At 42.9% G+C, this 144,179-nt stretch overlaps 1 protein-coding gene across 2 annotated transcripts; it reads right to left on the minus strand.

The window, feature by feature from the left end:
- Positions 1-14,395: 14,395 nt before the first annotated feature.
- MXRA5 (matrix remodeling associated 5) lies at positions 14,396-99,697 on the minus strand. Of its 2 annotated transcripts, none has more exons than XM_044284047.1 (7): positions 99,540-99,697; positions 39,566-39,776; positions 36,663-36,792; positions 31,085-31,475; positions 24,442-29,313; positions 19,232-20,132; positions 14,396-17,131 (listed from the first exon to the last, which is right to left on the minus strand). In XM_044284047.1, exons 1-7 carry the CDS (start codon positions 99,541-99,543, stop codon positions 15,226-15,228), a joined length of 8,415 nt encoding a protein of 2,804 aa, XP_044139982.1. In that variant the 5' UTR covers positions 99,544-99,697; the 3' UTR covers positions 14,396-15,225. The 2 variants fall into 2 exon arrangements, with proteins under 2 accessions (XP_044139982.1, XP_044139983.1); XM_044284048.1 differs by having other exon boundaries at positions 99,346-99,697.
- Positions 99,698-144,179: the final 44,482 nt, after the last annotated feature.

Genomic DNA, 144,179 nt, shown 5'->3' on the forward strand with positions numbered 1-144,179 from the left:
CACGCACCAGTGATGGACCCGAGCTGCGTTGGGTGCCACCCCGCTGTGACCATGCTTCATCCTCATCCTCCTCCACCTCCTCCTCATCCTCGTCCTCCTCGTCCTCCAGTAGTGGGCCCTGGCTGGCCACATTTGTACCTGGCCTCTGCTGTTGCCAAAAACCTCCCTCTGAGTCACTTCGAAGAGACTGGCCTGAAAGTGCTAAAAATGACCCCTCTTCCTCCTCCTCCTCCTCCTCCTCCTCCTGGGCCACCTCCTCTTCCATCATCGCCCTAAGTGTTTTCTCAAGGAGACATAGAAGTGGTATTGTAACGCTGATAACGGTGTCATCGCCACTGGCCATGTTGGTGGAGTACTCGAAACAGCGCAACAGGGCACACAGGTCTCGCATGGAGGCCCAGTCATTGGTGGTGAAGTGGTGCTGTTCTGTAGTGCGACTGACCCGTGCGTGCTGCAGCTGAAACTCCACTATGGCCTGCTGCTGCTCGCACAGTCTGTCCAGCATGTGCAAGGTGGAGTTCCACCTGGTGGGCACGTCGCATATGAGGCGGTGAGCGGGAAGGCCGAAGTTACGCTGTAGCGCAGACAGGCGAGCAGCAGCAGGATGTGAACGCCGGAAGCGCGAACAGACGGCCCGCACTTTATGCAGCAGCTCTGACATGTCGGGGTAGTTGTGAATGAACTTCTGCACCACCAAATTCAGCACATGCGCCAAGCAAGGGATGTGCGTCAAATTGGCTAGTCCCAGAGCTGCAACGAGATTTCGCCCATTATCACACACCACCAGGCCGGGCTTGAGGCTCACCGGCAGCAACCACTCGTCGGTCTGTTGTTCTATACCCCGCCACAACTCCTGTGCGGTGTGGGGCCTGTCCCCCAAACATATGAGTTTCAGAATGGCCTGCTGACGTTTACCCCGGGCTGTGCTGAAGTTGGTGGTGAAGGTGTGTGGCTGACTGGATGAGCAGGTGGAAGAAGAGGAGGAGGAAGCCGAGAAGGAGGAGGTGGCAACAGGAGGCAAAGAATGTTGCCCTGCGATCCTTGGCGGCGGAAGGACGTGCGCCAAACAGCTCTCCGCCTGGGGCCCAGCTGCCACTACATTTACCCAGTGTGCAGTTAGGGAGATATAGCGTCCCTGGCCGTGCTTACTGGTCCACGTATCTGTGGTTAGGTGGACCTTGCCACAGATGGCGTTGCGCAGTGCACACTTGATTTTATCGGATACTTGGTTGTGCAGGGAAGGCACGGCTCTCTTGGAGAAGTAGTGCCGGCTGGGAACAACATACTGTGGGACAGCAAGCGACATGAGCTGTTTGAAGCTGTCTGTGTCCACCAGCCTAAATGACAGCATTTCATAGGCCAGTAGTTTAGAAATGCTGGCATTCAGGGCCAGGGATCGAGGGTGGCTAGGTGGGAATTTACGCTTTCTATCAAATGTTTGTGAGATGGAGAGCTGAACGCTGGCGTGTGACATGGTTGAGACGCTTGGTGACGGAGGTGGTGGTGGTGGTGTTGGTGGTACATCCCCTGTTTGCTGGGCGGCAGGTGCCAACGTTCCTCCAGAGGCGGAGGAAGAGGCCGAGGCGGCAGCAGCAGAATAGGCCGAGGCGGCAGCAGCAGAAGAGGTAGCAGGGGGAGCCTGAGTGACTTCCTTGGTTTTAAGGTGTTTACTCCACTGCAGTTCATGCTTTGCATGCAGGTGCCTGGTCATGCAGGTTGTGCTCAGGTTCAGAACGTTAATGCCTCGCTTCAGGCTCTGATGGCACAGCGTGCAAACCACTCGGGTCTTGTCGTCAGCACATTGTTTGAAGAAGTGCCATGCCAGGGAACTCCTTGAAGCTGCCTTTGGGGTGCTCGGTCCCAGATGGCGGCGGTCAGTAGCAGGCGGAGTCTCTTGGCGGCGGGTGTTCTGCTTTTGCCCACTGCTCCCTCTTTTGCTACGCTGTTGGCTCGGTCTCACCACTGCCTCTTCCTCCGAACTGTGAAAGTCAGTGGCACGACCTTCATTCCATGTGGGGTCTAGGACCTCATCGTCCCCTGCATCGTCTTCCACCCAGTCTTGATCCCTGACCTCCTGTTCAGTCTGCACACTGCAGAAAGACGCAGCAGTTGGCACCTGTGTTTCGTCATCATCAGAGACATGCTGAGGTGGTATTCCCATGTCCTCATCATCAGGAAACATAAGTGGTTGTGCGTCAGTGCATTCTATGTCTTTCACCGCTGGGGAAGGGCTAGGTGGATGCCCTTGGGAAACCCTGCCAGCGGAGTCTTCAAACAGCATAAGAGACTGCTGCATAACTTGAGGCTGAGACAGTTTCCCTGGTATGCATGGGGGTGATGTGACAGACTGATGGGGTTGGTTTTCAGGCGCCATCTGTGCGCTTTCTGCAGAAGACTGGGTGGGAGATAATGTGAACGTGCTGGATCCACTGTCGGCCACCCAATTGACTAATGCCTGTACCTGCTCAGGCCTTACCATCCTTAGAACGGCATTGGGCCCCACCATATATCGCTGTAAATTCTGGCGGCTACTGGGACCTGAGGTAGTTGGTACACTAGGACGTGTGGATGTGGCAGAACGGCCACGTCCTCTCCCAGCACCAGAGGGTCCACTAACACCACCACGACCATGTCCACGTCCGCGTCCCTTACTAGATGTTTTTCTCATTGTTATGGTTCACCACAACAACAAATATATTATTTGGCCCAATGTATTGTATTCAAATTCAGCGGATATAAATTTGAGGCCTAGTATTTAGGCGCTGGGTGACCGGTATGGATTTAGTGACAGAATTAGACTTGGAAATGCACAGAAGCGTGTGTGTGAAGTTATTCTGAATGACCCTATGTGCACCTTCAATATGATCTACCCTTTTAGGGATAGATTTCAAATAGCTCTGATATAGCAGAAACGACTAAATTATGAAATTGCTAAATTGGGAATTGTATTTCAACCCAGAACAAAAAATGTGCTTTGACGGACACTAAATAACTTTCCCAGCCACAACAGGACAGCGGTAACGAGAGATTTAGCGGGATATAAATTTGAGGCCTAGTATTTAGGCGCTGGGTGACAGGTATGGGTTTAGTGACAGAATTAGATTTGGAAATGCACAGTAGCGGGTGTGTGAAGTTATTCTGAATGACCCTATGTGCACCTTGAATATTATATACCCTTTTAGGGATAGATTTCAAATAGCTCTGATATAGCAGAAACCACTAAATTATGAAATTGCTAAATTGGGAATTGTATTTCAACCCAGAACAAGAAATGTGCTTGAACGGACACTAAATAACTCGCCCAGCTACAGCACTAAGGACAGATTTAGCGGGATATAAATTTGAGGCCTAGTATTTAGGCGCTGGGTGACAGGTATGGGTTTAGTGCCAGAATTAGACTTGGAAATACACAGTAGCGGGTGTGTGTGAAGTTATTCTGAATGACCCAATGTGCACCTTGAATATTATATACCCTTTTAGGGATAGATTTCAAATAGCTCTGATATAGCAGAAACCACTAAATTATGAAATTGCTAAATTGGGAATTGTATTTCAACCCAGAACAAGAAATGTGCTTGAACGGACACTAAATAACTCGCCCAGCTACAGCACTAGGGACAGATTTAGCTGGATATAAATTTGAGGCCTAGTATTTAGGCGCTGGGTGACAGGTATGGGTTTAGTGCCAGAATTAGACTTGGAAATACACAGTAGCGGGTGTGTGTGAAGTTATTCTGAATGACCCAATGTGCACCTTGAATATTATATACCCTTTTAGGGATAGATTTCAAATAGCTCTGATATAGCAGAAACCACTAAATTATGAAATTGCTAAATTGGGAATTGTATTTCAACCCAGAACAAGAAATGTGCTTGAACGGACACTAAATAACTCGCCCAGCTACAGCACTAAGGACAGATTTAGCGGGATATAAATTTGAGGCCTAGTATTTAGGCGCTGGGTGACAGGTATGGGTTTAGTGCCAGAATTAGACTTGGAAATACACAGTAGCGGGTGTGTGTGAAGTTATTCTGAATGACCCAATGTGCACCTTGAATATTATATACCCTTTTAGGGATAGATTTCAAATAGCTCTGATATAGCAGAAACCACTAAATTATGAAATTGCTAAATTGGGAATTGTATTTCAACCCAGAACAAGAAATGTGCTTGAACGGACACTAAATAACTCGCCCAGCTACAGCACTAGGGACAGATTTAGCTGGATATAAATTTGAGGCCTAGTATTTAGGCGCTGGGTGACAGGTATGGGTTTAGTGCCAGAATTAGACTTGGAAATACACAGTAGCGGGTGTGTGTGAAGTTATTCTGAATGACCCAATGTGCACCTTGAATATTATATACCCTTTTAGGGATAGATTTCAAATAGCTCTGATATAGCAGAAACCACTAAATTATGAAATTGCTAAATTGGGAATTGTATTTCAACCCAGAACAAGAAATGTGCTTGAACGGACACTAAATAACTCGCCCAGCTACAGCACTAAGGACAGATTTAGCGGGATATAAATTTGAGGCCTAGTATTTAGGCGCTGGGTGACCGGTATGGATTTAGTGACAGAATTAGACTGGGATATGGCCAAAAAATAAACAGACTATTGCTGGTTAAATGCACTTGGTGTGACAGCTTCACCCTGATGTAGGCTTTAGCCAAAAAACAACCACACCATTGAGGGTTAAATGCACTTGGTCGCAGCTTGTGCTGGCGCACCACAAGACACAAAATGGCCGCCGATCACCCCAGGAAAATGTGACTGACAAACGGTCTGGGCAGCCTAAAAACAGTGAGCAATTGAGGATCAGCAGCTCAATGATCCACAGCTGCAGATCGATCAGTTAATCAAGTCCTTTGGAGGAGTTAATCTGCCTAATCTCGCCCTACTGTCGCAGCCGCAACCTCTCCCTACGCTAATCAGAGCAGAGTGACGGGCGGCGCTATGTGACTCCAGCTTAAATAGAGGCTGGGTCACATGGTGCTCTGGCCAATCACAGCCATGCCAATAGTAGGCATGGCTGTGATGGCCTCTTGGGGCAAGTAGTATGACGCTTGTTGATTGGCTGCTTTGCAGCCTTTCAAAAAGCGCCAAGAAAGCGTCACAAAAGCGCGAAGAAAGCGACGAACACCGAACCCGAACCCGGACTTTTACGAAAATGTCCGGGTTCGGGTCCGTGTCACGGACACCCCAAAATTCGGTACGAACCCGAACTATACAGTTCGAGTTCGCTCATCCCTAGTCACGTTCATCGGTCACATGGCCCAATTGAAGTGAATAGGGCTTAGCTGCAATACCAAGCAAAATCCACCATATAATGTATGGCGCTGTGCTTGGTGAGCAGGGAGAAGGCTGAGGCGCGCATAGGAGTGTTTGTGTCTTCTCAAACAGCTGATCGGTGGGGGTCCCAGATGTCAGTCCCCCACGATCAGATACAGGGGATAGCTCATCAGTATATAAGTCTCCCAAAAGCCTTTCAAAGACTACAGTGGGGGCACAGTATTTTGTTCTGCTGAGATAGTACCTTCTGTCAATCTGAACCTACCTACAACTTTGGGACACTATTAGGCTTTTTCCAGGGCTTCTTTGGTGCTCTGAATACTTAGTTTGTGTGTGGATTAAAACATGAATTCCTCTAGATTGCAGGATCCCTATTGGCACCCTTACCATACCAGCCATTGTGGTTACTTTAATGGTGATTTTGCAGCTGACTACCATCGAAAGTAGCAACAGTTCTGTGTAACCATAGCAACAATACTCCCACAAGGAAGTTTACTCATAGAGGAAGACTATGCAGCTGCTTATGGGCCCTTGGGGAGATGGGCCCAGCCCTGGTTGGTCGTATGCCCTTAGTTGATGGATAGCAAAAACAATGCAGGACTTTCCTCTCCAGCAGAACTTCATTTTTAGTAACCTCAGGGATGGGGCCATTGCCCCAAGAGTTATGGAAAGGACATGGAGGCAAAAACTAACACCAGGCCCTATAGTTTTGTTTGACAAACTCTCACAAACTCTAGGGCCCTGTTGATCTTCACTATAGAGCTCCTTCTTTTCTATGTATTCCACTGCTGACACGTAACTAGAAATATAATGGCATTTATCATGTAGACAAAGTTAATACAAGGCACTTACTAATGTATTGTGGTTGTCAATATTGCCTCCTTTGCTGTCTTGATACTTTTTTCCATGACAATATACACTGCTCATATCCAGCAGTGGTAGTCATGCGAGCACACTATAGGAAAAGGCACCGGCCTCTTTGGTAGCTTCGACCATGGGGGCGTGCATAGGCGCATGAGCAGCAGCTCCCATTCATGTTGGCCCCTATCGGATTTGTGCTGCAACGGTGGCCATAACCCCTGGAAATAGAAGTGTGCAATGGAATGGAAAAAATAATCAAGCCAGCAAAGGAGGCAATATGAACAATCACAATACATTAGTAAGTGCCTGGCATTAACTGTGTCTACATTTGCAGAAGTTAGAGAACCTCTTTAAAGCATGTATTTCCTGAAATTGACGTGTTTGAAAAAAGTGTTAAGAAATTAACAGAAGAGGACAACCCAAAGACTGGTGATTTTCGATCAATGAATATATTTCTTTTAGGTAGTCATACTCTTTAACAGTCTGTATGAAAAGTTGATGAACTCTGAGGCACATCAAGATTGTATGCACAATTTTATTACATATTTGCCCTCTAATCTGTGTTTTATAGAAATATACTCTGTATATATCTGCTTCTGTGTGTAATTGAATCCTTTGCTTGTTGTAAATTGCTCCTTGGGAAAATAAAAATTCAGCACACCTCTACCTTTGCAAGCATAACTGGTAAGTTCCTTTAAAAAAAAAATCTAAGTATAGAAAAGCCCTTTGATAAATCATACATCAAACATTATGAGCTTTACAGCAACAGATCATCCATCAAACATTTTTAAGAATAAGTTACAATAAATGAGGTTTTCAAAAAAAGAAGTAACGTAAATGAAGAAAATATGTGGGTTTTAGTTTATCTCCCAGCATGCTGCTAAATCCTCAGTCACGCTCTTTATTAAGCTCAGCCATACTATGGAAAAAGCATGGTATTCATCCTGATTCAGTTATGTTAAACTACAAAAACTGAAGGCTTTGTATGTTCTTATTATATGCTCACAGGACCAGATTATTAAAAGGGAAAAGGGGCAATTGCCCGGGCCTCCAGCAACAATTCCCTCAGCTACTCCCTAGGACTTGGGTGTTTTGAAGTAATGTAATGGGTATGTCCAATAATATAAATGTGTACTTGTGGCAGAAGATTGATTATAAGGCAGATAAAGTCTAAGATCACCAGTATCTGATCGATGAGGAACCGACACCCGGGACCAGGGCCGGAGTTAGGGGGGGCAAACTGGGCAATTTCCCAGGGCCCCCATTGTCTAAGGGGCCCCCTTCTTCAGTGCTGCTGTTCAGCTGAACATCCAAGGAAGCAAACGGGTGGACAACTGAACAGCTGCACTTTACAATGCAGTGTACGGTCTCCTCCCTCACATATAAGAGAAATCATTACCACAGTGCTGACAGGACCTGCGATAATGTCAAATGTCAGATGCAGGGAGCAGAGCTCAGCAGAGACGAGGGGATGAAGGACCTGCGATGACCTCACCATCAGGTGACCAGAACAGGAGACGGAGCTCAGCAGTGCAGTAAAGTAATGAAGAAGAAGACCAGCCATGCATGTGAAGAAGTATGAATTTAATGTAAGTGCCAGGGAAATGCTAGGAGTTGTAGTCCTCCCCTTTTATATCTTCTGTTATGTAATATCAGAGTACATTGCAAGAGGAGGTATGAGGAGAGGACTATAACTCCCAGCATGGCCAGCTTGTTATGTAATATCAGAGTACATTAGGAGAGGAGGTATAAGAGGAGAGGACTACAACTCTCAGCATGTCCAGGCCATTATTATATAATATCAGGGTACATTACAACACCCTGGATATGCTGGGAGTTGTATACCTCCTCTTATAATGTACTCTTATATTACATCATAACTGCTAGGACATGCTGGGAGTTGTAGTCTTCTCTTATACCTCCTTTTGTAATGTACTCTGATATTACATAATAATGGCTTGGACATGCTGGGAGTTGTAGTACCATCCTCTTATACGTCCCCCTGTAATGTGCTCTGATATTAAATAATAATTGCTTAGACATGCTGGGAGTTATAGTCCTCTCCTGTTATACCTCCTGCAGTAATGTGCTCTGAATTAGGGCCGGGACGATGGATAGGGGAGGGTCGTCATCCGCCTAGGGTTCCACTTTGCTACCCATAAAGGGGGGTACACTCATGGCGGTCCAACTTCACAAGCCTCAAGCCTGTGAGGCGTTAGAACAGAGCAAAAAGCCGCAATGACATCACTGCAACCTCCTGCTCTGGGTCTCACATGATGACATCATGATGTGAGACCTGGAGCAGGAGTGGGGATGTCTTTGGGACTGCATGCATCAGGACACAGCAACACAAGCCACAGATAAGTGGGGGGACGGGAGAGGGAGGCAAGTTTGTCTTTTTTTTTATTTTTTATACTAAATGTCCACAATGCTGGGGGCACCAGGGATGGGGGGAAGGAGATCATTATATACTGTATACTTAGCAATACTAGGGAGGAATGGAGAAGCATTATATACATACTGGCACTACGTGGAACATTATATATATACTGGCACTATGGGGGGAAGCATTATATATTGGAACTAGTGGGGGGCACTACAAGGGGACATTAGAGCCACTGAGAGCATTATGGTTATATTATTACTACTAGAGTACTGTAGGGGGGGGTTATTATTATTTGACGCAATATGGAGGACATTGCTACTAATGGGGGCTATCTTGGGGAGTATTATCACTATTAGGGGCACCATTACTAATGAGGGCAGTCTGGGTGTATAGTATAGTACAGGGATCAGCAACCTTCGGCACTCCAGCTGTTGTGAAACTACAATTCCCAGCATGCTCCATTTAATTTCTGTGAGAGTTCTGAGAAGAGTAGAGGACGTATGCATGCTGGGAGTTGTAGTTTCACAACAGCTGGAGTGCCGGAGGTTGCCTACCTCTGGTATAGTATGGTGTTTGTGGACATGGGGGGAGCACAACAGGCACAGTATTGGGGGTAACTTCAAGAGGTTCTCAGTTTTTTTTCATATTGATGACCTATTCTTAGTATGACACCAATCACTCCTGAAATCAGCTGTTTGAGGAGACGGCGTGCTCTGTGCGCACGTGCCATCTCCCTTCTCTCTTCCTGCTCTGCTGCTGTATGTCTATGGGACAGCAGTAGTGAACAGCACGCGCCATCTCCTCAAACAGCTGATCGGCAGGGGTGTCGGACATTGGACTGTGTTTTTAGCAAATTATTACAAGATGTGGGCCCCCTCTTTTGATTTAGCCCAAAACCGGCCCTGCGCGTGACACCAGCCGATCAGCTGTTTGAGAACGTATTGTCGCTCACTGCAGCCTTCTCACAGCTTTCCCTACACCACAGTGATGTGACGTTACCATCAGTCACATGGCCTAGGCACAGCTACTACGGTTTTGTTTTGGCTGTGTGCTTAGGGTCATTGTCATATTGGAAAGTGAACCTTTGGCCCATTCTGAGGTACAGAGCATTGTGGATCAGGTTTTCATTAAGAATATCTCTGTACTTTTCTCCATTCAGCTTTCCCTCAATCCTGACTAATCTCCCCATCCCAGTCACTGAAAAACAACCAAGCAGCATTATACTGCCACCACCATGCTTCACTGTAGTTATAGTGCAAGTGATAAGCAGCGCCTGGTTTTCTCCAGACATCAAGCTTAGAATTGAGGCCAGAAATTTCAATTTTGGTTTCATCAGACCAGATAATCTTGTTTCTCACAGATTAAGAGGTGCTTTTTCCAAACTCCAAGTGGGCTTTAATGTATCTTTTCCTGAGGCAAGGCTTCTTTCTGGCCACTCTGCCATAAAGCCCAGATAAGTCAAATGATACATTGATGGTTGACCTTCTGGAAGTTTCTACAATCTACACACCGGATCATGAGCACAGCTAGAGTGACCATTTGGTGTCTTGGTCACTTCTCTTACTAAGGCCCTTCTCCCCGATTACTTTGTTCTGGTGGGGTGGGGCAGACATCTCTAGGAAGAGTCCTGGTTGTTCCAAACTTCTTCCATTTAATAAATATAGAGGCCAGTGTACTCGTTCAGTGCAGCAAATTATTTTTGTACCCTTCTCTAGATCTGTGCCTCCTCACAATCCTGAACTCTACAGGCAGTTATTTCCTCCTCATATTTTTTGTTCTGCTATGCATTGTCAACCCTAAGTAGAGGTGTGTCTTTTCAAATCATGTCCACTCAACTGAATTTACCAAGGATGGACTCTAAGGTTTAGAAACATCTCAAAAATGATCAAGAAAAATTGGAGAGCTAAATTTCATGTGTCATTGCAAATGGTCTGAAACTCTGAATACCTATGTCAAAGCAATATTTTAGATTTTCCTTTTTAATAAATTAGCAAACATTTCTAAAATACAGTTTTCACTTTTTCATGATTGGATATTGAGTGAAGATTGATTGGAGGTAAACATGATTTTGTTTTAAATTTTAACACAAAGCATGAACATCAAAAAATAAAATAAAACTGAAAGAGTGCTGATAGTCGGGAGTGCTAGGAGTCGAATCCCCAACAATCAGATATTGATGACCTATCCTGAGATAGGCTAGCACTATTTTATGCCAGTAAAACTTCTAGGTCCTGATTTATCATACCTTCACTCCAGATTTCTGGTGTCAAAAAGTTTCAAAATAGGGCTTTTGTAAATTTTTTGCACTTGATTGAATAAAATGTAAATGGAAAAGTGCAAACATTTGAGACTTTTTACATGCACTTGTGTAATATGGGTGGGAAAGTGAGTGTGGTTAACTATATTAATGAGCTTCACTCCATATTTATAATTGTGACTTTTTTTAAAAGTCGCAATCTAACTCCAGTAGGAGGGCGGAGTAGGAAAAGTGGAGTAGCTTTTCTAGACAGACGTGTTAGGCCTCTTTCACACTGGCGTTGCGTGAAAATGTGCGGGTGCGTTGCGGGAACACGCGCGCGAGTGCAAAACATTGTAATGCGTTTTGCACTCACGTGAGAAAAATCGCGCATGTTTGGTACCCAAACCCGAACTTTTTCACAGAAGTTCGGGCTTGGGATCGGTGTTCTGTAGGAACAGGTATCCTGGAGGAACAGGACCTGTGGTGACGTCACTCCGGTCATCACATGATCCATCACATGATCTTTTACCATTGTGATGGATCATGTGATGACTGGAGTGACGTCACCACAGGTCCTGTTCCTCCACACAGCTAAGATGAAGACGGAGATGCCGACTGCGCGATCAAATGGATTAAGTGAGTTAAATTATTATTTGATTTTTTTTAACCCCTCCAGCGCTATTTTACTGCGCATTCTGTATTCAGAATGCTATTATTTATAAGGGAAAATAATAATGATCTGGTCTCCATCCCGATCGTCTCCTAGCAACCGTGCGTGAAAATCGCACCGCATCCGCACTTGCTTGCGGATGCTTGCAATTTTCACGCAACCCAATTCATTTCTATGGGGCCTGCGTTACGTGAAAAATGCACAAAATAGAGCATGCTGCGATTTTCACGCAACGCATAAGTGATGCATGAAAATCACCGCTCATGTGAACAGTCCCATAGAAATGATTGGGTCGGGATTCAGTGCGGGTGCAATGCGTTCAACTCACGCATCGCATCCACGCGGAATACTCACCCGTGTGAAAGGGGCCTTAGGTTTAAGACAAGCCAAATGTATCAAATAACCTGTGACATTTGATAAATGTGACATAAAGTACTCCAGCACAGACTCAAGCAAAACTGACTTTAAATATTCTCCTCATGATAAATTTCCACCTTAAAGTTTCCATTTTAATGTATAAATGTATAATTGCCTATATATGCAATGAGGCAGGGGAAGAGAGTTTTCTAAACCTGCTTTTCTCTTACAGGCTATATATACAGGCAGATAACGAGTGTCGAAAAACAATATACTCGATCTTTAACTTACATTAAAATTTAGTGATTATCAGGAGTATGTCTGAAGAATTATGCAGTTTGCCTTACTGTCTGCAGCAAATCCCTTGTTTACATGAGGGGATATGCTGCCAACAAACAATGATTTTTATGTCCGCAAGAAATCTGCAATCTAAAAGAAATGTGTGTTTGATTGTTGTTGCTGGACATGTTTACATGGGCAATGACTGAGAATGAATGATCGTACAATCTTCTGCCGATTGTCACCCTGTACAGACCTTTAGTCTAAGCTCAGGACAAAAGTAAAATAAAAGTCTCCAAAAAATAAAAAAAAGCAAATACAGATACTGTTACTTTTGTTTAAACCTTTAGATTACAGAGTAGGATCAAGGAATGATACATTTTCAAGGAATGTTCTAGGATATAGATATCAATTAACTCTCCTCAGGATAGGTTTATCAGTATTAGATTGGTGGGAGTACCACATTGAAAGGCTCCATCCACTGTACAGTTTCAGATGCCAGTGTACTGCAGCTCAGCTCCCAATTCTTTAAATGGGAGCTGAGCTGCAGTACCCCAACATGGCCGCTATACAGTTTAGGCGGAATTCACACTTCAGTTATTTGATCAGTTATTTTCATCAGTTATTGTGAGCCAAAACCCATAGTGAAGCCTCCACAGAGATAAGGTATAATGGAAAGATCTGCACCTGTTCTGTGTTTTTGACCCGCACCTGGTTTTGGCTCATAATAACCGATGGAAGTAACTGATCAAATAACTGAAGTGTGAACTCGGCCTAATAGAGTCTTCTGGCTTTGTTCATTGTATCGTTTCCTGCACCTGCCCAAACAGCTCCTTTAATTTTAGTGTTCTTTTAGGCTGACTATATAAAAGGAAGAATTTTACCAACACCTCTAGCTCCAAACCTCCCAGTCTGTTTCCATTGCAAGTAGTTAGGCTACTTTCACACTAGCGTTTTTGCTGGATCCGGCATGGTCCCGCAAAAATGCTTCCATTACTGATAATGAACAATCTGCATCAGTTATGAACTGATCCGGTTGTATTATCTTTAACATTGTCAAGACAGATCAGTCCTTAACTCCATTGAAAGTCAAAAGGAGACGGATCCGTCTTCTATTGTGTCAGAGAAAACGGATCCATCCCCATTGACTTGCATTGGGGGTCATGACGGATCCGTTTTGCTCCGCATCCCAGGATGGAAAGCAAACTACAACATGTTGCTGCTTGCTCTCTGGTATGGGAACGCAACTAAATGGAACGGAATGCATTTTGGAGCATTCCGTTCTGTTCAGTTCAGTTTTGTCCTCATTGACAATGAATGGGGACAAAACTGAAGCATTTTTTTCTGGTACTGACACCCTCTGACGGATCTCAATACCGGAAAACTTAAACACTAGTGTGAAAATAGCCTTAGATTGTCTTTGTTGTTTGGCTACAAGTAGCTTTTTATAACTTGTTGGAAAATATATTGATATGATAACTTGCCAGAGATAATCAACCCAATTTCCCAAATTTTTATTTAACCCCTTCCCAATATCCCCCATACATGTACACAACTTGTTCCACAAGAAAAAAAGCCCTCATAAAGCTATTTAAAAAAATAAAAATAAAAATGAGGGCTCTGGAAAGGCAGTGAGTGAAAACCAAAAACTCAGAACCGAAAATTGCCGCACCAGGAAAGCGTTAAGCAGTGCCATCCCATCATTTATGGGCAGCTATACATTATAGATGGAAGTGTCTATAGCTGGTCGTTAAAATGTTGCAGCCCTAAATATTTTAGAGCAATTTTTGGTGTCCCCTCCCCAACCTATTATAGGTCACTTTATACAAGATGTAGTGTTGAAGACCACTGAATTTTAAAGGGAATAGTCTTAATAAAGATATTACCAAGTGATCAAATTATTACCCTATTGTTAGTTATCAGTGACATGGTTTTTCACCCTTGTAGCAAGTTCTAGTACTCCATGACATTTCTGGTGCCAATTAGGCTCAATAGTATCTGGAGCTGGCAAAAGCCACAGCCAGGGAACCCAAGAGTGATATGTGAGGAACAATGTGCCAGACTCTCATCACAACTGTATGTATGATGAAGAAAAGAGGTAGACAGGTATAGACGCTGTATTATCAACTTCCACATGTTTCTGATACTGTGTTCATTCAGTGGCTTGATGAATTAAGTGGTGAGTATAGGTTATTTTTATTATTTTAGCACATATAGTGGCAGTGATAAACTTTTCATATATCACACAACCCCTTTAAATCTGATCCCAATATGTGATGACCCCAATAAAAAGCTACAACTATGACAATAGTTTGGAAAATAATATATTTATTATAAAATGTACAGTACAATGATCATAATTATATAAACACAGTTTGTCAGCAAAGTCTTTTAAAGACCAAATAATTTATAGAAATGAGACTGGGATTGCAGTAATTTTTGTCTCATGGTTAGGTTACTAATATAAAACATATGCAAAAAAGCAATAACCGCAGTCCTATTTTTCCGTTGCATATCCATAAGTTCGTATTTCTCAAAGCCCTTATGGGAACTGAGATGGTAGACTTTCAGCATGGCGGAACATTATTTATCCAGTAAGTGGATGCAAACATAACAGTCCCCAAAGACAAACTATAACAAAAAGGCAAATTGCTCCTATGGGAACACATACAATGGATTACTGGTAATATAGCTGTGTTTTCATAGAAGCAACTTGTATTTTTCGCTATAATTTTCCTTTTACGATAGTGGCATTGGATTATTAAAGAGGTAAAAGAAAATTAAATATCTTCAAACAGAGAGCAAACACATATAAGTGTAGTATGTGTAGAGTATTAATACTTCTTTGGTAGTAAGGTGCAGATCAAGTCAATGTGATACTGTATCATTCAGAACTATGAACGGTAGATAGCGCGTTTGAGTTTCGAAAGCCATAAAACCTGATATATTCTACATCTATGCCCTTGTACTCTTTAATGGTATTGTTGGTTTCTGGTTTGTATGTACAGTAGACTGGTGTACCGTTTCTGGAAACAATAAGATTAGATAATCAGAGGATGTCTCTAATAGTTGATACAGTATACTTTGCACTTGCATGGCAGTCGTGGGCTTTTTTATGGATAGTTGTTCTCCTTTGTCTTAATATACATGTATATAGGTTGTTTTTGTGTCACTGCCTAATATATTTTTAGCTGTGCATTTATAATAACCTGCATCTCTCTTTGAAGAATGTTGAATAACTAATGTCCCCTGAGGATGAAGAAATTTGTTTCCATATAAGCGAGACTGAGCTCCTGCAGTCAGGTGAGATTTATCCGGAAGCTCCCAGGTTATTTCAGCTTTTGGTATCCCAATTGACATGCAGTTTAACTGAACGGAGCTTCCTGGTCGAGCATAAATAACAGATGCAGGGCTGGTGGTAATACGGGGAGGATACGCGATGACTATCACCGGAACATTAATTGTTGATGAACCATATTGGGTTTTTGCTTTACACTGATAGCTTCCTCTATCATATACAGTGGTGTCCCTTACCACAAGGGAGCCATTTTGCAATAGAGAAATGCGACCTTCATCTTTTGGACCATCGATGACCATTCCATTGGGCAATGTCCAAGAAATATGAGGTCTTAATTCTCCTTGTGCGATGCAGTGAAGTTGCAAAGTCTCTCCATTGATGATACTGACTAAGTTATTATTATTGTTACTGATTTGCGGTTTACGGCCAACTTGCAAAGTGACCATTCTGTCAGCGGACCCAGCTATGTTTACAGCTCTGCAACGATAGGTCCCTCCATCTGATGCTGCTATAGAACCAATGTGTAAAGTACCATCCTGTCTATGGAAGATTCCGTGGAGGTGATTGCCATTATTAATCTGTGTTCCATTTGGAAGAATCCATATTAGGTCAGGTTGTGGCATACCTATAGCCGAACAGTTAAGTTTAGCAGACTGACCCTCAGCCACAACAACATTTTCATTTTCATAGTTAAAGTGAGGTTTCACTGCTGGCTCGGTTACAGTCAGTTGTACAATTAGCTTGGCCTCCCCACCTTCATTCCTTCCGATGCATACTAACTGTACTGAATCTGTTTTCCGTAGAGCTTTAATTTCAAGGGTTCCATTCCGATGAACTGCGATCCTGTTACCATAGTAAGGAGCAGGAAGGATTACTCCTTCAGGAAAAGCCCACATAACGCGAGGTGTTGGAACTCCTTCCGCTTTGCAGTCTATCAATAATCGGGTATCTTTCATGGCAGATTCTTTTATTGTCATTATAGTATTGGAATAACCATTGATTTTAGGTGGAAGAACATTAACCTGAATATGAACCACTTTTTTATCCTCACCACCTTTGTTCTGTGCCAGACATGTGTAGTTTCCACTATCAGATCGTTGAGCCTTTTGGATAAGAAGAGTTCCATCGTGAAAGATTTGATATTTTTCGGATGAAGTAGGTATGGGTCGATTTGCTGAGGAAAGCCATGTTATTTTGGGAACAGGCTCACCTTTGGCTTCACATGAAATTGTAACAACATCTCCATAGGGCACATTGATAATTGAATAGGTTTTATTCTTAATAACAGCTCTCTCTGCCACTATTTTGACACTTACTCGCATCTCATCTTGTCCAATTTGGTTGACAGCATAGCAGGTATAATCACCTTCCTCTTTCATTCCTACATCATTGAAGTACAAGGTACCATTATTGAATACAACATATCTTCTTGAGCGTGTCCCACTGTCATCTGATTGCATGACATTATTGACCATACTCCCATCTGGTAGACTCCATGAGATGTCTGGATTGGGAACACCAGTTGCAATGCAATCAACCTTCAGATCGCCACCATATATAACTTTATGGTCCACATCATTTTTATGCTGAATTTTTGCAGGTTTCATCATGACATTTACTTTGAGAACCAAATAGTCATCTCCAAGCTTGTTTCGTGCCATACACAAATAGTCACCCGCATCTTTTTCAGTAACTGAATAGATGATCAGTGTTCCATTAGAAAAGGTCTTGATTCTTGAGTCAAAGCTATTCAAGATAAAATAGAAATATATTATTATAACATGAAAGCAATATTGCATATCTTACCTCAACCAAGAACTTGACAAATACAGTAACATATAGGAATGCTTATTTTTATCTTCTGTATTAAATTAATTGCAGTTGGGGCTACTGAGGCTGATACATCATATTTGTGGTTTATTGTATAGGAGAAAAACCTCCTCCCTCCCCATAAGCACTCTGTGTTTCGCCAAATGTGTCATTGGTGGGTAGCATGTGCCATGTATAGAGCAGGGTCCAAAGAGTAGTAGATGCTAAAAGCCTTTGTGACCCTTTAATAAGAATAGCCTGGACCTTTAGTGATGAGGTCTCAGTCTAAGGTATGCATGGGAAACATGTTGTTTATGTAGTAAACTTTTATTGATATTGCAGCTGTTACTATGTCTTTAAATGACGACATACATGGAGAGTGTAATAGCCTTGTGTTTAAGCAATTAAGCAGTCATGACCAACGGACTGTTCCAAGCCTCCTCAAAAGACGGAGTGGACTGCTTTCATCTTTAATATTGACAAAAAAATTTGTGCTATTTATGAAGCTGTAATGAAAAGAGAGTGTAATGCAGAGACCAACATTGAGAAGGCTACCTGAGTAAGGCTGCAACTGCAGAGTGTGCCAGGCAGAGTGCAAACTGCCAGATACAAGAAGTGTGACTACCACCAGAGACTGGGATTTATGTGCTGTGCTGCATATTACAATTGCCGGTTGGGTGAACTGTCCCCCATGCCACGAGCAGAGATTCTGACAAGTGTGGTCACGGTGTTCCATATTTGCACTAGTGTCACTTTAACGGGTCCATTACTTTTCATAAAGCTTTTTATATGTCATAGAGACATATCAAAAGTTTTAATCAGTGGGGGCTGAGTGCTGCTGAGACACCACCTATCTGTAGAGAGAAAAGTGCTTGGATACCGTACCACACTCTATTAAGTGCAGGGAATGGAATCGAGACCGGCCCATAGACTTTCTATTAAGTCTTGCTTCCTCTCCTGCAGTTAGGAGAGAGATTGCAATGTGATTGGTGGGGGGTCTCAGCAAGCAGACCAATCAAAACTTTTGATATGTCTCTATGGCATGTAAAAGGTTTATGAAAACTCAGGGACCCTTTAAGTTTATATCCTAAAACCAGCAAAAGTTTGTGCCTCAGAAGAAGTGAAACATGAGTGTCTTAATGAACTTCTGGGGGCCATATAATGTATACCTTTAGAGGCAAGTTTATTAATAAAGTCCCTGTGCTGGAGGTGGATCCGCCGAAATTATGAAGAGGTGCAGGCCTCTCCATAACTTTGGCGCATCCATCGCCAGTTCTAAATGTAAGACAGCTTCCAGGCTGTCATACATTTAGACCATTTTCTACTCCTAAAACGGGTGTAGAAAAATTATGAATGAGATGGGCCTGCCACCCCGTCCTCTTCCCCGCCATACCACAGTTTTAAAACTGGGGTGAGCGGGGTGAAGGCGCAGATGGTGGCGCCACTAACCCTGGCACCACCATCTGTGCCTAAAATATGCCTAATTTAGGAGTGATTCAGTATAGTAAATGACCCCCTTAGTATCTTTTCATATACAGAATACTTGTAGTAAAAATGATTCCAATAGAAAGGTCATATACTGTATAACCAGTATAATAGAAAATTAATAAGAATATCAGATATACCTGAATGCACGTAACTGTTAACTTTTCTGATTTCATTTTAAACCGTGGACATAACTGCGGATACATATTAATTTTCTGATCTCATTTCCAACATTAGAATTGACCAACAAGTTTCAGTTTTCTGCAGCCTTTTTTGAAATTGCTTATATTTGCAAACATGTGAAACCTATTTCAATCAACCGTCCAAAACTGCAATGAAATAACGGGAAATCTGTTGCTGATAAATCCATTCGTGATCTGACTAAATCCAGTCTAGAACAGACCACCTGTTGTAAAAGGTAGTCTTTTGGAAAGGTTTCCCTGTCGATACATTTATTTTCATATAATTGTAGTAGATTTATAAGTAGATAGACCTAACAGTATTTAATAGTGAGGCTTGTAAATCTTTGTTAAAAAAAGAAAGACAAAATACCTGAAGAAGGAGTCCACCAGACGTTTAGAAGGAAGCCTCCACATTATTCTTGGCCATGGATCACCAGCTGCACTACAGTCTAACCGTAGAGTCCCACCATAGGAAACATCTGTTTTCTGAGGAGAACTTGCAGTGATCTTTGCGTTTGACGGATATTTCCTTACATCCAGATGTACTGTTCTTCTGGCAGCACCTACAATGTTTGCGGCTATGCACTCATACTTTCCAATGTCTCTTGGTGAACTGTTACGAATATAAAGTGTCCCGTTGGGAAATACAAAGAGATTTCCATTTGCATACTGTGAAGGACGAACCTGTGTGCCATCAAAAACCACCCAGCGAATGGTAGGTGGTGGAGCACCTTTTGCCGAACAATGAATATAAATGCTGTGGCTCTGTGGCAGTGAAATATTTTCCACTTTTTCCTGTAGAATTAAGGGAGGCAATGGAGATACCTGAAGCTTCATAGTCAAACTGTCTGCACCTGCCACATTGCCAGCAACGCACTTGTAGATTCCCCGGTCAGGAAATGTCACATCTTTAATAGATAAACTTCCATTAGCAAAGAGCATGATATGAGATTCTGTAGTAGAGACAGTGCGTAGAATTCTCCTGTCTGGAAGTACCCAAGAAATATGTGGAGGTGGGACGCCACTAGCATTACAGTCCATTGTAACTGTATCTCCAAGATATACTAAAATATCATTGGATCGAAGTAATATTATTTTTGGTTGCTGAGCCACAACTGACAAAGTAATGGTCATCTTATCAATACCATGCTTGTTCTGGGCAGTACACATATATTGTCCACGGTCCTGAAGCTGAAGATTCTGTATATGTAATGTCCCATTCTCCAAGACTTCAAAACGCTGTATTTTGTTTTTGGAAGATATTATTGCACCTGAAAAAGTGAATAAATAAAAAAAATCCAAATTATAAAATTACTGTCATAACTTGAACTGGCAGCATTGTACTGGATTACATTTAAAAAAAAAACATTTTCCTCAAAAGGATAGGTCATCAGTAGGGATGAGCAAATTTTTATATTTTGAAATTAGTTTTCGGTTCGGGTTGTGGTATAATGTGAATTCTGTTATGGATTCCGTTACCACGGACCATAACGCAATGCCTTTAGAGGCATTCCGTTATTCATTCTGTAATAATAGAAGTCTATGGGCTGCAATACTGATCCGTATGGTTTCCGTTATGCTGGAGTCCTCTTTCACACCTGCACTTTTCCTTTCTGCTATCAATAGCGGGGAAAATGCTTCCATTTTGTCCCCATTCATTGTCAATAGGGACAAAACTGAACTGAACCAAACGGAATGCACTAGAATGCATTCTATTCTCTTTGGTTGCATCCACATCATGGACAGAATAAAGCTGCAAGCAGCGTTTTTCAGTCCGCAATGTGGCGTGGAGCAAGACGGATTCGTGATGACTCGCAATGTAAGTCAATGGAGGCGGATCCGTTTTCTCTGACACAATCTGGCACAATAGAAAACGGATCCATCACCCATTGACTTTCAATGGTGTTCATGACGTCATGGCTATAGAAGACATAATACAACCGTATCAGTTCATAATGGATTCAAAGGGTTGTATTATTATGACAGATCCAGCAAAAACCCTGGTGTGAAAGTAGTCTAAGGGTACTTTCACACTAGCGTTTTTCTTTTCCGGCGCTGAGTTCCGTCCTAGGGGCTCAAATCCAGAAAAGAACTGATCAGTTTTATCCCCATGCATTCTGAATGGAGAGCAATCCGTTCAGGATGCATCAGGATGTCTTTAGTTCAGTCTTTTTGACTGATTAGGCTTTTCAGAAAACCGTAGCATGTTGTATTTTTGCCTCCGGCCAAAAATCCTGAACACTTTGACTGAATGCCGGATCCGGTCTTTTTCCCATTGACTTGCATTAACGCCGGATCCGGCGCCGTGTGTTCAGTCAAACCGGATCTGGCTTTTGCATGTTAAACCCGAAAAATGTGAAAAAAAAGTTAAAGTCCATAAATGGCGGATCCGTTTTTTCCAATGCATTTTTTCATTGTGATCAGGATTCAAATGTAATCCATTTTCACACGTTTTTCCGGATCCGGCGGGCAGTTCCGGTGTCGGAATTGAACGCCGGATTTAAACAACGCTAGTGTGAAAGTAGCCTAGGCCAGTTTTGCTTTGCACCAATTTTGATAAATTCCCCCCCCCCCCCCCCACAGTGTTTAACAGCTGGCAATGTGGATGGTTTTAAGAAATTGAGCTGAAAATCTCCACCATGTCTCTTTAAAGGGGTTAGCCAAAACTATAAACTCCCCCCCATATGCCGGGCCCTTGACAGTGAATATACTTACCCCGTTCCCTGCACCACTCCTGGTCCCCGCAACGCCGCAGTTGCTTCTTCCCATGAACGGATGAAGACATCCGGTGTCTCGGGGGGGGAGCAGCCAGTGGCAGGTGGGGACGGGGACGGGGAGCCTCCTTAGCATCGCGGGTGTTAACATCCGTGCACAGGGAAAAGCAGCAGCGGCGTTGCAGGGACCAGGAGCAGCACAGGGAGAAGGAAGCGGGGTAAGTATATTCACTGTGAGGGGCCCGGGCATACGGGGGCGGGGGGGGGGGGCAGTTTTATAGTTTTGGATAACACCTTTAAGGTACCTGCACTTTATTGATCTTTTACATGTGGAAATTAACCTTTTAGAAACCTGCAGCATGTCTGCAGTTTTAGCTGAAGGTTTTACCGTCTTCTAATGAAGGGTGAGATCTACAGCAAAACTGTTGGTGCCGTTTGGGTACAGAAACGTAGAGAAATCTGCATGGAAATTTGTGCGGATCTTCTAAACGTTGACCTGCACTCATGTGCACTTTGGCATTCATGCACACGACCGTTCAGTTTTTTGCGGTCCGGAAATTGCGGATCCGCAAAATATGGAAGCCGTCCATGTGCCTTCCGCAATTTGTGGAGCGGAACAGGCAGCCCATTGTAGAAATGCCTATTCTTGTCCGCAAAACATACAAGAATAGGACATGCCTCATTTTTTATATAACTTACAGTCCTGGGGTCCTTTCTAGGTCCCCAGGGCTGACTGCAGAGGGCACACTGGGATCCAATTACAAGAGGAAATACCATTTGATCATGTCACAGACAGTGGTAATCGAAGGGTTAACTTCTGGGATTGGAGCTACCTCCAATCCTGAACTGTAAGTGACAGTTCATTTGTAGAGCAGGTGTGTCCTGCTCCCCTGCTGGATCCAGAAATACGTATGCAAACGGATTGCATTTGTTTCCGGATGCAGATTTCCAGAAATACCAGATCCGCCTATCTGGTGTCATCTGGAAAAACGGATCCAGTATTTATTTTTTTCATATTTTTAAAGGTCTGCGCATGTGCAGACCGGGAAACCGGATCCGGTTTTCCAGAACACTTGGTACGAGATCCGGCATTAATACATTTCAATGGACATTAATGCTAGAGCCGGCATTCCGGCAAGTGTTTCGGAATTTTGGCCGGAGAACTGCAACATGCTGCACTATATTCTCTGGCCAAATACCATAAGAGGGACTGAACTGAAGACATTTTATCAGAATGCATTAGGATAAAACTGAAGCATTTTTTTCCGGTATTGAGCCCCTTTGACGGAACTTAATACCAGAAAGCTTTAATGCTAGTGTGAAGTACCCTAAAACAAAGAAAAATCGATATTAGGGGTTATTAAAGCGTTAAATCAAGGTAATGTCATCACGTCAGCTTGCGTGAGAATTGACGCATTTTTTCAATCAAGATGGCTGTGACGGCCTCTCCGCGATCAAATAGATGAGGTTAGCATGAATTGTTTTGTTTTTTATTGCAATTTCAAGAAAAAATGATTTGTTACCACGAAGCGCCAAGAAATTTGGATTTGTGGCAAATCTAATTTTTCCTGAAATTCCGATTGAATTCCACTTTGTTAACTTTGATACTCAACACTAGGCACTATCTATATTTAAAAGGTATATAATATATTATTTGTAAAAAAAAAAAATCATGCATTTCACACTGGCAGCCTAATAATAGGCTGACAATTTATATTCTGTAGAGATCACGGGCAACGTTATAGTAACAGATTAGTAAGATTAGTAACAGTCAATTATTAGTGATAAGCGGCAGTGGCTATATTCAAATTTACGATATTTCATGAATATGTTGTACAATATTCATCATATATTAGCGAAATATTCGAATATTCATTCTCAACACTATCAATTATGGACACAGCCCATATACTACTCACCTCTCCACAAATACAGATCCCATCTAGAAAACTGTCTCACAGAAATTAAATACATGATTATGGAGGCAGCCATCCTGCCTGAGGTGCTGTTAAAAGCATTTAGAGATATGCTTTACAGCAGCCACATGGACCATAGACACAATAGACAGTAGATGCCCATTGTGTCTATGGTGCAGGTGACTGCTATAAAACATATCTCTAAATGCTGTTAGCAGCACAGGCAAAATTTCAGTCCCCATAATCATGTAGAGAAAATTAATAAGTAAAAATGAAAGGGATCGTCCGCGTTTAGAGCTGAATCGCTATCTTCACCATTCCAGCCCCCCTGATATAGGCATCGGAGCATTTTAGGGCATTTTTAGGAGATCCGGTGATGTCCCGGGCTCTCCATAGGGATTTCTAGGCAGAGGCTTCCGCCCAGGAGTGAGTCCGGTGATGTCACCAGCACTAATGGGTGGGCTTTAGCGCTGCCTTAGCCTGTAAATGGCATCATCAGCAAAACTGCTGGGTGGAAGCCTCCGCCTAGTCGTGTCCTAAAGTAAACAAAAAGCCCTTGCCCTGCACTATATAGCGCAGGGCAAGGGAGAACATCGAAGCATGAAATGCTCCTCTGCTTATGTCAGGGGGGGCCACAGGAGTGAAGATGGGGAAATGTCTGGGTTCACCCCTTCAAGTTGATACATTCCCTTTAAGTTTCATTAAATCTATCTTCAACAACTTCTGCTAATAGTTCAAAAGAAAGCATTCACTACTAATGAAAGGGCTGCAGAGACGTTCTGAGAACTGTTCCCATAGGCCATGGTTGGCTCAGTAGAAATTGTGTTAAATATTACAAAGAAGCGCATTTCCTTTTCTTTTTTGCATATGGCATATTCTATGCAAACAGAGTGGTGTACTTTTGTTCTATTTTGTGTTATAAACTGATCGAAAAATCTTTTAGGTATTACCTGTAGCAAGTTTTGTCCAAGTAATTGAAGGTTTAGGTTCTCCAGTAGTTTCACATGGTAAAACAGCATCCATCCCAAATGGCAGGGATACAAACTGGTAGCCAGTGGTCACAATTTTGGGTTTGCTTTCTTGGTATTTGTTGATTAGTGGAGGTTCCCGTGTCGATTCTACTTTATTTGTCGTAAGATGAGGTCTTTGATTAAGATTAAAGTAATGCCACAATGGATGGATATTTGAACTGGCCTGAGTAGTGCGACTCTGAACAAAGTGAGCAGGGGTAGTAGTAGATGTTGTTGTAGTAAAAGTTTGAGTAACTAACTGAGCTAGGGAAGTGGTGGTTTTTACAGCACTTGACGTTGACGCGGTTGTCCAGACTTTATTTTTTGGACTGGCTGGGGCTAAAATAGTTGGAGGAATAGGCTTAGATGTCACAGTAAACTGAAAAAGCCTTGTTCTGTTAAAACGATATGGGATCCTTGGGTTGATGTAATATGGATTAACATTATTAGGGATACGTATTGAGGAACCTTTATTATCAGTTATAAAGTTATTTCCATATGGTCTATAATGGGGTGTAATTCGTTGACCGTGTGTAAACTTATTAGGTGTTGCTGGTCTTGGTCTGTATAATGGAATAACTGTAGTAGTGGTGGTTGTAGGAATAGTTGTTGGCACGTGTGGGGTATATACTTTCTTCTCCTGGATGTTTTGTACTGTATGGGCAGTATAAGCTGTTATTTCTGGTTTATTGGTTATTGCAATTGGCTGATTAGTAACGTAGTAGCGCAGAGGTCCATGGGTTCCAATATGAGGTGGTCTTACATTTCCTCTGACTGGATTATGGTATGGTGGAACTATTCCATGATGGTAGTTGTTCACTATTCGGGGTTGATGACGATATTTTGGGTTATAAGGGAGGCTGTTGTTTAATTTTGAGCTATAGGTGTCTTTAATCTGTTCTTGTTTAGACTGTATATATACTTTATTTTGATTAGAAGAATATATATCAAGCTCATTTATCCTTGATGAAAGGGTACTTTTTTGCAATAATTTAGTACCTTGTGTAGTTGCAACTGGATTTAGAACTTCTTGGTATTTGGTTTTAGGAACTGAAGGTTGGATTGGTAAATGCTGTGTGCCCGGAGAAGTCAAGTAGACATGTGGGGTAGAGATAAAAATAGTTTTTGTCACTGGATGAGCTGTCACATACTTGCTAGGATTGAGTGTTACATTCTGCTTATATGGGTGGTTATCAGTTGCTTTATTTAAGTGGAAATTGTGAATTGTTCTTTGGTTATTTTTGTCTTCAGTGATAGCGATGGTGTTTTTTTGAGTTGTTTGGTGTACCGTTGTTGACTGCTTATATGCATCTTTTTGGGTATAAGTTGCATATTTAATGGGACTGTAAGTTGTAGTACTATGGGTGGCTAATGTTGGAGGTTCTTCTGTAAAAAGCACTGAAGGTGATTGTCTTACTAAACCAGGTCTATATTCTGTAAGTTCTATTTCAGTATCTTCTGAAATATCAGCTTTATCTTTTGGAAGTTTCCAATTTTGATTTGGATTGGTTTTGGGTGATTCTGTTGTGGTTCTCTGTGTATTCAGGACACCCATAGTCTGAATGTTATTCTTTTGCAGATCTACTGCATCATCGATTGATTTTAATGTATATACTTCTTCGGTTTCTGTCTCTGCCACTGTAACCGGGGGACCAAGTGGTACTTCCACCAATGTGGATGGTGCTTTTGTTGTATGTAACACTTCTGCTGTAGGGGCAATAAATGTAGTCTGCTTATGCTTTTCTAAAGATGGAAACACTGCACGATAAGTTGACTGAATATGTGTTGGTTGTGTAGTTACCCTAGGCTGATGCACAATATTATCTTGATTTGACAAAACTCTTATGATCTTTTCTTCTTCAGATATTGGTATTTTCTGAGTTACTAAATTTAAATAACTTTGTACAGGGGACACTGTAGGATTAATATGGTCTTGGCGGTGCCGGAATCTGTTTGGTCGGAACTTTCGTCTGCCATTTTTTCTTCTCTTAGGGTACTGAAGGTAGGCATTTGTTGGAAAGGGAGTTGTAGTTGGTGATTGAGTAGAAATTGGCATAGTTGTAGTAGTTGTTTTTGGGATTGTTACAAAAGTGTGTGGACTTGTGGTAATCCATAAATGGTGATCTGCTTCTCTTGAGGTTTCTGGACCATTTTCACCACTTAAATGAATGATATCACTTTTTGTAAATACTTCTTCTCTTGTGTGCATATATTTCTCAGAATATATATCTTCAAAAGAACCTTTTACAAGAGACTCAGTGACAACTGGAACTGATATCATTACTGCAAAACCAGTGCTAGTCTCGGGAGAAAGTGATGATGTAGAAGTAAATTCAGTTGATTTAGTTATCATATCATCAATCACTTTAAGGACTATTTGCTTATCTTCAGGAATATATTCCGTTGGAGATGTAGAAGATATGCCAGTGTTCACATGTAAATTAGCATTATCACCGTTATTGTAAATTTCTGGGGTAGCAGGATATTTATAAGTTGAAACTTCTACTGTAGCATGTTGTGTTGTATCAAAGCTAGGTAGAGCAGCAATCCCATCATCTTCTGTATCATCTGTTTCAGTATTAGGTATAGTTGTAATAGTTTCAATTGGCGTTAAAGTAGGGTCTTCATCAGTAAGGTTTTCTTGTTGTTCTGGAATGTAATCCGTTTGATCTGTTTCAGTTTCAATGTCAGTTGTTGGATTGACACTTTCAATATCTGTATCATCTTCTGTAGAAGCTTTAAAATCTTCATCACCTGTAGAATAAATGGAATCTTCTATATCTAGATTTTCAATGGTTGACATTACAGAGTTTGTTGCATTTAATGTATTAAATAAAAAAGATGAATCTGTTGTCTCTGCCTCTTGAATCTCCTCTATAAATGGAATTTCACTATAATCATCTGCTTCTTCCTTAGTTACTACCAGAATGTTGTCATCTACTTGTGTTGTTAGGTCTTGATATTGTGTTATGGTCACTTTAGGTGAAGATGTCATGTGTAATACATCATCATCTGCTGATGCTTCCTCTATACTACTTGCTACTTCTGTAATCTTGTACAGAGGTTCAGATATCAAAGAGGGAGTTGTGTCTTCATGTTTATAGGATGGGAGGGTTACAACTCTTGGGGTGGTTAGTAGTGGAACATCAGTCGTTTTTAGAATATTTCTCCCTCTCACCTTAGCCAATATAGTGGCCCATTTCTTGGGATCAATCTTCTTATTACCCCCTATTATTCTTCGCCTTGATTCAAATTTTCTTCGCCCTTCTGCTATGTTACTATCCTCATCTTTCTCTGTCTTTTTCCATGAAGTATTTTTCTTCCTGTCTTTTCTATTATTTTTACCTTGTCCTCGAAAACTTTTATCTTTTCCAGATGTTATTCTGTCTTGAACATTGTGTTTGTCTGTTTCTTCTTGTAAATCCCTCTCACCAGATCCCCTATCATCATCTACCACATCGTATTTGGGCTTTGAAGAAACTTTTACCAGAGGACGTTTTTTAATTATTGTTACTCTATTTAGCTGCTCAGAGTACTTTCTTAGTATTGCTACCTGTACACTGTAATGATCTTCTCCATATTGATTGAGAGCTATGCACCTATAAAGGCCACTATCGGTCAGCTTAGGAATTGGAATTAGCAAGGACCCATCATTTAACAAGTATACACCTGTTTTATTTGTGCTTGAATTAAGAATATTACTGTTTGGTAAAATCCAATTCACTTCAGCATTGGGATTTGCCTCTGCACTGCATGGTAGAGTTACAGACTCTCCAATAGTTTTAGTAACTACTTTAATGTTACTTTCAGACACCTCATTCGATGAAGGCTGCACCACCACCCTTACAGCCAAGGTGTCAACCTCATGCTTTACTTGTGCAATACAGTGATAGACTCCAGCATCTTGGAAATCTGATTGTTCTATTGTCAACTGTCCATTAGCAGATATAGAATATCTACCATCTTCATTATTGTATGGGGCTTTTAATTTTGTACCATCTGGGAAACTCCATTCTATGGTATGCATTTCGGAAGACTTTACTTGGCAGGTCATTTGGAGAACACTTCCCTTAATGACGCTATATGATGTTTTGGTGTTTTCATCCTTATTAATCATGACCCAATTACTCTTAGGATACTGAATATCTTTAGTGTGAATTGATTGAGAGAGCTGTGTAGAGAAAGACAGGGTAACTTTCTTCGCTGTGCTCATTTTTCTATTTAGCTGAATCTTGATGACTGGTTGCATCACCCATTCAGGTTCTGCGGTTATGACAGCTCGAACTCCGGTGTAATAATATGAATCATGATCCAGATTCTGCTTATATCTGTAAGTTTCTTTAGAGCTATCTGTAAAGAGCAGTTCTCGTTCTAACTGCACAGGCACCTCACTATAATAGGCTATTAGCTTCCATAGCTTTTCATAGTTCTCCCGGGTCATGGAACATTCAAAATCTAAAGCAAAGGTTGCATTAACATCAATTTCTTCTTGATGAAGTTGGTTCCACTGAATTTTGCTGTAGTCTTCACTTTTCTTCATGTGACAGTCCAAATTAACTTTGTTTCCATGCTCATCAGTCATATTTAGAATTATCTGCCCAAGAAAATCTTTATTTAATTGCGGATCAGTATCATCATCTTCAGAGTTCATATCACTGCTGTTTGTCCTTAGTGGTGAGGAAATAATAGGCCGAGAACAGGACATATCTTTCAAACTCTGAATTTCTTGGTTTTGTAGATGTCTTGGACTCGAACACATTGCACATAACTGTCCGTTTTCATATGATTTGTCTTTCTTGCATTTTAGGACACCTGCAAGTATATGAAACAAAATGCTTTCAATATAAAGCCAATTTTTTTTTTTACAATATTTATAACATTGACAGACTAAGAACAATAAAGACTTGATAGTGAGGTACATTGCCATTCTCAGAACCTAAATCTCTTCATCCAACACCAACCTCCACAATCTACATGCACTCAAATGTGCTTGAAATCTGTGGCTGTATAGATACAAGCTGGTGACTAGCCAATCCTCCAGTTCAAGAAAGAAAACATTCATATTAACTGGAGTTTGGTACAAACACTTATATGGTAACCTCAATTTCCTCTTTCAGCTGCATTTCCACGAATATTCAGGTTCCTCCTCTGCCATTTTCTGCTTTTCAGATTACCTGATGCACACTGTGCATTTGGTAGTCCAAGACACGCCCTGCCCTCGGATTGGCTAGCATTGCTCATGTGCGCAGTGCTGGCCAATCCAAGATCAACAAGAAGGTTTTAGCATTATCAATGGTACAGTATGCATCAGGTAGTCAGAGAAGCGGGGTGGCCATCTTGGCAGGCAGAGGATCCCTGGAATTGGCAGATCTACAACATAAACATGAGTGTTTTGTTCATTTGCCCACTAATGGGAATGTATTTTCCTGAACTGGAGGATCATTATAATATGTACACTACTATTTATTTAAAAGGGACACTTCCATCAGAAAGCAGTCATTTTATAAACTAATAGTCATAGAAAACATAAAAAAAAATGGTTGGCTGTTTTTAATTTTCCTTTCAACAGTACTATGCCTCTGGAAGTTAAATACAAACTATTGTCCTTCTGTAGCAAATATGATAAGACCTCCTATATAGACAGCTTATTTATTGTCAGTTTACTGCTGCTGTGAGGGGAAGATGTTATGCTCATAATAATAGCATGTGTATAATTGGGATAACAATATGGCTGCCTTAATAGACCTAAAAAATAATATCCACCCATTTTTTTATACAAAGATTAAGATTAAAGATTACATAGAATATCCACATGTAGGTTGTTAATATGCTATGTAAAAAAAAATAAAGAAGATGAAGATAGTTGAATCATTGTACAAAACAAGTACTTCTACCTTTTGGTATTAGCTCTCGTTCCTCATGTTAATTGTAAGTTGTAATTGTAAGTTCTCGGGCACAGGACCCTCATATCTGCTTTTGTATTTACAAGTACCCTCTGAATAGTAAAGTGCTGGGAAATATTTTGTATAAGTATATTTTATTATCACTATTATTATTCTTAAAGAGGTTGTCCAGGATAAGAAAAATATGTCTGCTTTCTTCCTAAAACAGGACCACACCTGTCCATAGGTTGTGTGTGCAACTGAGCTCCATTGAAGGATGAAGGTGTGCTGCCATACCACACACAACCTGTAGACAGGAATGGTGCTATTTTTGGAAGAAAGTGTCCATGTTTCTCTTATCCTGGACAACCCCTTATCAGGCTCCTTCTAGACATAATAAGTGGGTAAAGTTCTGCTTTTGAATCAGAAAACGCCTAATGTTAATGACCTTAGATGACTGCAGTTGCATTTAGTAGCAAGTATAGGACATGTCCTTCCATGTGCTTCTACATCCATGAAGCCTCTCTGCAAAAGATTGGACATGTCCTATACTTTGCCACAACATGCAGACCATGGATCCATTGAACTAAATTGGTCCACATGGGGATTTGGTGTGCATATGGCCAGTATCTGCGTTTTGTGGATCCAATGTTTGAATACTACAAACACTTATGGATATATTTATGTCTGAAAGGACTTACCATTGGACTGTTTATCCCATTCGAGTAACCAATTCAATTGACAATCACAGGTCCAAGGGTTTCCATGAAGATATATGTTCTCTAGTAATGGCATTGTTTGGATCATGCCAGCAGGGAGAGTCTGAATCAAGTTGTCTGATAAGTAAAGATGCTTCAAAGTAGATTGTCTGAAGTAGCCCAAAAAATTAAAAGTGCAGAATGTGTTGGCATGGAGTTGCCGAAGTGAGTTCCCTTCTAAATGGAGTAGTCTTAAGGCAGTTAATCCACTAAAAGCATTGGGATGTATATATTCAACTTTATTGTGGTCAACATGTAACCTGGTTAAACTAGAAAGTCCATGAAATGTGTGACTGGTGATCACTTTCAGCTTGTTGTAGCTCATTTTGAAAACCTTTAAAAAATAAGAAAAAAATATGTAGATTAATAAATTCAATCACAATATTAACCAGAATTAAAGGGAATCTGTCACCTATTTTGAGCCTATAATACAGTTAACATAGCAATGTGCAATAAAGTACCTTCATTCCTGCATGTGTCCTCTTTCTTTTATTCAACTTTTCATTCAGATGAAAAAGTGATTTTTCTGATGTGCAAATTAAGTCTCAAGGTGCCCAGAGGGGCGTTATTACTATCTCTAGTGCCCAGTAACGCCCCCCCTTGGCCTCCAAAATCCTGCGCCTGTACCATACTCCTGCTCCTGAGGGCAACAGCCTCAATAGTATCACTGGGCATGCGCCGAGCCCAGTGACGTAATCAGAGCGCTCTTGCCCTCTGGAGCAGGAGTATCGTACAGGCGCAGGCACTCAGCGATACTGTGCCTGACTGGGATTTCGGAGGCCAAGAGAGGAGGAAGCAAGGACAGTGCAGTGAATAAATTAAATGACGTAGTGGAGGGGGCGGCGCCGTTCGGCAAGGATGTAGGAGTACATTTATTTTTTAGGAGGCGTGCTGGGCTTGGAAGAAAGGCGGGCTAGGCACTGTAGGGGGGAGTTACTGGGCACTAGAGCAGAGTAATAACGCCCCTCTGGGAACTTTGAGACTTCATTTGCATATCAGAAAAATCGCTTTTTCATCTGAATGAGAAGTTGAATAAAAGAAAGAGGACGCATGCAGGAAGGAAGGTACTTTATTGCACATTGCTATGTTAACGGTTTTCTATGGTCAAAATAGGTGACAGATTCCCTTTAAATAATTAAGCCGTGTTCACATTTGCAACTCTCACTGACAGTAGGTTCTGTTAGGGACTGTCGTGGTTTCCATTATTTTGGCAGCACCAATAGTGCTGCATGCTGCCAACTATTGCATCACCAGGAAGGTGAACACAAAGATTGGCACTCCAGGTTAAAATATTCAATACTTCTTTAGTTCAGATAAAAATTTGTGGTCACTATAGGGCAGCTTACAAATTTCAAATAGCAGTTCCCAGAAACATTATGCCATAAAAGAGGACCTTTCACTGGATTTTAATAATTGAGATAATTACCTGTACTTGCGGGGTACTGATGCTGCCACCCTGCCTGTTTTGTTAAAATAGCGCTCCTACGCCGTGCTGTGCCTCCCGGTATTTTCCCCGCTCAGTATGCTAATACTGAACAATGGAGCAATGGGGAGGAGATACAGTCTTTCTCTGTGGGCGTCTCCTTCTCCCCTGTCCAATCACATCAGAGAGCATCACAGCCAGGGAGAAAAACCTCCCTGGCCCCATAATGGCAGGTGAACCTGAAAAACCTTCAGGTCATATTTGCAGCCAGCAAACACTTACTAGAAGTACACATATAGTCCCACAACATGGACAGTAATATATATTTTAATCAGGGGCCATTTTTATGCATCTTAAAGGGAAACTCTCAAAAATGTGCCCTGCTGGAGCCTAGAAAAATTGTATTTCCTATCTGTTTGATGTATACAAATGTGTAGCACTCCATGTTTTTGCTTTTTTTGTATCCTCCAGAGTCCATTAAAAAAATGCATACGTTAACCGATATGCCCCACTAGTACTTGACCTGTATTTTGTGGAAGCTGATATATCGCAGCACTCAATCAGTTGCTAGTTGAAGCTGGTATATCAACCTCAAGCAGTAATTTTGTGGACGCAGGTATATGGAAAACCTCTATCACTATTTTGTGGAAGCTGATATATGGCAGGCCTCAATCAGTTGTTAGTTGAAGCTGGTATATCAGCCTCAAGCATTAATTTTGTGGAAGTAGGTATATGGGAAACCTCTATTACTATTTTGTGGAAGCTGATATATGGCAGGCCTCAATCAGTTGTTAGTTGAAGCTGGTATATCACCCTCAAGCAGTCATTTTGTGGACGCAGGTATATGGAAAACCTCTACCACTATTTTGTGGAAGCTGATATATGGCAGGCCTCAATCAGTTGTTAGTTGAAGCTGGTATATCACCCTCAAGCAGTAATTTTGTGGATGCAGGTATATGGAAAACCTCTATCACTATTTTGTGGAAGCTGATAGATCTCAGCCCTCAATCAGTATTTTCTGGAAGCATGCAAATGCACTATAATATACTTTCTATGTTAGAAACTATATTATAAGTATATCACTCACTTCTGTGTATCACACCTATTGATAGCACAACATTGCCTGTCCTTAAAAGGACTTTTGTGGCCCTATTAGCTAGCATTTAGTGTCCCTAATTTCATAACAGGCTGTCCCTGCTCCAAAATACAACCTCTCCCTACACTGGCAAAACACATAATGTACAATGGCTGCCAGATCTGGTTCTGTTATAGAGTTGGGGTTGTGTCCATGTGCTGAAACGTCTCAATTGGCTGTCCTGTCCCACCTGATGGATGTGTCATGGCGCAATGCAAAAGAATATGGCACGCACGGACATCGCCATATGTTCGCATGTTCGGCAGATAGCGAATGCGCAAGTTTGCCGCGAACCGACCACCGGGCGAACCGCAAGGCCATCACTACTTATAATGCTTAATTTCTCTTGTCGTGGTCCAGGTTGAAGTTAAAGAGCCTCTGTCAGCATGATCAACCCTTGTATATCAGTAACACTGCCTGGTAGGGTTTATCATGCTGATTCAAACAAATTCATAGTTAGGTTTCTAAGTAGCAGTGTTTCCGAGATATGAACATTTTTGTTATTGTGCAAATTAGCCATTTCGAGCACCAAGAGGTGGATTTTAGCTGTAGAACACTCCTATTCTAACATTAATCTCCTCTGGGTACTCCCTGCTCCCCTTTAAATGACAGGGCTCGACATCTCATCTAGCCCTGTATTCTCATGCCTCCGCAACCCATCCCAACAGTGTATCACCTGACACCTAGCTATGGACCCCCATTAGTCTCAGCATACACCACTAATATCGTCAATATTTAAATACTTCATGAGCTACTCCAAAGAAAACATTGGTGACATAGTGGTCTTATAATTTTAATATAACAAGAAGTAATTGGTGGTCCAGTGGCTTTGCAGGAATAACAAGAGCACAGCTTCTGGGAGGACTGCAGGGTAAGTATGCTCTCCTCCCTTAGCGGGAAAGCTTAGAGAAGAAGAGCATTACAACAACAGTGCTCCAAGTCGTCTTGCCTACCCCTTGGTGCTCGAAAGAGCTCTTATGAATAGCAAAAAAAGTGTTTGTATCTTGGGAATGTTGTTACTAAGAAACCTCAACAAGGTATGCTAACAGAGGCCCTTTAAATATAAAATATTTGTAAGTTTTCTATGCAGAATTGTCACTGGGACAATGACAGTATTTCTCCCTACATAAAATAAAATCACACGAAAAGACATTGGGCCAGATTTATCATGACTCTGACAGCTCACTCCACTTTAACATATGGCTAAAGTCAGTTTTAGCCAAGTCAGATTTATGATCGGCCCTTTAAGACTGTAATAAATGTGGTTTGACGGTAGCAGTTTATCTGTCAGTAAGCAGCTTTACAAAAGTCGCACATCTTTACGAAAAAGTCGCATGTTCTATTAAAAAGTCTCATAGGATAAGCATGGTCCTCACTGGAGTGAAACTGCGACTTTTTTGCGACTTTTTAAATAGTCCCAATAGTAAATCTGTCTAGAGATTCATTTACATAAGAAAACACGCCCACTTTCAGAAAACTGGAGAGCATAGTGCAGAGCAGAAAAAAGTCGTAAATTTGTGCGCAGTTTTAGCGTTTAGGACTTTTTGGGGGACTTTTTCACTCCATTATTCTGACCTGAGCTAATGATAAATCTGGCCCATTGTCTGTAGGCACCATTGCTCTACATGTAGGGTATATGTCATTATCTTTTTATCTTATGTGCCAACACATTGTGCAGCGCTGTACAGAGATGTCAGTCCCTTTCCGCAGTAAAGTCCATAATATAGTAAAGATTGCACATTATCCTCTATCTACAAGATAGGGAATAACTAACTGATCGCTGGTGGTACAACTGCTGGGACCTCCAATGATCCAGAGAACAAGGGTTCCCCCGATCCGATAATGTGGTAGGTCAGGCCAGGGGCGTAGCTGAAGGCTCATGGGCCCTGGTGCAAGAGTTCAGCTTGGGCCCCCCTTCTCTCAGTGCTTTGTGGCCAGGGGCAGGGGAGCACATACTTGGTGCTGCCTGAGGCAAAAATTTAAACGACCCCCCCCACCTCCCCATGCCAAATTCTTGATTTACCCCTTTCCTCCAGCCAGAGGTGTAACTTGACCAGCAGGCACTTTCTATAATACCAGTGTCTTCTTATGTGGCACCAGGATCTTTGGGCCCCATCAGGCTCCTGGGCCCGGTAGCGACTGCTACCTCTGCACCCCCTATAGCTACGCCCCTGGGTCAGGCTCTATGGGACTGCCGGAGATAGTTTAGTACAGTGCTCAGCTATTTCCAGATATTCCATAGAGAAGGAATGGGGTGGCACAGCCATTGCTTGTCTTGCTGCTCCATCAGACTGAGGGCTTGTTCACACGACCGTATGTCTTTTTCAGTGTTTTGTGGGCCGTTTTTCCCGGAGCCGATTTTCCTTCTTTTTTTTTTGTAGTGTTTCCGGTTCCATTCCGTTTTTCTGTATGGCATATACAGTATACAGTAATTACATTGTAAAATTTGGGCATAACATTTTCAATAGAAGGTTCCGCAAAAACGGAACAGATATGGAAGACATACGGAGTACATTCCGTATGTGTTCCTTTTATTTGCGGACCCATTGACTTGAATTGAGCCACAGAACGTGATTTGCGGGCAATAATGGGACATGTTCTATCTTTCAACGGAAGGGAAAAACGGAAATACGGAAATGGAATGCATATGGAGTACATTCCGTATTTTTTGCGGAACCATTGAAATGAATGGTTCTGTATACGGAATGCAAAAAACGTTTGCGTGAACGAGCCCTGAGTGAACCTCGGACCACAGCAATCAGTTATTCACTATCCCGTGGATAATGGATCATTTACAAAATTGGCACAACCCCTTTAATAAGTTTGTAAAGTGTGGAAGGAAACAAAAGTACCTAAAGAAAATCCACACAAACACGAAAACATATGCAAACTCCATGCAGATGTTGCCCTTGGAATGAGGAAAAACATAATTTATACTGTATATATTGGACATTATATATCACCTGGAGGGAACTCAAGTCTTTGAACGCTCCATTAGGAATATTTTGTATATCATTGCTGTGTGTCAAAAGCATCTCTAGTTTGGATAATCCAGAAAACGCATGTTCAGGAATGGACTGGATGCTGTTAAACCTGAAAACAAACAACCGTTTGATCAGTAAATGAGAATATTCTCTATGGATGGGAATATCAGTCATTCATCTCCTCTCATCTACTTAGACCCCACTTGTTACTGGCACATGATTGGGGGCATCTATGGGGGCACTTATTGCAGGCACATGATCGGGGGGCATCTATGGGGGAACTTGTTACTGGCACATGATTGGGGGCATCTATGGGGGCACTTGTTACTGGCACATTATTGGGGGGCATCTAATGGGCACATCTTACTGGCACATTATTGGGGGCACTGTGGGGGGCACTTGTTACTGGCAAATGATTGGGGGCATCTATGGGGGCACCTGTTACTGGCACATGATTGCGGGGGCATCTATGGGGCACTTGTTATTGGAAGATGATTGGGGGCATCTATGGGGGTACTTGTTACTGGCACATGATTGGGGGGACATATATGGGGATACTTGTTACTGGCTCAACTGGGGGCATTAAAAGAAAATATTTTTTGCACTGGCACATTATAAGGAGAATTAGAATTATTACTACTGGGGGTCATTATGATGGGCTTTATTACTACTGGGGGTCTATGAGGAACATTATTACTAGTATGGGCACTATGGGAGCATTATTACTTCCGGGGCAAAGTGGGTACTTGTTGGGGGCACTGTAGGAGCACTATTACTACCATGTGTGCTCTAGCAGACAATTATTCCTATTGGTAGGACTTTTGGGAGCACTATTACTGTGGGGGCGCAGTATCAGCTTACCACAATTATTTTTGGGAGATGTTATGTTTACACTATTAGTGTCAGGGGCACTATTTGCTATGCACAGTTATTATAGGGCATTGTGTGCCAATAATTATTGAAGGGCACTATCTGCATGGTACTACTATTATCAGGGGGTTTATCTGTTTCTGCAGTATAGTATTGGGGAGCACAACAGCACAGTATTGGGGGTGGTAGGATGATTTGTCCAGAAGATGGGAGGATGATGGAAAAGTAGTAAATTTGGGTTTTGTTTGTCAAACTGCAGAGATGAGAAATGGCTGAATGGCTGAAAAATTGTGGTCTGGTCTGAATGTCTGAAAGGAGAAGATGAGGAAAGAAAACATCTACATCAAAGAGACATCAGTGGATATAAGAGGTATGTGGAGCTGTATTACCCTGTATGTAGGGGTAGATAGAGGGGTTAGTAGTACAGTACTATCAGCACATAGTAAAAAAAAAAAAAGTAATCTGCAAAATACTATATATTTGTGTCTTTTTTTTCTCTATATTAAGGGACACTATAGTCACCAGAACCACAACAGCTAAACGTAGTAGTTCTGGTGTCTATAGCATGTTTCTACAAGCTTTTTAATGTAAACACTGCCATTTCAATAAAAAAGGCAGTATTTACATTACTGCCAAGGAACACCTCTAGTGGCCACTCATCATTATTAAAGTTTACTATTCTATGAGGTGTGTGAATTTTATTTTTTGTGTATGTGTTGTGGTGGAGGGCGTGATTACATGCTATGGTGTGTGAAGGCGGGATCCAGGGGGCCCAAGTAAATTCTTGCCCAAGGTCCAATCAATATTAAAGACAGTAGTAGCTTGCACCATTTCTTTCCACTTTTATGTGACTCATATACAGACACCATCTGTGTGCAGTCCATGGAAAAAAAAAATTGGGGGGGTTTCTTTTTTTACGTGGACGATTTTCAGCTCACTTATCTGAAAGAACACCAAGGAAAATATTTAAAGGGAATCTGTTCTCATCTGTTCAGTAGTAATCCAAGTGAACTGATACATTTATTATGGTCTTAGATTTAAATGTTTCTGTCCCCGTGCAGACCAGTGCCTCTGCTGCAGAGAAATGATTTATTTTCCGATGAGCTGTTTGGTGCAACAAGGACATCACCTTTGCACCTCATTGTACCAAAAGCTCAGCTCCATATTATGGATTGCTCCACCCCTCCAGCTGTGAGTGACAGGGCCATGCTGGGAATGTAATCTCACCTGGCCTTGTGTTCTTGCACATGCATCAACGTTTCCGGAATCGGCGCATGCACAGTAATGACTACTTCTGCCCAGGAAACATCAGGCCTGTACTGCACGTGTGTAGATTCCCGAGGCACCGTTTCATGCACAAGAATAGTGATGGTCAGTTCGCAGTGTTCGCCAATGAACACATGCAATCTGCCATCTTTATTCCCAAGTCCGGCGATGCAGAGAGGAATAAAGATGGCAGATCGCATGTGTTCGTCGGCGAACACTGCAAACTGGCCATAACTGCACAAGAACACAAGGCCAGGTGAGATAATATTGCCGGCGTGGCCCTGTCACTAACAGCCGGTGGGAGGCAAACCATAATATGAAATAGAGTTTCTGGCGTGACGAGGTGCAATGGTGATGCCCTCGTTGCACCAAACAGTTCATTAGCATATCATAAATGACATGAATTCTGTGCAACGTAAGCACTGCTCTACGCAGGTACAAAAATGTTTGAGTAAGGAGACATTACTGAGTCTACCAGTTCACTTGGTTTACTGCTCAGGTACGTGGTGGCAGATTCTCTTTGAAGACATTATTGTTAATGAAGCTAAGAAGCAATTACAGCAGGTAACATTTAACAATTCAGTGCTCATAATGAAGCATGACAGATGCAGGTGAAATGTCTGTATACCATGCATTGTGAGTACAGAAGCTTGTAGTTCTTAGCAGGGAATTAAGTGGTGATTTTCATAGGCACAAATTGTCATATAAATGTTATACTTGAATACAATATAAGTGCTGATACAAACCCTAAATTTATTCTTTCCACAAGCTTTGGAATCCTTGTTGGTACTTTCACTAGAGATCGGAAAGTGCAGTGAACTTCAGAGCTGACATAGCAGGCACATGGTTGAGGACAGGAAAAGGCCTTGTGTGGAAACCTCAAAGATACGATAATTAACGGAAACAACCATAAATGTATCCCATGGTACATTCTGGTTACTGTCTTCATTTTAGCTCCTGTAGATATAAAACAACAAAAACAGGTCACTTCTGGTAAAAAAACAAAACTTACATAAGAAGTTCAACCAAGATTAAAAAATGCTGAGTGCACAAGTTGATGCCCCATGGGACCTGATATTAGGGATATTGGGCAAATCCAATGTAAACGTAAAAAAAAATAAAAAATAAAAAAACTATCTACGAAATCTCCATTAGCAATAAGAAGACTGCAAACATTATATTGTCTCAAACATTATATTGAGAGTTACAGAATTGTTTGTAGATTGATGAATGTAAAAATGTCTCCCATTTCAGCTCCTCGTCTGCCGCCAAAGTTCAAGAACGGCAATACTGTTTACCATGAGTAAATGGCCATCTCCTACAGATGGGTCTACCTTTACATTTCATCAAATTCATCGAGTCCAAATTCTCACAACACAAATTTGATATTATATTGCAACTAGTGTTGAGCGAATCAAAGTTTACAAAGTGGAATTCGATCCGAATTTCAGGAAAAATCTAATACGCCGCAAAGCCGAATTTCCTCATGCTTTGTGGTAATCAGGGATGAGTGAACTTCTGTTTTCAAGTTTGGGTTATCTGAGAATTCTGTTATGGATTCTGCTATGGTCTGTGGTAGCGGAAATCATAATGCAATTCTTAGATAATCCGAACTTTGTACGCCGAACTATAAAACAGAAGTTCGCTCATCCTTAGTGGTGACGAATCGATTTTCCCTGAAATGGTGGTAAAAATGAGAAAAAAATCATACTTTCCTCATCCATTTGAGCGCGAAGAGGCCGCCATGACCATCTTGCTTGAAGATCCCATGTGAAAACTCTTCTGCACTGACATATGATGTCACCACGCCGGCCGATGTGATGACCTCATTACACTCCTGCTGAGTTTTTGCACTGGATTTTCAAGCAAGATGGCTGCGGCGGCCTCTTAGTGATCAAATGGATGAGGTAAGTACAATTTAAGGTTTTTATTTTTATTAGAAAAAACTTAAATATGGATCTTAGATGCCATGATCAGCGATGAACACACTTTCTGAGGAGTTCAAAGATGAAGGGGGGGGGGGGGGCACAGTTGCCGATCCCTGTCATTACATCTGCTAGTTACAAAGAAATGCGCTTCGTGATGGACAAAACTGGCTTTTTAATCCCACACATTCAGGGATGTAACTTCTTGTGTATGACAACAAGTGTACCTGTCACTTTTGACATGTCCTAGAAAGTAGGAGTCTGGATGCCAAATGGGCAGTAAATCTCAGTTTCTACATTATTGGTTTCTCAAAGTCTGAATGAATGTAGGATTCTGATGCAAAAATTCCATATACAGTTAACTATTACATCAACTGTTCTACCATGCAGATATTGAAGAGCAATATCATACTTGTCAAGTTGAAAACTCCTATTTTATGTAATTTGTCATTATGACAATATTCTATGGAAATCTTTGCCCAAAAGAAAAGATAAATATGACGATAATCACAGAACAACATTGCCCATAGGGTAAAACACATGAGAGAACAATAAGCTGTGAGTTCTGAAAGGCAACACCACTTATGAGTCATGGCAATTATCGCTGTTTGAAAAAGAAATTAACGGACCATCCTCTATTAAGATATTAAGTCTTATTATTATGACATGAGGTTGATTGAGTTGGATCATAGTTTTACAATAGAAAAAAAAAAGTTCTTGACAATAAAATAGTGAGAGAAGTTTTCCGAAATGTAGACAAATCACAGAATGACTGTCATCCCCGTCCCATGGACACAACATCACCACAGCATGCTATGGTGGCCACAGACATGTCAATGGTTGACATCTGGAAACCTATGTCACTATAGGATTAGACCAGATAAAGAATTTTACACATCACTTTGAATTTTAAGGACTCAACAGAGAAAGCAAAACCTTTTAAAGGGGTGGTCTCACTCTGACAACTGTTAGGTTAGTGATTGGTCAATCACTATAGGGGCAGCTTGTGAAACTCTGTGAAAACTGCTGTTCGAAAGGCTTTCAGAATATGCATCCAATAGGCCATACCTGTCCTCTCCTAGAAGTGTAATATTACATGCCAGCCATTCAGGGGGATGGTCAACCATGTTATAATACGTGGTCTGACTGCTCCAGAGAAAGAACCTCCACTCTAGCTAAAAAAGCAGGATCCCGGGCATGGTAATCAAAACTGAGATGATAGCACATGAAATTCATTTCTTCTGATCTTGATATTTGAGATTTTGAATAAAATTATTAGAAAAGTTCTAATCATATTTTCAATAATCATGCACTTTACAATGGATTAAATGGGTTTTTCAAAGAGAGACATGGCTTATCCTTAAGATATGTCCTAAAATTGTGATAGGGTTCCACCTTTGAGTGATCAAACTATTGAGCAAATAAGTGTCCCATGATCCCTGTTTAGTTGTATGGCCTCCAAAGAGAAGAGGAAGAAAGGGAGAGGGGTTCAAAACTCAGGTACAAGAGATATTATAGATTCAGTGGTCTAAAGTTGTATCCAAATGTCTGCTAACTTATTGTACTTCTAGTACTAACTCACTTCCACTATTCTTAAACCTCTGCTCACTAGTAATATCTTCAGGTTTAAAACTCTAGTATTGCATACAACTAGGGATGAAGAGGTTGTAGCTGCCATTGGACCCTGGTGCATAAGGGGGTTAAAGGCTACTCTGCCACATACGAAGACATCAGTATTATAAATGCCATATATCAGGTGAGGAGCCCTGTTGAAGATTTTGCATTGAGGCCTTGGAGACTCTAATACTTAGGTTCACATCTGTGTTGAGCTTTCCATTTTTCCTGTTCGGTCAGAAGAACAGAAAAAAAATGGATCCATTATTTTGAGCATCAGTTGTGCTCATTTTGAATCAGTTTTTGTCTGTTCCGTCAGACATCAGTTTTTTTTTTGACAGGAGATAAAGTTCTGCGTGCAGGTCTTTTTTTTATTTTTCTGTTCTTCTGATGGATCAGAAGAATGAAAAGCTTAACGCACATGGGAACACAGCCTTACATGCTATTCATATTTTGCATAATACAACTTCATATAATTAATAGGGATGAGTGAACCAGAACTGCAAGGTTCTGGTTTGTACCGAACTTTGCAAGTTTGGGTACCAGGACCTGAACCTGGACTTTTTCACTGAAGTCCAGGTTCAGGTTCGGGAGAGTGCAGTGACATCATCGGGAACATGGCTGGTCCTTTGTCAGGTCCTGCTGAAAAAAGACAGTAGACACTGCGTTAACGCGATCAAGTGAATGAGGTTAAGTTTTAACCCCTAAATGCCCATATTCTTTTGCATTCTTTCTTAAGAATGCTATTATTTTCCGATATAACCATGTTATAACAGAAAATTATAAAGTTAAGTTCAGGTCCCCATTGACTTTAATGGGGTTCGGGGTCAAGTTTGTTTCCCGAACCCAAACTTTGACATGAAGTTCAGCCGAACCCGGCAAACCCGAACTTCCATGGGTTTGCTTATCCCTAATAATCACGTGAATGGACAAGTTGCAGAATCAACACACTCATCTGAGACCACATACTGCTTTTATGAATATATCCATAGACACAGAATCAGAGGTACATGTACAAATGCATGGAAAAAAGTTTTGAATGATGGCTGTATGCATTTATGTCACAGGATTGGAATGTCAAATGAGGATAATAGGATCCTGCTGTCATATTAAAGCTGATGCTTGTCTTCTACATAAGTACACCGATGGAATGGAGCCATTTACTGTGACATTTAGTAATAATGTCCTCTGCCTCCAACATATTTTGGAAATGCAATCCCTATTAATATGTGATCTTTATTGACATGATATTATTCATGACGAACTGTTGCCGGGAGACAATTATGAAAAGTAAATTGGCCAAAATATTGTATTTACACGAGGTAATAGATCCCTTGGTAGAACACAATATCATATTAACCCCTTCATGACGGCCATACGGCTATATACAGTACGTGCTATTTGCACATATCCCGTGCAGATAGCACATATATAAACGTCATGGCAGCTCTTTTTTATGTCACCTTACATCACAAAAATTGCAACACCAAGCAATCAAAAAGGTGTATATCCCCCAAAATAATACCAATTAAACTGTCACCTCATACTGCAAAAAATGAGACTCTACCTCAGTCAAAAAATAAAAAAAAGCTATGGAGACACTAAAACATCATTTTTTTTTGTTTCAAAAATGCTATTATTGTGTAAAACTTAAATAAATAAGAAAAAGTATAAATATTAGGTATTGCCACATCCGTAACAATCTGCTCTATAAAAATGTCACATGACCTAACCCCTCAGGTGAATGCTATAAAAATTAATAAATAAAAACTGTACCAAAACAACCAATTTTTTGGTCACCTTGACTAAAGTGTAATAATGAATTATATAAAAATCATACTGTATGTACCCAAAAATGGTACCAATAAAATCGTCAACTCTTCCTTCAAAAAACAAGCTCCTGCACAAGACGATCGGCAGAAAAATAAAAAAATAGGTTGTTCAGAAAATGGAGACACAAAAACATATATATATTTTTTAATGCTTTATTATGTAAAACTGAAACAAAGAAAGTAGATATATTTGATATCATTGATTCCGTAAGAACATGCTCTATAAAAATACCACATGATCTACCTTTTCAGATGAATGTTGTAAATAAAAAACTGTGCCAAAACAGCAATTTTTGGGTTACCTTGCCCCACAAAAAACATAATATAGAGCTATTAAAAATCATGTGTACCCCAAAAAAGTACCAATAAAACTGGCACCTTATGCCCTAGTTTCCAAAATGGGGTCACTTTTTGGGAGTTTCTACTGTTAGGGTGCATATAGGGGGCTTCAAATGGGACATGGCATCTAAAAACCAGTCCAGCAAAATCTACCTTCCAAAAACCATATAGCGTTCCTTTTTTTCTGCGCCCTGCCTCGTGCCCTTATATAAGTTTACGACCAGATGTGGGGTGTTTATGTAAACCGCATAATCAGGGTAATAAATATTGAGTTTTGTTAATTAACTGTTAAAATGTTTTGCCATTTTCCTTTAATTCCTGTGGAACACCTAAAGGGTTAAAAAAAGTTAGTAAAATCAGTTTTGAGCAATTTGAGGGGTGTAGTTTCTGCAATGGGGTCATTTATGTGGGGGGGGGGGGGGGGTTCCACTATGTATGCCCCACAAAGTAACTTCAGACCTAAACTTATCTTTAAAAGTGGGTTTTGAAAATTTTGTTAAAAATTTTAAGAATTGCTTCTAAAATTCTAAGCCTTCTAACGTCCTAAAAAATGAAAATGACATTTACAAAATGATGCCAACATAAAGTAGACACATGGGGAATGTTAAGTAATAAATATTTTATGAGGCATCACTTTCTGTTTTAAAAGCAGAGAAATGTAAATTTTGAAAATTGCGAATTTCTAAAATTTTTTGGTAAATTTGGAATTTTTTCATGAATAAAGGTGAAATATATGGACTCAAATTTATGACTATCATAAAGTACAATGTGTCACGAGAAAACAATCTCAGAATGGTTTGGACAAGTAAAGGCATTCCAAAGTTAATAGCACACAAAGTGACACATATCAGATTTGCTAAATTAGACGTGGTCACGAAGGTCAAAAATGGCTTGGTCTTGAAAGGGTTAATGAGTATATAAAGCTCAGCCAAGTTTTAAAAAATTCTATTTGGCTGCTTTGCCGAACTTCGATAAGAAATTTGGATTTGTTACCTGAATTGCATTCCATTGTATGTATCGGGCTCAATGATGGGAAATAGCAATCGCACCGCCCCCGTCACTGAACACCTCAGATGCCACATTTAATACGGAAAAAGCGGATCTGGTATCAAACACCATTGTAAGTCATGGGCGCCAAATCTTTTTTTTTTTTTATGAGAAAGGTCCTGAGAGATGCCTGAAACGTCTCATTGATATGGGTGAACAAAGATACACACTTTTCCCTGGATTTTGTGGAGTGCCATGAAGTTTCTTCAGATATATACAGTAAAAAGTGTTCAAAAATGGTGCTCTTCTTCTACAAAACATACTATATAAAACTGCAGCAAAGAAAGATTCAAAGGGTTGTCCAGTACTGAGGTGGACGTATATGCTCACTTCTATCCTTCATTTGCCTCTTGAACTGTGATAGGGAGAGAACAGCAGCAGAAAGGACATCCCCCTGAGCTGTCGGCTGGAAATATATCTAGCAAAGCAATTAGAACAAGAATAGAGAGATCTCTAGACACATGTGAGGTACAGGGCTGGTTCTTGCTTTTAGAAAGAGGCTGTCATGTTCTATATGACGTCTGATTTTCAATTTTTACATTAATTATGGAATAACCCCTTTAAGCATTGTATGGAACTCACTGAAATCAATAAGTAATGTGTACAATGCATGGATCAGCTGGATCCTTTATAATAGATGTGCACCATCACATGAACAGGACAGATTTTTATCTTTTCAGAGTAAATAAAGTTCCTGACTGCAAGCAGAGATCTTGAAACCTGCACAAATTTGCATTATACCAAGAATAGCCTGTAGTTGCTGAAACCTGAATACATTAAGATACATTAAATATAGATGTACTTTAAACGTCATCATGTGTTTAAATGTGTCAGCAGAAAATGACATTGTTTAAATAACGTTTTTATGATAAATTTTTTTTTTTTTAATTGTTGGAGTTTTATTCTTTTTCATTTTCCATGTAAGGCTACTTTCACACTAGCATTTGGGCCGGATTTGTCTTCTGCACAGACGGATCCGCACCTATAATGCAAACAATTGTATCTGTTCATAACGGATCCGTTTGCATTATTCATTAAAAAAAAAGTCTAAGTCAAAACGGATTTGTCTTGACTTACATTGAAAGTCAATCGGGGACAGATCTGTTTCAATTGCACCATATTGTGTCAGTGAAAATGAATCCGTCCCCATTGACTTATAGATCATACCAGTGTATTACTGTATTGCGGCGGCAGCAGGAAGCGCACGGCATCATAGCAACCAATGACGCCGTGCGCTCCTGCTCTCAGCTTTCGGCCTTAGGCCTCTTTCACACTACTGTTTTTTTTTTCCGTTTTGCGGGCCGTTTTTTGCTCCACCTCATTGACTTCTATAGGAGATTTTTCTAGGCATGCTTTGTGATATCAATAGTGATTCCTGTGTTATTTATTTAAAGGTGATAGCTGTCATTGTAATCCTGCCTGTGATGATAATGAGATGGCTACTGAAAAAAGACTTGACACAGTATTAGGCCTAGTGACCAGTGCAAAAATAGCTGTTATGTATATATATATATATATATATATATATATATATATATATGCAGAAAAAGTAGAACTGCACTCCAAATTAGGGGTGAAAGCAAAAAGTTTTATTCACCCATGTGGCAAATCTTGCGACGTTTCAGCTATATATATATATATATATATATATGTATATATATATATTATTTTTAATATAGTAACATGGAAAAAAAAACCTCACCCAAACGAAACCATTTTTTAAACGTAAAAACGTGATTTAAGTTTATTTCCTGGTGACACATTTACTTTAAAGAGGTATGGTCACAGCACAGGAACAGTGGACAGTTTTAAAAAGGGTTTAGATTAATTCTTAAAAGTAAACAACATTTATGCTTATGAAAACATGTAGAAATCTGAGTCTCACTTCCTTCTGCGATTCGCGTCCTCACCTATCCCTTGGTTAAACTTTATGGACTTATGTCTTTTTTCAACCGTATTAACCAAGCAGAATGCTTGGGTGTATAGCAAGAGGCATTACCAGTAGAAAGAGGGAGGTGGTCATGCCGCTGTACAGAGCACTAGTGAGACCTCATTTGGAGTATTGTGCGCAGTACTGGAGACCATATCTCCAGAAGGATATTGATACTTTGGAGAGAGTTCAGAGAAGAGCTACTAAACTAGTACATGGATTGCAGGATAAAACTTACCAGGAAAGATTAAAGGACCTTAACATGTATAGCTTGGAAGAAAGACGAGACAGAGGGGATATGATAGAAACTTTTAAATACATAAAGGGAATCAACAAGGTAAAAGAGGAGAGAATATTTAAAAGAAGAAAAACTGCTACAAGAGGACATAGTTTTAAATGAGAGGGTCAAAGGTTTAAAAGTAATATCAGGAAATATTACATTACTGAGAGAGTAGTGGATGCATGGAATAGCCTTCCTGCAGAACTGGTAGCTGCAAATACAGTGAAGGAGTTTAAGCATGCATGGGATAGGCATAAGGCTATCCTTCATATAAGATAGGGCCAGGGACTATTCATAGTACTTAGTATATTGGGCAGACTAGATGGCCAAATGGTTCTTATCTGCCGACACATTCTATGTTTCTATGTTTCTATGTAACTATATAAAATAGCTAAATGCGCTCTCTTGGCTATTTTTGGAACTCCCATAGCAGTGAATGGACATCACCAGTGCATACGCGGTGGGCTCTCCTTTCCTTCAAGGGCCCTTTTCTGGAGATGTGACTGGATCCAGAGTTGCCAACCAGAATTTCTCTTTTTCTGGACAACTTATCCCAAGATCATGGACAGCCAATATTTCTTCGGACAAAAAAAATCGAAAACCATAATGAATTATGAAGATTATAAGGCAGTGATGGTGAATCTTTAGAGACCGAGTGCCCAAACTGCAACCCAAAACCCACTTATTTATTGCAAAGCGCCAACACGGCAATTTAGCCTGAATACCAATATAGTATATCTTCCAAGTAGTTTATCATTTAGCTATAATGGCCTGCCTAAATTCAATGCGCTGCCTGTGCTGTTCATAGTGCGCCCTGCGCTGATGAATAGAAGGAAAATTCCAGGGTGTGGATGCCCACAGAAAGGGCTCTGAATGCGGCCTCTGGCACCCGTGCCATAGCCACCACCACATAAGAAATACATGTCTATAGCTCAATATACTGATAATAACTCATTACCAGCATTTACTGTCATCTGTAAAATCATGATAGTCACCACGAAAATAATCTATGCAAGATAAGACCGGCACTCACTGGATGCAATATCTTTTCTTTATTGGTCCCATAAAAAACAGTTGCAACGCGTTTCGGCTCGTGAGGTGAGCCTTGATTTGTTTGAGAAAGGCTCACCTCATGAGCTGAAACGCGTCACAACTGTTTTTTAAGTGACCAATAAAGAAAAGCTATTGCATCCAATGAGTACCAGTCTTATCTTGCATAAAGGTATATAGGGGGCTGACCCGGGACACGCGCACCACACCACCGAGAATACGGAGTGCCGACTGTACTTTCATTGCACCAAAATAATCTAGTCATGTACCACCAGCCTCAAAAAAATCACAAACACATCAATTTTTTTCATGGACACAGGAAAAAAAGTCACCTATTTTTACGGACTGTCCAGAAATGTATGGACAGGTGGCAACCCTGACTGGATCTTAGAGGTGGGACCCACACCTATCGAACTTTTTACAAGTATGAGATGGGCCAACCCCTTTATGCTATTAGGTCATACTTATTATGAAGCTATATTGATAATAATATGCAGTCTATATGAAGCATATGCCTCTGAAATATGGCATGTATTATTTATTTTACTATTTTACTCATGTATTTAGCACTGACATATTCTACAGTGATTTACAGACGTTTTCATTGCTTGCTGTCTCCAAAGGGGCTCACAATCTATGTTCCCTATCCACATGTCTTTGGAGTGTGGGAGACAACTGCAGTAACCGGAGGAAATCCACGCAAACACAGGGAGAACATACAAACTACATGCAGATGTTGTCCTTGGTTGGATTCAAAGCTAGGACCCCAGTGCTGACCCCTGAGCCACCATGCTGTCCCATATAGAGTAAATGGCATAGGTAGATGAGCTCAGTGAGATTTCCATCTTCAAATATAATAAAGGATGACTCAACACATTAGCCTAAAATATTCTAATTTTATATTCATGCATGTTTTTGGATATCGAAAGGGTAACATGATTGGTAAAGTGTACAATTAGCTCCAAATTTCATTCTAAGCAGACAAAATCCAAACCTATCTTTTCTTATTTCTACTCAACCATTAAACTGGTTTTACTTGGAATATTGTTTGATCCAATCTTACATTTTCTGTAATAGCCAGTCCTGTTATTGCATAGAACATATTCCATTGGCCCTTGTTTATTAATTTTTACACAATTTTTACACAAATTTTTTCTTTAAATCACAAAGCTGTGGATGGAAGAGTTTATAAGGTAAGAATGTAAAGCTCAGCAGCGTACGCCTTTAACTTCATAAAATACTTATTTTGGAATTTGGCCATTTTTAACATTATTCCTCTTATATTTTAACTTTTTGTGTTAATAGAAGCCAAGAAAGGAATCGAGCTTGGAGCCAATGTGTCTGTACCAATTGGTCTGACATTTAAATACTGAAACATTTTATAAGTGGAAGCATTAAATTGGTTAATATTTCAGATTTCCATGCATATCGAATACAGCTAATTATAACACTGTATGCCTGCTTTCAATTATACATACTAAATTGGTAAGACACTGAAAGGAAAACGGCTCTGGAATACATTGGGCGGACTTCTCCTGGAGTCCACTCCATTATGTGCTCATTTGATCCTAAACAAATTGAATTTGTTATGAATTTACAAAAAAATTACAATTCTAGAGAATTGCGATTTCTTTTGGATGAATCGCTCAAAATGGCTGCCACTACTCATGAGCAAAGTCATCAAAAAATTTTTGGGCTGCTTCGCTGAATTTCACAAAGAAATTTGATTTGTTACTAATTACTTAGTCACAAATCGCATTTCATTGCATGTAGCAGGCGCAATGACGGGGAACGGCAATTGCACTGCCCTCGTCATTGATCTCTCAGATACAGAGTTCATCGCTTATCACAGCATCTGACCATAAAATTGAGGCCTTTCAGGGGTTAACCAGGGATTAAAAAAAAAACGTACTCACCTTATCTATTTTGCTTCAGAGAGGCCATTTTGATTGAAGAAACCATGCAAAATCTTGTGCGGCGACATGATGACGTCATTGCATGCGAGATTTTGCACGGTTTCTTCAATCAAGATGGCCATTAGCAAATGGATGAGGTGAGTATATATTTTTCTTTTTACCGCCATTTCAGGAAACATAGATTTGTTACCATGAAATTCGGTTTTGTGGTGAATCTAACTTTTCCTTAAATTCGGATCGAAGTAAATTTGTTTGACTTCAATTCGCTCATCTCTAGCTGTCACTATTTTGCAGGTCAGTTGACAAAAGCAGTTATCTGCCACCAAAAAGGGATCATTTTTGGACAGTTTTTATATTAAAAAACAAATCTGAATGTGTTGTGTTGCAGTAACTAACACGCTGTGTGTTACCACTGGCTACTATCCATTTACCCACAACCACATAGTTTGCTGTCACTTTGATATTATTAATGCTATATTGGCATTTTTACAGAGCTTAAAAGGGGTTGGATTCAGGGCAATTTTTATAAAAGTTGAATTTAGTCATGTGAATTCAACCCAAAACAAATTTCCTAAAATGTGCTCATGAGTCCCCTCAATGTATTCCAGTGTCGGTTTGTGGCACAAAGGAAAATTGAGGGTGAGTATGCACATATAAATTACTGACCTAAAGTTTGTGGCAGCAGCATTAATCAGATACACTACTTACAAAAAGTTAGGAATATTTGGCTTGTGGGTGAAATTTCAGGATGAACCTAAAATCCACTCTAACCTTTACAGGTGAACTTAATGTGACCTTCTCTAAACTTTTGAATGAACATGTCCAAGTGTTCAATGTTTCAGTACTTTTTGCACAACTTGCTGTTCTCTAACCATGAGCTTAATGGCAAAATTGACAACAGCTGTCTGATCCATAAATCACCCAATCAATTTCCTGGTTCAAATAGAATTGGTATTTAAACAGTCCTTCTCATCATGCTGTTCCCATTTTGACATCATGAGACCCGGATGACACATACCAATGGATCAACTGTAACTCGCCATTGCGAGGCTTCAAGCAGGATGTTCTCAGATGGAACTGGCCACTGAGCTTAGAGAGTCACAGAGTGTCAGCAGGTTGCAACAGAGATACAGAGAGACTGGAAGAGCCACAGAAAGGCATAGAAGTGAATGTCCTTTAGCCACATCCCACACTGATGTTCATTCTGAACAATGCAACTGGATGATGAATGCCACACAATTCCGGGCACATTTAAGGGAGGTGAGAGGCACACAAGTGTCAGGTCAGACCATTCGAAACCATTTACATCAGCGTGGGTGCTAGACAACCTGCAAGGGTCATTGTCTTGCATGGGCCAGGGAGCATTTACGCTGGACGGGTGAGCAGTGGGCCTCAGTGCTGAAAGTTGAGTCACGGTGAGCAGAAATGATGGCTGCCAACAATGCTGGAGACGTCACGGAGAGTGCTATGCGTCAGCCACTGTTGTCATTAGACGAGCCTTTGGTGGTGGTGGTGTTACAGTTTAGACAGGTGTGTCTATACAGAACTGCCCTACACTTTTTGAATGGTACAGTGACAAGCCCATACTACTTGAATAACATCATTAATCATTGTGCATGAACAATAAAAGCCTAATTTCATCTTCATGGATGACAATGCACCGGCTCATCAAGGTCGCATCATTAGGGAATGGCTGCTGGAGACTGGGGTACTTCAAATGGAGTGGCCTGCAATTTCTCCAGTCCTGAATCCCATTGAAAACCTATGGGATCGGCTGAGTCGCTGTGTAGAAGTTTGTGATTCTGTAGCCCCAGAACCTCAATGACCCGAGGAATGCCCTTCAAGAAGAGTGGGATGTCATGCCTCAGCAGACAATAAGTCGACTGAGACATCATTGTCAAGCTGTGACTGATGCTCGAGGCCATATAACAAGTTATTGAAACATTTAAAATTTTTGTGGGGGTATACACACATCTGTTATTGACTTTTTTCCCCCAATAATTTGTTTGAAATGAGGAAATCGCTGTAGTGTGAAATTTCCATAAATTTTTACCAGAAAGCCAAATATCCCTAACTTTTTGTGAATAGTATAGTTCTTAAAGGGAACCTGTCATCCTGAGGACATGGGTTGCTAGATGACCGCTATCACATCCGCAATACCCAGTCCCCATAGCTCTGTGTGCTTTTATTGTGTAAAAAAAACGATTTGCGATCGCTTTCAGTTGTTCAGTTTTTAGCAGGCAGGTGCATTGCGTTTTGATGCGTTTTGCACGTGTGTGATAAAAACTGAAGGTTTACAAACATCACTTAGCAACCATCCGTGAAAAACACATCGCAACGGCACTTGCTTGACCATTCACTTCTATGGGGCCTACGTTGAGTGAAAATCGCAGAATATAGAACATGCTGCGATTTTCACTCAACACACAACTGATGCGTGAAAACCAACGCACATGTACACAGCCCCATTAAAATTAATGGTTCTGGATTCCGTGCGGGCGCAATGCATTCGCATCACGCTTTGCACCCGCGTGGAATACTTGTTCGTGTGAAAGGGGTCTTACTAATGTAGTTTGATTGTTCATATTGCCTTCTTTGCTGGCTTAATTAATTTTTTCATCACATTATACACTGCTTGTATCCAGGGGTCACAGCCACTGTTGCAGCGCAGCTACAAGGTGGACAGGACAGGAATTGCTGTGCATGTGTGCCTATGTGTGCTCCTATGGTCCCGGCCACCAGGGAGGCCAGCGTTTTTTCCATAGTGTACAAGCACGGCCACCACGGATGGATTGCAGGGTGCTCGTAGCCCCTGGATACAAGCAGTGTATAATGTGATGCAAAAATGAATCAAGCCTGCAAAGGAGGTAATATGGACAGTCACAATACATTAGTAAGTGCCTTGTATTAACTTTGTCTACATGATAAATGCCATTTGATGAAGTGAAACAGTCCCTTTAATAGAGCATGCAGAGTAAAAGGCAAAAAAATGGGCCTTGACCACTGTGCTACCTCAGAGGACAACCCGGAGTGAAAATTACCAATATCCACTTTATTGTCATTTCTGTCACACATTTGGGGGACCGCCCCCAGTCCCTCCGTCAGACAATATTACAACATGTATTTTTATGTATCCCAAAATGGTACCATTAAAAACTACAACTTGGCCCACAAAAAAACAAGCCCTCATACAGTTACATTGATGGGAAAATAAAAGAAAAAAGTTCTTGGAAGGCGAGGAAAAAAAAAGAAAATCCTTTGGTCAGTAACGTCCAAAACAAGCTGGTCACTAAGGGGTTAAAGCAAATACATTTGCCACGTCTGAACATGGCCTAAAGTTGTCCATACACATTAGATAAATCTTGGCCAAACTTGCTGATCTAACGTTATAGAAAGAATGGTCAGGCCTGTTGGTTTTCAACATGCTCAATCCTTTAGTTTTCAAGGGAGATGCCTGGCTCCATCCCTAGCCCGCCCCTTCCTATTAAGTATATACAGATGTGCCTGTGAAAGGGGGTAGAGAAGAATGGTGTAGCTATCTGCCAAATGATCAGCCTACAGCTACCCAACCTGTACGGCCATTTTTATATACTCTATCCCTCTATAACCTGATGGCTGAAATTCTTTCCTTGGAAAAACCAAATGCTTCATTAGCAGAAGACGGATTTGGTTAAGTATTTGAAATATCTTACATTCTTAAGTGAGCAGTAAAAATACAAACTGTACATCCTGAAATGTAAGTCATGAAACCCACAGAGATATAATCAAGAAAGGTTGCATTAGCTTGGTAAAACATCTCCTGCTTTTATAGGGAACTCCTCGGCGACTGCTAATGTCCTCATAATCCGCGGAAAAACACTTGTTACTCCAGCAATTCTGCTACTCGTGTAACTGATATACTTTTCACATGTAATGATTTCATTATAACAACATTAACCAAAGGCAAATATATTCCCTTAACTTGAGGTGGAAATTTTCCTGCCACATTCCTGACAAATGATACCCTAGTACATTATTTCTTCACATAGACTGTGTCCATACTGTGATGAAGGATCGGGAAATCTGATAGACAGAAGCCTTGGTTTTGTTCTACATATGCAGATCATTATTACTGTGGACATATCTACTGTATATGTTATAAGATCCATTTCATGTTCCAGATTTCTACAGGTCAGTTTATAAGAAATCATAGCACAGAAAAATCTTGTTATGGTAAGAAGGTAGGCGAACAAGCTCTTAGCAAGCTCTGCCTCTGATGCCACCAGATGTCAGGCAGCTAACCTAGAAGTCAATGTTTGACCATTGAACTAGGCCTTGAGATATGAGTGAATTAATCCAAATTGCCACCATTCAAGGTATCTTTTACAGTGGTTTTCCATGGACCGTGGGTCTGTGTTGACACCACAGAAGTAATGCCCCATTTTTGTCCATGATTATGGATCCTTTGCACACATTATAGTCTGTGAGTTAGTGAAAACCACTGACACAACATAGATCCCATCCATGTTTGGTCTGTGCTTTTCGTGACTAGTTGCTAGGAGAAGTTTTGGAAACCAATTATTACACGAGGCAAGGAGAAGCAGATTGTCAGTTAGGAAACGTTCCTTCCCCACAGTAGGCTGTGCGTTAAGTGGAGGTGAAGCACTGCATTTACATGTGGATGAGCGATCACTGCTGCTGTCGTTCATCCTCATGCAATGTCATTGCTCCTGGGTAGAGTTGAGCGAACACCTGGATGTTCGGGTTCGAGAAGTTCGGCCGAACATCCCGGAAATGTTCGGGTTCGGGATCCGAACCCGATCCGAACTTCGTCCCGAACCCGAACCCCATTGAAGTCAATGGGGACTGAACTTTTCGGCACTAAAAAGGCTGTAAAACAGCCCAGGAAAGAGCTAGAGGGCTGCAAAAGGCAGCAACATGTAGGTAAATCCCCTGCAAACAAATGTGGATAGGGAAATTAATTAAATTAAAAATTAAATAAATAAAAATTAACCAAAATCAATTGGAGAGAGGTTCCATAGCAGAGAATCTGGCTTCCCGTCACCCACCACTGGAACAGTCCATTCTCAGATATTTAGGCCCCGGCACCCAGGCAGAGGAGAGAGGTCCCGTAACAGAGAATCTGTCTTCATGTCAGCAGAGAATTAGTCTGCATGTCATAGCAGAGAATGAGGCTTCACGTCAGCCACCACTGCAACAGTCCATTGGCATATATTTAGGCCCAGCACCCAGGCAGAGGAGGGAGGTCCCGTAACAGAGAATCTGTCTTCATGTCAGCAGAGAATTAGTCTGCATGTCATAGCAGAGAATGAGGCTTCACGTCAGCCACCACTGCAACAGTCCATTGGCATATATTTAGGCCCAGCACACACACAGGCAGAGGAGAGAGGTCCCGTAACAGAGAATCTGGCTTCATGTCAGCAGAGAATCAGTCTGCATGTCATAGCAGAGAATGAGGCTTCACGTCAGCCACCACTGCAACAGTCCATTGGCATATATTTAGGCCCAGCACACACACAGGCAGAGGAGAGAGGTCCCGTAACAGAGGATCTGGCTTCATGTCAGCAGAGAATCAGTCTGCATGTCATAGCAGAGAATCAGGCTTCACGTCAGCCACCACTGCAACAGTCCATTGTCATAAATTTAGGCCCAGCACCCAGGCAGAGGAGAGAGGTCCCGTAACAGACAATCTGGCTTCATGTCAGCAGAGAATTAGTCTGCATGTCATAGCAGAGAATGAGGCTTCACGTCAGCCACCACTGCAACAGTCCATTGGCATATATTTAGGCCTAGCACACAGGCAGAGGAGAGAGGTCCCGTAACAGACAATCTGGCTTCATGTCAGCAGAGAATCAGTCTGCATGTCATAGCAGAGAATGAGGCTTCACGTCACCCACCACTGCAACAGTCCATTGGCATATATTTAGGCCTAGCACACAGGCAGAGCAGAGAGGTCCCGTAACAGACAATCTGGCTTCATGACAGCAGAGAATCAGTCTGCATGTCATAGCAGAGAATGAGGCTTCACGTCACCCACCACTGCAACAGTCCATTGGCATATATTTAGGCCCAGCACACAGGCAGAGCAGAGAGGTCCCGTAACAGACAATCTGGCTTCATGACAGCAGAGAATCAGTCTGCATGTCATAGCAGAGAATGAGGCTTCACGTCACCCACCACTGCAACAGTCCATTGGCATATATTTAGGCCTAGCACACAGGCAGAGCAGAGAGGTCCCGTAACAGACGATCTGGCTTCATGTCAGCAGAGAATCAGTCTGCATGTCATAGCAGAGAATGAGGCTTCACGTCAGCCACCACTGCAACAGTCCATTGGCATATATTTAGGCCCAGCACCCAGGCAGAGGAGGGAGGTCCCGTAACAGAGAATCTGTCTTCATGTCAGCAGAGAATTAGTCTGCATGTCATAGCAGAGAATGAGGCTTCACGTCAGCCACCACTGCAACAGTCCATTGGCATATATTTAGGCCCAGCACACACACAGGCAGAGGAGAGAGGTCCCGTAACAGAGAATCTGTCTTCATGTCAGCAGAGAATTAGTCTGCATGTCATAGCAGAGAATGAGGCTTCACGTCACCCACCACTGCAACAGTCCATTGGCATATATTTAGGCCTAGCACACAGGCAGAGCAGAGAGGTCCCGTAACAGACAATCTGGCTTCATGACAGCAGAGAATCAGTCTGCATGTCATAGCAGAGAATGAGGCTTCACGTCACCCACCACTGCAACAGTCCATTGGCATATATTTAGGCCTAGCACACAGGCAGAGCAGAGAGGTCCCGTAACAGACGATCTGGCTTCATGTCAGCAGAGAATCAGTCTGCATGTCATAGCAGAGAATGAGGCTTCACGTCAGCCACCACTGCAACAGTCCATTGGCATATATTTAGGCCCAGCACCCAGGCAGAGGAGGAGGTCCCGTAACAGAGAATCTGTCTTCATGTCAGCAGAGAATTAGTCTGCATGTCATAGCAGAGAATGAGGCTTCACGTCAGCCACCACTGCAACAGTCCATTGGCATATATTTAGGCCCAGCACACACACAGGCAGAGGAGAGAGGTCCCGTAACAGAGAATCTGTCTTCATGTCAGCAGAGAATTAGTCTGCATGTCATAGCAGAGAATCAGGCTTCACGTCACCCACCACTGCAACAGTCCATTGGCATATATTTAGGCCCAGCACCCAGGCAGAGGAGGGAGGTCCCGTAACAGAGAATCTGTCTTCATGTCAGCAGAGAATTAGTCTGCATGTCATAGCAGAGAATGAGGCTTCACGTCAGCCACCACTGCAACAGTCCATTGGCATATATTTAGGCCCAGCACACACACAGGCAGAGGAGAGAGGTCCCGTAACAGAGAATCTGTCTTCATGTCAGCAGAGAATTAGTCTGCATGTCATAGCAGAGAATGAGGCTTCACGTCAGCCACCACTGCAACAGTCCATTGGCATATATTTAGGCCCAGCACACACACAGGCAGAGGAGAGAGGTCCCGTAACAGACAATCTGGCTTCATGTCAGCAGAGAATTAGTCTGCATGTCATAGCAGAGAATGAGGCTTCACGTCACCCACCACTGCAACAGTCCATTGGCATATATTTAGGCCCAGCACCCAGGCAGAGGAGGGAGGTCCCGTAACAGAGAATCTGTCTTCATGTCAGCAGAGAATTAGTCTGCATGTCATAGCAGAGAATGAGGCTTCACGTCAGCCACCACTGCAACAGTCCATTGGCATATATTTAGGCCCAGCACACACACAGGCAGAGGAGAGAGGTCCCGTAACAGAGGATCTGGCTTCATGTCAGCAGAGAATCAGTCTGCATGTCATAGCAGAGAATCAGGCTTCACGTCAGCCACCACTGCAACAGTCCATTGGCATATATTTAGGCCTAGCACACAGGCAGAGGAGAGAGGTCCCGTAACAGACAATCTGGCTTCATGTCAGCAGAGAATCAGTCTGCATGTCATAGCAGAGAATGAGGCTTCACGTCAGCCACCACTGCAACAGTCCATTGTCATAAATTTAGGCCCAGCACCCAGGCAGAGGAGGGAGGTCCCGTAACAGACAATCTGGCTTCATGTCAGCAGAGAATTAGTCTGCATGTCATAGCAGAGAATCAGGCTTCATGTCAGCCACCACTGCAACAGTCCATTGGCATATATTTAGGCCTAGCACACAGGCAGAGGAGAGGTTCATTCAACTTTGGGTAGCATCGCAATATAATGGTAAAATGAAAATAAAAATAGGATTGAATGAGGAAGTGCCCTGGAGTCCAATAATATATGGTTATGGGGAGGTAGTTAATGTCTAATCTGGACAAGGGACGGACAGGTCCTGTGGGATCCATGCCTGGTTCATTTTTATGAACGTCAGCTTGTCCACATTGGCTGTAGACAGGCGGCTGCGTTTGTCTGTAATGACGCCCCCTGCCGTGCTGAATACACGTTCAGACAAAACGCTGGCTGCCGGGCAGGCCAGCACCTCCAAGGCATAAAAGGCTAGCTCTGGCCACGTGGACAATTTAGAGACCCAGAAGTTGAATGGGGCCGAACCATCAGTCAGTACGTGGAGGGGTGTGCACACGTACTGTTCCACCATGTTAGTGAAATGTTGCCTCCTGCTAACACGTTGCGTATCAGGTGGTGGTGCAGTTAGCTGTGGCGTGTTGACAAAAGTTTTCCACATCTCTGCCATGCTAACCCTGCCCTCAGAGGAGCTGGCCGTGACACAGCTGCCTTGGCGACCTCTTGCTCCTCCTCTGCCTTGGCCTTGGGCTTCCACTTGTTCCCCTGTGACATTTGGGAATGCTCTCAGTAGCGCGTCTACCAACGTGCGCTTGTACTCGCGCATCTTCCTATCACGCTCCAGTGCAGGAAGTAAGGTGGGCACATTGTCTTTGTAGCGTGGATCCAGCAGGGTGGCAACCCAGTAGTCCGCACAGGTTAAAATGTGGGCAACTCTGCTGTCGTTGCGCAGGCACTGCAGCATGTAGTCGCTCATGTGTGCCAGGCTGCCCAGGGATAAGGACAAGCTGTCCTCTGTGGGAGGCGTATCGTCATCGTCCTGCCTTTCCCCCCAGCCACGCACCAGTGATGGACCCGAGCTGCGTTGGGTGCCACCCCGCTGTGACCATGCTTCATCCTCATCCTCCTCCACCTCCTCCTCATCCTCGTCCTCCTCGTCCTCCAGTAGTGGGCCCTGGCTGGCCACATTTGTACCTGGCCTCTGCTGTTGCCAAAAACCTCCCTCTGAGTCACTTCGAAGAGACTGGCCTGAAAGTGCTAAAAATGACCCCTCTTCCTCCTCCTCCTCCTCCTCCTCCTGGGCCACCTCCTCTTCCATCATCGCCCTAAGTGTTTTCTCAAGGAGACATAGAAGTGGTATTGTAACGCTGATAACGGTGTCATCGCCACTGGCCATGTTGGTGGAGTACTCGAAACAGCGCAACAGGGCACACAGGTCTCGCATGGAGGCCCAGTCATTGGTGGTGAAGTGGTGCTGTTCTGTAGTGCGACTGACCCGTGCGTGCTGCAGCTGAAACTCCACTATGGCCTGCTGCTGCTCGCACAGTCTGTCCAGCATGTGCAAGGTGGAGTTCCACCTGGTGGGCACGTCGCATATGAGGCGGTGAGCGGGAAGGCCGAAGTTACGCTGTAGCGCAGACAGGCGAGCAGCAGCAGGATGTGAACGCCGGAAGCGCGAACAGACGGCCCGCACTTTATGCAGCAGCTCTGACATGTCGGGGTAGTTGTGAATGAACTTCTGCACCACCAAATTCAGCACATGCGCCAAGCAAGGGATGTGCGTCAAATTGGCTAGTCCCAGAGCTGCAACGAGATTTCGCCCATTATCACACACCACCAGGCCGGGCTTGAGGCTCACCGGCAGCAACCACTCGTCGGTCTGTTGTTCTATACCCCGCCACAACTCCTGTGCGGTGTGGGGCCTGTCCCCCAAACATATGAGTTTCAGAATGGCCTGCTGACGTTTACCCCGGGCTGTGCTGAAGTTGGTGGTGAAGGTGTGTGGCTGACTGGATGAGCAGGTGGAAGAAGAGGAGGAGGAAGCCGAGAAGGAGGAGGTGGCAACAGGAGGCAAAGAATGTTGCCCTGCGATCCTTGGCGGCGGAAGGACGTGCGCCAAACAGCTCTCCGCCTGGGGCCCAGCTGCCACTACATTTACCCAGTGTGCAGTTAGGGAGATATAGCGTCCCTGGCCGTGCTTACTGGTCCACGTATCTGTGGTTAGGTGGACCTTGCCACAGATGGCGTTGCGCAGTGCACACTTGATTTTATCGGATACTTGGTTGTGCAGGGAAGGCACGGCTCTCTTGGAGAAGTAGTGCCGGCTGGGAACAACATACTGTGGGACAGCAAGCGACATGAGCTGTTTGAAGCTGTCTGTGTCCACCAGCCTAAATGACAGCATTTCATAGGCCAGTAGTTTAGAAATGCTGGCATTCAGGGCCAGGGATCGAGGGTGGCTAGGTGGGAATTTACGCTTTCTATCAAATATTTGTGAGATGGAGAGCTGAACGCTGGCGTGTGACATGGTTGAGACGCTTGGTGACGGAGGTGGTGGTGGTGGTGTTGGTGGTACATCCCCTGTTTGCTGGGCGGCAGGTGCCAACGTTCCTCCAGAGGCGGAGGAAGAGGCCGAGGCGGCAGCAGCAGAATAGGCCGAGGCGGCAGCAGCAGAAGAGGTAGCAGGGGGAGCCTGAGTGACTTCCTTGGTTTTAAGGTGTTTACTCCACTGCAGTTCATGCTTTGCATGCAGGTGCCTGGTCATGCAGGTTGTGCTCAGGTTCAGAACGTTAATGCCTCGCTTCAGGCTCTGATGGCACAGCGTGCAAACCACTCGGGTCTTGTCGTCAGCACATTGTTTGAAGAAGTGCCATGCCAGGGAACTCCTTGAAGCTGCCTTTGGGGTGCTCGGTCCCAGATGGCGGCGGTCAGTAGCAGGCGGAGTCTCTTGGCGGCGGGTGTTCTGCTTTTGCCCACTGCTCCCTCTTTTGCTACGCTGTTGGCTCGGTCTCACCACTGCCTCTTCCTCCGAACTGTGAAAGTCAGTGGCACGACCTTCATTCCATGTGGGGTCTAGGACCTCATCGTCCCCTGCATCGTCTTCCACCCAGTCTTGATCCCTGACCTCCTGTTCAGTCTGCACACTGCAGAAAGACGCAGCAGTTGGCACCTGTGTTTCGTCATCATCAGAGACATGCTGAGGTGGTATTCCCATGTCCTCATCATCAGGAAACATAAGTGGTTGTGCGTCAGTGCATTCTATGTCTTTCACCGCTGGGGAAGGGCTAGGTGGATGCCCTTGGGAAACCCTGCCAGCGGAGTCTTCAAACAGCATAAGAGACTGCTGCATAACTTGAGGCTGAGACAGTTTCCCTGGTATGCATGGGGGTGATGTGACAGACTGATGGGGTTGGTTTTCAGGCGCCATCTGTGCGCTTTCTGCAGAAGACTGGGTGGGAGATAATGTGAACGTGCTGGATCCACTGTCGGCCACCCAATTGACTAATGCCTGTACCTGCTCAGGCCTTACCATCCTTAGAACGGCATTGGGCCCCACCATATATCGCTGTAAATTCTGGCGGCTACTGGGACCTGAGGTAGTTGGTACACTAGGACGTGTGGATGTGGCAGAACGGCCACGTCCTCTCCCAGCACCAGAGGGTCCACTAACACCACCACGACCATGTCCACGTCCGCGTCCCTTACTAGATGTTTTTCTCATTGTTATGGTTCACCACAACAACAAATATATTATTTGGCCCAATGTATTGTATTCAAATTCAGCGGGATATAAATTTGAGGCCTAGTATTTAGGCGCTGGGTGACCGGTATGGATTTAGTGACAGAATTAGACTTGGAAATGCACAGAAGCGTGTGTGTGTGAAGTTATTCTGAATGACCCAATGTGCACCTTGAATATTATATACCCTTTTAGGGATAGATTTCAAATAGCTCTGATATAGCAGAAACCACTAAATTATGAAATTGCTAAATTGGGAATTGTATTTCAACCCAGAACAAAAAATGTGCTTTGACGGACACTAAATAACTTTCCCAGCCACAACAGGACAGCGTTAACGAGAGATTTAGCAGGATATAAATTTGAGGCCTAGTATTTAGGCGCTGGGTGACAGGTATGGGTTTAGTGACAGAATTAGACTTGGAAATACACAGTAGCGGGTGTGTGTGAAGTTATTCTGAATGACCCAATGTGCACCTTGAATATTATATACCCTTTTAGGGATAGATTTCAAATAGCTCTGATATAGCAGAAACCACTAAATTATGAAATTGTTAAATTGGGAATTGTATTTAAACCCAGAACAAAAAATGTGCTTTGACGGACACTAAATAACTTTGCCAGCCACAACAGGACAGCGTTAACGAGAGATTTAGCAGGATATAAATTTGAGGCCTAGTATTTAGGCGCTGGGTGACAGGTATGGGTTTAGTGACAGAATTAGACTTAGAAATACACAGTAGCGGGTGTGTGTGAAGTTATTCTGAATGACCCAATGTGCACCTTGAATATTATATACCCTTTTAGGGATAGATTTCAAATAGCTCTGATATAGCAGAAACCACTAAATTATGAAATTGCTAAATTGGGAATTGTATTTCAACCCAGAACAAGAAATGTGCTTGAACGGACACTAAATAACTCGCCCAGCTACAGCACTAAGGACAGATTTAGCGGGATATAAATTTGAGACCTAGTATTTAGGCGCTGGGTGACAGGTATGGGTTTAGTGCCAGAATTAGACTTGGAAATACACAGTAGCGGGTGTGTGTGAAGTTATTCTGAATGACCCAATGTGCACCTTGAATATTATATACCCTTTTAGGGATAGATTTCAAATAGCTCTGATATAGCAGAAACCACTAAATTATGAAATTGCTAAATTGGGAATTGTATTTCAACCCAGAACAAGAAATGTGCTTGAACGGACACTAAATAACTCGCCCAGCTACAGCACTAAGGACAGATTTAGCGGGATATAAATTTGAGGCCTAGTATTTAGGCGCTGGGTGACAGGTATGGGTTTAGTGCCAGAATTAGACTTGGAAATACACAGTAGCGGGTGTGTGTGAAGTTATTCTGAATGACCCAATGTGCACCTTGAATATTATATACCCTTTTAGGGATAGATTTCAAATAGCTCTGATATAGCAGAAACCACTAAATTATGAAATTGCTAAATTGGGAATTGTATTTCAACCCAGAACAAGAAATGTGCTTGAACGGACACTAAATAACTCGCCCAGCTACAGCACTAAGGACAGATTTAGCGGGATATAAATTTGAGGCCTAGTATTTAGGCGCTGGGTGACAGGTATGGGTTTAGTGCCAGAATTAGACTTGGAAATACACAGTAGCGGGTGTGTGTGAAGTTATTCTGAATGACCCAATGTGCACCTTGAATATTATATACCCTTTTAGGGATAGATTTCAAATAGCTCTGATATAGCAGAAACCACTAAATTATGAAATTGCTAAATTGGGAATTGTATTTCAACCCAGAACAAGAAATGTGCTTGAACGGACACTAAATAACTCGCCCAGCTACAGCACTAAGGACAGATTTAGCGGGATATAAATTTGAGGCCTAGTATTTAGGCGCTGGGTGACAGGTATGGGTTTAGTGCCAGAATTAGACTTGGAAATACACAGTAGCGGGTGTGTGTGAAGTTATTCTGAATGACCCAATGTGCACCTTGAATATTATATACCCTTTTAGGGATAGATTTCAAATAGCTCTGATATAGCAGAAACCACTAAATTATGAAATTGCTAAATTGGGAATTGTATTTCAACCCAGAACAAGAAATGTGCTTGAACGGACACTAAATAACTCGCCCAGCTACAGCACTAAGGACAGATTTAGCGGGATATAAATTTGAGGCCTAGTATTTAGGCGCTGGGTGACAGGTATGGGTTTAGTGCCAGAATTAGACTTGGAAATACACAGTAGCGGGTGTGTGTGAAGTTATTCTGAATGACCCAATGTGCACCTTGAATATTATATACCCTTTTAGGGATAGATTTCAAATAGCTCTGATATAGCAGAAACCACTAAATTATGAAATTGCTAAATTGGGAATTGTATTTCAACCCAGAACAAGAAATGTGCTTGAACGGACACTAAATAACTCGCCCAGCTACAGCACTAAGGACAGATTTAGCGGGATATAAATTTGAGGCCTAGTATTTAGGCGCTGGGTGACAGGTATGGGTTTAGTGCCAGAATTAGACTTGGAAATACACAGTAGCGGGTGTGTGTGAAGTTATTCTGAATGACCCAATGTGCACCTTGAATATTATATACCCTTTTAGGGATAGATTTCAAATAGCTCTGATATAGCAGAAACCACTAAATTATGAAATTGCTAAATTGGGAATTGTATTTCAACCCAGAACAAGAAATGTGCTTGAACGGACACTAAATAACTCGCCCAGCTACAGCACTAAGGACAGATTTAGCGGGATATAAATTTGAGGCCTAGTATTTAGGCGCTGGGTGACAGGTATGGGTTTAGTGCCAGAATTAGACTTGGAAATACACAGTAGCGGGTGTGTGTGAAGTTATTCTGAATGACCCAATGTGCACCTTGAATATTATATACCCTTTTAGGGATAGATTTCAAATAGCTCTGATATAGCAGAAACCACTAAATTATGAAATTGCTAAATTGGGAATTGTATTTCAACCCAGAACAAGAAATGTGCTTGAACGGACACTAAATAACTCGCCCAGCTACAGCACTAAGGACAGATTTAGCGGGATATAAATTTGAGGCCTAGTATTTAGGCGCTGGGTGACAGGTATGGGTTTAGTGCCAGAATTAGACTTGGAAATACACAGTAGCGGGTGTGTGTGAAGTTATTCTGAATGACCCAATGTGCACCTTGAATATTATATACCCTTTTAGGGATAGATTTCAAATAGCTCTGATATAGCAGAAACCACTAAATTATGAAATTGCTAAATTGGGAATTGTATTTCAACCCAGAACAAGAAATGTGCTTGAACGGACACTAAATAACTCGCCCAGCTACAGCACTAGGGACAGATTTAGCTGGATATAAATTTGAGGCCTAGTATTTAGGCGCTGCGTGACAGGTATGGGTTTAGTGACAGAATTAGACTTGGAAATACACAGTAGCGGGTGTGTGTGAAGTTATTCTGAATGACCCAATGTGCACCTTGAATATTATATACCCTTTTAGGGATAGATTTCAAATAGCTCTGATATAGCAGAAACCACTAAATTATGAAATTGCTAAATTGGGAATTGTATTTCAACCCAGAACAAGAAATGTGCTTGAACGGACACTAAATAACTCGCCCAGCTACAGCACTAGGGACAGATTTAGCTGGATATAAATTTGAGGCCTAGTATTTAGGCGCTGGGTGACCGGTATGGATTTAGTGACAGAATTAGACTGGGATATGGCCAAAAAATAAACAGACTATTGCTGGTTAAATGCACTTGGTGTGACAGCTTCACCCTGATGTAGGCTTTAGCCAAAAAACAACCACACCATTGAGGGTTAAATGCACTTGGTGACAGGCGCAGCTTGCCCCTGATTTAGTATATGGCCAAAAAATGAACAGACTATTGCTGGTTAAATGCACTTGGTGTGACAGCTTCACCCTGATGTAGGCTTTAGCCAAAAAACAACCACACCATTGAGGGTTAAATGCACTTGGTGACAGGCGCAGCTTGCCCCTGATTTTGTATATGGCCAAAAAATGAACAGACTATTGCTGGTTAAATGCACTTGGTGTGACAGCTTCACCCTGATGTAGGCTTTAGCCAAAAAACAACCACACCATTGAGGGTTAAATGCACTTGGTCGCAGCTTGTGCTGGCGCACCACAAGACACAAAATGGCCGCCGATCACCCCAGAAAAATGTGACTGACAAACGGTCTGTGCAGCCTAAAAACAGTGAGCAATTGAGGATCAGCAGCTCAATGATCCACAGCTGCAGATCGATCAGTTAATCAAGTCCTTTGGAGGAGTTAATCTGCCTAATCTCGCCCTACTGTCGCAGCCGCAACCTCTCCCTACGCTAATCAGAGCAGAGTGACGGGCGGCGCTATGTGACTCCAGCTTAAATAGAGGCTGGGTCACATGGTGCTCTGGCCAATCACAGCCATGCCAATAGTAGGCATGGCTGTGATGGCCTCTTGGGGCAAGTAGTATGACGCTTGTTGATTGGCTGCTTTGCAGCCTTTCAAAAAGCGCCAAGAAAGCGTCACAAAAGCGCGAAGAAAGCGACGAACACCGAACCCGAACCCGGACTTTTACGAAAATGTCCGGGTTCGGGTCCGTGTCACGGACACCCCAAAATTCGGTACGAACCCGAACTATACAGTTCGAGTTCGCTCATCCCTACTCCTGGGCAGCAGAGGCTGTTTAGACAATATGATCTGCTGCTTGAGAACGATGATTGAGGTGTCTGCATCTCCAATCATTTCACCTGATAATAGGCCCAAACGTTGGACTGTGTAAATCCACGTTAAAGGAGCTGTCTCACTTCAGCAAGTGGTATTTATCATGTAGACAGTTAATACAAGCCACTTACTAATGTATTGTTACTATCCATATTGCCTCCTTTGCTGGCTTGATTTATTTTTCCATTGCTTCATTCACCCTGCAATCCATCTGCAGGGGCCATGTTTGCACACTATGAAAAAAGCGCTGACCTGCACGTACTCCCATTGTTCCAGCCACTAGAGAGGCGAGCACTTTTTCCTATAGTGTGAACACAGTTTGCACAGAATCCTCAAATACAAGATAAAACTCTATCACACAAAGACGAAGCCATATGTTAAAACAATCCAGAAATGCAGCTATCCTTGCTCATTTAAAAAAGGATGGAGGCAAAACATAAAACTATTTTGTGGTCAGATGAATCAGATCAGATGAAAGGCCTCGCTTATTATAGCAAGATAATGCTGAACACATCCCCAACAGCATGGTTTCAAGAAGAGCCTGGGTGCTACACTGGCCTACATACCTGCAGTCCAGACCTTTCACCAATAGAAAACATTTGGTGTATCATGAAATAGAAAATCCAGCCAAGAAGACCCAGGACTATTGAGCAGCTAGAATCCTACATGAGACAAGAATGGGACAATATACCTCTCCCCAAAACTCCAGCAACTGGTCTGCTCACTTCCCAGACATTTATAGACTGCTGTGAAAAGAAGAGGGGACACTACACAATGGTAGACATTGTCCTGTCCCAACTTTTTTTAGATGCATTGCTCAGGGGTGGATTAAGTGCATCATCCAAATTGAGCAATGGATCTCTCCCTCCATTGTCCCCTGACACCTGCCCTTTAGTGTGCTGCTCAATAGTTATTTTTTTCTGTATGTAGAGCTTTTCTTAAGCCATGTGACATCACATGCATCAGTCACGTGGCCTAGGCACGGCTCAGTCTCCCTCAAGTGAATAGGGCTGAGCTACATTATCAAATAGTGCTGTGCTTGGTAGGCAGCAAGGAGGTCACAGAGCTCATTTGGAAGTATAGAACAATGAAGAGGTCATCAATATGTAAATTGATAGGCCGTCAATATGTAAATCCCGGAAAAACCCTTTAACATGTTATCTGTAGTGTTACATAGGACTTCAGGTACAATCTACTAAATTATCTATCCATACAATTATCAGTCTCTGAGAGCAGGCACAGGCGCAGGCACAAAAAGACATGGCTATACCCAATGTCTAGCTCCATCAATCCAGGGAAAGGGAGGAGGAACTGAAGGTGAAGGGGTGTAATAAACTGGTGCTCTGAGGGCTTTGACCGGCCCATTGGTGCTCCAGTTAGGTCATTAGCATATCAATAAATATGTGTTCTTCTCTGCAATGAGGACATGGATATTTATAATAAAAGTATTGTTTGCATCAAGGTTGAGGCATTTTAATAGCTTCACCTCTAGTAGCAAAGTCCTAAATAGACATAAATTTGGTCAAAACTTTTCTTAATGAAAAAATGCAGTTCAATAAAAGTTTTAAAACAGTGCCATTGTTTGTATGAGATACCTGCATTCACAGGCAGCTTCATAGAAATACATAAACTGTTTTCCAGATGTACATTATATACATGACGTTAACTGGTCGGGTTCCAGAGAAAATACATGCCTCTGTTTGCACCTCTGCTCTAGCCATATGGAAGCATATATATAACGACCCCATGTTACATAATATCGTTTTGTCTTAGGTTTTGCACCTCTTCATGGCTCTGTACTGCCAAATGAATATTCCAGCTTTGAAGATCATAAACCTTTTCCCACATTCACTTCAGCCAATCAGTAAGAGAGACACATCCCGCTTTGTATTAACCAGGATCATACAGTTTGCAGTGAAGAATGCTTTGGTTTCTCGTAAACTGTCTGCCAGATGGTCAACAGTGAGCTACTGTTTCCAGCAGGATTGTTTAGTCCAGTTGGTGCACATTCTTATGACAGCATCTGTTGGGGGGGTTACTGCATACCTATATGGTCCCATTTGTAAAAAAAAAATAAGATATCTATGAAGTTTATGTAGTGTTATTAGCTACCTGACCATACACTTATGGCTGATTTTAGTGGTATATTTTAAATTTCATATAAAGGACACTCATTTGTCACATGATTACATCTTTTATGGAGATCCTAAAAATGATTATTATTGGCATTACGTCTCTCTGTAAATGTACTGCCGACAATGTACAAACTATATGGGAACCAACCAATCACGTTCAACCAATACATGTTGAGTGGGGTGACAATTTACTTCTTAATATATTTTGTGAGGAAATTGGGGAAGTCAAAAAACCCATGCAAACATGGGGAGAACATACAAACTCCATGCAGATGTTTCCCTTGGTTGGATTTGAACCAGGACCCCAGTGCTGTAAAGCAACAGTGCAAAATGGGGCTCATACACTCACTAGGGCCCGTTAAACTATCTGCATGTTTCTAGAGCATAGCAAGAAGCTAGAGCGCATGGAGGCATGGCTGTAACTAAAAGGGGTTAAGAGGTTAAATTAGTATCTGGGCCCTGCAGAAGTTCAAAAGGTCCCACTAGGGGACAAGATGTATAAATATTGGAGACCCTGTTACTGGCTCTGCATTCAGGCCCACTGTAATGAGCAACCCCCCACACATGTAACCAAACTAGCAGATGGTACTAGAACTACTAGATAGAACTACTAAGCTACCATGCTATCAAGAAAGCAAGAAACAATATAAACAATGGCACATAAAACTAATTTGGAGTCCAATAATGTTTTAAAAAAAATGCTAGTTTTGTAGACATACAGTAGTGTTATCATCTGAGGTTCATCATTAATATTAATGGGGTTGTCTCACTTCAGAAAATGGCATTTATCATGTAGAGAAAGTTACCACAAGGCACTTACTAATGGATTGTGAATCTGTGATTGTCCATATTGACTCCTTTGCCGGCCTGATTCATTTTTCCATCCCATTATATGCTGCTCATGACCACACCTGGAATCCAGCAGTGGTGGCTGTGCGTAGCAGCTCCCAATCTGGCGGTGGTCATAATCCCTGGATACGAGCAGTGTATAATGCAATGGAAAAAATGAATCAAGCCAGCAAAGGATGCAACAGGGACAATCACAATACATTAGTAAGTGCCTTGCATTAACTTTCTCTACAAGATAAATGCCATTTGAAGAAATGAGACAGCCCCTTTAATTAATTTTGGTGATTTGGAGGTCTGCTTCACAGAAATGGAGATCCTACCCCTATAAAGATCATGTAATAAATGAATGCTAAATCTAAATCGCGTAGATATGGTGTAGAGATGACCAAAACAATTCTATGCAAATCAAATTTGTTCTGAATTTCCCCAAAAATTTACATTAAAAAGAATCTGAAACTTTTGTGATTCGTTTCAGATAAATTGCTCAATATAGCAGCCATCATTTTACAAGCCAGAAAACAGAAGAAGGTATCTGCCACCAAAAAGGGATTGTTTTTGGACCTTTTTTTAAATGTAAAAAGTATTTTAAAAAATCCGCTAGAGCAATGTGTTTTTAAGCAGGCTGTTTGTTACCACCATCTACCATACATTTTTCCATTGTCATATATATTGCTGTCACTTTGACATTACTAATGCTTGGCATTAAAGAGCTTGAAAGTGGTCGGACACAGTCCTAGGAGGCCTCAGAGTGTCAAACGTGACTTTTTAGGGAAATTGGGGCACTTTTCATTCAGGTCAAAATTTTCATACTGTATCGAATCTGGAGATTGATTCGTGCAAAATGGACCATAAATGAATTTCATGAAATTAAAATTCATCCTTAACATGGTATTAAATTTGAAATTCAATGTTCCTTATAGAAAACGCAAAAATTCTATCTACTTTTTTTTACCAGGCTCACTGAAATAGATAGACTAGTATACAATTTATTTTATCAAATGAATGACACAATAAACTTTATAAGCAAATCAATTAAAATGGGGAAAAAGCCTTGAACATCTTAGGCATAACCCAGGCACTTGTGCACCTGTAATTAGGGTGTGTGTCAGTGACCCCCAGACAAATGAAGACAACGAGGCCAACTTCTGGTGCTGAGTAATGACACTGCCGCAGATATCATGTGGCCAACACATGCACTCTAGAAGGTGATCCCCAGGCTGATGGCTGCTAACCGCCACTAGAATGAGACAAATATATCTGATAGCGGGGCGCAGATTGTCCCATAGACACAGACCCAGGTACTCCCAGGTGGATTCAAATTCCTGTATCTTAAGTCTGCACATTTGCTCTTTTAGTCACTCTCAAGCGTGCAGACTTGAGATACAGGAATTGTAATCCACCTGGGCATACCCAGGAAGGCTGACATTCCCGAACGATTTACCTGGTCCAGGTCTGACTAATCTGGCCATAGCACTACGCCAGAGCTGGTATCACGAGCCAGCCTCCTTAGGGTCTCCCAATTTGTTGATTTTCGCCCCAGGTCCCATATCAACAATGGGACAACCTGCGCCCCGCTAGCAGGTATATTTGTTTTCTTTTAGCTGTGGACAGCACCCATCAGCCTGGGGGATCACCTTCTAGAGTGCAGGTGTTGGCCGCATCATGTCTGTGGCAGTGCCGTTACACAGCAACAGAAGATGGCCCACTTGTCTTCATTTGTTTGGGGGCCACTGATACTCCCCCTGATTATGGGTGCACAAGTGCTGGGGCTAAGCCTAAGATCAGGGCTTTTTCCCACCGTTTTAATAGATTTTCTAGTAAAGTTTACTGTGTTTTTTTTAACGTTTTCATTAGGCAGTGATTACTTTCTTTATACCCAAATTAGCTCCCAAATGCATTACTGTACAAAGGCCCACAAACATCTTCGCTATCATCATAGTACTGAATTCATATCTCCTAATTCCATGATAAAATTAGTAACACACCCAGTAACGAATAAGAAACATAGAAAGTCTTTTCTTTACCCAAAATTGTCTAGAAAATACTTTTCCAGAGTCCCTTTTATTCACTATAACTACCACAGGCAAATGAGAAAGAAACCCTAAACTTTCTGTTTGCTGTGCTACATGTGGCCAGTCACTGATGCCATGATTTTGAGGATGTCGGGTTAAAAGCATTAGCTTGTAAATAGCATCATTAAACTCTGGTATGTAGATCTTTATCTCTGAAGATTGTGTCCCAGTAAATGATCCACAGCTATAAATTGTGGGACTTTTATACTTTACTGGTCTTGTCATTTATGCTTACCTACTATGGCAATTCCCTTTATGGTTGATATTCTTAATTCTAGGGATCAAGAACCTTTTACCTTTTAAAACTGACTATATGAAACTCTAGTAGCTTGGTTGAGAATTTGAATGCTAAGAAAGCATATGTATTGCAGTTGTATTAAAAGATAAATGAACCCATTGAAATTAACAGTTTTTCTGCATTGAATAGTAATAAAATGTGGTCTGATTGTTATCGGAGTCAAACAATCTAACTAAACTAATAACACACAACCAGTTGTTTCGCTCATGTCAGCAGTACAACTGTGCTATTAGTTTACTGAGATTGTATCTTAGATCACAAATCAGACCACATTTTATTTGTGATCAATCCAGAAATATGGTAATTCAAAAGGTATTAACTTACTTTTTTTTATTGCAACTGTATATATATATATATATAGTATAGAAGAATGGCGGCACTGACAAGAAATGGTTGGGAAGGTTGGGTGCACGTTCACTGGGGAATGAGCTGCTTACCCCTTGGTATATAAATGGAAAAACGAACAGCACTCCTGGGATCCACAAAAAAGGTTTTTCTTTATTCACCCATGTGATGCTATATATCAGTATATCTAGTTTAGCTGTCTTTAGTTTTTAACTATATTGTCTAAAAACGAAGATTACAAAATATTTTCAGATCATATCCGCCTTTGGGCCTTGATTTGTTCCAGTCCTGGGGTTACACCAAACTTTAATTTACATAATCAACGGTTGATCATTTTTTGGGAAAGACTGCGTGATGTGAGGGCACTATTGCATCTAGCCAATAAATCTCACTATACAATATATAATATATTTGTGAAATCTAGGGAACATACCCCAGTGCCATCATCCCCTTCTACACATTAAAGCTTCAACACTTAAAAAGGTTATTTTAAACAATCCTCAGCTGTTTCAGGGACCTGCTACTTTCACTGGAGCTCTGCTGAGCTTTCCAAGCACTGCTCCGTACACTGCATAGTGGCAGTGCTTGGTATTGCAAGCCAGCCCTATTGACTTGGATGGGGCTGAGCTGCAACTAGGCCATGTGACCCATGTACGGTGACATCACATGACCTAGGAAGAGGCCATAGCCCTCTTCTAACAGATGATCAGCGGGGTCCTGGATGTCAGACCCCTACTGATCTGATATTGATGGGGGGGGGGGGCACTCCACTTGGCCGGAAGCTTACTTACCTACTTCCTAATGCTGGCTCTTGGCTCTTTTTCCTCCACACCTGTCATGTTGGCTCCCTTGTTGCATGGCATTGATGCAGCCAATCACAAGCTGCGATGGAGAGGGCCCGGTCTGGTGTGAATAGAGAGAGCAGGGTTGCTGTCACAGTGTATGGCTCTTTCTGTTCACAGACTACAGATGTAAATATTGTCTGTATTCTGCTGACATGCTTCTACATGCGCCGTGTCTAATCTGTGTTATGGCTGTCACTTATAAAGAGAGTGATTCTGGATCCTATCTTCTGAATAGAGAGAGCAGGGTTGCTATCACAGTATTTGGCTCTATCTGTTCACAGACTACAGATGTAAATATTGCCTGTATTCTGCTGACATGATTCTACATGCGCTGGGGGAGATTTATCAAACTGGTGTAAAGTAGAGCCGACTTAGTTGCCCATAGCAACCAATCAGATTCCACCTTTCATTTTCCAAAGGAGCTGTGAAAAATGAAAGGTGGAATCTGATTGGTTGCTATGGGTAACTAAGCCAGTTCTGCTGTACACCATTTTGATAAATCTCCCCCCTTTGTGTCTATCCAGTGTTATTACTGTCACTTATGAAAAGATTGTGATTCTGGATAGGTGTCCTACCTTGTGAATAGAGAGAGCAGGGTTGCTGTCACAGTGTATGGCTCTATCTGTTCGCAGACTACAGATGTAAATATTGTCTGTATTCTGCTGACATGTTTCTACATGCGCTGTGTACCCTGTGTCATTACTGTCACTTGTGAAGACCGTGATTCTGCTGACAGGTGTGAACCTAAGCTTTCTACTGTGTAAAATACGTTTATAACAAGAGAAGCAGTAAAAAGCTGCACCTGCTCTAGCTCCCCCTAATGGTCTGTGGCTGTCACTGACATCCAGATGTCCCCTCCTCCAGCTGTAGTTATTTGTGCAGCTGTGATACTATCAACTGTAAAGAAAAACATGGTGACTGAATTGAAATGAAAGCCGAAGGCCGTGTACATGAGCATTCATGGTGTGTGGTCAGCAACAGGTGAAACCAACAGTGATAGCCTTGGCCAATATTAATACCTCAGGGCTCCTGCATCACTTTCACTTCCTAATGTACTTGGACTAAAATCAGGTTCCCAGAGACGACAGCTGCAAAAAGTAGAAGCGTGTACGACAGGCTCTAGACATCTCACTTATTTTGCCAGTGATGTCTTTCTTAGGGCTACATATCTCAAAGCTTTAGGTTAAACATATTTAATAGGCCTCATTTATCAAAACTGTCTAAGGGTCTATATAAGCTGTCAAATTTTATTTTTTGCAGTGATGTTCGCCAAAATATTTACCTGCAAAATATGCAATATGACTGCAATGTGTGAAAGTACCCTCAAATAAAAAAAAAACGGCCTTGCTATCCATGGCAACCAATCAGCACTCTTAAAAATGCTGGATGCTCTGTGATTGGCTACTACAGACAAGAAGACCATATTTTTCTGTTAGGCTGAGGTCACACATGGCAGTTAATGTGTGGCCAGAGGTTGCAACTGGGCAAGTGGCATGGGAAACATGTCTAGAATAACTGGGCCTTTTTTTCTTCATGGGCAATAGTAGGACATTGGGGTTATTTATCAAGGGGTTTGTTATTATTTTAGTCATAAAAATAGTGGCAAATCCCCTTTTTGGCCAGCCATGTGACAATATTGAGTTGCATGGCTGGTGTAAATTTTTTTCGACAGTTGGGAGGGACAGAGGAGGAGCAGGGGCTTGTTGTGGGCCGTGCCAGGACTCCAGCCCCGGCAAATTTACTAACATCTACGCCTGGAAACAGGAGTACATGTTGGTAAAAAACTATACCAGTCTGAGGCTGGCATAGTCTTTCTGTTATGCGCACGGCTGCAAGTCCGCAAGTGTATTGCAGTCCGCAAATTGTGGATCCGCAAAACACGGACACCGGCCATGTGATAGAAATGCCTACTCTTGTCCGTGGCTGCGGGCAAGAATAGGACATGCTCTCTTTTTTGCGGGCCGTGTAATGGAACTACGGATGCGGACAGCAGCATGTGTGCTGTCCACATCTTTTGCTGCCCCATTGAAACGAATGGGATCGCACTCTTTCCGCAAAATTACAGAACGGATACGGACCCATTCATACGGACTTGTGAATGGACCCTTAGTCTGCCCAAGGTGAAATGTGCCCCATTGAGTTTAGCGTCACCTGGAGGTCAAGAGGAACTCCGGAATGAGAAGGGTCTATGGCACGGTCTAACCAGTGGCGTAACTACCGGGGAAGCAGGGGAAGCAGCTGCTTCGGGGCCCGGCGCCCCGGCTTAAATATCGTGTTCATTTTCAAGTTAGTTAAATATCGTGTTCAGGGCCCCTTCACAGCAGCCGCTAGTGTGATCTAATTTTACTGTCTGCTAAAGTCTCCTGGTCTGGGATTCGAACCCACAACCTCCAATCTATTAGTGAATCAGTGGCAAAGCATTTACCCTCACAGCCATAAAGGCTGCATTACAACTGACTGTAAAAAAAAAAAAAAATACATCTATACACATGACAGCTGCCAAAACACACCTAGCACTGCTATATCTGTATATGACAGCTGTCCCTGCACACTCAGCTCTGCTATATCTCTATATATGACAGCTGCCCCAGCAAACCCAGTCTACTACATCTATACACATGACAGATGCCTAAACACACCCAGCTCTGCTACATCTATACACATGACAGCTGCACCAGCACACTCAGCTCTGCTATATCTCTATATATGACAGCTGCCCCAGCAAACCCAGCTCTACTACATCTATACATGACAGATGCCCAAACACACCCAGCTCTACTACATCTATACACATGACAGCTGCCAAAACACAGCCAGCTCTGCTACATCTATACACATGACAGCTGCCCCCAACACACCAGCACTGCTATATATCTATATGACAGCTGTCCCAGCACGCTCAGCTCTGCTATATCTCTATATATGACAGTTGCCCCAGCAAACCCAGCTCTACTACATCTATACACATGACAGATGCCTAAACACACCCAGCCCTGCTACATCTATACACATGACAGCTATCATATATAGAGATATAGCAGAGCTGAGTGTGCTGGAACAGCTGTCATATAGAGATATATCTGAGATACTGCTATATCTGTATATGACAGCTGTCTCAGCACATTCAGCTCTGCTACATCTCTATATATGAGCAGCTGCCATGTGTATAGATGTACACTTAGCCAGCTATAACAGTAGAAGTCTCATATTTTTTCAGTCAGCATCAAGGCAGCTCCTATGGTCTAGTGGTTAGCTGTTCTGCCTCTGAAGCAGAAGGTCGTGGGTTCGAATCCCAGCAGACTCTTTTCTGAAATACAAGCACTGAGTCCATATAAGGACATACAGGGCGGGACACAATACAAGGCGGGACACAGGAAGAGGCTGCATCGCATCGCTGACATGGAGGTAAGTAGAAGTGTTTATTTTTTTTTTTTTAATACCCGACTGTTACTGCCATGGGGGGAGCGGAAGGCACCTGATACTGGCACATGGGGGGGAGTGGGGTTGGCACCTGATACTGGCATGGGGGGGGGGGGAGAGGCACCTGATACTGGCATGGGGGGGGGGGAGGGAGAGAGGCACTTGATACTGGCACTTTTTTTGTGGTGGTGGGGGGGGGGAAGATGGCACTATGATACTGGGACATGGGGGGGGGGGGGAGGCACCTGATACTGGCACCTGGAGGGGAGAGGGGGGGTTGGCACCTGATACTGGCACATGGGGAGGGGGGAGGGAGAGAGGCACTTGATATTGGCACTTTTTAGTGGGGGGGGGAGATGGCACTATGATACTGGGACATGGGGGGGAGGAGAGAGGCACTTGATACTGGCATGTGGGGGGGGGGGGTTGGCACTATGATACTGGCACATGGGGGGAGAGGCACTTAATACTGGCACTTTTTTGCGGGGGAGATGGCACTATGATACTGGCACATGGGGGGAAGAGAGAGGCACTTGATACTGGCACATGGGTGGTGGGAAGGAGAGAGGCACTTGATACTGGCACATGGGGGGAGATGGCACTATGATACTGGGACATGTGGGGGGGGGAGAGGCACTTGATACTGGCACATTATTGGGGGGCATTATGGGGGACACTAGGCTGGCAGCCTATCAGAGGCCGGACACTGAGGGGCATCTACTGGGGCACTATATATGGGGCATTTTATACTGGTACATTTTGGGGGGCACTAGCAGGAAGGGGGGAGAGGAGCACTATGGGGGAATTTACTGGGGGCACTATATAGGGGTATTTTATACTGGCACATTATGGGGGCACTATGAGGACATTAGCTCAACTGGGGGCATTACAAGGGTGTATTTTTTGCACTGTCACATTATAAGGAGAATTATTACTACGGGGGGGGGGGGGGGCATTATGGTGGGTTTTATTACTGCCCCATGGTATGACCCCCTAGTAGCAGCACCGGCCTCTCCCTGCTTTGCTATCCCACTGCCCCTTCTCCAAATCCTTATTATAAAATCTTTCTCATTAGGATAAAACACAACATCAGCTCCGCCGAGCCCCCGGCCAAAGTGTGGAAGTGGCGTCCGAGATCCCCAAGGGCCGAGCCAAGTAACTGTAAGTGTTCATGTGGAGTATGTTTATGTTATGCACATATAGCCTACACTGTGCCCCACAATATACAGTATACCGCTACACTGTGCCCCACAATGTACAGTATACCTCTATACTGTGCCCCACAATGTACAGTATACCACTACACTGTGCCCCACAATGTACAGTATACCTCTATACTGTGCCCCACAATGTACAGTATACCTCTATACTGTGCCCCACAATGTACAGTATACCGCTACACTGTGCCCCACAATGTACAGTATACCTCTATACTGTGCCCCACAATGTACAGTATACCTCTATACTGTGCCCCACAATGTACAGTATACTGCTACACTGTGCCCCACAATATACAGTATACCGCTACACTGTGCCCCACAATGTACAGTATACCTCTATACTGTGCCCCACAATATACAGTATACCTCTACACTGTGCCTCACAATATACAGTATACTGCTACTGTGCCACACAATATACAGTATACCTCTACACTGTGCCACACAATATACAGTATACCGCTACACTGTGCCACACAATATACAGTATACCTCTACACTGTGCCTCACAATATACCGCTACACTGTGCCACACAATATACAGTATACCGCTACACTGTGCCTCACAATATACCTCAACACTGTGCCACACAATATACAGTATACCGCTACACTGTGCCTCACAATATACCTCTACACTGTGCCACACAATATACAGTATACCTCTACACTGTGCCACACAATATACAGTATACCTCTACACTGTGCCACACAATATACAGTATACCTCTACACTGTGCCTCACAATATACCTCTACACTGTGCCACACAATATACAGTATACCTCTATACTGTGCCACACAATATACAGTATACCGCTACACTGTGCCCCACAATATACAGTATACCTCTACACTGTGCCACACAATATACAGTATACCTCTACACTGTGCCACAAAATATACAGTATACCTCTATACTGTGCCACACAATATACAGTATACTGCTACACTGTGCCCCACAATATACAGTATACCTCTACACTGTGCCACACAATATACAGTATACCGCTACACTGTGCCACACAATATACAGTATACCTCTATACTGTGCCACACAATATACAGTATACCGCTACACTGTGCCACACAATATACAGTATACCTCTACACTGTGCCCCACATTATACAGTATACCTCTACACTGTGCCCCACAATATACAGTATACCTCTACACTGTGCCACACAATATACAGTATACCGCTACACTGTGCCACACAATATACAGTATACCTCTATACTGTGCCACACAATATACAGTATACCGCTACACTGTGCCAAAGGAGTGGGGTTTACACAGGAGGAGGGAGGTGCGAAGCGCGCTGAGGGGGGCCCTTACAAATATTTGCTGTGGGGCCCAGTCACTTCTAGTTACGCCCCTGGGTCTAACCTTAAGCCTCTATTACACTTGCCAATTTTCCTAATATTTGTAATTTTTGTCTAATACTGCCACTGATTACCCACCGTTTTCAGGCAATCCAAATCTTTTGACAGGTTAAGAATCATCATTTGCAGGCGGCAGTTCATGGTATCTAATCACGATCTGCTGCCGGAAAACAATGAATCAGTATACTGCTGCATGTAATAACAGGGGTCTCCTCCGCTAGCGAGCAGACAATTGCCGGGAAGGAACTTTCTCATAATAAATGACACTTTCTGAAGTGAGACAGCCCTTTAAGACCGCCCCGATCAACTATCAATGACTGAGAGCTACATATGTACATATGTATACATACTTAGGCCTTATGCACACAAACGTATTTTCGGTTTGCATTTTTAAAGGACTAAATGCCGACCCATTCATTTCTATGGGGCCGCAAAAAATGTGGACAGCACACAAATGTTATATATGTGCTGTCCGCATCTGTAATGCCCAGAGTGGCATTACCACCTTTGCACCTCGCTACGGTCTTTATTGGTTAACCTCATGCCATCATGTGCATTTATTCCAGGTCCAAACACTGTGCATTTCCTATTTTGCAACTGTTATGTTCACGTGTAGTGTGCCTGGTTCACCAGCAGATGGCAGCGAATATGTCAGAGCTACAGTTAGATAGAATGGAACCTTCCATTCCATTCTAAGCCCCCCTCTGTGGAGGAGTGGGCGAGTCCCACTTCCTGCAGGAAGGGTGGGGACCAGTTTTTAGAGCAGTCTAGCTTACCCCCTGGTAGGGGAAGGAAGCAAATGCTGGGCATGTTGCTGCTGGACGTACCCAGGCCAAGCAAAGCTAAGCCAGCCAGAGCACCTTAAGCTCTTCTGGCCCTGGCATAATTAAGAGACAGACTACTAAAGAGAGAAGTTGCAGCATAAAGAAGAAGCTGGGTTATACTTCAAGGCTGTCAGTACATCAGAGCCAGAGACCAACAGATGTACCAGAGTCGAGTTTGCCTGCCAGAGGTTAATGCTAAAGCCTGCTGGGACCAAGATAAAGTTAGAAAATTGTTTCTGATGAAAGTTTACTCAAGTAAAGCTGCTATTCAACTTCATCACAAGGTCTGGACTCAATTATTTCTTCCCATTCCTCAACTATTACCCCCTATTTGTCTGCTTCGGAGCCAACGCTTAGGGTCCAGTCGTATCCAGGTAGGAGCACCGTGATACAAAACATTAAGGTACATTTTAGGCTATCCCATACCACTCAACCATTCCTACACCTGGGTACTCGGGATCACCTTGTACTTTAGGGCCGTAGGGGCGGCCAGCTGCACATCCATTTATCATGTACAGAAAGTTAATACAAGGCAGTTACTAATGTATTGTGATTGTCCATATTGCCTCCTTTCCTGGCTGGTTTCGTTTTTCCATCAGATTATACAGTGCTTGTTTCTATGGTTACAACTACTATGTAATCCATCAGCTGTGCTCGTGCTTACTAGTGTTGATCACGAATATTCAAATTGCAAATTTTTATCGCAAATATCGGCATTTCGAGAATTCTCGAATATTTAGAATATAGTGATATATATTCGTAATTTCGAATATTCAAGATTTTTTTTTTTTTTATCAGTACACATGATCCCTCCCTGCTTCTAGCTTGTGGGCCAATGAGAAGGCTGCAATATCTTTGACTTTAGGAGTAGTGTAATCCGAATTTTCATAATGTGAATTTTTATCGCACATTTTTCAATTGCTAATTTCTGCAATCAAGAAAATAATGACTGGAGATAACGAATTGTCGAATTTGCAAATATATGGCGAATATTCGCCCAAATATTTGTGAAATATCACGAATTCGAATATTGCCCACTAGTGCTTACACATAGGGATGAGCGAACTCGAACTGTATAGTTCGGGTTCGTACCGAATTTTGGGGTGTCCGTGACACGGACCCGAACCCGGACATTTTCGTAAAAGTCCGGGTTCGGGTTCGGTGTTCGTCGCTTTCTTCGCGCTTTTGTGACGCTTTCTTGGCGCTTTTTGAAAGGCTGCAAAGCAGCCAATCAACAAGCGTCATACTACTTGCCCCAAGAGGCCATCACAGCCATGCCTACTATTGGCATGGCTGTGATTGGCCAGAGCACCATGTGACCCAGCCTCTATTTAAGCTGGAGTCACATAGCGCCGCCCGTCACTCTGCTCTGATTAGCGTAGGGAGAGGTTGCGGCTGCGACAGTAGGGCGAGATTAGGCAGATTAACTCCTCCAAAGGACTTGATTAACTGATCGATCTGCAGCTGTGGATCATTGAGCTGCTGATCCTCAATTGCTCACTGTTTTTAGGCTGCCCAGACCGTTTGTCAGTCACATTTTTCTGGGGTGATCGGCGGCAATTTTGTGTCTTGTGGTGCGCCAGCACAAGCTGCGACCAAGTGCATTTAACCCTCAATGGTGTGGTTGTTTTTTGGCTAAAGCCTACATCAGGGTGAAGCTGTCACACCAAGTGCATTTAACCAGCAATAGTCTGTTTATTTTTTGGCCATATACTACATCAGGGGCAAGCTGCGCCTGTCACCAAGTGCATTTAACCCTCAATGGTGCGTTTGTTTTTTGGCTAAAGCCTACATCAGGGTGAAGCTGTCACACCAAGTGCATTTAACCAGCAATAGTCTGTTTATTTTTTGGCCATATACTACATCAGGGGCAAGCTGCGCCCGTCACCAAGTGCATTTAACCCTCAGTAGTGTGGTTGGTCAAGCTATCACACCAAGTGCATTTAACCAGCAATAGTCTGTTCATTTTTTGGCCATATACTAAATCAGGGGCAAGCTGCGCCCGTCACCAAGTGCATTTAACCAGCAATAGTCTGTTCATTTTTTGGCCATATACTACATCAGGGGCAAGCTGCGCCCGTCACCAAGTGCATTTAACCCTCAGTAGTGTGGTTGGTCAAGCTGTGACACCAAGTGCATTTAACCAGCAATAGTCTGTTCATTTTTTGGCCATATACTACATCAGGGGCAAGCTGCGCCCATCACCAAGTGCATTTAACCAGCAATAGTGTGGTTATTTTTTGGCCATATCCCAGTCTAATTCTGTCACTAAATCCATACCGGTCACCCAGCGCCTAAATACTAGGCCTCAAATTTATATCCCGCTAAATCTCTCGTTACCGCTGTCCTGTTGTGGCTGGGAAAGTTATTTAGTGTCCGTCAAAGCACATTTTTTGTTCTGGGTTGAAATACAATTCCCAATTTAGCAATTTAAAAATTTAGTGGTTTCTGCTGTATCAGAGCTATTTGAAATCTATCCCTAAAAGGGTATATAATATTCAAGGTGCACATAGGGTCATTCAGAATAACTTCACACACCCGCTACTGTGCATTTCCAAGTCTAATTCTGTCACTAAACCCATACCTGTCACCCAGCGCCTAAATACTAGGCCTCAAATTCATATCCAGCTAAATCTGTCGTTAGTGCTGTAGCTGGGCGAGTTATTTAGTGTCCGTTCAAGCACATTTCTTGTTCTGGGTTGAAATACAATTCCCAATTTAGCAATTTCATAATTTAGTGGTTTCTGCTATATCAGAGCTATTTGAAATCTATCCCTAAAAGGGTAGATCATATTGAAGGTGCACATAGGGACATTCAGAATAACTTCACACACCCGCTACTGTGCATTTCCAAGTCTAATTCTGTCACTAAACCCATACCTGTCACCCAGCGCCTAAATACTAGGCCTCAAATTTATATCCAGCTAAATCTGTCCTTAGTGCTGTAGCTGGGCGAGTTATTTAGTGTCCGTTCAAGCACATTTCTTGTTCTGGGTTGAAATACAATTCCCAATTTAGCAATTTCATAATTTAGTGGTTTCTGCTATATCAGAGCTATTTGAAATCTATCCCTAAAAGGGTATATAATATTCAAGGTGCACATTGGGTCATTCAGAATAACTTCACACACACCCGCTACTGTGTATTTCCAAGTCTAATTCTGGCACTAAACCCATACCTGTCACCCAGCGCCTAAATACTAGGCCTCAAATTTATATCCAGCTAAATCTGTCCTTAGTGCTGTAGCTGGGCGAGTTATTTAGTGTCCGTTCAAGCACATTTCTTGTTCTGGGTTGAAATACAATTCCCAATTTAGCAATTTCATAATTTAGTGGTTTCTGCTATATCAGAGCTATTTGAAATCTATCCCTAAAAGGGTAGATCATATTGAAGGTGCACATAGGGACATTCAGAATAACTTCACACACCCGCTACTGTGCATTTCCAAGTCTAATTCTGTCACTAAACCCATACCTGTCACCCAGCGCCTAAATACTAGGCCTCAAATTTATAACCAGCTAAATCTGTCCTTAGTGCTGTAGCTGGGCGAGTTATTTAGTGTCCGTTCAAGCACATTTCTTGTTCTGGGTTGAAATACAATTCCCAATTTAGCAATTTCATAATTTAGTGGTTTCTGCTATATCAGAGCTATTTGAAATCTATCCCTAAAAGGGTATATAATATTCAAGGTGCACATTGGGTCATTCAGAATAACTTCACACACACACGCTTCTGTGCATTTCCAAGTCTAATTCTGTCACTAAATCCATACCGGTCACCCAGCGCCTAAATACTAGGCCTCAAATTTATATCCTGCTAAATCTCTCGTTAACGCTGTCCTGTTGTGGCTGGGAAAGTTATTTAGTGTCCGTCAAAGCACATTTTTTGTTCTGGGTTGAAATACAATTCCCAATTTAGCAATTTCATAATTTAGTGGTTTCTGCTATATCAGAGCTATTTGAAATCTATCCCTAAAAGGGTATATAATATTCAAGGTGCACATTGGGTCATTCAGAATAACTTCACACACACACGCTTCTGTGCATTTCCAAGTCTAATTCTGTCACTAAATCCATACCGGTCACCCAGCGCCTAAATACTAGGCCTCAAATTTATATCCCGCTGAATTTGAATACAATACATTGGGCCAAATAATATATTTGTTGTTGTGGTGAACCATAACAATGAGAAAAACATCTAGTAAGGGACGCGGACGTGGACATGGTCGTGGTGGTGTTAGTGGACCCTCTGGTGCTGGGAGAGGACGTGGCCGTTCTGCCACATCCACACGTCCTAGTGTACCAACTACCTCAGGTCCCAGTAGCCGCCAGAATTTACAGCGATATATGGTGGGGCCCAATGCCGTTCTAAGGATGGTAAGGCCTGAGCAGGTACAGGCATTAGTCAATTGGGTGGCCGACAGTGGATCCAGCACGTTCACATTATCTCCCACCCAGTCTTCTGCAGAAAGCGCACAGATGGCGCCTGAAAACCAACCCCATCAGTCTGTCACATCACCCCCATGCATACCAGGGAAACTGTCTCAGCCTCAAGTTATGCAGCAGTCTCTTATGCTGTTTGAAGACTCCGCTGGCAGGGTTTCCCAAGGGCATCCACCTAGCCCTTCCCCAGCGGTGAAAGACATAGAATGCACTGACGCACAACCACTTATGTTTCCTGATGATGAGGACATGGGAATACCACCTCAGCATGTCTCTGATGATGACGAAACACAGGTGCCAACTGCTGCGTCTTTCTGCAGTGTGCAGACTGAACAGGAGGTCAGGGATCAAGACTGGGTGGAAGACGATGCAGGGGACGATGAGGTCCTAGACCCCACATGGAATGAAGGTCGTGCCACTGACTTTCACAGTTCGGAGGAAGAGGCAGTGGTGAGACCGAGCCAACAGCGTAGCAAAAGAGGGAGCAGTGGGCAAAAGCAGAACACCCGCCGCCAAGAGACTCCGCCTGCTACTGACCGCCGCCATCTGGGACCGAGCACCCCAAAGGCAGCTTCAAGGAGTTCCCTGGCATGGCACTTCTTCAAACAATGTGCTGACGACAAGACCCGAGTGGTTTGCACGCTGTGCCATCAGAGCCTGAAGCGAGGCATTAACGTTCTGAACCTGAGCACAACCTGCATGACCAGGCACCTGCATGCAAAGCATGAACTGCAGTGGAGTAAACACCTTAAAACCAAGGAAGTCACTCAGGCTCCCCCTGCTACCTCTTCTGCTGCTGCCGCCTCGGCCTATTCTGCTGCTGCCGCCTCGGCCTCTTCCTCCGCCTCTGGAGGAACGTTGGCACCTGCCGCCCAGCAAACAGGGGATGTACCACCAACACCACCACCACCACCTCCGTCACCAAGCGTCTCAACCATGTCACACGCCAGCGTTCAGCTCTCCATCTCACAAACATTTGATAGAAAGCGTAAATTCCCACCTAGCCACCCTCGATCCCTGGCCCTGAATGCCAGCATTTCTAAACTACTGGCCTATGAAATGCTGTCATTTAGGCTGGTGGACACAGACAGCTTCAAACAGCTCATGTCGCTTGCTGTCCCACAGTATGTTGTTCCCAGCCGGCACTACTTCTCCAAGAGAGCCGTGCCTTCCCTGCACAACCAAGTATCCGATAAAATCAAGTGTGCACTGCGCAACGCCATCTGTAGCAAGGTCCACCTAACCACAGATACGTGGACCAGTAAGCACGGCCAGGGACGCTATATCTCCCTAACTGCACACTGGGTAAATGTAGTGGCAGCTGGGCCCCAGGCGGAGAGCTGTTTGGCGCACGTCCTTCCGCCGCCAAGGATCGCAGGGCAACATTCTTTGCCTCCTGTTGCCACCTCCTCCTTCTCGGCTTCCTCCTCCTCTTCTTCCACCTGCTCATCCAGTCAGCCACACACCTTCACCACCAACTTCAGCACAGCCCGGGGTAAACGTCAGCAGGCCATTCTGAAACTCATATGTTTGGGGGACAGGCCCCACACCGCACAGGAGTTGTGGCGGGGTATTGAACAACAGACCGACGAGTGGTTGCTGCCGGTGAGCCTCAAGCCCGGCCTGGTGGTGTGTGATAATGGGCGAAATCTCGTTGCAGCTCTGGGACTAGCCAATTTGACGCACATCCCTTGCTTGGCGCATGTGCTGAATTTGGTGGTGCAGAAGTTCATTCACAACTACCCCGACATGTCAGAGCTGCTGCATAAAGTGCGGGCCGTCTGTTCGCGCTTCCGGCGTTCACATCCTGCCGCTGCTCGCCTGTCTGCGCTACAGCGTAACTTCGGCCTTCCCGCTCACCGCCTCATATGCGACGTGCCCACCAGGTGGAACTCCACCTTGCACATGCTGGACAGACTGTGCGAGCAGCAGCAGGCCATAGTGGAGTTTCAGCTGCAGCACGCACGGGTCAGTCGCACTACAGAACAGCACCACTTCACCACCAATGACTGGGCCTCCATGCGAGACCTGTGTGCCCTGTTGCGCTGTTTCGAGTACTCCACCAACATGGCCAGTGGCGATGACACCGTTATCAGCGTTACAATACCACTTCTATGTCTCCTTGAGAAAACACTTAGGGCGATGATGGAAGAGGAGGTGGCCCAGGAGGAGGAGGAGGATGAGGAGGAAGAGGGGTCATTTTTAGCACTTTCAGGCCAGTCTCTTCGAAGTGACTCAGAGGGAGGTTTTTGGCAACAGCAGAGGCCAGGTACAAATGTGGCCAGCCAGGGCCCACTACTGGAGGACGAGGAGGACGAGGATGAGGAGGAGGTGGAGGAGGATGAGGATGAAGCATGGTCACAGCGGGGTGGCACCCAACGCAGCTCGGGTCCATCACTGGTGCGTGGCTGGGGGGAAAGGCAGGACGATGACGATACGCCTCCCACAGAGGACAGCTTGTCCTTACCCCTGGGCAGCCTGGCACACATGAGTGACTACATGCTGCAGTGCCTGCGCAACGACAGCAGAGTTGCCCACATTTTAACCTGTGCGGACTACTGGGTTGCCACCCTGCTGGATCCACGCTACAAAGACAATGTGCCCACCTTACTTCCTGCACTGGAGCGTGATAGGAAGATGCGCGAGTACAAGCGCACGTTGGTAGACGCGCTACTGAGAGCATTCCCAAATGTCACAGGGGAACAAGTGGAAGCCCAAGGCCAAGGCAGAGGAGGAGCAAGAGGTCGCCAAGGCAGCTGTGTCACGGCCAGCTCCTCTGAGGGCAGGGTTAGCATGGCAGAGATGTGGAAAACTTTTGTCAACACGCCACAGCTAACTGCACCACCACCTGATACGCAACGTGTTAGCAGGAGGCAACATTTCACTAACATGGTGGAACAGTACGTGTGCACACCCCTCCACGTACTGACTGATGGTTCGGCCCCATTCAACTTCTGGGTCTCTAAATTGTCCACGTGGCCAGAGCTAGCCTTTTATGCCTTGGAGGTGCTGGCCTGCCCGGCAGCCAGCGTTTTGTCTGAACGTGTATTCAGCACGGCAGGGGGCGTCATTACAGACAAACGCAGCCGCCTGTCTACAGCCAATGTGGACAAGCTGACGTTCATAAAAATGAACCAGGCATGGATCCCACAGGACCTGTCCGTCCCTTGTCCAGATTAGACATTAACTACCTCCCCATAACCATATATTATTGGACTCCAGGGCACTTCCTCATTCAATCCTATTTTTATTTTCATTTTACCATTATATTGCGAGGCTACCCAAAGTTGAATGAACCTCTCCTCTGCCTGTGTGCTAGGCCTAAATATATGCCAATGGACTGTTGCAGTGGTGGCTGACATGAAGCCTGATTCTCTGCTATGACATGCAGACTAATTCTCTGCTGACATGAAGCCAGATTGTCGGTTACGGGACCTCTCTCCTCTGCCTGGGTGCTGGGCCTAAATTTATGACAATGGACTGTTGCAGTGGTGGCTGACGTGAAGCCTGATTCTCTGCTATGACATGCAGACTGATTCTCTGCTGACATGAAGCCAGATTGTCTGTTACGGGACCTCTCTGCTCTGCCTGTGTGCTAGGCCTAAATATATGCCAATGGACTGTTGCAGTGGTGGGTGACGTGAAGGCTCATTCTCTGCTATGACATGCAGACTGATTCTCTGCTGACATGAAGCCAGATCGTCTGTTACGGGACCTCTCTGCTCTGCCTGTGTGCTAGGCCTAAATATATGCCAATGGACTGTTGCAGTGGTGGGTGACGTGAAGCCTCATTCTCTGCTATGACATGCAGACTGATTCTCTGCTGACATGAAGCCAGATTGTCTGTTACGGGACCTCTCTCCTCTGCCTGTGTGCTAGGCCTAAATATATGCCAATGGACTGTTGCAGTGGTGGCTGACGTGAAGCCTCATTCTCTGCTATGACATGCAGACTAATTCTCTGCTGACATGAAGCCAGATTGTCTGTTACGGGACCTCTCTCCTCTGCCTCGGGGGGTGCGGGGCCTAAATTTATGACAATGGACTGTTGCAGTGGTGGCTGACGTGAAGCCTGATTCTCTGCTATGACATGCAGACTGATTCTCTGCTGACATGAAGCCAGATCCTCTGTTACGGGACCTCTCTCCTCTGCCTGTGTGTGTGCTGGGCCTAAATATATGCCAATGGACTGTTGCAGTGGTGGCTGACGTGAAGCCTCATTCTCTGCTATGACATGCAGACTGATTCTCTGCTGACATGAAGCCAGATTCTCTGTTACGGGACCTCCCTCCTCTGCCTGGGTGCTGGGCCTAAATATATGCCAATGGACTGTTGCAGTGGTGGCTGACGTGAAGCCTCATTCTCTGCTATGACATGCAGACTATTTCTCTGCTGACATGAAGACAGATTCTCTGTTACGGGACCTCTCTCCTCTGCCTGTGTGTGTGCTGGGCCTAAATATATGCCAATGGACTGTTGCAGTGGTGGCTGACGTGAAGCCTCATTCTCTGCTATGACATGCAGACTGATTCTCTGCTGACATGAAGCCAGATTCTCTGTTACGGGACCTCTCTCCTCTGCCTGTGTGTGTGCTGGGCCTAAATATATGCCAATGGACTGTTGCAGTGGTGGCTGACGTGAAGCCTCATTCTCTGCTATGACATGCAGACTGATTCTCTGCTGACATGAAGCCAGATTCTCTGTTACGGGACCTCTCTCCTCTGCCTGTGTGTGTGCTGGGCCTAAATATATGCCAATGGACTGTTGCAGTGGTGGCTGACGTGAAGCCTCATTCTCTGCTATGACATGCAGACTAATTCTCTGCTGACATGAAGACAGATTCTCTGTTACGGGACCTCTCTCCTCTGCCTGTGTGTGTGCTGGGCCTAAATATATGCCAATGGACTGTTGCAGTGGTGGCTGACGTGAAGCCTCATTCTCTGCTATGACATGCAGACTGATTCTCTGCTGACATGAAGCCAGATTCTCTGTTACGGGACCTCTCTCCTCTGCCTGTGTGTGTGCTGGGCCTAAATATATGCCAATGGACTGTTGCAGTGGTGGCTGACGTGAAGCCTCATTCTCTGCTATGACATGCAGACTGATTCTCTGCTGACATGAAGCCAGATTCTCTGTTACGGGACCTCTCTCCTCTGCCTGTGTGTGTGCTGGGCCTAAATATATGCCAATGGACTGTTGCAGTGGTGGCTGACGTGAAGCCTCATTCTCTGCTATGACATGCAGACTAATTCTCTGCTGACATGAAGACAGATTCTCTGTTACGGGACCTCCCTCCTCTGCCTGGGTGCTGGGCCTAAATATATGCCAATGGACTGTTGCAGTGGTGGCTGACGTGAAGCCTCATTCTCTGCTATGACATGCAGACTGATTCTCTGCTGACATGAAGACAGATTCTCTGTTACGGGACCTCTCTCCTCTGCCTGTGTGTGTGCTGGGCCTAAATATATGCTAATGGACTGTTGCAGTGGTGGCTGACGTGAAGCCTCATTCTCTGCTATGACATGCAGACTGATTCTCTGCTGACATGAAGCCAGATTCTCTGTTACGGGACCTCTCTCCTCTGCCTGTGTGTGTGCTGGGCCTAAATATATGCCAATGGACTGTTGCAGTGGTGGCTGACGTGAAGCCTCATTCTCTGCTATGACATGCAGACTGATTCTCTGCTGACATGAAGCCAGATTCTCTGTTACGGGACCTCTCTCCTCTGCCTGTGTGTGTGCTGGGCCTAAATATATGCCAATGGACTGTTGCAGTGGTGGCTGACGTGAAGCCTCATTCTCTGCTATGACATGCAGACTAATTCTCTGCTGACATGAAGACAGATTCTCTGTTACGGGACCTCGCTCCTCTGCCTGTGTGTGTGCTGGGCCTAAATATATGCCAATGGACTGTTGCAGTGGTGGCTGACGTGAAGCCTCATTCTCTGCTATGACATGCAGACTGATTCTCTGCTGACATGAAGCCAGATTCTCTGTTACGGGACCTCTCTCCTCTGCCTGTGTGTGTGCTGGGCCTAAATATATGCCAATGGACTGTTGCAGTGGTGGCTGACGTGAAGCCTCATTCTCTGCTATGACATGCAGACTGATTCTCTGCTGACATGAAGCCAGATTCTCTGTTACGGGACCTCCCTCCTCTGCCTGGGTGCTGGGCCTAAATATATGCCAATGGACTGTTGCAGTGGTGGCTGACGTGAAGCCTCATTCTCTGCTATGACATGCAGACTAATTCTCTGCTGACATGAAGACAGATTCTCTGTTACGGGACCTCTCTCCTCTGCCTGGGTGCCGGGGCCTAAATATCTGAGAATGGACTGTTCCAGTGGTGGGTGACGGGAAGCCAGATTCTCTGCTATGGAACCTCTCTCCAATTGATTTTGGTTAATTTTTATTTATTTAATTTTTATTTTAATTCATTTCCCTATCCACATTTGTTTGCAGGGGATTTACCTACATGTTGCTGCCTTTTGCAGCCCTCTAGCTCTTTCCTGGGCTGTTTTACAGCCTTTTTAGTGCCGAAAAGTTCGGGTCCCCATTGACTTCAATGGGGTTCGGGTTCGGGACGAAGTTCGGATCGGGTTCGGATCCCGAACCCGAACATTTCCGGAATGTTCGGCCGAACTTCTCGAACCCGAACATCCAGGTGTTCGCTCAACTCTACTTACACACTATAAGAAAAAATGCCAGCCTCTCTGGTGGCCGGGACCGTGGGAGCTCACGTAGGCTGGTGCTTTTTTCTATAGTGTGCAAGCATGGCCATCGCTGCTGGATTACAGAGTGGTCGTAACCATGTAAACTTTCTCTACATAATAAATGCTATTCGCTGAAGTGGCAAAACCCCTTTAAGGGTCTGTTTTGGGTTCTAAATATATTTAGAGTTCTGGTCTGGGGTATGTAATAATTTTGAGGTTTTGTCTATGGTCTGTTTTTTTAGGGGTTTAGACAGGGTATTACAGCGGCAGACTGGCAATGAAGGTGCAATGAAAGTGAGGATTGCTGCAGTATTGAAAATAAACACCGGAAGACGAGTGATAGAATAATGTTCACAGTTGTGCAATTTACAGAGACATAACAGTATTGAAAACTGTAGTAAAAATTAATGCATTTTTCCAATGTTGTTTTTATGTGGTTTTACCTGCCCCTAAACCACTACATGAAACTAATCGCAAAAATTGTATATGTAGGAATGTGTGATTAGCATTACTATTTTTACCTCATGGGGGTCATTTATCAAAGACTAGCAGGTGCTATGTCAGTTTTGATATCCCCTGAGCAATGGGAGGATACACTTAATAGTAAATTAAGTGCATCATCTTGCAGTCTGTGCTATCTGCCAGAAAGAGGTTACTCTAGGACAGGGATGCTCCACCAGCGGCCTTCCAGCTGTTGCAAAACTACAACTCCCAGCATGCCTGGACAGTCTACAGCTATCAGCCTACAGCGGTGCATGGTGGGAGTTTTACAACAGCCGGATTGCTGCAGGTTGAGCATCCCTGCTTTAGGAAATCATGTTGGTGCGTTAGCTTTACAGTGTGCATCCAGCGTACTTGTATGTATAAGGCAATGTTACCCAACCTGTGGCTCTTCAGATATAACTCCCATCATGCCCTGACGGTCTAAAGCTGTCCAAGCATGATGGGAGTTTTAGTTTAGCAGCAGCTGGAGAGCCACAGGTAGGAGACCACTGGTATCTGGGATGGCTTACATCTGTAGGTCCATGAAGTAATACAGGACAGACCTGGATGGGAGAGACTTGTAGAGTTGATTAGTACATGATGGATATACTAAAATATTGTTGCCTGCTAGGGTATAACTAATCAACATCTACAACTGCATGCATCTACACTCCACCCATGTCTTCTTCATCCATCAAGTGAAGGTTCAGCAGTGATGGAGTTTATTACAGGGATCACTAGTCAATGAAGTCAATAACATCTTTATTCCACTGAAGACTCAATGCCAAGAGACAGCTCGCGCCGAGACAAAAGTTGCATAAAATTCAAAGACTTCTGACATTTTTCAGGCATGTGAATTTAATTCCTATGCTTCACATGTGGGGGAGGGGCTGAATTGGAGAATTTATAAATGCTGCTTTCATTATTGGTCTGTCTGCCATATTTCTTCACTTCATAGATATGTTGCATTACAAGAAACCATCAAGCCATATCCTTTTATGTTTACTGTAGAAAGGGCCAGAGTGATCAGTAAATGTCAGAAAGATGGGGGCAATTCATCAGATGTACCTGTGCTATTTCAAGGGGTTGTCTCACCAAGAAAAGCCCTTTTATAAATGAATCTGGTATATGAGATCGGCTGCTATACCTTGGGGAAGTAATGTATCCCCACTTAATTCCCTTAGAAAAGGCCTCTTTAAGGAGAGATGTAACATTAATGCCGGTTTCACACAGTGAGTGTTTGGCAAGTTTTTGATTAGTGATTTCCATCAGTGATTGTGAGCCAAAACCAGATGTGAGTAGCATTCTTCTGCACTTTCTCCCCGCCTATCCCACAGGCGACCTTGATTGGGTGGGACATATGGCTGTGCGGGCTCCTCCTCTCATTGGTTGCTTGATGCACACAGAGGTAACTGCATGTAGATTCCCAACGGCATAAATAGGTTTATGGTAGGACCTGCCTGACTGAGACCAGCTTGGCACGGGTAGGCGGGCACAGATGTATTTTGATCAAAATATATTAGCTAAGAGTCTCAGATTTTATCATATCAGAGTGAGGGCGTAGTTCATATATAATGGTTGCATCTATTATGTTAGTGCATTCTTTTCTGTGATTTGTCTTTGATAAATGTAGCCATGCACATCTGTATACTGTATTTATTTATCAGATCGTGCACAATATCTTTTTCTGTGATTTTTTTTTATAAAACCAGATGTGGGTCAAAAACACAAAGCAGGTACACATGTCTCCATTATAATTATACCTTATCTCTGTGTAGCCACCACTCCCGGTTTTAACTCACACTCACTCATGGAAATCACTAATCAATCACTGATTGTGTGAAATCTGTCTAAGTGGTTACCATTCAAATGCTTTACATAGGCTACTTTCACACTCAAGATTAACTTTTCCAGCAGGGGAACAACTTGCCCGATCCATACTATCGTTTGTACATGTGTGCTGCCGGAAGTCTGCCCGGCCCCATTAACTAAACTATATAGGCGAGCAGCGGAAGATCTGGCCACAGCACGGCAAAGATCATGTCTTCCAGGCCAATATTGGACTTTTCAATATTGGAAATTTAGTGTTTCCATTATTTTAGAAAATCACTGAAAAAGGTGCACTACAATGGTAAATGCAATTGACAATATATGGCTAAACCATCACACTGATATTTAAATGAGACTTTCGCCAATATATTCTTACATCAAGAACATACCGAAGCCTGCGCACCCCGTCAAGGTCTCTCAAAATGGCACGGGACCTAAAGCTAACCTACCTATGCTGTATGGACAATTTATGATAGGTGGATAAAGTCTGACACACAGCCAGCAACTCCCGATTACCTCCAGCATGAAATCACACATTCAATGAGTCACATGAGCCAGTTATAAATGGGACTCACAGCTTCCTCCCTCCTCCCATTGTATGTGTTATTTCCCACTGGAGGTAACTGGGACCTGCTGGCTGTGTGTCGGACTTTATGCACCTATCATAAATTATCCATACGGCATAGGTAGGTTAGTGTTAGGGCCCGTGCCATTTTGAGAGACCTTGACGGGGTGTGCGGGCTCAGGTATGTTCTTGATATAAGAATATATTTGCGAAAGTCTCATTTTAAAATCAGTGTGGGGGTTTAGCCATATATTGTCAATTGCATTTACAATTGTAGTGCACCATTTTCTGTGATTTTCTGTTTCTTATAGCCCCATCCACACACTTGTCTTACATGTGGTTTGTTCCGGGCATCCTCCATTGTATGCATTTTTTGCTGTGGATTGCTGTTAGCAATGGATCACATGTGCAGGGATTTGCTCCCCTCGGTTAGAAATGCGCAACAGAATATGAGGTTTTGAGCATTTTTTGATTTTAAGATCTGTGTAGGATGTTTTTGTGGTACATGTGGTCCACTGCCGGCATTCTCCATTGTATTTATTTTTGCTGGGGATTGCTGTTAGCAACGGATCACATGGGAAGGTGTAGCAATGCGCAACAGCATTTGGGGTCTTGAGCATCTTTTTCTTTTAGACCACTTTATTCTGTGATTTTGTCTGATTCCATTATTTTACCACAGCACAATGTTTCTACGGGAGAATGCCCTAGTAATACTGTGTCCAATAGACATGGAATCGGACTGAAAAGCCATATATGTCTTTATGGAGTGAATGAAACTGGTGTCATACAGATTTATAGCTATCGGTGACTTATTACAACTTTGTACTCAACTCACTTGTAAGTTGTATGGACCCATTAATCCTTCACAGTCTAAAGCTGTGGTGTGCGCTGCATATCAAAGACCACTGACCTAAAGTAAACTTTTTGATCTACCTTGCATGCTTCCACATACTGTATGTCCAAAGTGTTAGTTTCTTCCTTATCCTTTGAAGGTAAGGTATGACCTATATTTATTTAACTGCTTTGCTTAAAAGAAACTGGATAACCTTCAGTGGATGGAACCATCAAAGGTGACCTTTCCCTTAAAGAGGACATGGGCCATATGAAAAAGATTAAAGCAGTTCTCAGGGCTACAGATATTGATGACCTATCCTCAGAGTAGGAGACCAGTGGGGGTTTAACACCTGATATCCCCATTGATCAGCTGTTTCGGTGCTGTAAACTATACATGTATGGAGATGGAAGCAGTAGTGGCTGTGCCAGGGTACTGCAGCTCAGTCCCCATAGAAGTGAATGTAATCTGTGCTGCAGGACTAACAATGTATGGAGCCTTCTTCTAATACAATCTAGTTTCCGGAACCAGAGCTGTCCGAAACAACTGAACAGTGTAAGCTGTGCTGCAGGACACTAGACCCCCACCAGTCTCACATTGATGATCTATCTGCAGCCGGGACAAGACCTTTAATATAGTAATAAATTATAGTATTTATAAACTTCATGATATTACAGAACAAAAGTAAGACATAGTCATTCAGATTTACTAATTTATCTGCACAAAAAAAATCTGTCTAAAAAGTGGCACAAACTGGCGAAATTTGGCACATTTAGGGTTATTACTAGAGATTAGCTAATCGAATCCCACGAATTTCCTCATGCTTCGTGTAAGCAAATTCATTTAACCTGAAATAGTATAAAAAACTAAAAAATGTATTCTTACCTCCTCCATTTGCTCGTGATGGACCGCCAGCCGCCATCTTGATTGAAGATCTCGGACGAAATCCCATGCATGGTGATGTATACGTGATGGCGTAATCTCGCGCCGTGTGAGATTTCGCGCCAGATCTTTAAGCAAGATGGCAGTGGCCAGCCTGACACGACCAAATGGCCGCGGTACGTTTGATTTAATTTTATTTTAATGTTCATTTCACGTTGTTTTTATACTCAGATGCAGATCATGTATGAACGCGGCATCTGAGGGGTACAATGTCATTGCACCCACTACTTACAAAAAAATGCGCTTCGTGACAAAGTTAATTTTTGGGTAAAATTCGGCAAATCAGCTGAATCAAACTTTTGAAAAATTCGCTCATCTCTAATTATTACACTTTTTCCTGACTTGCTTGACAAGGGTGTGAGGTCAGTGTACTGGGAAATGGCCATCTTGCGCCACAATTCTGATGTAAAAATCTGTCTCAAAGTAAACTAACCAACAGTTGGTATAGAGTCAGTAAGAAATGTCTATCCCTGCACCAGATTTATCATCCAGTCTGACCACTGGTGCAGGTCTAGACAGCCGGTCTAAGCTTACATCATCTTTACATATTGTCAATCTGGGCCATTGTGTTTTATCTCAACTGAGCTTTCAAACAAATCCCATAAAAATAGGATACACTGGGGATGGGAGCAATCCTCTTAAATTTATTAGGAAATAAGGATTCAGATTTTTTTGTAAGGCTTAAGAAATTATGTTGTAAAACTACTGTTGCTGCTGTGCGACCTGACTTTTACAGGCACCTTCTCGAAAAGGGAGGTCTGGTCACCTTGCCTATAGGTACTGTCAAACCTGTCCTGACACATTAAGGAGGCGTTTGATTGAATACAGCAGGAGGCAGAATTACTTGGCAAGAAGTTCCTGACGTCTTCCAACTGAGTAAAATACAGCAACACATTGCTATGCTGATGACTTAACCAGCTACATAAGCAGCAAAGGAAGTTTTTCCTCCTGCAATCCCATTTTCTCCGTCTGGCAGCAGGCAGGGAGCAGTCTATGGACACACCTGCCCCCTGCCTGCCGGATCCCTCACTGACACATGATTCCCATTAGCAAACTCTGCTACTTCACTGAGCTCTAATGAAGGTTGTTAACTCTTTGTGAGGGAGGCTGCCCGTCAAAGGAAAAAAGGAACGAAATGGAAAGAGAGATTTTTTATTTTTTTTTATCTATGGAAGTTTCCACTCATAAATCTGGGTATCTGCCTCTTCTACTACATTATATGCTTTTGGAATCCAATTTAATGGTATACAGTGATTCATCTGCACAAATCTCCCAGTTCCAGTGCTGGTGGTGTAAAGAATCACGGTTGCCATGATTATGCCGTGCACCAGATTTACTGCAGTTCATGCAGCATTTTTTCTTTTACTGTTCGTTATGCGAATGTGTTCATACGAGGAGGTGTGTCAGGGCATGTGCAGAGTTCAGCCATACCGGGCTGCATTTCTGCAGCACAAGTATGCGGTTGTGCCTTTTTCAAAATGGGTCACATACAGGTGAAAAATCGAAAAATTTGAATATAGTGGAAAGTTAATTTATTTCAGTAATGTAACTTAAAAGGTGAAACTAATACATGGAAAGTGAGATATTTGAAGTCTTTTTTTGTTATAATTTGGATGATTATGGCTTACAGCTTATGAAAACCCCAAAGTCACAATCTCACGTACCCTTTGCTCAGGGGGTATGGATTAATTAGCTGACTACAGTGTGACACTTTGAGATTAGAATATTCAACCTTTTCACAATATTTAAAATTTTAGGTTGCATTAATGCAACTCCTTTGAAGTTGCATTACCGAAATAAATGGACTTTTGCACGATAGTCACATTTTTTGAGTTTCACCTGTATGTGGCTGCGCAGAGCACTCATTCAGCATGCCAACCACCTACCTGTGTAGCAAATCAGCATCACAATGCCGCTAGAGTCAAACCACGGATGGGGTCAACTAAGGTGGTACCATTTGAAATAGTCCACTGCACAGATGCCTATACAATGCCCCATACATCTGCCACTGCAGTCCCCGATAAAAACACATTCCACTACTGAAGCAAAGCTATATCATCCAGCTGCATACCAAAAAGGGTATTCTTTTGGTATAAAATTGGTTAATGATAGAATATGGGTATGTTAAATGTATACACCTGGAAAATTGCTTAACCTAACCCATTCAGACATCACACCTGCACCAATAATAATGAGCTGGTTATTATCTCTATGGGCAACGACACCCATACCAATCGCTACTTGGCCATAATTTTACCATAATTTGCCACACTGTTTTAAAACCAATTGTTAATGTTCACTGAGTTTTGCAGGTAAAACTGCACCTTGCGCCCACTATGGACAATATAGTTGTCTCGACACTTAGGGCTTGGCTCAACTGCACAGCTGGCCCCATATGGCCAAGCCACGCCCATCCCGGCTACCAACAGCCACACATAAACCATTGGTTGCCGTGAGTGGGCACAGCTTTGCTGCATGCGGCCAGCCTCACCATCATACTGTACTCCTAATAATTAACATGATCATTAACTATTGTTCCAGCCCTCCTATACTAATTCACAGTCTTATGTAAATAAAAATGTAAATATAATACACATTTTAAATAGTTTTTTAGTTGCTTGAACCTCCTGTATGTTATATTTCAGTTGCTTTCCTGTAATAATAATAATAATAATAACAACAATAATAAATACAGTAGATACAATGTTTATAAATAGAACAGATACAATATTTAGAAAACTAGTAACTGCTTCATTACGCAGTCCCATAGCATTGCTGAAATAAAAAAAAAGAACTAAACTAAACATTATTATTATTAATCATGAATGTGCATAATACATACATAAATACAAAATGAACTAAAAGCCTATAAAAGTCAGTGTAACTATACCTGGCTGGTGGCAATATGGCAGTATTGTCACACACGTCTGTCACAGTCCATTCTCCTCTAGAATCAGTAACAGGGGTGTTATGAGTAAACTTCTAGAACTACTTTCCTCCTGATTTTAATCCTTTGTGCTTTCTATCACTGACTCCTCTTGGAGAAAGCACATAAAAAAGAGAAGTACAAATTCAAACACAAACCCATTGAAAAGCTCCAGAAGCTGATGCAAAATATTCCAAATATTAGTCAAGTCTGGCACTTCAGGGAGTGGGAAGTCTGAAGCAGAATTTCATTTCAGAATCACACAGCATTATCCATTTAGAAATACTGAGCAGTGATGCAGGATAGGTAACAAGCAAGGCTGGAAGCCTGAACCTTAGAATAAGGACTCGTGCCCTGCTCCCTCCTTCTTTTGTGGAGTGTGTTCTAGGAGGGGTGTGCTGCCTGGGCTCTCTGGTGGGCGGCTCTATGTCCAGACAGGACCTGATGCAGTCAATAGAAGCTTGGGGATGCTATGAGGAGACTGCCTGAACTTCTCAGATGATGTAGAGGTAGACAGAGTGAAATTCCCTAAGGCAAAGCCACAATCCTAGTGCAAACACACACCATAGCAGTGGGTATAAGCAAACAAAAAATCCCAATACACGCACTACAACAGATCCGTGCTACTTACAAGCAGTAAGCGGATTTGCAAGTTGTCAGCTTTATATATACAGCACATGTCTTGTACAAACTAGACTTCCCTCCAGTCTGACTGATGTCCTGAAAATTCATTAAGGTAAGGCCACACAGGCAGCTTTCTTCATGCAGTTTTGGAAGCCAAAACGAGAACCGAATTTAAAAAAATAGAAGTCATATCTGTACTTTATGCTTTCTCTCCTTTTATGATGCACTGCTGATTTTGAATTCCAAAACTGCAAGCAGAAACCTGATTGTGAAGCCATACCTAATGGTACAGAAAATCTATGGTATTAGCAATGTCCATGTATGATTGCTTGTGATTAGTGTTGAGCGATTCACTGCGAAGCCGAATTTCCTCCTGCTTTGTGGTAGCAAATAAATTTTCCCTGCAATAGTGTAAAAAACAAGAAAAAAAAATGATACTTACCTCATCGATTTGCTGGCAACGGGTCGGCAGTCACTATCTTAATTGAAGATCTCGCACAAAATCCTGTGCACGGTGACTAGGAAAGAGCAAATCGACTTCGGATGAAACATCCAAAGTCGATTGGCATAAAACTTCGTTCTAATACTGTACGGAGCAGGAGCTCTGTACAATATTAGAATGTATTGGCTCCGATGAGCCGAAGTTATTGCTTCACGAAGTCTCGCGAAACTTCGCACAATACTGTCATAAATTAATTTGTGCTGTAAATAAACATTTCCCTTAGGATCGGTTCCAATGTTTTTTTTACAGTACAAATTAATTTATGAAGTTATTGCGCGAAGTCTTGCGAGACTTCGCAAAGCTTTAACTTTGGCTCATCGGAGCCAATACATTCTAATACTGTACAGTATAAGAACAAAGTTTTATGCGAATCGACTTCTGATGTTTCATCCAAAGTTGATTCGCTCATCCCTAGCAGTGACGTATGACGTCACCAAATGGGCCGTCGTGATGACATCATCACGGTTCACACAAGCAAATGGATGAAGTAAGTATGATTTCATTTTATTTTATTTTTTTACTTTTATGCTTTTATGCCCGATTATTATCAGGTGCCTCGATTATGTATGAACGTGGCATCTGATGGATACAATGACTGTCATTGCACCCATTACTTACATAGAAATATGCTTTGTCACAAAGTAATTCGGCACAAAGCAAATTTTTTGGGTGGCAAATCGAATTTATGAATACTTCACTCATCTCTAATTGTAATCGATTGAGTTGTTGCATTGGACATAATACCACATGCCATGTATGTGCTGCCTATTAAAGTTGTCTTGCTAAATGAAAAATACCCTCTTATCTGCAGGCAGATTGTTACAGAGCAATGCTGGCCATACACATGAGATAAAAGTTGGCAATTTCGTCCATTTAAGTCATTTCCATTTCATTTGAATGATTGCCTGCGATGACCGAAGGCAGACTATTATCTACAAAATGTAATCAGCCATGCTGGAAAATTTCAGTCACCGTAGGCCAAAAATCCATCTTTATGGCATGAAAAAACGGACTCCCTGATTTAACAGGGTAGTCCGGCATGTTGCTGGTGGGCTCATCTGTCCGAATGAGCCCATGGACGACTGATTGGTAGAGATGGCCTTGTGGTTCGCTCGGCGGTCGTTTCGCTGCAAACTTTGCTTGTTCGCGGTTCGACGAACAAGCGAACATATGGCAATGTACGCCGGCGCCATATTTTTTGCATTGTGCCGAACTTTGACCCATGACACATCCATCAGGTGGGACAGGACAGCCAATGGAGACGTTTTATCACATGAACACACCCCTAACCGTATAAATAAACCCGATCGGGCAGCCATTTTACATTCAGTTTTTTGCCAGTGTAGGGAGAGGTTGCTGTGTGGAGCAGAAATAGACTGTTAGAGACACCAAACGCTAGCTAATGGGGCCAAAAAAGTCTGACTGGTATAGGTATGCTATCGATAGGTGTGACATACTGAGAGGTGTGATATACTTATAATATACTTTCTAACATAGAAAGTATATTATAGTGCATTTGTATTGTGCAGCAGTTGTGTGCGGTTCTGCTGTGATACTGTAGCTAGATAGAGGGACAAACGCTATTGTAATAACTAATTGCAACTGGTGTGATATACCTGTTGCCCCCCCCAGAAAAACAGTTTGAGGGGTGTGATATACCTATACTATACCTTCTAACATAGAAAGTATATTATAGTGCATTTGTATTGTGCAGCAGTTGTGTGCGGTTCTGCTGAGATACCGCAGCTAGATAGAGGGATGAACCAAAATATTGGTTGAGGGGTGTGATACACCGGCTTCCACAAAATATTGATTGAGGACTGCGATACACCGACTTCCACCAAATATTGATTAACGGGTTTGATATACTGGCTTCCAGCAAATACTCATTAAGGGGTTCTATATACCTGTTTCCACAAAATAGTGATAGAGGGTATAGATATACTGGCTCCCCCAAAATATTGATTGAGGCCTGCGATACACCAGCTTCCACAAAATATTAGGGGTTTGATTTACCGTCTTCCAGCAAATACTTATTAAGGGGTTCTATATACCTGTTTCCACAAAATACTGATAGAGGGGATTGATATACCAGCTTCTACCAAATATTGATTGAGGCTTGCGATACACCAGTTTCCACCAAATATTGATTAAGGGGTTTGATATGCCAGCTTCCAGAAAATACTCAATAAGGGGTTCTATATACCTGTTTCCACAAAATACTGATAGAAGGGATTGATATACTAGCTTCCACCAAATATTGATTGAGGCCTGCGATACATCGGTTTCCCCCAAATATTGATTAAGGGGTTTGATTTACTAGCTTCCAGCAAATACTCATTAAGGAGTTCTATATACCTGTTTCCACAAAATAGTGATAGAGGGTATAGATATACTGGCTTCCCCAAAATATTGATTGAGGCCTGCGATACACCAGCTTCCACAAAATATTAGGGGTTTGATTTACCGTCTTCCAGCAAATACTTATTAAGGGGTTCTATATACCTGTTTCCACAAAATACTGATAGAGGGGATTGATATACCAGCTTCTACCAAATATTGATTGAGGCCTGCGATACACCAGTTTCCACCAAATATTGATTAAGGGGTTTGATATGCCAGCTTCCAGAAAATACTCAATAAGGGGTTCTATATACCTGTTTCCACAAAATACTGATAGAAGGGATTGATATACTAGCTTCCACCAAATATTGATTGAGGCCTGCGATACATCGGTTTCCCCCAAATATTGATTAAGGGGTTTGATTTCCTAGCTTCCAGCAAATACTCATTAAGGGGTTCTATATACCTGTTTCCACAAAATACTGATAGAGGGGATTGATATACTGGCTTCCAACAAATATTGATTGAGGCCTGCAATATACCTGCTTCCACAAATACTGCTCTTCTATAGGGACTTTGTCACAGGGTCATTTTGAAAATGACAGGCAGACGAAGAGGCAGGCCATTCAGCAGGGGAGGTAGGAGTCGGGCAGGTGCACCAGGCCGGACCCTAAGTGTCAATTTGGAGAAGGTGTGTGCGATTACGTCTAAGGACACACCAGATTTTGTTGAGTGGCTCAGTCAGCCTTGCACTTATGCACCCTCCTCATCCTCTGTATCTGTACCCTCCTCACTCTCTGCTGTGTGCACCCCCAAAGACACTACCACCATAGCCCCTCCACTCAAATCAGAGGAATTATTTTGCCATCCAATCCCAGACCTTACCGATGCGCAACCATTTTTGGAATCGAATAAGGAAGAGGATGTAGCAACGGCCGCCACCCAGCGGTCTGACAACAGTACCCAGATCAGCCTAAGGATGGAGGTCCCCGCTGTTGCTGCCTACTCCGAGATCTCTAATGTCAGTGGTGGTGAAGATGCCGATGATGACGTGTCGATGGATGTCACGTGGGTGCCCACAAGAGAGGAAGAGGAGGGGAGTTCAGAGGGAGAGACAGAGAAGCAGATAGGGGGTAGAAGGAGGAGAAGCAGGCAGAACTCGCAGTGCACAGGAGGCAAAAAGCAGACTGCAAATGTATCTGAAGCTAGCCATCCACCATGAACTGTCACATCTGGCGCTCCCGGGATGCCAGCCCATGGCTCCGCAGTGTGGGCTTTTTTTAATGTGTCAGGTGCTGACAATGGTGTTTCCATCTGCAGCCTGTGCTGTCAACCCATAAGTCGCTGTAAGACCAACACTCACCTAGGGACGACTGCCTTAAGAAAGCACCTGGCCTCCCATCACCGAGCCCAGTGGGAGCAACGCCGTCAGAACCCACAAAGCCACACTCCCGGAGCTCCACGTCCTGCCTCTTCTACTTCTCCTCTCTCCTCCCATTTGTCCTCCACTCCACCTTCCACCGTGCCATCGTCGTGTTCATCTGGCAAAAGGCAGGCTTCCGTGGCCCAAATGTTCGAACGTAAAAAGTTGATGACGCCGGATAACCCTCTTGCCCAACGTCTGACCGCTGGCTTGTCGGAACTGCTAGCCCGCCAACCAATGCCATATAAACTGGTGGACTCGGAGATCTTTAGAAAATTTGTAGCCATTTGTGCACAGCAAACTTTTACTGCCCACTGAGTGAACCTTCTGACGGCTGTCAAGCATGCGACCCGTGGCACCCGTGTGGATTTGGTGTTACCGCCACAGATTGCATGCAGGCCTGCCTCTTTTTTACCTCCTCCTACTCCATCCTCCGTCTCCTCCTCGGCTGACTCCTCCTTTTCCACTGCTATCGCCTCTTCCGCTGCAACCCCCAAGCTCCCCAGAACCTGTTCGACATGTCAGGTGAGACGTTGCTATACTATGCTGCGGCTTTTGTGCCTGGAAGCCAAGAGCCACACCGGTCCTGCACTGATTTCAGCTCTACGTTGACAGGTCAATCAGTGGCTAACCTCGCTCAATTTGACAGTTGGTAAAGTGGTGTGCGACACTGGTGCCAATCTGCTGAGCTCGCTAAAAGAGGGGAAAATGAAACATGTGCCGTGCATGGCACATGTCCTGAACTTAGTCGTGCTGCGATTCATGTACCCCGGGGTCCAAGACGTCTTGCGGCAGGCCAGGAAAATCTCTGGTCATTTTAGAAGATCTTACATGGCCATGGCTTGCCATGCTGACATTCAGTGGCGACACCACCTGCCTGTCAGACGTCTGATTTGTGACTGCCCGACGCACTGGAACTCGACCTTGTATATGCTGGATGTGCCGTTAACGACTACCTGTACGAACTCTGCAGCAGGACAGGTTCTGGGGAGCTTGGTGTTTTTTCATCACGCCAGTGGCTGCTCATGTGCAACACATGCAGACTTCTGCGGCCATTTGATGAGATCATCAAACTGGTCAGTCGCAGCCAGGGTGCCATCAGTGACATCATACCTTACGCCTTCTTTCTGGAGCGTGCATTGCATCGTGTCATCGATCAAGCCATCGAGGAGCAGGAGCTGGAAGATGAGGAAGTTGCAATGCTGAATGAATTCCCGGGGGGGGGGCTACTCCATCTGAGACAAGTCAGCAGGAGTCTGAAGAGGAGTCAGAGGAGGATGGTGCCTGGGGGGAAGAAATAGGAGGAAGAAGAGCAGGCTTTAAGGTGGATTTTAAACTTTTCGGGGATCCCTGGGGTTGTCCGTGGCTGGAAGGAGGAGACTGAGGAGGACATTCTCCTGGGCGATAAGCAGAAGCCAAGGTGCTCCACCGCTTCCAATTTAGTGAAAATGAGGGCCTTCATGCTCCAGTGTTTGAAGAGGGACCCCCATATAAAAAGCATAAAGGGCAAGGACCCGTACTGGGTGGCAATGTACTTAGACTCCCGGTACAAACACAAAATTGCAGACATGTTACCAGTATCACAGAGAGCTGTCAGAATGCAGCAGTTCCAGGAGTTGCTGCGAGAGATGCTGTATTCTGCTGTTGAGGGCGCTGGCAGAGGAATTTCCACCCACATCGAAACAGGTGCGGGTACCAATCCTACTGCGCCTGCAAGAAGAGGGCAGTTTGAAGATGTGTGACAACCACGTTTAATTGAATTTCTTTATGCCAGCCCACACATATCTGCCACCACCCAGAACAAAGAATGGTCCCTGTCTTATGTAAATACAGCGGCATAAAAGGTATTTTCTGTCCCGTGAATGCCTAATGTTTGGGGCCTGTACTCCAATGGCCTGCAGTAAAATTGATATTCAATGACCGTCTAATAAACTTCCAGCCACATAATCACTTTATCTTTTCTGTCCGGTAAATGCCTAATGTTTAGGGCCAGTACTCGACTGGCCTGCATTAAAATTTATATCCAAAGACCGTCTAATATACCTACAGCCACATAATCATTTGATCTTTGCTGTACGGTGAATGCCTAATTGTTGGGGCCTCGGAGGAATTCAACCCCTTTGACGACTATGTGTTATCAAATTTCACCTATTATCATTTAGGGTTTATTAAATCGGGGGGATTTCGTTAGCCATGTTTTTAATCCAATTTAATATTTTTAGACATATGTATGTATTTGACATGTATTTCTACTGGCCTGCAGTGAAATTGTTATCTAATGACCGTCTAATATACCTCCAGCCACATAATCACTTGATCTTTTCTGTACGGTGAATGTTTGGGGCCTGTGCTCCAGTGGGCTACAGTAAAATTGTTATTCAGTGACCGCATAATGTACCTCAAGCCATATAATCACAATTTATTTAATGTCAGGTGAATGCCTAATTTTTAGGGCCTGTACTTTTTGGGGCCTAAAATAAACATTTTCTAGGCTCCAACAGGGTACATTTTTGAGAATTTACCTTTAAGACACATAAAAATTGCCCATGATTAAAATACATATTTTTTGTGGGAATTTTTGTCATTGATCCACCTCTAGTATGTCACTGTCCATGTTGTGGGACTATTTGTGCACTTCTAGTAAGTATTTATGGCTGCAAATATGACCTGAAGGTTTTTCAGGTTTGCGTGCAATTAAATTGAATGTGGCCCGCCGCGAACTTGCGGTTTGCAAACATTTGATTGCGTTTGCAAATCGTCCTGGCTGATGTTCGTCCATTACTACTGATTGGCGGCAATGTGGCCAATCATTGTTTAAAATGTATATCTAACTGGTTCCTAACCTGTGGATCTCCAACAGTTTCATAGCTACTACTACTATTGCTACTACTACCACACCCAGCTGCCAGGGAACGCAAGTCATAGTTTTGCAGTCACCACTGTTAAAGTGTTGGTATAGAGGTTGGGCTTCACTGTTATAGAGTAAGAAATGGGTGCAATTTTGTGAATAGTGCTGTTCAACCCTAACAGTGACTAGCCTGTTTTGGACCGTAATGAGCAAGTAATTTTTTTTTTTTTTTTATCAACGCATTCCAAGAGCTCTAACTAAATTTAATTTCCGTCAATGTAGTCTTATGATGGTTTGTTTTTTTGCGGGAAAGGTTGAAGTTTTTAATGGGACTGTTTTAGGGTACACATAACTTACTGATTAAAGGGGTATTCCTATCACATACAATGGGGGCATATCACTAAGATATGCCCCCATTGTCTGATATGTGTGGGTCCCAACTCTGGGACCCGCACCTACAAGATAAGATAAGATAGATAACATTCCTTTATTGTCACTGTACAATACAATGTAATACAATGTACAATACAATGAAATGTTGTTTGGAGCAATCCTAGATGCCATGGACAGGGGAACAACCACTGACATTTAAACTAAAGCAATACACTAGAAAAGTGTACAAGGAGAATGGAGCGGGGAAAGTTGTTGCTGGAGACCCGGTGTTTCCCGGGATCCATCCACAAACCAAGAGCTGCTCCCTGCTGTTCCCATAGAAGTGAATGGGAGCGCAATGTGGGGCATATCGTTAAGATGTGATGGCAAAACCCCTTTAACTTTTATTAACCCTTTTTGCTGGGATGGAAAAAAAACAGCAATAACACCATTGTGTTATTATGTTATGTATTTTGTTACGTATTTTGTTCCTCCAAATTACACTTGAATACATACTACATCTAGATCAAGGTATAGCAGATGGATATTTTGTATGTGTCACTCCCATGTGGAAGCTTCTCTGTGTGCAGTCAAACAACCGCTGTTCACACTACTCCTTACAGCCTCATTCCTCCAAACTCCACAAAGAGGAATAGATAGAAAGCATACAATCGTGAAGAACCACCAGGGCTGGGCAACCACACCTATCCCAAAAGGGATTATTTTATTATAAGTGACTGTATATGTTTTACCTTTGAGTATAATAAATCTTGCATGTGGTTGGCACACAAGGGTACCATATGGGCTCCAAGCAGGCTATGGGTGGCAATTATAATTGCATACTGCAGGTCACTATAATCATATCCGAGAAAATTTGCCAAGACTGGTATTTTATACTCCAGTCTTCAACCAAAGTATTTTTAAGTAAGGCATATCTCTTCCTGCATGTCACTGTTGGGTCACGTGTCACTTGAGGACACATCTCGGTTGAGGCTAGCCATTGACTGTAGCGGCACACATAACCCTGTCCATACCCTAACCATAAGCCTGGAATGGGAAGACTGCAGAACAGAGCCCGGGAGAAGGATTGTGGTGGCAGGGAGCAGAATAGTATCAGTCTTTCATTAGATCAAACACAATATGGGGCCTAACTAAAAATCCTTTTAAGATCAGTGTATAAACCCCTTCCCGACATATGACGTAATAGTACGTCATGGAGGCAATTGACTTGCCGCATTTTGACGTACTATTACGTAATGGTGATCGAGCTGGAATCAGAGTGGTGCGACCAAGATCACTGCTGCGGCCTGGCAGTCCCTGATAAAGGCCCCTGCTGTATCCGCCGGCATTGCTGCAAAAGCCGAGGACGGCGGATTAATCCCTTCTATGCCGTAGTCAGCGCTGACTGCGGCATAGAAGGTGCATGCGTCGGGTGAGGGGGCCCAATAAGTTCATGGGCTGCTGTGGCGGGGACCCAGTGAGTGAAAAGGCAGCTATTTGCACTTCATCAAGACCTGCCTTCTATAGGGTCCGAGGAGATCCAGCCCCAGGCTGGGTCTCCTAGGCAACCTGTTAGTGTATTAGTGTAATACACTAAAATTCAATACATTACAATACAGATGTATTGTAATGCATTGTAGAGGGGATCAGACCCTCAAAAGTTGAAGTCCCAGAGTGGGGCAGTAATACAAAAATAAAAAAAATAAAAAGTAAAAAAAAAGGGTTTTTAATAAAAAAAAAAAAAGTTTCAGGTAAAAAAAAAGAAATAAATGCCCTGTTCATCTGATTTTATAACAAAAAATAGAAGAAAAAGGAAAAAGCACACATATTAGGTATCACCGCATCCGTAACGACTGTCTCTATAAATATATCACATGATCCACCCAGTCTGATAAACACCATGAAAAATAAAATTAAAACTGTGTCAAAAAATGCCATTTTTGTCACCTTACATCACAAAAAGTGCAACACCAAGCGATAAAAAAAGGCGTATATATCCCACAAAATGGTACCAATAAAACCGTTAACTCATCCCGCAAAAAATGATCCCCAACATAACAAATTTGCTCAAAAAAACAAACTGTAGCTCTCAGAACATGGAGACATTAAAACATCATTTTTTTGTTTCAAATATGCTATTATTGTGTTAAAGTGAAATACATTAAAAAAGGATACATATTAGGTAACGCCACATCCATAACAACCAGCTCTATAAAAATATCACATGACATAACCCCTCAGCTGAACACTGTAAAAAAAACAAAAAAAAACTGTGCCAAAAAAAGTCATTTTTTGTCACCTAACATCACATAATTAATCATATCCGGACCTACCCTGGGTAAGGTTTATCAAATAATTTATTTACATATGCCTATGCAGGCGTTAAACCTGTCTTGCCCCAGGTGAAAATTTTAATACTTCACTTTTATTTTGTTTGGATTAAAATACGTGCTTTAAACCTTTATTATATTTTATTTTAATTAACGAACCAAAAGCAAAGGTTAAAAATACAGTGACCATTCCTCTGTACAGTCAAATATTGCTCATTGATCAGTTTTCTGCCTTCATAACGCTAGCAGTTACACCTACAGTTAGGCTAGATTGTGGGAACTGAAATCCTTCATCTCACTATATGTACTGCGCAAAGGGATAGGCATCAATCAGTTAGCGAATGGTATCACCTATGTGCGGTACACATAGTGAGATGAAGGATTTCAGTTCCCACAATCCTAACTGTAGGTGTAACTGCTAGCGGTATGAAGGCAGAAAACTGCCTGTAATTGACAGGGGTGAGAGTGAGTGCACGTGCACTCCCTCTTGATTAATGAGCAATATTTGACTGTACAGAGGAATGGTCACTGTATTTTTAACCTTTTCTTTTGGTTCGTTAATTAAAATCAAATATAATAAAGGTTTAAAGCACGTATTTTAATGCAAACAAAATAAAAGTGAAGTATTAAAATCACCTGGGGCAAGACAGGTTCAACGCCTGCATAGGCATCTGTAAATAAACTAATATCACATCAAATATAATAAAGGTTTAAAGCACGTATTTTAATGCAAACAAAATAAAAGTGAAGTATTAAAATCACCTGGGGCAAGACAGGTTCAACGCCTGCATAGGCATCTGTAAATAAACTAATATCACATAAAGTGCAACACCAAGCGATCAAAAAGTCATATGTCCCCCAAAATAGTACCACTCAAACCGTCGCCTCATCCCGCAAAAAATTAGACAATCGGTCAAAAAATGAAAAAAAAAAAAAAAATGACTGTCAGACAATGAAAAACACTAAAATATGATTTTTTTGCTTCAAAACTGCTATTATTGTGTTAAAGTAAAATAAATAAGAAAAAGTATACATATTAGGTATTAACACATCTGTAACAATCTTCTCTATAAAAATATCACATGACCTAACCCCTCAGGTGAACACTGTAAAAATAAATAAATAAAAACTGTGCCAAAACAACCAATTTTTTTGTTACCTTGCCCCATAAAGTGTAATAATGAATGATTGAAAACGGAATGGACACGGAATGAAAATACGTTAGTGTGCAAGATGCCTAAGGGTGCATCAGGGGGCGTCAAATGGGACATGGCAGAAACTAGTCCAGCAAAATCTGCCTTCCCAAAACCATACGGCGCTTCTTTTCTTCTGCGCCCTACCATGCACCTATGCAACAGTTTACCACCACATGTGGGTGTTTCTGTAAACTGAAAAATCTGCGTAATATTGAGTTTTGCTTGGCTGTTAATCCTCGATGTGTTAAAGAAAAAATGGATTTAAATGGAAAATCTGCCAAAAAAGTCAAATTTAGAAGTTTCATTTCCATTGTCCTAAAGGGTTAACAATGTTTGTAAAATTAGCTTTGAGTAATATAAGGGGTGTAGTTTCTACAATGGGGTCATTTATGGGGGGTTTCCACTATGTAGGCCCCACAAAGTAACTTCAGACCTAAATTGGTCTTTAAAAAGAGGGTTTTGGAAATGTTCTTAAAAATTTTAAGAATTGCTTCTAAAATTCTAAGCCTTCTAACGTCCCCAAAAAAAAAAAAAAAAAAGACATTTACAAAATGATGCCAACATAAAATAGACATATGGGGAATGTTAAGTAATACATATTTTATGAGGTATAACTTTCTGTTCTAAAAGTAGAGAAATTTAAATTTTGAAAATTGCAAATTTTTCTAAATCTTGGGCAAATTTGGGATTTTTTCATAAAAAAGGTGAAATATATTGACTCAAATTTATGACTGTCATCAAGTACAATGTGTCATGAGAAAACAATCTCAGAATGGCTTGGATAAATAAAAATGTTCCAAAGTCATTACCACATAAAGTGACACGTCAGATTTGCAAAAAATGGCTTGGGCAGAAGGACGAAAACTGGCCCAGGGTAGAAGGGGTTAATAAATGTATATGTTATATAACTGATGCTATGATCTGTCTCCTCTCCTTATACGACTTTCTAAGTAACTACTTGCATTCCTCATATAATACCAATTCTGGAACATCTCTATCTTGTGCTATTCCTATATTATTCCTACCAGAAGTTTATGAATGAATTGCCAGCAGTCTGCAATACTAGTTGCTATTTGGGGGGTATCCCTGCACTAGGGGCGGACATACCGCCTGTGCAGCAGGTTCAGCTGCACATGGGCCCAGCGTCAGAGGGGGCCCTCCACAGGACTCACAGACAGGTGATTATTCTAATGGTGAAGCAGAGAGCCGCCGGCTCCCAGCTCCACCATTCATAACTCCATCCAGCATGTAGAAGGCCCCCCCCCTGGCAATCTGCGGCTCACTGTCTTGAGTGTGAGGACGCGCTGTGCCGTCCACAGCTCTGAGCAGCAGGGCCTGGGCAGCCCGTCCTGAGCTGTATCTGTGATCGCCCTGCCTCCTGTGGCAGGCCTGTGCTGAGCCACTTCACGGTGTCGGTAGCTCCGCCCCATCTAGTGATGGCGGTAGCTCCGCCCCTGTCTACTGATGACGGTAGCTCCGCCCCGTCTAGTGATGGCAGTAGCTCCGCCCCCGTCTACTGATGGTGGTCGCACCCATCGGTCGGTCGCTTAGCCCACATCTGGTCCTCTCCTAGCTGTTCAGCACCTCAGAGTTGGTGCTTAATGTGAGGCCCTGCAGCAAACCAGCAACTCAAGAGAAAGTAAGTGAGGACTGGAGGTGGCCCCTGTGCCCACTGTCCCTGCCAGACACTGAACTTGACACTTGGTATGTTATTTCTTTTACCCCACCCATCACCCCTGTCCCCCTCTGGCCCTCCTGTGACTGGCCCTGGCCCACACTCATGTATTTTGCGGTCCGTGGATCGGCAAGCTATGTATGTGGTCCATGTGCGATCCGCATATTTTTGCAGACCCATTGACTTAAATGGGTCTGCAGTCCGCATTTTGTAGAGAAGTATAGGACGTGTCACATTTTCTGTTTTGTGCAGAACGGACATACGGATATGGAAAGCATATAGAAGTAATTTGCTTTCTGCATCCGTATGTCTGTTCCCCAAAGGATAGAAAATGTGACATGTCCTATACTGGTCCCCAACATGCAGGCTAGTTAATGGGTCTGCAAAAAAAAAAGGTAGATGGCACATGGACGTCATCCGTAATTTGCAGATCACAAAATGCATATGGTTCGTGTCGTGTAAATTGGTTAAAAGTGTTGCTTAGACACTCAGGGGGTCATTTATTAAGACCAGCTGTTTTAGACCCCGATCTTAATAACCCCTATATCTGGCGGTGCTTCCGCCGAAGTTATGGAGAGGCGCCGGCCTCTTCATAACCCTTGGTGGATCCTCCGCCAGTTCTACATGTTATAGATGTTCCAGTTCTAGATGTAGATCATTTTCTACCCCTAAACCAGGCGTAGAAAATGGTGAATGAGACAGGGCCTGTCGGCCCCTCCCCTTCCCCAGTCTACTTATTTAGACATGGCGTGAGCGAGGCAAAGTCGCAGATTGCGGCGACTGCACCGGAAAATATAGGCGTATTTTGGGATAATAAATGACCCCCTCAGGTTCTTCTGATCAGACACGGAGAAAGAGCAAAAACATTTCCGACACCCAACAATTATCAAATCAGAAGGGTCCATGTACGATACTTGCTGAGCGTCGCATGGTTGCTTTGTCTGGTGTCAGCAAATGGCATGCAGCGGTGCCCTCCACAGTGTGATGTCAGATTAAATCCTCTTTCAATAGCGGATTTTCCTACTGGATGCGATGTGTGCAGCAAATGCTTATCATCCAGACTGAATCCAGACCCATTCATTTCAATGGGTCTGTGTGAGGGGGCACATATCAGGGCATAGTACTGTAAGGGGCACATATCTGGCATAACTACTGTGACAGGGCACAATGTGGATATTACTACTGTGTGATGGCACAAATGGGCAATAATTACTGTGTGAGGGCACTAAGGGGGCATTAATATGGACCACAGGATCTGAACGGTCTCCACCAGCTTTGATGCCCTTGATCCCCCCTTCCTCCCCCTGAAGGATCGGGAGGAGATGACAATCTGGTGTGCCTTCTGCTGTCACACATCACTATGTATTAATCTTTGCCTATGGCCTATGTTTATTTCTGTATGTGTGGTTGCGGGGGGGGGGGGGACTAGGGGAAGGGGGGACCCTCTGCTTTCTGTTTCCACCTCTAGGGGGCACATATCTAGATATCAGTACTGTGAAGGGGCACATATCTGGTCATAGCTACTGTGAAGGGGCACATATCTGGCATAGCTACTGTGAGGGGGCACATATCTTGTCATAACTACTGTGAGCGGCACATATCTGGTATAACTACTGTGAGGGGCACATATCTGGTATAACTACTGTGAGGGGCACATATCTGGGCATAGCTACTGTGAAGGGGCACATATCTTGTCATAACTACTGTGAGGGGCACCTATCTGGTATAACTACTGTGAGGGGCACATATCTGGGCATAGCTACTGTGAAGGGGCACATATCTTGTCATAACTACTGTGAGGGGCACATATCTGGTATAACTACTGTGAGGGGCACATATCTGGTATAGCTACTGTGAGGGGCACATATCTGGGCATAGCTATTGTGAAGGGGTACATATCTTGTCATAACTACTGTGAGGGGCACATATCTGGTATAACTACTGTGAGGGGCACATATCTGGCATAGCTACTGTGAAGGGGCACATATCTGGTATAACTACTGTGAGGGGCACATATCTGGTATAACTACTGTGAGGGGCACATATCTGGGCATAGCTACTGTGAGGGGCACATATCTGGGCATAGCTACTGTGGGGGGCACATATCTGGATATAACTACTGTGAAAGGGGGCACATATCTGGGCATAATTGCTGTGAAGGGGGCATAGTGTGGGCGTTACTACTATGTGCTGGCCTTGGGAGGAGTTAGAGGCGTGACCTAGTATGAAAAAATATATAAACATATTGACCCATATTATCAAGATGTATTTTTTATTTTGCACGTATATATTTATATCTGTGTGGGTGGTTTTTTTTTTGGGGGGGGGGGGGGGCCCAGGTACATACTTTGCACAGGGGTCCTCTGCTGTCTGTGTCCGCCCCTGCCCTGCACAGTCTGACAATGGTGTCTCTGATTTGATAGTGTCAGACTGTGCAGGAAACCCTCTGCCTAGACCTTTATTGCAGACTATAGGCATTTCATTTCTAGTTGTAATTATAGAGAAATGGCCCAACATGGAGTTATAAGAGAGATGTTCCAGAATTGCATGACATAGGGAATGCAAGTAGTTACTAAAACAGACATGTCAGGAGAGGTGACAGGTCCTCTATAATACCACCCTGGAGAGGCCCTTGAAGTCCTGGCCGTTTATTCACCTGTGCTCCTCTAATCTTTGAGATCCCCATCCGTCAGCACACAGCACAGTACCAGCTTCTCACCATATTAGGCAATGTGGACTTTTCATCTTTGATGTGGTTGTACAGTAAAGTACACTGTAGCAGTGTGAGATGTGGGGATCTGTGGATCACATGCCCGCTGTACTGTTTTATATGGCTGCTCCATCGTTATTGTAGCCTTCTGTCAAGTATTTGCAGTTTATACACTGAAGAAGTGCTTTGGGAATGGGTTTATGTAGAATTGTCAAAACCTGTCAAGATTCTTTGTTATCATAGAGGTAGATTGTACGGTGTGATATACACTACTAAAATGAATATGCAGGAATTTCAAAAATTCCTTAAATTAATGTAGAGACAAACAGCATATCAAGAAGACCATACTTAATATTTTAAACAAATTATGCTAATATATATAGGAACATAGAAAGATACATAGATTCCAGCATGGACTAATTCATGTGTATACCGCATCCCGATTAATGTATCGCTCATGTCAGAGGCATAACGCGGGGAGAGAGCGTCCACGTGATGGCAAAGTCACATGATCGTGCTCAACCCGGAAATCGCACCAGAGACACAAGCAAGCGCTCCACATCGCGCATGTCAAGGAGAGCGCCCGGTCACGTGAAAAGAAAGCATCACATGACTGCGCTGACCAAGAAGCGCGCACCGGAGCACAAGCCGGCACTCAGGAGAGCGACACTCAATGCATGGGACCTGCGAAAATGTACTATTCAATATTAATAATAAGTAAGTAGGTTTGACATAATATCTGCAACCATACATATAGATCAGACCATCCATTGTTACAATAAATTCATTATTAACATCAAATGTATAAAGAAAAAAAGGGGGGGAAAGGGAGAATAATGAGCCAATTGTATAATTAATACCCACATGAGATATGATGCGGCTGTCACCACAACGTAACCCTGTGGTAAGGGGGACATCAGTGTAAACCATCCAATTTATAAGACGCTGTACACCACAGTGTTCCCACTTACAATTACAAAGGCCAAAATTGGTAAATAAAGAAAAAGCAGTGACAATGCGCTTTTCAGCAACTCACAAGACAATATACTGCCCAGAGAGAGGCGACCGCACTGTATCGCCAGCAAGAGGACCCCAACTGTTTAAATCACTGTTCTCAGAAAATAATAATAACATTTGATCCATGCTGATGTCATTAGTTCACCAAAGCCCATCCAACCACTGCAAAATAAGAATAAGAGAAAAACAATAAATACAATATCACCACTATAAGGATCGAGCAAGATAAAACCATGAATGCAAGAAAAGGGGACATTATGTGCGAATCCGGGGTCTAAACTCCACATTTAACCAACAAGGTTTAAGAGTATTAAGTGCCGTAATCCAATATATATCTTGTCTTTTTAACATCAAATTCCTATTTCCACCGCTACGCATAATGGGAATATGATCAATTAGCATACATTTAAGGTCACCTTCCTTGTGGCCTAGGTCCACAAAATGTTTGGATACTGGAAGGTCCATACATTTTTTTCGAATGGTATATCTATGTTGGTTACATCTGGTTTTGAAATCCAGCGAGGTTTCGCATAGGTACAACATGTTACACCATACAACATAAATAACCAAAATAGAACCACATGTCAAGTAATATTTGATAGAATACTGTTTAGTGGTAATAGGATGAATTAAAGCACCAGCTTTTTGTATATAACGACAGTAAATGCAATTGAGACACGGAAAGCAACCCATTTTTCACGTCCGTAAGACACTTTGTCCCCTCGTTATTTGTGGACCAATACCCATATGCACGAGTCTGTCTTTTTAATTTTTAGGTCTCCTATATGATAATAGAGGAGGAGATTTTAATTCCTCTATGTTGTTGTGGCTACTTGTCGATATGGGCCAATGTTTAACCGCTATTTCTCTAAAACTGTGTAGGTAGTGACCAAGTAAAACCTATTAGAAGGTTTTTTCTCCCGTGTATTCTGGAGCAGTTCAAACGTATTACGTGTATGTATTGTTGTTAAATGAGAATCCAACACAGCTTTGGGAAAGCCCCTATTCTGGAAAGCTTGAGTCATTTTGTTCAATGTCAAATCAAGTTGGTGGTCACTGGTCATCGCTCACAATACGCTTAGCATGTAAGAATTGGCTCAGTGGAAGAGACTTAACCATAGCCCTTGGATGAGTGCTGTCGAATCTCAATAAAGTATTCCTATCAGTCGGTTTCACATAGACATCTGTATGCAGGTGTCCATTTTTTAGAGTAACCTTGGTATCCAAAAGTTAATCTCTTCCACTGAATAACTCAACACAAATTTAATGTCTTCATCAATGGTGTTCAAGAAAGAAAAGAAAGATAGTAATTGTTGTTCAGTACCTGTCCAAATAAAAAAAACTTAACCCATGTATCGCCACCACCTCAAAAAATATTTTAAACAAATTATGATAATATATATATAGGCACATAGAAAGATACATAGTTAGATAGATATAACTGGAAAGATAGAGACTGTAGATAAATAGATAGATAGATAGATTCATATGGTAGATAGATACTGCAGATTACAACTTTACTTTGCTGTCCAGCAGAGGGCGCTATCATTCAGAGCCCATCTGCATAGTAGCAGTCACAGGTCCTACCATCACAAAGCCTTTCTCCACCAAGAAGCCCCAGATAAACAAAGCACCCTGCAACAAGTCACCCAAACCCAGCCCGATCAAGCCCCCAACCAATACCCCCTGACAAAGGTGGAAATCCAGAGGACCATACACAAGAGCAAAGAGGAGCATATCAGCATCTGCAGGAACAAAATAAGTACATCACAAAAGCTGACAGGATACCAGAGCTTGCAGAGGGAGTACAAACTGGCTCCATATCTGGAGAAACTCCCCGAACCCTAGAGACCTGCAGATCCTGAGCCGATACAGAGTAAGTGCCCATGGCCTGCTTATCGAATTGGGGTGGCAGTGACAGAGGTACATGCCCAGAGTGAGCAGACTGTGCCAGCAGTGCGACCAGGAGGCCAGGGCCGTCTTTAATATTGATTGGACCCTGGGCAAAAATGTACTTGGGCCCCCTGGATCCCGCCTTCCCACACCTTAGCAGGAAATCACGCCCTCCACCACAACACACACACAAAAAATCCACACACCTGGTAGAGTACAGTGAATGACTGTAAATACTTCCAGTTCTGAAGACTCCAGCGGCTCGGGATCAGTGCTCTGGGCAGCTGGGCTCAGGCTAGAAGTGGGCACCGCTCTGCAGAAAGGAGACCAGGGCTCGGCTCACCCTAGTGTTACAGTGCACCCCAGCACCCCACAGTATGCAGTATAGCACCCTATAGTATACAGCACCACACAGTATGCAGTTTAGCACCCCACACTATACAGTACCCCACAGTATATAGTAGAGCAGTATAGCAGCCCACAGTATACAGCACCTCACGGTATACAACACCTCACTGTATACAGCACCCCAAACTATACACGATACAGCCCCCCACACTATACAGTACAGCAGTATAGCACTCCCCCCCACTTTACAGGCCCCCCCACACTATACAGGCCCCCCACAGTATACAGCCCACCACACAGTATACAGCCCCCACACAGTATACAGGCCACCCCCCCCCCCCACAGTATACAGCCCACCACACAATATACAGCCCATTACACAATATATAGCCCACCACACAATATACAGCCCACCACACAGTATACAGCCCACCACACAGTATACAGCACCCCACTATACAGTAGTTTGCAGTATATTATCATAACAGCCCCTGTCACCTTTTTCTGATGTAATCTTTACACAAAAAAGCTCCACAGTTAACTTCTGCAACACTCAGTAGGACCTGTGATGACCTCATAGCCATGTGACCAGTAATTGCTAGGTTACTGGTCACATGGTAATGATGTCATTAAGGTCCTAGAGCAAAACTCATTAAGGTCCTAGAATTAAGATCATTAACACAGTACGATCATGATGCCTGTGTAGCCGACAGCCTGACACCCGGGGCAGTAGCTAGCAGGGCTCAAGAGGCAGCTGCCTTGGGCCCCTCAGGAGCAACTGGGCCCAGGGCAGCTGCCCCTTTTGCCCCTTGGTAAAGACGGCCCTGCAGGAGGCAGTGGAGGATGAGGCTCACTTTCTGCTGTGGTGCCCCAAATACTTATCAGTGAGGGACACTCACTTCAGAAGACTGTCTGGTCTCCCCTCAGACTTTACCACCATGGAGGAGGAAGATAGACTCCCTATACTGCTGGGAGAAGCGGAGAACACAGCAGCCATAGAAGCACAATATATTATTGTCTGCCATAGACTCAGAGGATATTGATATGTCACGGACTATTAAACCCATCCTGTATGTGTCCCCATCCCCCAAACCTACACTATATGATCCCCAGCCTGGATGTGTTCCCATACCCCAACCCTACACAATTTTTTCCCATTTGCTTTGGCAATGCTAAAATATTTTTAGTCCTACCAATAAAGCTGATTTAATATGAATACTGTAGATAGATGAAGGATAGATAGAGAAATAGATAGATAGATAGATAGATAGATAGATGGCATAAATCCCAACTCCTACCATCACAGAGCCTTGCTGCACCAAGAAGCTCCAGAAAAACTAAGCACCCAGGAACAAGTCACCCAAACCCAGCCTGATCAAGCCACCAACCAGTACAGCCTAAGGCCTTTTTTTACCATTTCAATGGTTCCGCAAAAAAATTATGGAATGTACTCCGTATGAATTCCGTTTCCGTATTTCCGTTTTTCTGTTCTGTTGAATGATAGAACATGTCCTATTATTGCCCGCAAATCACGTTCCGTGGCTCCGCTCAAGTCAATGGGTCCGCAAAAAAATGGAACACATACGGAAATGCATTCATATGCCTTCTGTATCCGTTCAGTTTTTGCAGAACCATCTATTGAAAATGTTATGCCCAGTCTAATATTTTCTATGTAATTACTGTATACTGTATATGCCATACGGAAAAACGGAACAGAAAAACAGAACCCAAATGGAAACACAACGAAAACAAAAAACGGAAAAACGGATCCGGAAAAAAACGGCCCGGAAAACACTGAAAAACCCATACGGTCGTGTGCAGGAGGCCTAAAAAAGAGGGAAATCCAGAGGACAATACACAGGAGCAAAGTGGAGTATATCAGTGTCTGGAGGAACAACATATGAACATCACAGAAGCTGACAATATAACCGAGTCTGCATAGGAAGTACAAACTGTCCCATAGCCTAAAAAACTTCCCAACCTCAGAGACTGACAGATCCTGATTCCTGAGCCACTACAGACTGAGCGCTCACAGCCTGCTCCTTGAATCCGACTGGATCCGACAAAACTACAAGCCCAGGGAGAGCAGACTGTGCCACAGTGCAACCAGGAGGCCGCCAATGAGGTCCACTTCCTGCTGCAGTGCCCCAAATACTTAGCAGTGAGGGATACTCACTTCAGGAGACTGTCTGATCTCCACCCAGACTTCACCTCCAAGAGGAAGAGAGACTATCCATACTGCTGGGGGATGAGGAGAATACTGCGGCCATAGCAGCACAATATGTCAGTATCTGCCATAGGGCTCTTTCACATGACCATATGGCTTTTTCAGTGTTTTGCAGTCCGTTCTAGTGTTGATCACGAATATTCGAATTTCGAATTTTTATTGCGAATATAGGTACTTTGAAAATTCGCGAATATTTCGAATAGTTATATATTCGTAAAATTCGAATATTCGAATTTTTTTCGATTTTTTTCTCAGATTATTTTTTTTTTTTATCAGTACACATTATCCCTTCCTGCTTCCTGCTTGTGGGCCAATAAGAAGGCTGCAATGTACTTGACTTTAGGAGTAGTAGTGTTTGCGAATTTTGCTCTATATTTGTTTTTTTGAATATTCGCTATATTGCTATATATTCTTGTATTAGAATATTACGAATATTCGAAAAAACGAAGTTATAGCAATACAGCGAATATTCGAAAAAAAAGGATATAGAGCAATTTAGCTAATATAGTGCTATAATCTTCTTTCTCTAATAGTTGTAATTTTTTTCTCATTTGAAGTTCAGATTGGAAAAAAACTATAAAAAAAAGATTATAGCACTATATTAGCTAAATTGCTCTATATTCGTTTTTTTCCGAATATTCGCTATACTGCTATATATTCTTGTTTTAGAATATTACGAATATTCGAAAAAACTGTTATAGCAATATAGTGAATATTCAAAAAAAATCGAATATAGAGCAATTTAGCTAATAGTGCTATAATCTTCTTTGTCTAATAGTTGTAAGTTGTAAATTCGCAATAAAAAATCGAATCCGAAAATTCGCATTTTACACAATCATTACCTTGTCGATTTTTTTTGTAAAAAAAATCGTGAATTTTCGCATTTTCGAATATTCAACGAATATTCTAAAAAATATTCGCGAAATATTGCGAATTCGAATATGACCCCTGCCTCTCATCACTAGTCCGTTCTTCACAGATCCATTGTTCTGTTTTTTTGTTTGCTTTGTGTTTCCGTTTCTGTTCCGATTTTCCATTCCGTTTTTCCGTATGGCATATACAGTATGCAGTAATTATATAAAATTTTCAATAGATGGTTCCGCAAAAATGGAATGGATGTGGAAGACATACGGATGCATTTCCGTATGTGTTCCGTTTATTTTGCAGACCTATTGACTTGAATGGAGCAACGGAACGTGATTTGAGGGCAATAATAGGACATGTTCTATCTTTCAACAGAACATAAAAACGGAAATACGGAAACAGAATGCATACGGAGTGCATTCCGTTTTTTTTTGCGGAACCACTGAAATGAATGCTTCCGTATACAGACCGTATATAGAACGCAAAAAACAGACCGTATACGGAACGCAAAAAACTTTTGTGTGAATGAGCCCATAGACTGAGAGGAGCTTGATACCCCATGGACTCCTAAACCCCACCCTGGATGTGTTCCTTTCCCCCCTACCCATTTATTGCCCACTCCTATAATAGCAATGAATCAGGACAGCTCTGGATCCAAGTGAGGTACAGGGCTAGTTTTAACGTTGCTAGAGAGAGATTGTCATGTACCATATGATGTCTGATTTTAATTTTTTTAAATTAATGAGGGGATAACCCCTTTAAGCCCAGCCTGAATTGATGCACCAAGGAACGTTTCCTCCATTGAGTGGTCTGGTACTGTACATTCCAGGAGGAGGTTTTGTTTTGGTAATATAAAGGCAGGCCCTGTGTTACTGGGTGGTTCTTTAGAAACCCACTGCAACATTTGAGTAGGTTTAGGCCCATGTACCCTCAGACCTTCTAGCACAACTGAACACAGTGAAATCTCCCATGGCAGTCAAAGCCCTCATGCCCAGTTCAGACTGCCCCTACCATTCATTATTGCTTCTGTATGGCGAAAAATAAAGCATTGCTAGAGTTCTCTGACCTGAGTCCCAGGCCAAAGTTATTACAAGGCCCATTACAGAGCTATATTCGAAAACAGGTTTTCTAAACCAGTCACTCCCTTTTAAACTATATAGTCACTCCCTTTTAAACTATATATTTTAAAATGTAATTCAAAAGTGAATACTTAATAGACACAGCAAAAAAATATTCTGGTGTCCATGTGAATGTCGCCAACAAGCCTCCTTCATGGTGGTCAATGCGAATTCTTGAGTGTATGGATGGAGGTGGCCAGAGCAGCTGCACCAGAGCCAGATAACAGGGGTGTATACAGCTGCTTCTCTCTTTCAGCTCCCTAGCTCATAATAGATATTTACAGTGTAACTCAAGACAAAGAAATTTAAAGGGACACTGTCACCTGGATTTTACTTACTGAGCTAATAACATCATCGCCTCAGTCGTGGAGATTTACATTAAAATATACTAGTATTACTGCCCTGTGGCTTTTATTTGGTCTATAAAATCGGTTTTATTAATATGTAAAGTACCTCAATAAGGAGCCCAAGGGGACATCCCTCCGGAGCCCAGCACGGCCCCACTGCTAATTTATTCACTGCTCAGTGCCAACGTAATGTTTGTGGAGCGCCCGTTTGTGCAGCTGGCGCACACGCAATGGGCTCTGTGAAGCCGATGCCTCCTGGCATTGGCCTCACAGAACTTATTGCGCATGCGCCAGCTGCACAAATGGGCGCTGCATGAACATAATGTCGGCGCTGAGCTGTGAATAAATTAGCAGTGGGGCGGTGCTGGGCTCCGACGTATTGGGAGCAGCTGGGCTCCAACTGCTGGAGGGACGTCCCCTTGGGCTCCTTATTGAGGTACTTTAGATATTAATAAATCAAATTTTTCGACCAAATAAAAGACACAGGGCAGTAAACTCATGTTTGATCTTGTCCATTCCTCTCCGTCAATCTCAGCGTACTATATATATAAATGTCTTGGAGTATTTCCTTACAGCATCAGCGCACATACTGCAGGCTTTCTTTTTTAACAACTACTTTTAGGCCTCTTTCACACGGGTGTCGCGTGCGAGGGCCAGACAAGATGCGGGTGCGTTGTGGGAAAATGCACAATTTTTTACGTGCAAGTGCAAAGCTTTTTAATGCGTTTTGCGCATGCGTGAGAAAAATCTGCATGTTTGGTAACCAGACCCGAACCCAGACTTCTTCACAAAAGTTCAGGTCCACGGTAAATGAGCGCTTCCTTGTGGTAGTGCTCATCTCTATATTCATCTGTATCTTTGTCCTCAGGACAGCGATACAGATGATTGCTGCGGTGGCACAGAGGAGAGGTGTCTCCCTTCCCCGTTCCTCTGATAGGCTGCAGGCCTAGTGCAGGTAGCCTATCAGAGGCTGGTGCAGGCAGTTCGATGACATCATCACGCACCTGAGCCGGACAGTGTACAGCGCAGGACACAGGCTGGAAGAGGCCAGTACCGCATCGCCGAAAATGGCATGGAGCTAAGTATGTGAGTTTATTTTTTTCATTATTTTTACACTTTGCTGTTTCCCAGTTATGTGGAAGGGGGAGAGGAGCACTGTGGGGGACTCTACTGGGGGCCCTATATATTGGCACACATTATGAGGGGGGTTATGGAGAAGTGGGTGGGGGAGTAGCACTATGGGGGCATATATTGGGGGCCCTTATAATGGCATACATTATGGGGGGCACTATGAGGGCATCTACTGGGGCATTCTATACTTGCACACATTATGGGGGGCACTATGGGGATGGGGATGGAAAACTATGGGAGCACTATTCTCTGCCAGATTAGGTGGTCGGATCGTATTGCCCCAGGTATGAAAGTTGCCTTAAGCTGTATGTTTTGTATTGCTGTACGTAATGTTAGGAGGGAATATGTTAGGTCGAAAATATGGCATGGGAGGTGGGGGGGGGGGGCATGTAGATATCAATTGGCCAAGAAGCCCCTTTGTGGAAATAGCATTAGAGCATCAGGCGGATGGCAGCATCAGAACGGTGGCAGCAGCATTTTACACAATATTCCAATGTGGCAGAACACTACAGTATGATTATAATGGCTCAGGCACATAAATGTGTGTGTCCCTAGCCTGTGCCGCAGACCGCAAATATCGGTCCGCAATGCAGGGATACCAGCCGTGTGGCCTCAGTTTGCAAATGCAGTCCCATTCACTTGAATGGGTCTGCGATCCACAAGATTCAGTCTGCTCCACAAAATGTAGAACATGGGCTTCCGTACCGCTCCGTACCTTGCAGATTACGGACCCAATCAATTGAATGGGTCCAAATCCATCAGCGCACATGGACCGTGACTGTATATTGTGGACCTGCTGTTTGAGGGCCGTAATGCGGGCATGCCCTTAGTGGCAGAATAATCTATTCTGTTGTATCAGGCACCTATATCTGGAAATCCTGGTTGATCCACATCTGATTCATCTTTACAAAGGTTAGTCTCAACATTTTAGGAGGAAAGGCGAGTTCTCTTGGGGTAACTATGCCCCCCGCCGCATTGAACACCCATTCTGATGCCACACTACTGGCCGGGTAGGAAAGCATGCCCACGGAAATTTTGACCACTTGCAGCCACACTTCAAGTTTGAATGCCCAGTAGTCCAGGGGATCTTGGATCATGGATGACAGGGTGCAGTCCAAGTATGCCAACACTGCTCATTCAGGTTCTGCTGCATGTCCCACTGCTGCTGCTGCTGGGTGGTTTCTTCAGAAGGCGGTCAAAGAAAACAGCTCATCAGAAACTCCAGACTCAGGCTGGGTTCACACCTGAGCGTTTTACAGCGCGTTCCTACGCGCTGTAAAACGCTCAACAAGGAGAAACCAATGATTCCCTATGGGAATGGTTCACACTTGGGCGTTTTACAGCGCGTACGATCGCGCTGTAAAACGCCCGACGCTCCAAAAAGTACATGAGCGACTTTTGGGGCGTTTGTGGCCATAGGACACTGTAGTGAATCACACAAACGCGCGTCAAACGCGCGTTTACTATTACAAAAACGCGCATAAAAATGCGCGTCAAAAACGCGCGTAAAACGCGCGTTTGCGCAACGCTCAAGTGTGAACCCAGCCTAAAGTTGCTGCTTATGTTGCTCCTGAGCCAACAAAAAATCATGGTAGTGAAGCATAAGCACAGAGGGTGCCCGTGGTCAGACCTTCGTGAGTAGGCAGTGACCAGCCACTAAAATGACGGATTAACTGTGAATGTCGGTGCACTGCACAGTGATGCAAATGGCAATATATGACACCTGTCTGTAAGGATTCGGTCACACAAACGTATTTTGCGTTCTGTATACGGGCCGTTTTTTAGTTCAGTATGCGTTACTTATACTGAACCATTCATTTCAATAGGTCAGCAAAAAAAACTGAAGTGTGTCCTTGTGCATTCCGTTTCCGTATTTCCATTTTTTTAGTTCAGTTGAAAGATAGAACATGTCCTATTATTGCCCGTAAATCACGTTCCGTGGCTCCATTCAAGTCAATAGGTCCGCATGTCTTCCATATCCATTCCTTTTTTGCGGAACCATCTATTGAAAATGTTATGCCCAGCCCAATTTTTCCTATGTAATTACTGTTTATTGTATATGCCATACGGAAAAATGGAAAAACTGAACTGGAAACACTACTGAAACAAAAAACTGAAAAATGAATCCGTTAAAAACGTCCCGCAAAACACTGAAAATGCCATACGGTCGTGTGCATGAGCCCTAATACTGAGGCACAGTAACTGTATCATTAAAATAACGGATTAACTCTGAATGTCGGTGCACTGCACAGTGATGCACCCCAGGGTCTAGGTGCAACTGTTACCCCTGTACCCTATATAACTATTAAAGTTCTCATGAACAGGGGCAGAATCTCTTAAAAAAAGTTTACTCTTTTCTCTTCCTCCCTTTATGGCCCCTTTTACACGGGCAAGAATTCAGTGCGGGTGCAATGTGTGAGGTGAACGCATTGCACCCACACTGAATCCGGACCCATTTACTTCAATGGGGCTGTTCCGATGAGCGGTAATTTTCAAGGATCACTTGTGCGTTGCGTGAAAATCGCAGCATGTTCTATATTCAGCGTTTTTCAACGCAGGCCCCATAGAAATGAATGGGTCTGCGTGAAAATTACAAGTATACGCAAGCAAGTGCGGATGCTGTGCGATTTTCACGCATGGTTGCTAGGAGATGATGTTAGTAAATTGATAAAAGTCAATTTACTGTATTATTTTCCCTTATAACATGATTATAAAGGAAAATAATAGCATTCTTAATACAGAATGCTTACTAAAATGTGGCTTGAGGGGTTAAAAAAATAAATAAAAATTAACTCACCTTATCCTGTTGTTCGCGCAGTCGGCATCATCTTCTTTCTTCTTCTTTGAGGACCTGCAAAAGGACCTTTGATGACGTAATCGCGCTCACCAGATTTCTATCTTCATTCAGCAGGACCTGCACTGACGTCACCGCGCTCACCATGTTAGGAGCGCGATTACATCATCAAAGGTCCTTTTGCAGGTCCTGAAAGATAAAGAAAGAAGATGATGCCGGCTGCGCGAACAACAGGATGAGGTGAGTTTTAGTGAACATTTTAGTAAGCATTCTGTATTAAGAATGCTATTATTTTCTTTTATAACCATGTTATAAGGGAAAATAATAAAATATGCAAAACACCTTACCCAAACCCGAATTTCAGTGAAGAAGTCCGGGTTTGGGTCAGGATACCACAGACAGTTTTTTATCACGCACGTGCAAACCACATTGCACCCGCACGATAAAAACTGAACATCGGAACGCAATCGCAGTCAAAACTGACTGCAATTGCGTGCCTACTTGTGTGTTTTTCCCGCAATGCACACGCGATGCATCCGGAAAATCACCACTCATGTGCACAGCACCATTGGAGTGAATGGGTCCGGATTCAGTGCGGGTGCAATGCGTTTACCTCACGCATTGCACCGGCGCGGAATTCTCGCCCATGTGAAAGGAGCCTAATAACGAATGATCAAAAAATCATATGCACCCAAAAATGGTGCACAATAAAAACGTCAACTCTTTCTGCCAAAAAACAAGCTCCTGCACAAAACGATTGGCAAAAAAATTTAAAAAATAAAAAAATAAGGCGTTCAGAAAATGGAGACACAAAAACATTTTTTTTTTTTCAAAAATGCTTTATTATGTAAAACTGAAACAAACAAATAAAGTAGACTTATTTGATAACATTACATCCATAACAACCTGCTCTATGCAAATTGCACATGATCTACCCTGTCAGATGAATGTTGTAAGAAAAAAAAAAGGTGCCATTTTTTTTATACCTTACCTCACAAAAAATGTAATATAGAGCAAATAAAAATCATATTTACCCCAAAATAGTACCAATAGAACTGGCACCTTATCCCCTAGTTTCCAAAATGGGTCACTTTTCTGGAGTTTCTACTGTAAGGATGCATCAGGGGGCGTCAAATGGGACATGGCATCTAAAAACCAGTTCAGCAAAATCTGCCTTCTTAAAACCATATGGCGCTTACTTTACTTTTCTTCTTCGCCCTGACATTTGCTCTTACATCAGTTTCTATGTGGGGTATTTCTATAAACCGCAGAATTAAGGTAATAAATATTGAGTTTTGTTTGGCTGGTAACCCTCTATGTGTTAAAGAAAAAAATGGATTAAAATGAAAAATCTTCCAAAAAAGTGAAATTTAGAAATTTCATCTCCATTTTCCTATAATTCTTGTGGATCACCTAAAGGGTTAACAAAGTTTGTAAAATCAGTTTTCTATACCTTAAGGGGGTGTAGTTTCTACAATGGGGTCATTTATGGGGGTTTTCCACTATGTAAGCCCCACAAAGTGACTTCAGACTTGAACTGGTCCTTAAAAAGTGGTTTTTGGAAATTTTTGTAAAAATTTTAAGAATTGCTTCAAAAATTTTAAGCCTTTTAACGTCCTAAAAAATAAAATGACATTTATAAAAGTATGCCAACATGTCAGATTTGCAAAATATGGCCTGGACAGAAGAGTGAAAACTGGCCCAGGGTAGAAGGGGCTAAGGCCCCTTTCAGATGACTGAGTGTCACACTCCTTGCAGCGTATCAGACAGCACCCGTCCTGAACTTCTGGCACTGCTAGGGTCACATGGAATTATAGTACTTTATGATGCTATGTAACCCTTACAGTTCTGGACTGTATTGGATAATAATGGATAACACCATTATGTCAGTGTTATCCAACACATTCCAGAACTGTAAGGCCTCTTTCACACGGGTGAGATTTCCACGAGGGTGCAATGTGTGAGGTGAACTCATTGCACCCACACTGAATCCGGACCCATTCATTTCTGAGGGGTAGTGCACATGAGCGGTGATTTTCACGCATCACTTGTGCGTTGCGCGAACATCACAGTATGCTCTATTTTGTGCGTTTTTCACGCAACGCAGGCTCCATAGAAGTGAATGGGGCTGCGGGAAAATGACAAGCATCCGCAAGCAACTGCGGATGCAGTTCGATTTTCATGCACGATTGCTAGGAGACGATCGGGATAGGGACCCGATCATTATTATTTTCCCTTATAACCATGTTATAAGGGAAAATAATAGCATTCTTAATACGGAATGCTTACTAAAATAGTGATGGAGGGGTTAAAAAAAAAATAATAATAATTTAACTGACCTTAATCCACTTGTTCGCGCAGCCCGGCTTCTCTTCTTTCTTCTTCTTTGAGGAAAAGGACCTGTGGTGATGTCACTGCACTCATCACATGGTCTGTCACATGATCCAAGGTGAGTTAAATTATTATTATTATTTTTTTTTGTTAACCCCTCCATCACTATTTTACTAAGCATTCTGTATTAAGAAAGCTATTATTTTCCCTTATAACCATGTTATAAGGGAAAATAATAAAATCTACACAACACCTAACCCAAACCCGAACTTCTGTAAAGAAGTCTGGGTTCAGGTTGAGGTACCAAAAATGCTGATTTTTCTCAGGTGCGTGCATAACGCATTAAAATGTTTTGCACTCGCGCTGAAAAATAGCACATTTTCCTGTGACGCACCCGCATCTTATCCGGCCCAAATTCGTGACGCCCGTGTGAAAGAGGCCTAATGGTTACATAGCATCATAAATCAATATAATGCCATGTAACCCCAGCAGTGTTCGGGAGTTCAGGACAGGAGCTTTAAGGCTAGGGATACACAATGACATATGTAGCACGATAATAAGTCGCACGACACTTAGAGCACAACTACACTGCAACATCAATGTCGCACGACGATTTTTATAATGATAGTCGCAGAAAAATCTATCTTGGATGTATTTTTTGCTACTGTCGTGTTGCAGTCGCAGCATGTCGCATGTCGTAGTGCGACACCATAGACTATCATTATAAAAATTGTCGCACAACATTAGTTTGGTGCGACAACATGTCTTGCGGCACATGTCGTCGTGTAGCCCTAGCCAAAAGTGGTTATGTAGATCCAGGAATGGCTAATGATGACCTGCCCTCAGCTGTTTCAGGGAGCAGCCACGCTCACTAGAGCTCTGGTGAGCACAGCCAGCTCCCGACATCTCTCCAAGCACAACACTGTACAGTACCTACAGTTACAAGAAAAAGTATGTGAACCCTTTGGAATTATATGGATTTCTGCACAATTTGGTCATAAAATGTGATCTGATCTTCATCTAAGTCACAACAATAGACAATCACAGTCTGCTTAAACTAATAACACACAAATAATTAAATGTTACCATGTTTTTATTGAACACACCATGTAAACATTCACAGTGCAGGTGGAAAAAGTATGTGAACCCTTGGATTTAATAACTGGTTGAACCTCCTTTGGCAGCAATAACTTCAACCAAACGTTTCCTGTAGTTGCAGATCAGACGTGAACGGTGAGGAGTAATTGTTGACCATTCCTCTTTACAGAACTGTTTCAGTTCAGCAATATTCTTGGGATGTTTGGTGTGAATCGCTTTCTTGAGGTCATGCCACAGCATCTCAATCGGGTTGAGGTCAGGACTCTGACTGGGCCACTTCAGAAGGCGTATTTTCTTCTGTTTAAGCCATTCTGTTGTTGATTTACTTCTATGCTTTGGGTCGTTGTCCTGTTGCAACACCCTTCTTCTGTTGAGCTTCAGCTGGTGCACAGATGACCTTAAGTTATCCTGCAAAATGTCTTGATAAACTTGGGAATTCATTTTTCCTTCGATGATAGCAATCCGTCCAGGCCCTGGCGCAGCAAAGCAGCCCCAAACCATGATGCCCCCACCACCATACTTCACAGTTGGGTGAGGTTTTGATGTTGGTGTGCTGTGCCTCTTTTTCTCCACACATAGTGTTCTGTGTTTCTTCCAAACAACTCAACTTTGGTTTCATCTGTCCACAGAATATTTTGCCAGTACTGCTGTGGAACATCCAGGTGCTCTTGTGCAAACTGAAAACGTGCAAGAATGTTTTTTTTGGACAGAAGTGGCTTCCTCTATGGTATCCTCCCATGAAATACATTCTTGTTTAGTGTTCTACCTATCGTAGATTCGCTAACAGGGATGTTAGCATATGCCAGAGACTTTTGTAAGTTTTTAGCTGACACTCTAGGATTCTTCTTCTCCTCATTGAGCAGTGTGCGCTATTTAGTGTTCTACCTATCGTAGATTCGCTAACAGGGATGTTAGCATATGCCAGAGACTTTTGTAAGTTTTTAGCTGACACTCTAGGATTCTTCTTCACCTCATTGAGCAGTCTGCGCTGTGCTCTTGCAGTCATCTTTACAGGACGGCCACTCCTGGGGAGAGTAGCAGCAGTGCTGAACTTTCTCCAATTATAGACAATTTGTCTTACCGTGGACTGATGAACAGCAAGGCTTTTGGAGATACTTTTATGACCCTTTCCAGCTTTATGCAAGTCAACTATTCTTAATCGTAGGTCTTCTGAGAGCTCTTTTGTGCGACGCATCATTCACATCAGGCAATGCTTCTTGTGAAAAGCAAACCCAGAACTGGTGTGTGTTTTTTATAGCGCAGCTGTAACAAACACCTCCAATATTATCTCATTGATTGGACTACAGTTGGCTAACACCTCACTACAATTAGGTTTTGGAGATGTCATTATTCTAGGGGTTCACATACTTTTTCCACCTGCACTGTGAATGTTTATATGGTGTGTTTAATAAAAACATGGTAACATTTAATTCTTTGTGTGTTATTAGTTTAAGCAGACTGTGATTGTCTATTGTTATTGACTTAGATGAAGATCAGATCACATTTTATGACCAATTTGTGCAGAAATCCATATAATTCCAAAGGGTTCAAATACTTTTTCTCGCAACTGTAGTATAGTGGCAGTGCTTGGAATTGCTGCTTAGCCCTATTCACTTCAATAGGGCTGCACTGCAACTAGCCATGTGACTAATGTACGGTGATGTCCCATGGAAGAGGCCACAATGATCGCAGAGCGCAGGCCTCTTCTAACGGATAACCCCTTTAAGAAAAGCCATGCACCATGGAAAAAATTGCTAGTGGTTTTAAAAATCTTTTTTTTTTCTTTCTTTTTTACTGAACAAAAAGGTTTTATTCACATGTCATATTTTTTTTAGGTGGTAAAAAGCAGCGTGAAATGTATCAAAGGCTATGGACACCTTTATGCATAAAAATTCTATAATCACATATCTTATGAAACCGCTGGAGAAAAAAAACACTTATCTGTTTTTCGCATTACACTATCCTTTCCATGCACTCAGTAACACCCACACCAGTTTTTTTTTTCAATTACTTTTAACTCCTTCATGAGTTCACAACAAGTGAATGAGATATTAAACAAATGTTGACCAAAGACTGTTCAAAATATCCAGCATAGCAATGTATGCCTCACCCCATCAAAATTTATTACAGTATAATCTGAGTCTAGTTAACTGCGGATAGATAATGACTTAAGAGTCGCTGAAAAGAAAGAGGGGGGGGGGGGCAGTAATCACTAAGCAAATATCCCATGCTGACAATGGTAACCTTCTGGCAGACAGAGGGGGATGGGGCTATAAAGCACATTCATCTGGAGAGATAGCGATGGAATATGAGTACTGTGATTATAGTACACTAAGGGTAGGTTCACACTAGCGTTAGGGATTCCATTATGGCTTTCCGTTATAACATGGTTATAACAAAAAATAACTGAATGCCCAAACAGGACTTCGTTTTCCGTCTTGCATAACGGGACCCAGACGGATCCGTTATGGTTTCCCATAGACTTCTATTAGGACTAGGGATGAGCGAACTCGAACTGTATAGTTCGGGTTCGTACCGAATTTTGGGGTGTCCGTGACACGGACCCGAACCCGGACATTTTCGTAAAAGTCCGGGTTCGGGTTCGGTGTTCGTCGCTTTCTTGGCGCTTTTGTGACGCTTTCTTGGCGCTTTTTGAAAGGCTGCAAAGCAGCCAATCAACAAGCGTCATACTACTTGCCCCAAGAGGCCATCACAGCCATGCCTACTATTGGCATGGCTGTGATTGGCCAGAGCACCATGTGACCCAGCCTCTATTTAAGCTGGAGTCACATAGCGCCGCCCGTCACTCTGCTCTGATTAGCGTAGGGAGAGGTTGCGGCTGCGACAGTAGGGCGAGATTAGGCAGATTAACTCCTCCAAAGGACTTGATTAACTGATCGATCTGCAGCTGTGGATCATTGAGCTGCTGATCCTCAATTGCTCACTGTTTTTAGGCTGCCCAGACCGTTTGTCAGTCACATTTTTCTGGGGTGATCGGCGGCCATTTTGTGTCTTGTGGTGCGCCAGCACAAGCTGCGACCAAGTGCATTTAACCCTCAATGGTGTGGTTGTTTTTTGGCTAAAGCCTACATCAGGGTGAAGCTGTCACACCAAGTGCATTTAACCAGCAATAGTCTGTTCATTTTTTGGCCATATACAAAATCAGGGGCAAGCTGCGCCTGTCACCAAGTGCATTTAACCCTCAATGGTGTGGTTGTTTTTTGGCTAAAGCCTACATCAGGGTGAAGCTGTCACACCAAGTGCATTTAACCAGCAATAGTCTGTTCATTTTTTGGCCATATACAAAATCAGGGGCAAGCTGCGCCTGTCACCAAGTGCATTTAACCCTCAATGGTGTGGTTGTTTTTTGGCTAAAGCCTACATCAGGGTGAAGCTGTCACACCAAGTGCATTTAACCAGCAATAGTCTGTTCATTTTTTGGCCATATACAAAATCAGGGGCAAGCTGCGCCTGTCACCAAGTGCATTTAACCCTCAATGGTGTGGTTGTTTTTTGGCTAAAGCCTACATCAGGGTGAAGCTGTCACACCAAGTGCATTTAACCAGCAATAGTCTGTTCATTTTTTGGCCATATACAAAATCAGGGGCAAGCTGCGCCTGTCACCAAGTGCATTTAACCCTCAATGGTGTGGTTGTTTTCTGGCTAAAGCCTACATCAGGGTGAAGCTGTCACACCAAGTGCATTTAACCAGCAATAGTCTGTTTATTTTTTGGCCATATACTACATCAGGGGCAAGCTGCGCCCGTCACCAAGTGCATTTAACCCTCAGTAGTGTGGTTGGTCAAGCTGTGACACCAAGTGCATTTAACCAGCAATAGTCTGTTTATTTTTTGGCCATATACTACATCAGGGGCAAGCTGCGCCCGTCACCAAGTGCATTTAACCAGCAATAGTGTGGTTATTTTTTGGCCATATCCCAGTCTAATTCTGTCACTAAATCCATACCGGTCACCCAGCGCCTAAATACTAGGCCTCAAATTTATATCCCGCTAAATCTCTCGTTACCGCTGTCCTGTTGTAGCTGGGAAAGTTATTTAGTGTCCGTCAAAGCACATTTTTTGTTCTGGGTTGAAGTACAATTCCCAATTTAGCAATTTCATAATTTAGTGGTTTCTGCTATATCAGAGCTATTTGAAATCTATCCCTAAAAGGGTATATAATATTCAAGGTGCACATTGGGTCATTCAGAATAACTTCACACACACCCGCTACTGTGTATTTTCAAGTCTAATTCTGTCACTAAACCCATACCTGTCACCCAGCGCCTAAATACTAGGCCTCAAATTTATATCCTGCTAAATCTCTCGTTACCGCTGTCCTGTTGTAGCTGGGAAAGTTATTTAGTGTCCGTCAAAGCACATTTTTTCTTCTGGGTTGAAATACAATTCCCAATTTAGCAATTTCATAATTTAGTGGTTTCTGCTATATCAGAGCTATTTGAAATCTATCCCTAAAAGGGTAGATCATATTGAAGGTGCACATAGGGTCATTCAGAATAACTTCACACACACCCGCTACTGTGTATTTCCAAGTCTAATTCTGTCACTAAACCCATACCTGTCACCCAGCGCCTAAATACTAGGCCTCAAATTTATATCCCGCTAAATCTCTCGTTACCGCTGTCCTGTTGTAGCTGGGAAAGTTATTTAGTGTCCGTCAAAGCACATTTTTTGTTCTGGGTTGAAGTACAATTCCCAATTTAGCAATTTCATAATTTAGTGGTTTCTGCTATATCAGAGCTATTTGAAATCTATCCCTAAAAGGGTATATAATATTCAAGGTGCACATTGGGTCATTCAGAATAACTTCACACACACCCGCTACTGTGTATTTCCAAGTCTAATTCTGTCACTAAACCCATACCTGTCACCCAGCGCCTAAATACTAGGCCTCAAATTTATATCCTGCTAAATCTCTCGTTACCGCTGTACTGTTGTTGCTTGGAAAGATATTTAGTGTCCGTCAAAGCACATTTTTTGTTCTGGGTTGAAGTACAATTCCCAATTTAGCAATTTCATAATTTAGTGGTTTCTGCTATATCAGAGCTATTTGAAATCTATCCCTAAAAGGGTATATAATATTCAAGGTGCACATTGGGTCATTCAGAATAACTTCACACACACCCGCTACTGTGTATTTTCAAGTCTAATTCTGTCACTAAACCCATACCTGTCACCCAGCGCCTAAATACTAGGCCTCAAATTTATATCCTGCTAAATCTCTCGTTACCGCTGTCCTGTTGTAGCTGGGAAAGTTATTTAGTGTCCGTCAAAGCACATTTTTTCTTCTGGGTTGAAATACAATTCCCAATTTAGCAATTTCATAATTTAGTGGTTTCTGCTATATCAGAGCTATTTGAAATCTATCCCTAAAAGGGTACATCATATTGAAGGTGCACATAGGGTCATTCAGAATAACTTCACACACACCCGCTACTGTGTATTTCCAAGTCTAATTCTGTCACTAAACCCATACCTGTCACCCAGCGCCTAAATACTAGGCCTCAAATTTATATCCCGCTAAATCTCTCGTTACCGCTGTCCTGTTGTAGCTGGGAAAGTTATTTAGTGTCCGTCAAAGCACATTTTTTGTTCTGGGTTGAAGTACAATTCCCAATTTAGCAATTTCATAATTTAGTGGTTTCTGCTATATCAGAGCTATTTGAAATCTATCCCTAAAAGGGTATATAATATTCAAGGTGCACATTGGGTCATTCAGAATAACTTCACACACACCCGCTACTGTGTATTTCCAAGTCTAATTCTGTCACTAAACCCATACCTGTCACCCAGCGCCTAAATACTAGGCCTCAAATTTATATCCTGCTAAATCTCTCGTTACCGCTGTACTGTTGTTGCTTGGAAAGATATTTAGTGTCCGTCAAAGCACATTTTTTGTTCTGGGTTGAAGTACAATTCCCAATTTAGCAATTTCATAATTTAGTGGTTTCTGCTATATCAGAGCTATTTGAAATCTATCCCTAAAAGGGTATATAATATTCAAGGTGCACATTGGGTCATTCAGAATAACTTCACACACACCCGCTACTGTGTATTTTCAAGTCTAATTCTGTCACTAAACCCATACCTGTCACCCAGCGCCTAAATACTAGGCCTCAAATTTATATCCTGCTAAATCTCTCGTTACCGCTGTCCTGTTGTAGCTGGGAAAGTTATTTAGTGTCCGTCAAAGCACATTTTTTCTTCTGGGTTGAAATACAATTCCCAATTTAACAATTTCATAATTTAGTGGTTTCTGCTATATCAGAGCTATTTGAAATCTATCCCTAAAAGGGTAGATCATATTGAAGGTGCACATAGGGTCATTCAGAATAACTTCACACACACCCGCTACTGTGTATTTCCAAGTCTAATTCTGTCACTAAACCCATACCTGTCACCCAGCGCCTAAATACTAGGCCTCAAATTTATATCCTGCTAAATCTCTCGTTACCGCTGTCCTGTTGTAGCTGGGAAAGTTATTTAGTGTCCGTCAAAGCACATTTTTTGTTCTGGGTTGAAATACAATTCCCAATTTAGCAATTTCATAATTTAGTGGTTTCTGCTATATCAGAGCTATTTGAAATCTATCCCTAAAAGGGTAGATCATATTGAAGGTGCACATAGGGTCATTCAGAATAACTTCACACACACCCGCTACTGTGTATTTCCAAGTCTAATTCTGTCACTAAACCCATACCTGTCACCCAGCGCCTAAATACTAGGCCTCAAATTTATATCCCGCTAAATCTCTCGTTACCGCTGTCCTGTTGTAGCTGGGAAAGTTATTTAGTGTCCGTCAAAGCACATTTTTTGTTCTGGGTTGAAGTACAATTCCCAATTTAGCAATTTCATAATTTAGTGGTTTCTGCTATATCAGAGCTATTTGAAATCTATCCCTAAAAGGGTATATAATATTCAAGGTGCACATTGGGTCATTCAGAATAACTTCACACACACCCGCTACTGTGTATTTCCAAGTCTAATTCTGTCACTAAACCCATACCTGTCACCCAGCGCCTAAATACTAGGCCTCAAATTTATATCCTGCTAAATCTCTCGTTACCGCTGTACTGTTGTTGCTTGGAAAGATATTTAGTGTCCGTCAAAGCACATTTTTTGTTCTGGGTTGAAGTACAATTCCCAATTTAGCAATTTCATAATTTAGTGGTTTCTGCTATATCAGAGCTATTTGAAATCTATCCCTAAAAGGGTATATAATATTCAAGGTGCACATTGGGTCATTCAGAATAACTTCACACACACCCGCTACTGTGTATTTTCAAGTCTAATTCTGTCACTAAACCCATACCTGTCACCCAGCGCCTAAATACTAGGCCTCAAATTTATATCCTGCTAAATCTCTCGTTACCGCTGTCCTGTTGTAGCTGGGAAAGTTATTTAGTGTCCGTCAAAGCACATTTTTTCTTCTGGGTTGAAATACAATTCCCAATTTACAATTCCCAACGACAATACAATTCCCAACGACAGCAGAGTTGCCCACATTTTAACCTGTGCGGACTACTGGGTTGCCACCCTGCTGGATCCACGCTACAAAGACAATGTGCCCACCTTACTTCCTGCACTGGAGCGTGATAGGAAGATGCGCGAGTACAAGCGCACGTTGGTAGACGCGCTACTGAGAGCATTCCCAAATGTCACAGGGGAACAAGTGGAAGCCCAAGGCCAAGGCAGAGGAGGAGCAAGAGGTCGCCAAGGCAGCTGTGTCACGGCCAGCTCCTCTGAGGGCAGGGTTAGCATGGCAGAGATGTGGAAAACTTTTGTCAACACGCCACAGCTAACTGCACCACCACCTGATACGCAACGTGTTAGCAGGAGGCAACATTTCACTAACATGGTGGAACAGTACGTGTGCACACCCCTCCACGTACTGACTGATGGTTCGGCCCCATTCAACTTCTGGGTCTCTAAATTGTCCACGTGGCCAGAGCTAGCCTTTTATGCCTTGGAGGTGCTGGCCTGCCCGGCAGCCAGCGTTTTGTCTGAACGTGTATTCAGCACGGCAGGGGGCGTCATTACAGACAAACGCAGCCGCCTGTCTACAGCCAATGTGGACAAGCTGACGTTCATAAAAATGAACCAGGCATGGATCCCACAGGACCTGTCCGTCCCTTGTCCAGATTAGACATTAACTACCTCCCCATAACCATATATTATTGGACTCCAGGGCACTTCCTCATTCAATCCTATTTTTATTTTCATTTTACCATTATATTGCAAGGCTACCCAAAGTTGAATGAACCTCTCCTCTGCCTGTGTGCTAGGCCTAAATATATGCCAATGGATTGTTGCAGTGGTGGCTGACGTGAAGCCTCATTCTCTGCTATGACATGCAGACTGATTCTCTGGTGACATGAAGCCAGATTGTCTGTTACGGGACCTCTCTCCTCTGCCTGGGTGCTGGGCCTGAATTTATGACAATGGACTGTTGCAGTGGTGGCTGACGTGAAGCCTGATTCTCTGCTATGACATGCAGACTGATTCTCTGCTGACATGAAGCCAGATCCTCTGTTGCGGGACCTCTCTCCTCTGCCTGGGTGCTGGGCCTAAATTTATGAAAATGGACTGTTGCAGTGGTGGGTGACGTGAAGCCTCATTCTCTGCTATGACATGCAGACTGATTCTCTGCTGACATGAAGCCAGATCGTCTGTTACGGGACCTCTCTCCTCTGCCTGGGTGCTGGGCCTAAATTTATGAAAATGGACTCTTACAGTGGTGGGTGACGTGAAGCCTGATTCTCTGCTATGACATGAAGACTGATTCTCTGCTGACATGAAGCCAGATCCTCTGTTACGGGACCTCTCTCCTCTGCCTGGGTGCTGGGCCTAAATATCTGACAATGGACTGTTGCATTGGTGGCTGACGTGAAGCCTGATTCTCTGCTATGATATGAAGACTGATTCTCTGCTGACATGAAGCCAGATTGTCTGTTACGGGACCTCTCTCCTCTGCCTGTGTGCTAGGCCTAAATATATGCCAATGGATTGTTGCAGTGGTGGCTGACGTGAAGCCTGATTCTCTGCTATGACATGCAGACTGATTCTCTGGTGACATGAAGCCAGATCCTCTGTTACGGGACCTCTCTCCTCTGCCTGGGTGCTGGGCCTAAATTTATGAAAATGGACTGTTGCAGTGGTGGGTGACGTGAAGCCTGATTCTCTGCTATGACATGCAGACTGATTCTCTGGTGACATGAAGCCAGATCCTCTGTTACGGGACCTCTCTCCTCTGCCTGGGTGCTGGGCCTAAATTTATGAAAATGGACTGTTGCAGTGGTGGGTGACGTGAAGCCTCATTCTCTGCTATGACATGCAGACTGATTCTCTGCTGACATGAAGCCAGATTGTCTGTTACGGGACCTCTCTCCTCTGCCTGGGTGCTGGGCCTGAATTTATGACAATGGACTGTTGCAGTGGTGGCTGACGTGAAGCCTGATTCTCTGCTATGATATGAAGACTGATTCTCTGCTGACATGAAGCCAGATTGTCTGTTACGGGACCTCTCTCCTCTGCCTGGGTGCCGGGGCCTAAATATCTGAGAATGGACTGTTCCAGTGGTGGGTAACGGGAAGCCAGATTCTCTGCTATGATATGAAGACTGATTCTCTGCTGACATGAAGCCAGATTGTCTGTTACGGGACCTCTCTCCTCTGCCTGGGTGCTGGGCCTAAATTTATGAAAATGGACTCTTACAGTGGTGGGTGACGTGAAGCCTGATTCTCTGCTATGACATGAAGACTGATTCTCTGCTGACATGAAGCCAGATTGTCTGTTACGGGACCTCTCTCCTCTGCCTGGGTGCCGGGGCCTAAATATCTGAGAATGGACTGTTCCAGTGGTGGGTGACGGGAAGCCAGATTCTCTGCTATGGAACCTCTCTCCAATTGATTTTGGTTAATTTTTATTTATTTAATTTTTATTTTAATTAATTTCCCTATCCACATTTGTTTGCAGGGGATTTACCTACATGTTGCTGCCTTTTGCAGCCCTCTAGCCCTTTCCTGGGCTGTTTTACAGCCGTTTTAGTGCCGAAAAGTTCGGGTCCCCATTGACTTCAATGGGGTTCGGGTTCGGGACGAAGTTCGGATCGGGTTCGGATCCCGAACCCGAACATTTCCGGGATGTTCGGCCGAACTTCTCGAACCCGAACATCCAGGTGTTCGCTCAACTCTACTCACCACCCATATTCCCCTCTGCTCCCATACTGATGCTGACCATACCTCCACTTTTCTCTGCTTCATGTTCTACCGCAATATTATTCAAACACAGGGGCATTTGAGTGCTTCCGCCAATCACTGGATATAGGACTAGAAATCTTTGGGTCACCAGAGGACAGAGGACCAGAGGACAGGATTCTGAGGGTCCATACTTTATCTTGCACCCTAAACTTAGGGGATGTAGTAGCAAGGGACTGGCTTCAAATGGGGATGTCTTCTGTTGGACCTTTGGGGTCTATTATTGTGTCATAGACCACCAGAGCATTTACTAGTACTCTTATGGGACACTTTTGCCATAGTCTCAACATAGTCTCAAGTAAATTCCTTAAAAAATATAACTTTTTCACGGCAATGTTTTTCATTGCACATATGCTGTATAAATGATTTCATAAGACAAGGAAACTAGGCTCCACTGCTATTTTTGTTGGTAAAATGAAGTGTCCTGGAGTGGTTATTTTTGTCCTTCTTGGCTCTTCAGTAATGAACAATAATACCCTACTTCTAATGTTATGTTTCATTCAAAATGAAACTTTTGTGAAATAGCTCTACAGAAGTAATTTATACAATTTATATTTTGTATGAAAGGTAAGAACTTGTGAGTACAGCTCTTTGTGTGCGCGTTACATAAATAAAGGACAGATGTAGATGGTCTTCAATATCCTACTGTTCTTGTTTTTGAATAAAAGATTTATGTTTCCAGTTTTGTAATTTGACATGCTGGATGCAACAATTTGTTATTGTACTCCATAAAACTATGTATAAAATCATGAATTATGAATATATCATGTACGATACTGTGAGTCACATTTCGATTTATGCTCTAAATGGATATGGTTTGCAATAGTTATTTTTATTATAATCTACATTAAGATCAATTTATACAATAATTAACAACATGCTGCCACTAAGGATACCTTATGTTACTGTAAAATAGAGAATCAGTTACGACAGTGATATTAAACAATCTGGTTGCCACTTACTAATTCATCCAAAAATGTTTGGAAGTGATATCTAGTGGTATTAATTGTGGCACTTGTGGCACCCTAGTTCTAATGGAAACTGCCTTGACATCCAATCATAAAGCAGGGACAATAAAGGGTAATAAGAGGGGAAGAGACAAATGTGTGCCTTTAAAGGAGTTTTCTAAGATATTTTTATTGATGACCTATCCTCAGGATAGGTAATCAATATCAGATTAGCAGGGTCCAACACCTGGCACCTCCGCCGATCAGCTAGTTGAAGAGAAGCCTGCATGCCATGCCTTTACACTTGTATAGGAACGAGCCATTCCATTGAAGTGAATGGGATGGGGTCTTGTAATTACACCTGCTCACCACTGCGATGTCGACTGTGAGCTGGTAAACAATAAAGGGAAGGCTGCGCTGGCACGGCCCACGGCCTTCTCTTCAACCAGCTGATCAGCAGGGGTGCCATGTGTCGGACCCTGGCCGATCTGATATTGATGATCTATAAAGAGGATAGGTCATCAATACAAATATATTGGAAAACCCTTTTAAGGTAGAATTAAAATAACACTGAATATTGGACATATAGGACTGCACCTCACCTCGCTGGAATGTGTTATGATATATGGCACAATAGTTAGCATATCAAGTCAACTGAATACAGAGAACTTAATTGCTGCCAGCTACAGAAGCAGACATCCTCCACTCTCATTCTTTGCAGGGATGGTTACGCAATGAAATTTAGCCATCACTGGCGAAAGCTTCTCAGTATTTTCCATAAAAAATTAATGATACCAGTTTGCAAATTATGGCTTTCATGCCAACTGGTTTATTTGAATGAATAGTGCATAAAAGTATAAAACATAGAGGCTATTCATCTTGGCACTGGACCAGTGCCTTCTTCAGGCCAAAATACAGTTACAACATACACAAGGGCATTGTATACAAAACAGAAGAGAAAAAAGAAATTACATGATAGGCTTAGGTCACAGGTCAAAACACCACAGGGAAAAAAAGGAAAGAAAAACACAACTGAGAAATGTAGTGGTATCCTTGTTTGGATTCAAATCCAGGACACAAGTACTGAAAGAGAAGACTGTGCTAACAACTAGGCCACCATGCTTGCACACAGAATATGAATTCATTTATTTAAAAAAAAAAAATCCTATAAAATGTCATGCAGATGCAAAATTAAAAAAATCATATTCATATAAAATAAAAAATTGCCCCTACTAAAATGGTATTCCTACTGTTGCTAATAAAGGATTGGATCATAAGACATATCATAAGACAAATAATTAAATATGTTAAAACTGACTTAAAATGGTAGTTTGTTTCCATAAAATACACTAAAATCATATACAAACCGGATTCCCAAAAAGTTGGGACACTAAACAAATTGTGAATAAAAACTGAATGCAATGATGTGGAGATGGCAAATGTCAATATTTTATTTGTAATAGAACGTAGATGACAGATCAAACGTTTAATCCGAGTAAATGTATCATTTTAAAGGAAAAATACGATTCAAATTTTCACGGTGTCAACAAATCCCCAAAAAGTTGGGACAAGTAGCAATAAGAGGCTGGAAAAAGTAAATTTGAGCATAACGAAGAGCTGGAAGACCAATTAACACTAATTAGGTCAATTGGCAACATGATTGGGTATAAAGAGCTTCTCAGAGTGGAAGTGTCTCTCAGAAGCCAAGATGGGTAGAGGATCACCAATTCCCACAATGTTGCGCAAAAAGATAGTGGAGCAATATCAGAAAGGTGTTACCCAGCGAAAAATTGCAAAGACTTTGCATCTATCATCATCAACTGTGCATAACATCATCCGAAGATTCTGAGAATCTGGAACAATCTCTGTACGTAAGGGTCAAGGCCGTAAAACCATACCGGATGCCCGTGATCTCCGGGCCCTTAAACGACACTGCACGACAAACAGGAATGCTACTGTAAAGGAAATCACAGAATGGGCTCAGGAATACTTCCAGAAACCATTGTCAGTGAACACAATCCACCGTGCCATCCGCCGTTGCCAGCTGAAACTCTACAGTGCAAAGAAGAAGCCATTTCTAAGCAAGATCCACAAGCTAAGGCATTTTTACTGGGCCAGGGATCATTTAAAATAGAGTGTGGCAAAATGGAAGACTGTTCTGTGGTTAGACGAGTCACAATTCGAAGTTCTTTTTGGAAATCTGGGACGCCATGTCATCCGGACCAAAGAGGACAAGGACAACCCAAGTTGTTATCAACGCTCAGTTCAGAAGCCTGCATCTCTGATGGTATGGGGTTGCATGAGTGCGTGTGGCATGGGCAGCTTGCATGTCTGGAAAGGCACCATCAATGCAGAAAAATATAATAAGGTTCTAGAACAACATA

Source organism: Bufo gargarizans, chromosome 3, assembly GCF_014858855.1.
Source record: "Bufo gargarizans isolate SCDJY-AF-19 chromosome 3, ASM1485885v1, whole genome shotgun sequence".
Taxonomy (NCBI): Eukaryota; Metazoa; Chordata; class Amphibia; order Anura; family Bufonidae; genus Bufo; species Bufo gargarizans.

Excerpts from the sequence above, each read along its gene's own strand:
- MXRA5 (XM_044284047.1), bottom strand. Across the intron at positions 36,793-39,565 it reads GTGGAAAGAATAAATTTAGG|GTTTAACAGCATCCAGTCCA; the intron begins GTTTGTATCAGC and ends GTTTGTTTTCAG. Across the intron at positions 29,314-31,084 it reads ATGGGATAAACAGTCCAATG|GTGTCCTAAAATGCAAGAAA; the intron begins GTAAGTCCTTTC and ends ATATACTTGCAG.